The sequence below is a fragment of the Crassostrea angulata genome, chromosome 9 (assembly GCF_025612915.1).
Source record: "Crassostrea angulata isolate pt1a10 chromosome 9, ASM2561291v2, whole genome shotgun sequence".
NCBI lineage: Eukaryota > Metazoa > Mollusca > Bivalvia > Ostreida > Ostreidae > Magallana > Magallana angulata.
In genome coordinates, this window is record NC_069119.1 from 33,525,936 (window position 1) to 33,670,114 (window position 144,179).

Sequence of the window (144,179 nt, forward strand, 5' to 3'; positions counted from 1 at the left end):
TTCACAAACATATTAATATTAGACTCCACTAATCCACATATCAGAATATCACGTAATATACACAGAATTCCGCCTAAACTGAGCACTGTTATGGGAGCTGCCGATTACCGGCGCTAACCGTACAACAAACCGGAAAAGACTTCTTCCTTAATTACAAACACAATGGTTTTCCCAATCATAATAGCGGTAATTTACCGACAGTGTTACTGAATATGATCTTACAATAATATTTTAAACAGGGATCTGACCAGGTGTCCAGGACGTTAAATAATAAATGGAATACTGAATCTTTGAAGATGAGGAGTACATGAATCTAACACCGTAAAGGGTAGAATCTGTGGGTACTGAATTTGGCGGGACTTGCGTGTATATAGTGAATAAAGTTGGTAACGCATGCATATTAATGACTTAAAAGTCATCTGTCATTGGTGAATTAGACATATAAGAAAAACCATGTTACTTATCACAACATTCACACCTGCACTCATTCATATATACAACAATGCGTTTTATCAGCAACGCGCGCTGATGAACATTAAATCATTAAATAAATATATATGAATTATGAATCTCCCCTGCTAAGGAAAATGCCTCCTGACATTTTTTTTTACAATTATTTAATGATAATAATAAAATTGCAAAATTACACGCAATTTGATCAAAGTTACACCTGAAATCAGACTTTATAAAACTGAAATCAAACTCTATTTGACAATCTCTCCTGAATACACTACACAAAATACACAGGAGTTATTTAATGACTCAGCCACTCACCATACCTATTTGGTGGCCTACTCTGTCTGGTAGACCTTCGCAGAATTGGTGATTCTCTCGCAGAAAAAGAGTCAACAGACACATTACGATTTATCGTTGAAGGACTGTAAGAATTACCTGCATCAAATATGGACCTAGGAGTTTTTGAGAATACATAGAACTAAGGGGTGAATACCTGACAATACCTGGTGCAACATTTACCCGTCTCTGAGGTATAAAATAAACGTTACAACCATCAGATGATCAAGAATCTGAATCCTCTGACTCAGACTCAGAACTAGATTGAAACGAAGCAATATCATCAACCCTAGAAGATTTGCATATGAGGTTCTCTGGTTGTTGGCACGCTTTGGATTGATTACTGTGTTTGGGCAAAGTTGGGCTAGGTTTGCTGTGATCAGATAATTTGGGAATATATAAAATGGGTAGTAGCATATTTCTATGCAATGTCTTAGTTTTTTCATTCCCAAACTCTTTCCTAACCTAAAACACTGGGATGTCGGAATTGGGCTGATTTATAACTTTATATGTATCTCTGGCCCACTTATCTGCCAGTTTGTTTTTCCCTTTAAACGAACATTTCTAATGAGAACACGGTCTCCGACAAGAACGGTACCCTTCCTTACCTTGGAGTCTTAGTGCGATTTATAGCGGTGAGCAATTTTATCTGCTTCACGAGAAGCTATCATGTATGAGAAATCTAACCGCTTTTGGAGTTTTTTTGCATAGTTGTCATGACTACGCATTTGTTCCGTGTCAGAGTCTAACCTGAGGTAGGCATCGATTGCCAGACGTGGATGCCTGCCAAATATGAGATAACATGGCGTATATCCTTACTATCATGCCTTTTAGCGTTGTATGCATGCACAAGAGTACTTACATACGCTTTTCAATCTTCTTTTTGCTTATCTTCTAGAGTACCTAGCATTTTTATTGAAGTTTGGTTGAATCTTTCAACCATCCCGTTCCCCATCGGCTGATAAGACGTCGTTCGTGATTGCTGCACTCCTGCTAGTCTACACAGGTCCTTAGTACCTTGATCACTATAATGGATGCAGCAACGCGCCAATCGATCCACCATCAGAACAATGCTGATTTAAATGTCTTCTCTCTCTGATATGAATAAACACAACCCAAGAAGGTTCAGTCTGATTTATCCGGATTTCGATTATTTATAGGCATTTAAAAATCCTCATATTTTTAAACTGTATGCTAATTTTGGTAAATTTAAGCGTGCGTATAAATCAGAAGTATACATCAATGCTTAACAACTAGAGGGAAAAGGAATTTGGTGATATTTTCAACATAAAACGGCACTGAAAAAGGGCCCATTCTCTATAGCTTAAGTGCAATTGTTCTTTATTATATAGTTCTTTAGTGCATATGATATTGTTAATATTGCAAGGAATCTTAAAGCTAAACGAGATGTGTTTTTTTAGTCCCCCATTTTGGTAAGATCAGTAAGACAAGAAATTTATTCAATCATCTACATGTATATGATCTTTTTTGTTCAAAGTAATTTTTAGTTTTGCCCCAGCGGAAATGATTGAACGATATTGTATAGTTGTCCACGATCCTCTTAGCAACTCATTTTTTTTTTATATAGATAGAATATTAGATAGTTCTGCGACCCTAATCTCGTTTACTCATCAAATTTATGGTTCAGAAAAACAGGATAACACAGGCTTATTGCTGCTTTTTATTAATACTTTCTTTCTTTTAAATTTTGGATGTTTTTTTAATTAAGGAATGAATTCATTATTTATTTGTTTTATACGATATAAAATGGTCTGGGACAGTTTACGCTTTATAAGCCGCGAAGGGGTTTACAAAAAAGCGTTAACTGTTTAAAACTATTTGATATCGTATAGAACTAATAAATATTGAATTCATTGCTGATAATTAAATTTTTTTACTATTCATTAAAAAAAAAAATGTCATTTGACCTTTAAAATGACGTAAAATTAAACAAAATACGTTTTTGACGTTAGTCTTACTATGACGTATGCGACATTCTTTATACGATGTAAATTAATTTTTTGGCCATTCAGAGAGCGCGTTACAACCAGAACTAAATAATTTGTATATAATTGCTAAATTTAGATATAAAAAACAAACAATGTTAAAGACACAAAATAATTTGAAACAGGTAGTACTGAATGGTAAATTTCTTTTTCTCCATATAAAATCTCTCTCTCTCTCTTTCTCTCTCTCTCTCTCTCTCTCTCTCTCTCTCTCTCTCTCTCTCTCTCTCTCTCTCTCTCTCTCTCTCTCTCTCTCTCTCTCTAATGATGTGTAACACTTGCGTACTTGCGTATAGGCAGCTACGCGCCTGATTTGAGAAATGTTTTCAGTTTTTGATGTATAGATCTATCGGGATATAAAAACGTGTTGGTCACGTGATCAAATCTCATAAAGCCCGAAGGGCTTGATAAAAGATTTCCTCGGACATTATACAGTCATTCCAATTTCGTTTACGGAACAAAACGGGCAGAGAAGCAGAAGGATTCAAATTTGACCGTAAATGGACTAGACACGAAAGTTTATTTTCTGCAATATTAAAAATCATAGTGTCTGAATTTTTTAATCGTGCTGAGACAATCATCCATTCCCATGTGTTATTCATGTGGGAGAAGCTGCGAAAATAGAAGATCATGATTGTCCATTACTTGTACAGGTGGTCTTCGAGTTTTCTGTTTAGATGCAATATTGTTCTTTCATACCAAAAACCCAAAGTGAGAAATTTCGTCTGTATGTATAGCTATATTGAATACAATTGATGTTCTACAACTTTCTATGAACTTTTAACAAAGAAAAACCATGTGTATGCATTCGCACACTACTGCACTATTTATTATGGTGTTCCTTTGTATGACTATGAAGCCACTTAGTTCGACATTCTCGCTTTCGCCTATCGGGCAAAGATGCGAGAGTGCGAAGTTGCAAAGGGAAAAGTTCGAAGGTGCGAGGACAAAGGAGTTGAAGTGCGAAGATATGACGGCAAAGAGTGAAGAAGCGAAGGTGCGCAGTTGCAAAGGCAAAGAAGCGATACTTCTATATCGCTTATTTGCTTCGCAACTGTGCACTTTCGTCGTCGCAACTTCACAATTTCGCCTTCACATTTTTTTCTCTACATAATTTGATGCAGGTACCGTACTTGTCCGAGATTTGCCGAAGGTGCTATGGTGTTATTGCGCTAAATGCAGTGTGGCGGCCATCTTGCCTACTATAAATTAAAGTTCAGTATTATTTTACCGGGTTATGTCATACCGGGTATCTTTTTACAGTGCTGGATAAGCCTTATTATTATGTACTCCATATAAAATGTAATGCCCGCTCTAATGGGCGTGTGTCTTTCCAGACTTCTGTCACTGTCCAGAGTGAATCTGCCCAAATGGTTCAATGCTATGGTTTAAACAATAAAAGAAAGAAGAATTTTATTAAAGGGCAAAGTCTTTAAATTCTTAAAAAATGACGATAAAGAGCTCTATACACATTTGAAGGCGAAAACAAAGAGCGAAGGTGCAACAGTAAGAGTTCGAAGGCAAAGAAGCGATAACAGTATCACAACTTTGCACTTTCGCACTTGCATCTTCACGCATCGTCGTACCGTCGCACTCTACATCCTCGCCTAAAACTCAAAAAAGGTCGAAACTTGAACATCATACTTTTTATATTGACATACACTACTGAAACATAGTCAAATGTTGACACACTTTCAAAGAATTTCTCCACTGCTACAGCTGGACTTGACAATATTCTGAAAGGTGTTTATGACAGTCCAGTGTTTCTGAAATGAGAATGAATGCAACGTGAGAGAAAGTTGAAATGTACAAGTAGATTTCAAGATCCCAGTTCAATCCAAGACTACGCCGACTTTGTTCTGACGACTATTCTCCAATTTCTGTATCAATTCTTCGAAAGCTAAGTTAGTCATGAAAACACTCTTAGCAAGATGAATTTATCCCAGACCTTGATAACACAATTCGTCGTTTTGAAAAAGGTCAATGGTCCACTCTTCAGTAAAACTGAGACAATGGCGTCCTCAACATAAAAGGGATCTAAGATGTCTTCTATAATTATAAAAGCGTAACTAGTGACGCTTGCCTGGCAGGTTATAGTATGCTATTAAATAATTATATGCACTCTTTCTCGATATTCACTAATGCACATGTCATATCTTTTTCAAAGTTAATGCCTCTATAACATTGCATTCTGAGGAGGTTCTGATATGGTCTTTCCTGACTGCAAGTGAGGGAAACATCTTCAATTTGTCAGCAATAATCCCAATCTGTTCAGAGTGAAAGCGAAAACGAATTAGAAATCCTTTTAAGCTATGTTTAAGATCAAGTCTTGACAACAACCCACTATTTATTAAGGTCCATTCGAATACTGCGAAGAGGTTGAACACATATCCTGCTGTCCAAGCTTGTGAGGATGGAATACTGTAGATTCCTTATTTTACGCGAGTACTTAATTCCGCGATTCAACGATTTACCATCAAATCGCGAGAACATAAAATCGCGAATGCCGAAATTTTATCTTACTTTCATGTTGTTTACCTGTTTCCCAAAATTAAAAGCGAGATTTTAAAATTTGCGAGACGGACTTCTCGCGATTTTACGCGGATATTAATTCCTCGCGTTTAATTAGGAATTTACAGTATACTAACCATTTGAAGATAGTAACATTCATCTCCAGATTACAGTGATTTTGTTTTTTATTTAGTAAAACACAGTTTCATCGATATTCGTGGACATCACGTTCCATGGACTAGTGAAAATGACATGCCGTTTCAAGGATACATTTATTCCTGACAAATGATTTAACAGTATGTTATTTGATATTGCATTCCAATGAACTGCTTGGTAGTGTCCTTTCTGATATATTTCATTTTATCAAATCAAATATATCAGAAAGGACAGTAGTTTAATGCGACGAGCACAAATTGGACGCAGTGTACACAAATGTTAATTTTCATTCTCGTTTAGTTTTGCCTTCATTAAGCGTGATGATTGGCTATTCTAAACCGAATGTTCAAATGATGTTTTGGTTTAATCTTCATGAAGACATCAGATGAAAAAATTGAAGCATATAGGACATGAGATACAAGAGGCGAAGAGCAAATTCGGACACCTAAGTATGTACGAAAATACTTCATAAACACCGCTTCAAATGGAAAGAAGGATCTCGGCGTTCTTTACCTGTTCTTCTGATTGCAGATAAGTCCAGGGATTCGTTTAAAAGAGTAAATTAAACTAAAAATTTGAATCCGTCATGTTATGTGCTATTCTTGAAAAATATGTCATTTTGTATTCCTGTGTGTTTTGAAAGCTTCTTTCTAGAATTGGTTTACTTTGGAGGTCTGATAATCATTCACTTTTAACTTCTAATAGTATTGAAGAATTCTTGAATTTTATTTTCACTTTTGAATGTAGTACGACAGAATTTGAACAAGTGTTATGCACTCTTTTATGCACTCTATATGGATGATAATATACGTGTTCGATGTGCACATGAAATAAGGCAGCCATACATTTTTATACATACAATACGGATACCTTGAAAATGATTTTATAGAATGTACTCTAATTCATTTTCTTTTATTTGTAATTACCATTAATGATATTTCTTCTTACAAGCAAGTTTTTAATTGCTATGTTCAAATCATGCATTTAGCAGTTTAGAAGTCCGTGCCAGCTAGAAGTCCGTGCCACCTGAATGCCTCAATCTGAAAGCAACCGACTGCAACCTTCTCGACCGGTATACATTTATATACCCCAGTGGAAACTGAGGAAAGATCGAAACTTATATAGCGACCAGATATTTTTATGAATTCATGCCAGCATTAAGGAGAGTTGGTGACAGCGGATCGGAACTTAATCATAAAAACGTAGTAAGAATTAAACAGTTTGAATAGTATTTCATGAATATTGTGTTTAAGAACCTCCATGCGAAGATTAGTCTCTTTGAAAGCAGTTAAATTACTTTTTAATCAATCAAATTGATTACAAAAAGGTCGCTCATACTCTTCTTTTTTTACCAAACATATTTTCAGCAAACTGGTGAAAACGTTAGTGAACTGAAAAAGGGGAAAGCTTTGCTGTAAATTGAGTACAGAGTCATGATATTGAAAAGCAACAAAGTGAAACAATGTATAATGCAAAATCTTCTTTAAGTCAAATCAGTTGGTATAACAAGTTAGAGAGCTTAATTGTACATACATTATAGTACATAAATTAAACAAAAAGCACTATAATGATATTTTTATACTGACTGACACGTTGTATCAGGTCTGATTTTCTAGTCTATTTTTGCTAAGATATTTACGAGAATAAAGTTGGCAGTAAATGCTTGAATTAAATGAATTAGAGTGTTTATGTTTTTACACCAACGCAATGGATTTGACTAAAAATAAGTTTGAAAAAGAATTACAAAATCACAGTTTACAAAGAATCAAGGGTTTAAGAAGAAAAATCATACAACTTGAGGTCTGCATAGTTTAATCCATAAAGCTTTATGTTGATAAGCTATTATAATTTACGCACAGTGTATACTCGTTTTCGGTCATAAGCAATATTGACCTACAAAATTGCAGGTAATAAATATCAGGTAATAATCAACCGTTCTTTGATCACTGATCTTTTTTCCTTTTTTAGTGGAGGATCCAGGAATTATTAGGTTAGATTTTTTTTCACGAATCCAAGGATCAATGTGTTGTTTAACTTCCTGTCTTTTCATATTGTCACATTCATTCATTTTAACTATACATACTGATAAAAAAACTTTCATTCAACTACCAAAACAGGAATGATTAATAAGAAAAGAACTACTTAAGATAAATAATTTACTGTGTAGTAGTTTTATTAAGTTCAGTGTTACTAGTTCCATTGAGACACACGTCCACAACATGATGGAATATATATGGTACAGAGAATAATGTTTTTTAATTAAACCAATTTATATTCTTAGGTAAACCAAATCACGTGTTAAGACAGTTTGTTTACTTGTTTACATGTCACGAATCGTGTTAAGGATAAGTTTCATGATCTCATTTTGGTAATGATATAAAGGTTATGTATAATCCTGTGTATATAAACAGGCATATTTTATTTACTCATAATATTGAATTTTCTTTATTATACCTGTATTGAACTCAGCCACAAAGAGGTTGTCTTTGGTGTCCACACACAAACTTAATGGCCACTGTAAATCACAGTTGTCAATGTATCGAAGGAACTGTCCGTCCTGGTCCAGGATGTGGATACAGTTGTTGAAGCAGTCTGCAATCAGGATCCTACTCTGGCTGTCTGTAGTGATTCCGGCTGGTTCGAAAGCTGGTTTGGTTAAAGAGAGAGGAATCGTGTAGGTAAATCGGAGTTTTCCAGCCTGATTAACCACCACTACTGCTCGGGCTCCTATGTCTGACACACATATATCTAAGTTCGTGTTCTCACAAATATATTTAGTCTTAACAAATATGCTATACATATTAGTAAATTCAGCAAATGAATAAAGAGGCTGTCCTTTTTCATTGTGCTGAATAGTTTGTACCTCTGTGGAGCCATAGTAACTCACTACTTTTGTTTGTTTCTCATCATAATTGTCCATGACAACCAGGAAGTAATCAGAGGCAGTACAACAGAAATTTCGAGGTTTCCATTCCTGTATTCTGATTACTGTTTGTATCTGTGTATCTTTCACGATGCTCACAGATCTATCATGAAAATCAGCAGAGGCTAAATCCCCACTCATCGTCACTGCTATGTCCTCTTGACAGTTACCATACATAACACTGATTGACTTTACTTGTTCTCTTTGAAGATTGAAGAGTCTAATCATATTATTTGCACCACATGTCCATATTTCGTCATTGCTCTGACAGTGCACGCTGCCAATTCTCTTAGAACGTCCATATACAGTGTTTATATCTGTCAACACCCTCGGTCCGTTAGTGAACGTCTTTTGTTGTAGAGACAACTTGGCGCATGCGGCATCAATTGTGTAACCATGTTCTTCTGTTTTGATAGATGACGCTGACAGAGAATCGAAAGGTTTAAAAAACTGGTCCAGATCTGTGCTCAGTATAAGAGGGGTAAAACTTGGAAAGAAAACCGTGAGTTTAGGCGGCAATCTTCTAAATTCAGTATTCCTGGATTCGTAGCCAGAGACAAGACTGATATCATTAGAGTACAATAATTTTTTCAGGTTGGCAATGCTCTCCGTGATTTCAGAAATGATGCGTACTATTTCATTTTTTTGTTTATTTAGGACAGCCAGGTGTTTGGAGCCTATTTCGCTTGGGTTAGATTTTAGGCATTTCATAACAATGTCTATGTCTATGTGCAACTCTTCTCCATATTCATTGATTGTTGTTCTTAATTTTTGGGAGTTTTCATTCAGATAAGCTTTTTGAGCTTTTATTTTGAGACAATCTCATAATATTTCGGCAAAATAGATTTTTCCAAATCTTGTAAATCTTTCTGCAATACATGTTTTTTGCTTTCTATACTTTCCGAAATCTCCACTACATTATGATGTTGATGTCCTTTAGAGGAAACACAGAGTGTACAGATGGGAAAGTAGCAATATTCACAGTAACTTTCACAAAAGTTTGATGAATGGTTTTGACATTTAGGAATATTCCTCTGGTACTTGAATGGCACCACTATGTGTTCTTTGGTTTTATCAGATAGATGATGACTCTCACAGGCTTTACACAGATGTATGTTACAAATGACACAGTGCAAAAGAGGAACCGATATCTCGCAGAGATGGCACCGTATCACATCTTGGAGGCTGGACTCAGGGTCCATTATAAGACAGTTTTTACACAGCTATAGAAATCCTGAAATTGCAAGAATAGTATTTCTCGGATTAGTATGTATACGTTTTCCAGAATAAGTTAGCTTGGTGACTTATTCTAAGATAAGTATAGCATAACACTTTTAAAATTGTGATTTTTACTTCACTTTTTATAACATAAAGGCAACGTTTGTGACGTACAAAGGTGTTTACATAAGTCTGCTAAATTATTTTGATAATGGTTATATGTTAACAATAAATCTTCATTATAAAATTTAGTTATATATTGGCTTTAGGAGAGTTTATAGCTGTTTCACATCTTTTAAAACATTAATTGTATTGATAAAATCGCTGATTCTTGATCTGTCTTATATTAGTGATCTTTCGTTCAATCTTAATTATAATGTTTTAACGTCTATTTGAAAAAGAGGTGATAAATTGTTGTTCCTTGTTATCATTTAAATTCATTTTTACTGGCATCTTGTAAAGAAATTATTATTAAAATCAATAACAACAAACCTTAATCCAACATGTCGAGTCCAGGAAGAATAAGTATACTTCCTGGCCCATTGTTGCCCGTGACAAAATGCGTGTTTTCGCTTAGTTGTCAAGTAAGTATTGCGTATTACTTTTTTTCTTGGCGTGAAGCAGATAAATGTACCCAGGGATAGTTTCGGATAAAGTATTTTTGTAAAACTCAGAATTGAAATGTTTGAAGATGTGTGCGTGTTCCCAATTTTCATGAAATGACTTTAAATACCTATTAGAGTTAAGTACAATGAAAATCATAAATAAAATAGAAAACTTGCAGCTATGACTATTTGGTTGACTTTACACAGTAAAATTGCAAGTTACACACGGACGGAAGATATGATAACGCAGATAGTAAGTGGATTGGGGATAGAAAAGAGCTGCCATATGTATACGTTACGAATTGGCAACTCTTTAGAAGGAACAAGTTAAGGAAGACAAAAAAAAGGTTGCAGAATGGGGGAAGGGTTAATGTGAAAGACAACCCCTAGTAAACTGACAAAAATTGAATTTCGGAATTTTTTTTTAAATGTATGTACTTAATGTTTGTATCTATATGTATTCTTATATAATCTATTTTTATCTGAGATATGCATCATTGTTTATGGTAAGCGTACATTGTTTGCCACCAATACCCAATCAACATTTGAAACATTGGGTACATTTTTCTCCTTCAGCTGGTCAATGAATGTTGTTTTTGTTGAAAACTCTCTCTCTCTCTCTCTCTCTCTCTCTGTGAAAAGAGAAAAATGAACCTAATTACAATCATATGTACTAATTACAATCATATATACTTTTAGAAAAAATGAAAAAGTCCAGTTAGCCTTCCCCATTATAAACTAAAGTTGTTTACCATGTGAACTCGATTAACCGCCCATGACTGTACTCCATGTGTCATGCGACTTTAATATCGGCAAGCGTGTTCGATGTGATTTCTATGATAATAATTTTCATCTACTGTGGAATCTTTTTTATTCATGGTGGTTAATGTTCGGGGGTAGCCCAAATTTTCCTGGATGTGGAGACGTAATTTCGTTGGTAGCAAGTTCTGTTTCGTTAATATATAATAGTTAACAAATGTTTGTATAACGTTCGTGGTATGTTAATTCGTGGGCAAGGGTAACCCACGAAACTCACGAACAATGATGATTCCACACTATGCAATTAATTCATTATTTGTAATTTGTATTTCCAATGGACGTTATTTGTGATTTCTGGAGTTTTCCTTAATTGGTTTTGGCAAGAAACAAAGTCACGTGATATGTAAACGAGTCTTGACCGATCTGCTTAAATAACATGGTCACAAATTTGGTCAAAAATTATTTTTCCGATTTTAATGTTAACAATGCTTCTGTAAGGCATGTTTAACCTGCAACTACAATTTGAATGTCATTCGCTGAGTTATAAGGGATATATTGAGTTAACATAAGATTAAAAATGACTGTTGACGGATAAAACACCATCAACATATCTAAATATAGAGTAGTCTAGAAGTCCACAACAAGTGTTTTATTCTTTTCTTGCAGGATCTTTGTGAAGCTATATAATCCATTTTAAATATGCTAAATCAAATTTAATTTGTTTATTGGAGATATTAAAAATGTCCAAAACCGATTTATGATTTTGAAGCATTTCATGTTTGGAAAGGCTGCTATTAGTGTAAGTAGGATAACCACATGTAGGTTTAATGAATCAAAGGAAACATGGTGTACATAATTGGTTTAGGTATAACACTAGGTACGGCTTTTCCTAATGGTTGCAACGATAATGTTGAACGTCTGGGGAATCTTTCAAGTCCACAATGTAACAATGTAAGTGTCATAGGACTTTTTAACAATCCATAGAGACCTAGGCGTAGTCATGGACATGAAAAGCCGTACCTAGTGTTCTTATCCATAGTTCTCGTTGCCTACAGAATGACATACTCAGCGATTGGCTATTGGTATGATGGTAATTTTTTTTTCTAGAATTCTAACTTTCACAGACAAAACTGAATGATCAGGGAAATTAAAGTGTTTTTATGAAAGCTGCTGACCGCCGTTATTGATTTGAAATCTATGAACTGGTTTTTGTTTGTTAAGTGAACCTTGTGGTTCATCAACATAGGTAAGTTTAAAAGGATGCAATCAATTCTGTAGACAACATTAGAAAATTTACAGTTAGGAGTTTCCCCACATTTTTGGTATTGCAATATTTTCAAGTTAGATTGCTTGTAAAGGGGTTCTTGTGCTGAAAGCTCCAACTAACATAACATGTTTCTGGTGTTACTTCCCGCCAACGCCCACTCCCCGGCGGCCGAGGGCTGGATACCCATGCAGGCAATAGAGCCCAAAGATCAAAACTCAATTCAATAATAATCTTAATGTTTTAATGACACCTCGAAAATAAACTTTATGACATCGAATTTGCTACAATTCTTGACCATTATATTAAGCAACAAACATGATGTATATATAGAATTTTTGTAAATTGATTGTATAGGACTGTAAACACTATTCACAAGTTTAAAACCGACAATATTATATCATAAAGATGATACATGTTCATTTTATCTATATTAGCATCAACTTTCAACATCAGATTCCCATGAATATTATAATTCAGATATATATGTTTAAAAATGTTTGCTTTGTTTAAAGCAGTTCACTTTTTTTTTTACATCTTCTGTTGTAACAAATGATTAGAGTGGAGAAAATAACAAGAATAGAAATTTGTATAAATGGAATGTAAAATATTTATTGTTTATGGAAAAGGAGAGTGCTCAATCAACACAACCAAATCATGAATCATGAATTTTTTTTAGAGTACATTGTATAGAAAACATAAAATAGTGTCGGTTTTTAAAATTGTTGTAGTAGCTAGGAAAATAAGCTTCAAGACGTACATTTAACATCTATACATCAATGTCAGATTAATCAGTTGATACATGCATTGATCTATACTTTGAAATTATTTAATCAAAATACTAACGAATTAATGATATACAGATTGTACAGAGAACCAGTATTCTATAAACGATGCAATATCAAATAAGATTTAAACGTCAGAACAAGTAGTATACATTACACATCATATAAAAAATCTATGGGGTTAAGAATATAACGAATACGCATTAAAGATGCTTGGTCCGATTTTTTTGTAATTACAGTATCAACACTTTTTCCATACAAATCATTTATCTTAGAAAGTTATGGACTTTCTCCTATTTACACCAGCAGAATCAGTCTCCTTTCAAAGTTAGAAATATTCACAGTAAATAAAAATAATTTCTCTTTGGGCAAACAAAAAACAAAACAAATTGCATCACGGGAATGTTTAGAAAAGGAAACCGCTTGGTTTCGTTCCCTGAATGATTGTGGTTATTCAACCTGCATGCAATGCATTGATTGTAAAGAAAGCAGACTTTGGAAATATTATAGCGAAAAAAACGTACACATGTTTATTTGTAATTTGTCTGATCATTTCGACCTTTATTTAAAGCGATGTCAAAGTCGTAATACAACCATACCCGTCTCGTCGTCAGGGGGTGCAATTTAACATGAGGCGAAATAACGCGGTACCTTTATTGTTGTTTGTTTTGTTAGCAAATTTTGTACGTATTTTTCTTCATTGAAATTTGGCATAATTAATGGATAAAACTACTGCAATGTCTATTATAATTCATATACTAAGCATAGCCATCGTTTAAAAGCATGCATAAAATTTGATATAAAATCGGACCAAGCAGCTTTAAATAAGAATGAAGTGTACATAAAGCATGTGTTAAGTTTTCACATTAGATTGAGTTGTAACAATTCCGGCAACGGGATTTCAAGTCTCTTCAGTTATGCATAATGGATGTAAACCTCTCTTTATAGCTGTTTACAGTCTCATGAATCGGTTATTAATGGATATCTCTGTATAGCCATTACATGGTTGTATGTTTGCAGCCCTGCCTCTCAAAAACTTTCTAGTTTCGGTTTCTGTGTTTAAATATTCAGGGACCTCGTTGTATGATACGTCCATCTCCTCCATATTTCCCTGATCAACAAAGTACTCCACCATTTTTTGTATCAGATCACCATCTTCTATCTGGTTCCTGTCCAAGAAAACTGTTTTCAGTTTTAGGTTTTCACGTATGCCTTCAAAAATTTTAGCCGCTCCAGTATCTCCGATATTGTTCTGACGAAGGTTTAGACTGCGAAGGCTATGCCATGACGTCACCATGTACTCGCCAATGCAAACTCCATCCCTGTCATTAAGTTGATTTTCTTGCAGGCAAAGATCTGTCAAGGTTGACAAATGTCCTAGTTGGTGGGCAGATTCAAATACAGTCGTAAAGCCAATGTTACACTTCCATAAATTCAAAAGATTCCACGAGTACTTATTGCAACTCATCATTTCAAGAAAGACTTCAGATATATTTATGCTCGGTCCTGGTCCAACTCTTGATGAACCGATAGTATTGCACCCGTAATCAAGGTGTTGGAAATGGCGCATGTTCTTCAAGAGTTTGAAGTATTTTTCTGAAATCCTTTGGGAGAACCCACAATTCCTGACATTCATTTTCTTTAAATTTTTGCCTTTCAGCGATTCAATGATCAACTCAAACCCTTTGTCTGTTATTCTTTTACAATCGCATAAATTGACAACCTCTAGGAATGGAAGATTTCTAAAGAGAATCGCTAACGAGACAGCCCCTTCATAACCTACATCATTTTCATGAACTCTTATTATGCGAAGATTTTGTTTTTCCATCAAAAGACCTGACAGTTCCAAGATTCCAGAACTAGTTATCTTATTGCGTGCAACACTTAACTCTGTAAGTTGGCCAGCTTCTTTGAAATCAAGAGACATTGCATGAATACCTGCATCTCCGAGGTTGCACCCTTCAATTTCTAAGTGCTTCAAATGAGGCAAATATTGCAAACCGATAGGCTGAGGATCTTCTTTGTTCATCAAGATGGTATTGTTCAGCACTAGAGAAGAAAGTTTGCTAAACCTGCAGGCTTTAATAACTTGTCGATAAGCCTCAGGTTCAATATCGGATGTCCCAGACAAATCAAGCTGACAAACGTTTGGAATCAGTTGGAGCCCGGTACATAAATCTTCAACATCCCTTGAGGGCTTCAAACTAGCTCCAGAATATTTGAGGCATAAATGCCCTGGATAAGTGAACGAACTTTTTCTTAGTATCGTAACACAAATATTTGCCAACCGATCCGGTTTTGCATCAACATCAATCTGCATCGCCCCGATCCAAGATAGAACTCTGGCCAGACTAATTAGGCTTCTTATGTCCTGAACAAGCAATGATTTTTTGATTGCTTGAGATGAAAGATCCCAACGTTCTTTGTCGTCAGGACCTTTAACAATTACAAAAGCATCAATCATTTGTTCCTCAATAAGAACCCTCAAAACATCAATTTGGGGTTCGATAGGTTCTTCTTGTAGGTCTACCACGTATATTCTCTCTGCTGGGATAAGGCTTTTTAAGGCAGCTAAGCGATTATTTGAATCTTTATGTTTCATCACAAGATAGTGCAAATAAAGGTATTCCATCTTTACTTTTGAATCGCCATCAAATTCAGTAAGAGGTTTGGTAAGACCATGTGGATTCTTTGCCAACTGAAACACAGGAAGAAACCCAAAAATGTTGATAGCTGAAGAGTCATTGCTCTTAAATATGAAATACTGCTCCAGCGCTGGGCTTTGAAACCTGTACTTTTGATGTGTTTCAGAAAATTCAATGATTCCATCTCTGACAATTTCTTCCCAAGCCTCAACATTCAACTCAGGAGAACCACCAGTATTTGCAGAGGCAATATGAAATTGAATTTTCCCATTCAAAGCTTTAGTTTCAAACAGAATTCTGTCTTGTATTTCAACAGAAGAAAACTGAAATGTAGATCCTAGCCATGAACCTATAGTCCATAGCTCCTTTCCATATTTGTAATTTTTTTCAAATTTTTTAATTTCCTCAAATAACCAGTCCACAAACAAATGGCAACATTTATCTAATGGACCAATAAACATAGCCGCAATTTTCAGATAACGACTCTGCAAAAAGGGATCTTCTAGTAGCCTACTGATGATTGCTGGTAGAGGGAAGTCGATCTTGTCGTAGATTGTCTCGTCGTCCGATATGCTTTTGTCGTATGATCTCTGTATTCCCCGTCCTCTCCATCTAGACTCAAAAGCAGTAATACTCTCGAAAGGTGATGCAGGAATTGATAAATCTGAAAAAATGGTATTCCAAAACTACAGTACGTCTTTACAAAATGTTGCAAACGTCATTATTTGTTCATCTTACTCTTAAAATATTATTATACAATTAAAAATTAAATAATAAAATGCTTAGATTTATTAAAAACAGTGAACGTGGTTTTTTTTAATCTAATCAATGCTATGAAATATATACCTTGAAGGTTTGTTTTAAACAATAAAAGCATAGCAATTGTTAAAATAAAAGTGATTGCATTTATACCTCTGATAGCTTTGAGATTGAGATAACAGAATTGGAAATCAGCTGGACAGATTTCTACATCAAAGTCCAGACTGTCAAAGAAGCTATCATCAATGTCTCCATCCTTTGCTCCATTCTTTTGAGCAACTTGCAAAATGTGATGCCTGCGCTTTTCAGACAACAGGTCTTTTCTAATGGCTTCTATCAAAACCCCTCCAAGGTAGAGCCGCTGTATAGCTTCCAGTGTATCAATAGAATTCACAGATAATATGAGAATCAAGGAGCCTTTTTCAAGCTTTTCAAAAGAAGCATTGATATCTTCAGCCAATTGTAGCACCTTTCGAATTTCATCTAAAGACTTTGCATGTAAAACCTGTTTGCGTACTAATTCTAACACGCGTTCTTTTCGCTTTTTGGTAAAGTCTTCTGTAGAAATGTCCGAGTTTGACTATAAGATGAGAAACAAAAAGTGTAAATGCATAATACTCTAACGATCAAGTTGACATCTTAAAACATATGCACAATCAAAAGAATCTTAGCGATGATTTTGAGTAAGTTGATCATTTTTAGCAAACATCATCTATAGTCTGTCCCAAGATATTTATGCAGCACATTTGGACGATTTTTAATAAATAATACACATACCTGTGAAAGAAGTGCAGTTGAAAAAGTTGAAAAGGATAATTTACAAGATAATTTCATTGACACATTATCATCTTTCACTCGGAAAAATTCACAGGAACAAAAACAGATTCCTATGGAGACTTATAATGGGGAATGTTTACATCTTTTCTCCATTCGGAATACATCGCTCAATTTATCTACGTATCATCAGGGCTTGCTTCAATACAAAATACCCGTAGACATCACATTTTGTTAGAGAATTGTATTGAAACCTGATAAGCTAACATGGGCTTTTCGACTGAGAAATCTTTCATACTTTTGAATGAACATCGTTTAAACCCCGAAGTCTCTAAAAATATCAAGCAATTAAGCCAAATGTGAATCCAGGATATCTTGGGACAGAGTCTATCTATCTATCTATCTATCTATCTATCTATCTATCTATCTATCTATCTATCTATCTATCTATCTATCTATCTATCTATCTATCCATCTATCTATCTATCTATCCATTAAAAGATCTATTAATGCAATTTGATATTATTTTAATATCACTTTTTGGGCATTTTCTGTGATCTTTTTCTTTTGACTTTGAAATACCTTTCTCTCTCACTTACCGCCATGCTAGGTATGCTTGTTTGTAAATCCCACTCATTAAATTCTATTTCTGTTAATTGAACAAAACAAATTAATAAAGCACAGTTCCTCTGTATATCACTTATATCACAGTACCTATAGATTCACTTTTCCTGAATTTCTCCAATTATTAAGTATTTTTGTGACAGTTAAATACTAATGAATATTTTCATATAAGGGTCCTTTATATCACTTCTCTATGAAAACCATACGTTAACTTTGCACTAAGAACTTATATACATTCACTGTGCCTATTTTTAAAGTGTGCCTTATGTACTAACTGCCAGCTATTTGCACTTACTAGAAAGTTTTTCTCCAAGGTCTTGTAGACCACTTCTTTCGCATTTTAAAGCTTCCTGTAGGTCATGCTTCCAATGTGTGTAATTTTTTCGAAAAAGAAACACTAGTTCTTCTGCAGCGGCGAGTCGGCCACTCTGTTGTTGTTTACATTTAACGGCCTCCTGTTAAAGGATAAACTTTCAGAATTACTAAAATGACCCACTTGCAGTTTAATATATTTCAGCCGCAAACTTAACCACATCCATATATATTCCTCATAGATAAACATGTACCTCATCTGCCTCTTTTAAGTCTTATAGAGCATAAACTTTCTTGTCAAATAGTGTGTATAAGATACACACAACCCTAGCCTAGCGATATAGCTTTTTATACTGTGGTTAGTGAGATAGTGTATATAATATTTTTGATTAAATAAAATAGTGTTTGACGAGTATAACATGTTCACCTCATCTTCCTCTTTCAGTCTTGTGAGATATTGAACAAAATCCTCGGGATCAACTCTAGATTTGAAATCAGCAAGAATCTTCTCTATGTCTGATCGTGTACCCCCTCCTTGTTGAGTCAAAACCTCTTCAGATGCATCATTTATAGAGTCTGAAATCCCTGCACAATTGTGTCCATCATTGCACCGGATCGTAATTCGTATCTCTAGTTGAGCTATAACAGTAAAGTAATAATTTTTCACAATGTATATTGGCGACTTTAACCAATACTTGTTTCGTTGACAAATTGTCATTTTGTCTTACAAACTCTGATTTACTTAAACTCACTCATTTTATCCTTGATGTAATTACATAGATGGTCTAAGCCTAACTCTGGGTGATTACAAGCCAACAATAAGTTATACACCCAATTTGGTCGCCTTCGTAGTCTGTCTAACAATTCACCAGCGGCTTTTGACCTTCCATCGTTTTGATACTTTGCTTTGATTCTGTCCTAAAAGTAGTATGATATCAAACATGAAATATATAATAAAAATTATTGAAAATTAATATTTCGTTAGTATTAAAACACAGGAAAAGACTATTGCTACTTAATATAAAATAATGAGAAACAATAAATCAAGAGACGGCTTGATAGACTGATCAACAGCACAGAAATTAGTCTTACCTTTTAAACCTTAGAATGTTAACTACTATTATTTGTTACGTTCACAAACTATATTTTACATGTACGTATTTTTATGAATTTTACACTCTGGCTAGTATTGACTGCCAGATAAGAAAAATTCCCCATGTTTAATATTGTTTTACAAAAGTACACGAAACTTTATTTTCGCTAGAACCTGGTTTTCATATAATTTTAAAAAGCAGTAAACTAAACTTGTCTGCCAGATGATTTTGTTTAAGTTTAATTCATTAAATATTTTTCAAGAAAAATACAACAATATAGTTGGGTATTGTTAAGATCATATCAACCCAAGATAACATCCGCCATGGTCAAGTGGTTGTTATTTTCGATATACAGTGTATTACCAATTACCGGTATATTCACCAATATATGAAATCTTTCCAAAATACTTGAATGCTTTTACACAGAAAAAATATAATGGAATTGTGTCAATTTCATTACAAATACATTGTATTACAATTAGGGTTTGATAACACCTTCATATTTATAAAAAAAGACTTGTAGTGTTTTAACTGAAGAGATTGCTTATTAGTTCGTACGTAATACAGAAAAGATAATTTAAATATTTGTTTCTAATCAAAAGTTGCAATTTCCAAATTAAACATTTCAGACCATTTTTGGATGCAAACCATTGCTTCCTTGCAACTGATGAGCGAATTTTGTTATAAGCATGGTAATTCACATAAACTTAGAAGCCTGCCCGAAATAGTCAAAGTGTAGATTTGGCCCTATTTACTTGAAATGAAATAAGTTTCCTCTAAAGCATTTTCCCAATTACTTTGGATTGAAACAAAAACGAGTAGTGTACTACAATAAAAAAGACATTTTGAATCTAAATCTTTCACACACTCGTCTGAAGTTAAAAAAGTATCATTAATAAAAGAATTTCCCAAAAGAAGATAATTCCATATATATTTACCACTCAAAGAAAAGATTGGTGTGTTTTCAATACTTAAATACATAATGGTAAATATACACATGTATACAAGTTAAACAAAATAAATACTTTTTTATAAAAATAAGAGGATTTATGCTGATTTCGTTCATACACTTTCTAACTATTTTTATGAGGTAATATCATCATGGTTAAACGTTGGTAACCGGATTATAGAGTTTGACAAGTTAAGTTTTTTTAATTAGTTTTTTGTAATTGTTATATTTGATTTATTTTAAATTCTAAAATAAGTAACTACGTGTTTTACATGCTTTTCCGTCCTTTAACAACATCGCTTAATTTGATGGCTAATTTAATGAAAGTTCCGGTGAAAAAAATTAAAATCCACTGAAACGTTTAACCATGTAAAGTGCATTGCAATTGCTCTGCTAGCTTTGTTGGGATAAAGTAACTCACGTATCATTTCATTTGATACCCTTCATGTTTTATCAGATTCAGCATACAATGCAAGGAAGGCGCTTATATATTTTACAAACGATTTCTTTTGATTAAATAAAAAAATTACAAAGGATATTCATTTATTGATAAAATGTTGAACTATTAAATTTTCGTATTTTTTAAATACTTTAAATAGTTTCTTTTACATTATAATCTTTATTCATAAGTTTTTTTTATGTTCATATACGATGATCTCCTTTTTATCGCAGTTCTCATTGTTGAGTTATTTTCATGGAGTATTATTTAGTAATCACATCAGTTACATATGATTGTGCCGTATAATCAACCTTTCAAAACATATGTAAATGAATCACAACGTTACACCCTATCTGAAATTTAAGAAAGTCATACATTAAACAAAAGGATAAAGAAATTCAGGGAAAACAACTGAACTGAACTTTATTTATTTTACAACGATGGATAAGCAAGTTCTTCAACTTATATTAATATCTCTCGTTGGCACGGATGTTAGCGCGTGGGTCATTGGTGCGGGAAGAAGCCGGAGTACCCGGAGAGAACTCACGTGTCCAAGCGAGCGACCGCCATACCCTATTACATACAACCGCTGTTGATCACGGGGATCGAACTCGGGTCGCAGCTGTGAAAAGTGAGTGCATTGTCCACTACGCTACTTGAACACTTAAAACAACTGGAAGAAGTATTTTCTCATTCGTTTTCGTAACATATTGAAGTTATAATGTAATTGGAAATGCAACATAAAAACAACCACACACGACAGGGAAAAATCCCACAGAATACATCTTAGTTGCTAGTTTTACGTACCACGTCATCTTCAGTGAGACAGCTTGCTACCAGATAGTCCGAGAGTGTAAGTGGATCCACAACCTCACGGAATTTCACCTGGATTTCTTTATAAAACCGATACTCTCGTTCCTGTAGCTTTCGATTCTGTTGATCAGCCATTTTGCTACAAAGTCACCGTTCAGCGATCTGTAATGGTAGCATATTAACACATAATCATCATTCACCGATCTGTGATTTTTATTTATCTAATTGAGCAAGAAACCTTTAAGCTTTAATGGTCACCTCAATACAATATACACACATGTACTCCGACATTTCGGGGAATGTCATTTATGCTTTTATCTTATCTTTATTCTTGATTAAAATAAGGCAACGAACCTCCTCTCCCATTCCTGGTATATATCTTTCAACAAGGATTATAAAACTATAAATAGCAAAAAGCTTTAAGGTAATAAAAGTGTATGACCGAATATTGAAAAAAGTTTGACTCTAATGATAAACCTTATTTTACAATGATCTGTTTACTGTGAAAACTGATTTTATATGTTTTGAAAAATGCATAAATTAATTAAATATTTTGAAAGGAACATTGTGCAATTTCTCAAAATGTTCTTTGTATATATGAAGATGAACGAAATAGATTACTTAAATTAATTACTTTTCCGTATCCGACCTATAGCTCCACCACCCTCTGGTGACAATCACAAACTTTGGAAACTGTTATATGTTATATAGCCCTCTTTAAAAAATCAATCCCCGTCAGAGTTATTTTGGTACATCAAGTTTAAGTGTATTTTTAGAGAGATAATTAAGGAATAAGGAAACATTTTTTGAGTATTATGAGGTGATAATTTCGGTCGGGGCGTGATCAAATCCAATAAAACCCGAAGGGATTTATGATAGATTTGATCACGCCCTAACCGAAATTATCACCTCATGATATTCAAAGAATGATTCCTTATTACTTATATTTATATAATTTGAAGCCATTGTACGTACCCTGCTGGCGCCCCAATTATCCGTCATTTGAAGTTATGGGTTTTATAGTACAAAATCGATACATAGTTTTATCACAGGCCAAGAAACTGGGAAATGTAAATATAAGAAAATCAAAATAATTCATGTCGTATAAAAATGGTCTGCCTTATATCCTCTCAATTTACATTCATTTTTATGTCAGCATATCTAAAATAAATAGCTTATTTAGCATATTTTCATGGTTCATATTCATAATTAAGTACCTTACCCCCTCCAGAGACCAAACTGTCAAAGAGCAAGGTCTATCATAATTAATACCTTTGATAGTTTTATTATTTTCCTAAATGTGTATTCGTCTTCCATTCAAATTTAACAGCATTACAAACGACTTTAAAATCGTAATACATTCCAAGATCACATCATTCGCCTAAACTGTAGCAAGACCCACTGTCTTAGGTGTTATAAAACTTGCATTTAAAAAGACAACATTGTTATCTCTCTAAATATAGTGTCAGTTTCTCTTCAGCATAGAAGAAAAAAAATTTTAACTTTATATACATTGTCACTATATGATTTTTTTTAATTTTGCCTATAGGGCGACTGATTAACAAAGATCATAAATTTTACCTTTTATACCCCATATACATTGTACTACATTGGAAAAAAGTGGCCATGTATTTTAAAGCAAAGCACGACGACGGACGAAAATCATTTGGAATAGGTCAACTGAGTGACTCAGGTGTGGTCACCTTAGTGACTTAGGTGACCTTAAAATGCACACTGTATTTGTGTTAGAAATCGTCTTACACGGAACATGAAAAAGTGGATAAATCAACTTTATCGTGGTTCATCTTTTTTGAGACTTACCTCAATTTTCTCCATAAAGCTAAAACGAAAGTTGAAACGCAGAAAAAGTTGGGAATCTCCATTCTAAATTTAACCACATTATAGCATGATATGTAGTCGATCGGTTAACCCCCTATCAATTATGATAGAGATGAAGCGTACTAGTAGTTTTAAACAGTAATGTGCGTCGTGTTTGGCAAGGTAATTTCTTGACTAATGACTTTAAATTCTTCTTCAGGGCCCGTAACCCGTGGTTCTCATGTACAATGAAGCCGCTTTTTACATTAGTTTAAGAAATAAAAAGAAAGATTACTAAATACAGAGAGGAAAGAAATGGTCAATCATTGTAATAAGAAATGAAAATTTTAGTACTCATCAATTAGAGCTTATCCCTTAACAACTATGTACATAAATACCACTTAAAAGCACAACAAATTATCTATAATTATTATAATTTATTATCATTGGTAAGTATAAGTACATGAAGTTGACTGAAATTTGTTTTAGGGAAAGTATCTCAAATTGACATAAACTTTATTATGTTTATGTTCTTGATTGTGTGCTAGTTAAGACACTTAATATGAATTTTTAGAAAAATATTTTTAAAGTAAAATTACAATTCATGGTATATTAAGAAAAAATCTGCTTTACCCGAACTCAGAATCTGAACATCGTCGTAAACTACGCAACGACAAGTTAAATAAACAAAACCATTGTAATTAAAGTTTTTAAAAAGATTTTATAATTACCTATGTTGACTTATTGTCTCTTATTAGTGTAAGCCAAGGGTTGTACCACATGTAGTAACGAAACAGTTGAACAAAACAGCTACAGTTATTGTTTAAAATTAACCATCAGTCGTATAGTGTGTCAGTAAAGTGAAAGGATTGACATGATAAGTTGGTTCCTGATGATTAGTTTAGTGTAAAACTATTGATTTATCACATTTCATTCTGAAGGTTGTGCATCAAGACTAAAGCTTGGAGATCAATACCTGAACATCCGAAATTTTAATGTATACTGTTATAACGGTCCGAAAATTATATTTTAGAATTGCAATTAGTAAAAGTGATTATTAAAGGCTTTATATCTTTTTTTTAGCTTTGAAATGAAAATCATCAAGTACTTGAAATAATCAAAGTAGGTACAATGCTAAGAAATTTATACATACTAGCAATACATGAACTGGACACACTTGATCCAGTTAAAAAAAATTGGTATTCCAATCTGTAGTGAATCAAAAGGTTCAGATATGACAACCCGCTGTTTAGAGACAGACAATACGACAAACTAACTATTGCAACCCAATCCGCCCCTTTTTTGTTGCAGCAGCGATCAGCATTGTATGCAATGAATAAAACCAGACCTGGAATTAATCTTGAGGGTTTAAAGAGTTGAGTAATAAGTAATATGCATAAAAATTACTTGTATATTCAAATACGAAATGGACATCTAGATGATATTTTTTTAAAATAATTTTTAGAAAATTTACAAAATAAAAAGAAAAATAACTAGATACAGAGAGGAAATAAATGGTTAATCATTGTGTTTGAGGTATTATGAAACAAGTACATTTGTATTCCTTTTAAAGGAATGATCGGCAATAATGATATATTGATAGCAAGAAGCAATCAACATGATAAGTTTGATGTAAACTAATTTAAAAAGTATTGTATTTTTAAAAAATATAGAATATTTTGAATCTGTACACCATATTTCATTATAAGGCCTGTAAACCGTCAACAGATTTAATTTTGAAATAAATTTGGGGAAAGCCGTTCGTAAACTCCTTGTCTAGTTTAATATTTTTAACGTGATTATTAAATGTTAACGTATCTTCTTCTTCAGAATACTGAGTAGGGCTCTAGAAGAACCTTAACACGTATACAAAGAAAGAGTTGTATTAAAATAATTTAATAAGACTGGAAAACATTGAGTGCCATCATAATTATAACGTAACCTTGTTTATAAATCAAGCCGTCTTCCTAGCTACTATTATGCAACATCAATAGATTGAGGTCAGTTAATGGAGCATCTTCTCATGATTGAGGTCAGTTCATCGAGGTCAACTGCATTACTGAATGAACCTTTCGATTGAAATTCTTACGCGTGAGACAAAATGTGCATTCTTGAATTAACAGGTCGAACTGTATTTTATGTATGTTTGCATCTCTTAAAGTAAATGAATTGAAATGAAACTGATCGAGTAGAATGTTATATAAATACTAAACCAAACTTCAAGTTTTTATAAGAACTTCTTATGCAAGCGGAATGTGTGCGCACGAGGAAGCATTTGCCGGATGCCTCATATGGACACAATAGTGATCGGCCGAAGCCGATCACAAAAATATACCGGTAAATTTTTTTGGATATGCATTTGTATTAGAAATAAATAAAAAGAGTTACTATATTGCAATTAGCATATGTAATGGTATCAAGGACTGATAAACATTTACATCTAAAAAAGTTTACAATTATGAATAAATATTTGATGTCTTAAATTTTGTATTGATTTTAAGTTGGCTTATTTTAGAGGCCAACAAATTGCATTTTTAAAATGAAAAAAAATGTACTCAAATAATGGTTCTGAACTTAATTCTAAAATTAATAAATGCATAATACACCACAATATACTAATAAATCTTATATGCTACCCTTTTTACAGGACAAAGGTTTACAATTGGAATCATAATTGGAATTAGAGGTTTAAAAATGGAAATACTGATATCTTGAGCACTCGCAGCACCCCCCTCCCCCAAACAGCCCGGATCTGGCACCAATAAATTTCGCTTTATATGCTAGCTTATCCAAATTCGAAACTGCGTGGACAGAGATTTTCGGACCTAAACGATCTACGATTTGACACAAAAGGCATTATACAAAAATTTGACAAATAATGGTGTGAATGTGGTGCGTTTTTCAAAGCTCTTCGGTTATAGCATGAAAGTTTGTGAACTAAAAGATGTTTACTTTGAAAAAGAGTGAGGTTTAAACTGCCTTTCATTAGTTTGACGTCACCTGACGTCGTGGAAATATGAAATGGTGCTCCGCAAATCCAATTCATGCAAAAAAAAAATCGCTTCAACTTTTGAAAACAACTTCTAAATCATATATTTTTTGCATACTTGTCTTTAATTGTTATTCAGTTAATAAAACATACGTCATCCTGCAAAGTAGACAGCAGTATTGCCGAAAATTACGTTGTCCGCCAACTTTTCTAACTACCCTTCTAATGATATAATATCCGCAAGTATGAATAGATAAGAATACAGAACAATGCAGATGACTTTTGAATTCATATAAACAATATATTAACCATTGAAACAGCAAACATCCATTTCTTAATTTGTAATTTAATGTCCATGGTCTCGACAATTTCATATAAACGTAATTTAAAGGCCTTTGCAACTTGGTCAATTCTACAGACAAAAGTTTTCGGCTCGTTATAAAGTTTGGCAAATGCTATTCCTAACGGTTTAGTTGGATGTTTATTTTCTGTAAGGAATACTCCAGAGCCTGAATCCCCAAGATTGAAAAATGGTCCTTCCATATCCCGAACTGCAAAGCATCTATCAAAATGATAAAAGCCACCCAATTTCCATGCAACATCGTCCAAGGGTGGATTTATGCAAGGAGAATGGGAACCATCGAGTAAAAGACCAAATGTTTTTCCAGTTGTTCCGCCTCTTTTTATGACTATCAATTTGTCGCCGTAATCTAATTTTCTTTCATCTGGAGGTTGAAGCTCCCTATGTGCTGAAATATATTATATATGCATATAGGTTCAACAATGTAAAATTGAAATCAGAGCGACAAATAAAATGATAAATGAAAACTAATTAAAAAAATATACTGAAAGGTTTTTGAATTGTAAAAAGTAATATAAACTGATGAACAAGATATGAAACTGATTAAAGTATGGTCTTTATAAGTTGAATTAAATTCATCTTAAGCAGATGGTTATTTGATCTAAACCTTGAACTAACCCTGAAATCACGCCCTACAATTACAGTTTGTGCAAGCTGTTTACTTTTTCAATAAATGTTGTATGTTTAAACAAACTTTAAAAACCGGTTTTATATAAAAGTCTTATCTAAATCTAAACGTAGTTAAAGTAGTAATTATAAACGAACGTTTAAAGGAATATTGTTCGAGAGGAACTTATTGTGAAATGTCGCATTCTAAACAACATTGAACATCAATGGCGTTGACTTTTAATAACCTAAAATTATTCTATATTTTTAGTGGACATTACTAAAATAGAATTTGTCCACGTAATAGCCTTACAATATATACAATACCTGCTTTATCTTGCTCTTAGTTTTGGACAAAAGCCGCGTCAATCCCGATGTCTTCTGGTCCCCAATTTCCACAATAAGATTCTCTGACTTTTCCGATAATTTGCCCACTGTTATCATTTGGAAATAGCGGACAATGGACAATTTCATAATTATACTGATCAATCTCCAACTCTGATAAAAAGACTTTGTTGAAGTATTAATCAGTCCAATTTTCTGCAGCTACATGAGCTGCTGTTAGAAATCCCGAGGTTTCCAAACCCGATTCGTTTGTCTTTGCTAAAAACCCAGCGGAACCAATACCATTAGAAGGTAACCCAATGCAACAGCCAGGATTCGGATGAGCAATTTCGTGACAGTCAAAGCAAGCTCCGAACATTATGAAATCTTCTCGAATATCGCAATTAAAACCTTCTAAGGTTTTTGGAAGCGGCTTTTCTCCAAATGGTACCAAATCTTTATCTAAACAGTAAATGATAATGCAGGGCGTTATCTGACCATTACAGTCCATGTTTCCTATTCCAAGTCCAACCACGCTTGAATGATTTGCATGTATTTTTTCTCCTTGGTTTTTTATTGTTTTACTCAGCATTTCCCGCACGTTCTTTTCAATAGGATAATTCTTCGTTTTCGCCTGATCTCTTTGTTCTTTGTTCGATTTGACAACGACAAATTCAACGTTTGTTTCTTTAGGAATTTCTGGATGATCCTTGATGAATCCTATAGCGTCTTGGTCGTCAATATTGAGGAAGACCTTTAATGTCGGTTTGTCATTCTTTATACCAGCACTAAGATTCAACACTGATTTGTGGCTGCCAAGTCCACTTATGTTTTTCATAGCTTACCGTTTCTCCCATATGGACACCACTATGCAAAAAATATAACAATTACAGAACATCATACTTCTTCGAAATATCGCTTTCCCTTAACATTCTTTGTATAACTAAGGAAATATTATTTAATATATGCACAGTTCGTGCAAATTTCTTATGCTTGTTCAATTTATTTTTCACTAAGAAACTATGCATAAATTATACAAACGACATTAATATGAGATTTTAATTTCCTTTATTTTATTTTTTTTGCAATTAAAGGTTTTATTCCTTCTCTGAATTCGCTATTATTAGTGCAAGGAGGTCACGAGAGAGAGAGAGAGAGAGAGAGAGAGAGAGAGAGAGAGATGCTTATACAGTTATTGAAGATGCTAAAAAACTATAGAGCTACTAGTTAATAAAAGCTTTGACATTTATTTTTTTCACTGTGCAATGACGTATATTCAATTGAATGCAAACAAAAATAATAAATTATCACTCGACGCACAGGAACTTAAATAATTTTGTCGACTCAGCGAGTTTCATTTGTAGTTCTCAAATTTTCGGGCTAGATTTTATAGTCATATCATTTATGTAAGACTTATATAACTTATAAATTTAACTGAACTATTTGAATTATTACCAAAGCGTTGAACAAATAAATATCCTTTGTTTATATTACCTTCTATAAACTGATACCTCGCTTTAAATTAACCCTAATAGGCGGAAAGACTTGTGCAGCTATTTGTACGTGTTTGAAAGCTTAAACACCAGCATCGTCTCTAGCCACGGGTTTTGTGTCCATTCTATTTCGACACAAAACCTGTGGCTTGAGATGATGAAACACTACCGGTTAAAGTTAGTGTTATAATCAACGAAAAAAACTTTGACCGCTGATCTTCGTTTAAATCTTTATAGTATAAATAAGCAGTATATAACACTACGCTTGGTGCATTTTGTGTCGGCATATGTACTTTGTAATCACTTCACGTGCGTATCATAACTCAGCAAATAATCACATTGGTGCATATGAATAATGACAAAAAAAAAGAAGAATAATCATTTGAAATTTCATATACAATGTCTTTTTTAGTACTTTATTGAGCTTAAAATACATTTTTTTGTTTATTTTAGGGGTTTTGTCAAAACATTTTGTGTATCCTTGACAGTGGATTCAGTTTTAGAAGGTTATTCTCTTACGAGCTCTTTTTGGGTTCCGCGAGAACAAACCACTTTCTATAGATAACATGTACAGTACATGTGAGACTAATTAATGTTTCAAATAAGCAACTTATACCTATTTAACTTTGTTATTCAAAATGACAGCCATTGTTTTGTCGTTTAAAATTTCGTGCCTAAATATCATTTGAAGAGATTGATATGACTATATATCTTATTATATATTGAATAATTTATTTCAAATTTAAATTAAATTCTTTGAATTTTTCTCTACAGCTTTTAATTCCGTTTTATTTGAATTTGAACCTTCCCATAACATTTCTTGTAATGTTAAATGAAAGCAAGTAAATTTGATGTTAAGATAAATTGTCTTGTGGCCAAAAGCTTCCTGTGTACCACCTTATGTATTGTGACTTAAAATGCAGCTATTTTTCTTTGTTTTAATTTGAAATAAGATATAATGAAACCTTCATCAATTTTCATTATATTTCCAAGAAGTATGTCCAAGATGTGTTAAGATTCGATAATCCTACGTCGTCCAAATTTTAGTCAAAACTACACCACCTAATCTTGTTAACATACTCACGTTCAATTATATCTATACATTCAGTTTTTTCTTTCCATTTTTCGAGACTTTTGTTTAAATTTTTGAGGTCTTCAGCTGTTTTTGTGCACATATTTCCCACCAAAAGCATTGTTTTTTCAACGATATCTTTTCGGTGTTCAGAAATCATTAGATAAATTGCATCTGCTACTTTTTGTCTCCAACTTAATGAGTAAACGTCAACGGAGAAGACAAATGTCCCAATAAATGAACCAGTGGACAAAGAGATTGGATCACAAATTTTGTCGAGGAAAGGCTTCGTTTTAACAGTGATTGTTTCAATAAGTGTATCGAGAATTCCTGGTTTTTGGTCTTTATATATGAAAGAGCACATTAGATTCATTTTATATTCAATATGACACATAATTTCTTTGCATATTTCAAGTCCAAACGATTTACAAATTGAACGCAATGTATTTTCCACCAACGTCCGTTTAATACGTCTAACAGTTGAAAATAATCGACATGTGTAGATGTTTCTGTTAACGGTTCCAACTGCTTCATCTCCGTCTTTGATAAATTCATTGTCACAAATTTTTCTGACGTTAGATCGTACCAAAGAATCATTGGCAGCTTTCGAAACAATTACGGCAAGATTTTTAGAAGGAATGCTCTCTACTAAATAAAGTATGGTTCTTTGAAATAAGGATACTTTTGCATTTGCACTCTTTTTGCGATTTCATCAAAATCCTAATGTTCGTGCTGTAAGTGTAGTGTTTTTGAGCGAAACAGAATTTCATATTCCTTGTAAACTCGAAGTTTTGTTTCAACAACCCGCAGGGATCTGCTGTGTACTAATATTACTTTCAGAATTCTTTCACTTTTAAAAAGACTTGTATTATTCCATTGGATTGGGTCCTAAATATAACGTAAATATATGTTTTATGTATCAATCAAATTTAAATTTAAAAAAAAAGACTAGATTTATATACAAACCATTTTCACAACTCCAAGGTGATCCTTGTTAAAGACAATGTTAACGTTGAGTGCACAAACAGTTCCGGGATCTTCATTTCCAAACACCTTAGAGCAATCAAAGAACTCCAGTCTATCTGATAGCAGTTTTATTTCAGACGCAATTTTTTCCGAATGCACAGCTTTCAACAAATTTGCTGCAAACGACAATTGTTTCGTATCTTCGGGTACACAAAAAGCTGATTCTACTGATTGAAACAGGTCTTTGAGATCAGGTGAAATCATTTTGTGAGTGAAGCTTACTGGCGGTCTCAGCCTTCCTAATTCTAAAATTTTATAACATTGTGATACTATTAAAAGTAAAAATACAACCAGGCCATTAAAAATATACAATGATACAAAGATGAATACAATAAACGTATATATATTAATACTATTTTTAACAAGAGACAAAAGGGATTTTTTATAAGTACTGTGCAAACTTTAAGAAAAAGGTTGTGTACATTATTTACATTATTTCGATAATACTTCATGAAACAAAATAACTTTCAGAGAGTGTTAAGCGTTTTTTTTTTAATGAAAGAAATAATTCAAAACTTAAGGTCGAATTCTAAATAAATATGTACGCAGTGATTATAACTTTCCTACATAATTCTTCTTCTTAACTACTGGAAGTGATTAAGTTCAAACCAGTGATGGCGACATAAAGTCGTACATTTATTAGTTGATTTTAAACGTTTAAATCCTTGTAATTATTTACACTGACGTTAACGTTGGTATCATACTTGCATCACATTTTTTTTTAAAAACAATTTGCTTCAGTTAGGCATCAGTCTTCATATAATTCCAATGCTAATTGTAAATATTTAGAGTGATCCCCCTTTGCCCGTGACGTAATAAAACGATCCTACAATGGCATCCAGGTTTGCACAGACGACTGACGAGGAAGGTAAACAATTAGAGAATTGAGCTACGAATTTTATTGTTAAATATTATCTTTTGTTTGTTAACATATCAAACTTTAGGTCCTCGACAAAACAAAACCCTAATTAGGTTTGTTACTGACTGTTTACTAAAATTTGTGAGGTCAGTAAAGTCCATAAGAAATCACGTTTCACCTAAAATATCTCTTGTTCTTTTCCTCTCGTCTTTTCATTGTTTCTTTTTTCTTTTCTCTGTCTTTCCTCAATATATTAATGTGAGTCTTCGCTAATACCTGCCTATTTATCATAATCACATCTTATCTCTCTCTCTCTCTCTCTCTCTCTCTCTCTCTCTCTCTCTCTCTCTCTCTCTCTCTCTCTCAATTCCTCACCCGCGGGTTTTCCCTCTGATGAAAGGGCTATTTCCGCTCAGCAGCAACTATTTCTTTGAATGAAAAAAGAATGAATTATAGTTTAGGTTTATGAATTCTAGTTATTGTTTTTACTACATGTTATAGGTTCCTCTATGCGAGGCAATACATTTACAATTTGAATATGAATATAAATATATGTCAAATTCTAAGACGTTTTACTCACTCATTCCAACCTTGATGAGTATTTTCAGTTCGCTCAACCCTAGCTCTGGACTACAACAAGCCTTTATAATATTATGTATCCAATTAGGTCGTCTTCGTAGTTTAATCAACAATTCAGTAGCAGCAAACAATCTTCCTTTCAATTTATTTTTTTTTTTGGATCTCTTGCTGAAAATAAACTCTAACTATAATTTCAGGATTAAAAAAAAAGTTTTGCTTAAAATGATATTTGTAATAGTGTTAAATTCACAATTTGATATTTTGGCTACTTAAGTGTATATGAAGTTAATATTTTTCAAAACTCAAGCAAATTTCAACGCATACGTTTGTTACAAATTCAGAGCTTTTTACTTTGTCTAGATTCATATGTCCGGTAAATAAAAGGTATAATTGTCCTGCAAAGCTTTTGCACGTTTATTAGAAAGGAGTGAATTAAACTTCTACAACAGTTTCTAACGATAGTTTTTGGGCATGTCAAATGTATAGTCCAAATTCACAATACAATAACTCCAAACATTTGAACATTTATTTTCTGGATCAATGCCATTCACAAATTTTCACTATATTTATTAAATTGATTGTCGTTTATGGAAAAAAATCGCAACATTTGATTACATTTTGATTAAAAAACTTTCTAGTCTTTTCTGATCAAACAGTCATAGAATAGCCGTGTAGCAAAATTCTTTAACAAGTTTTCTCTCTATTGTTGGTTAAATATTGGTTTGAAAAATGCATCTAAATAACCCCTTAAGAAAAAAAGCAATATTAAACACAATACATATCGTGCATTGTTATTGTTAGTATAACGTACCAAATCAGTAACAGTGAAACAGTTCTGTTCTATAAGGTACTTTGAAAGTTGTAGTAGATTTACAGTGTGGCAAAAAGTACGACGCATTCTCTCATTAAACAAGTCCTCTCTGCCTTCAAACCATTGAAACGGATACTGTTAAAGTAAGATTATCATAAATTTCACTGAAACTTTGATAATCGGTTTGAGTGATAGCAGTAGCAATAAGGATTTAGAAACAGTAATAGGATCACTGACATTTTACTACTGATCACAAAAATCTAAAGTCTGTTTTCAATGATTTTGTAGAACGTTGAACGTTAAACAAGGTAGTCATGAATTAAAGAAAACTTCATATACAAAACAATAAAAATATTTATTTGACTCGATGCTGCTAAATCAAAAGTTAAAATAATACAAAGTGAGTCTCCATCTATCTTCGCTTTTGTCTTATCTATCGTACACGTACCATACCAATCTCTCAATCAATCAATCAATCAATCAATCAATCAATCAATTAATCAATCAATCAATCAATATATTACTCACCTGAAGTGTTTCCTCTTTAAAGAGCCATTCCCGTTCAGCAGAATCAATGTCTTTAAATGAAATAAAAAATGAATTACAAATAAAGAATATGATGGTTCCTGGCATGAACATTTTAGCTTTATCTTATGTTTCTCATTTATTATGATTTTTACTTTCCAACAGTGCATTGATTGTGCATTTTTTTTAGGGGTTTTATGAAATTTTAATGATTGTTTTTACATTCTAACTTATCAATTCCTCTTTGCAAGAGAATTCATTTGCAATATGATAAGACGAGTGTATTATACTTTTATTCACCCATTATGTGTAGATTCAGCTCAAACAGCCCTAGCTCTGGATGATTACAAGCCTTTATTAGATAATGTATCCAACCCGACTGTCTTCGTAGTCTGCGCAACAACTGAGCAGCAGCTAGAAATCTTCCTTTCCATTCAAACATTTCTCGGATCTCATGCTGAAATTAAACTCTAAATGTTAAGATGAGAAAACAGTTTTGCTTTAAATGATATGTAATTGCCTGACGTCATGACGTCAGGCATATCTAAGGTTTAAAAGTTGCATTCTCCGAAACAGTGCAGACAATGGGACAAGCAATATCATGATATTTCACAAAAAAGATTAACCGATGCATGTTTAAGATGTCAGCATTTACATTCACAATTGATGAAAATGTTATATGGCATGTAATAACAACAGCGAGCAAGAGTTTTCAAGTAAAAGGGACGTTCACCATGCAGTGCACGTGTGTAATCCTGATTTAAAAATAGATCAGCATTCCACTATATTTGAACGGTGAAAAAGGGGGAGGGGGTCATCGCAACAAGTTGTAACTTATTGCTATTAGGGTACAATGTAATAATAATTGATGTTGGATTATCATTATTACAAGAGAGTCATCAGTTTGGATTAAAACAAATATATATTTATACAGCTGGAATGTTTACTAAATCGCCGAAGCGGTGTGACCCGATTTTCGCTCAGTTGGGCGATTTCATTAATCTTGAAAAGGGATCATAACTCGCGTGTCTTACTAAATTTACATTACTACATCTTACAATTACTAATCAATTGTGGTTTTTAATTCGTTAGATTTCTTCCAAAACATCCGATCCAAAGTATAATATTCATGTATGTAGCTGTTACAAAACAAATGTCAGAAAATTCATCTGACCCCCTCCCCATGGATCTCTGCCAATGGATGAGTTCAATTGTTGCGTGAACGGTAATAGCAGGATTTCGCGCCATAATGTCTCATTCATAGTTTTTGCGCACCGATTAGTTGACGAGTGTGTTAGGATCATGCGAATACCCCATAGCACACCATGTGTTTACATCACAGGCATCGGGGGTTTGGGTGAGGGGCTGGCACTTTTCTTAACTTTATATGATAATTGGAAATATCATGGATTTGCGCCCCCTCCATTTTTGTAGGAGCATGCAATAAATGAAACTACAAATAAGGAATTCTAATTGAATTGAAGTTACATTTTGTTTTTCATGAATTTGAGAATTCACCCTTTTTTAATTGCTTGTCAAGATGATTTTGAAGAAAGTGCCCACACACATTAAAAAACAATATGTGTTTGTATACCTTTTAAAAATGCCTTTCAGTTGATTTTGCATCTTAATATAACAAATACAATTTTTAAAAACTACTATTTACTCTCCAGCTTTCAAGCTTACATGCATTTATATGATATGTTTACATTCCTAAAAAAAATTGAATTAATAAAATAAATGAATTTCAAGTGATATATATGTACATGTTTTAGATCGAAGAAAAGACCGACATTGCGTCTTAAATTTGCACGTTCCGTTTATAAATTTATGATCAACAGCGAAAATTAAAATTTTTTTCTGATAAGATAGCCTACTTGATACATGCATGCTTCCATTGAATAATTTTGTTAAGTCAGGCAAGCTTTTTGGAAAGCTATTACTTGTATAATGTTAGATTCTCTAGTTGAACTGTTGGTTACTGAAGTTAACATTTTAATCATTCAGCAAAATTTAACTTTTACATTTCTTAAAGATTCAGAGCTTTTTCTTTTTTTAACAAATTTGAACGGTTATTTTTCCTGAGTCAATGCCAATTATACACTGTATCCCCTTTCAGACTGACATACATTCTTTTGAATATTATAAAAAGCTATATGGATTTTTTATTAAAAAAATATCTTTTTAATTAATTAATCATCGCTCATTGATATTCGAATCGCAGTATTTAAATGTGATTTGATTCAAACAACTTTTCAATATTCTCTTTTTTTCCATAAGGTTTTTTTAATCAGTCATTGAATAACTTTGTAGTAAAATTTAAGATACCAAGCTTAAGGTTGAATAACACATCATCACAAAATGGCTGACCGCTGATCGAAACGACTTTCATTTTGTTAAAAGGATTTTATGGACTAAGACATCTAACTTACTCTATAGCCGAGTAAATAAAGTGTCGGACTTGTGATCCGTACATCCCGAGTTCGAATCCAGCAGAGGCTTTTGTTGTTACTGGAATAATTATTTTATTCATTTTTATTCCTAAACTGTACATTTTTGCTTATTTGACATTTGCACAGTGTATTTATCATTATATCTTTCATTATCAAAAAATTTCCTGTAAATTTGAGTGATTATTTCCAGGTGTGTTATTCCACCTTAAAACCCTTTTAATCCAAAATGATCCCCCTAATATACAAGTTCCATATTGTACCGTTTTATAGTCTATATTACATACCATATCAGTTGAAATAAGACAATTTTGCTCTACTAAGTACTCTGAAAGTTGTAGTGGATCCACAGTGTATGACGGATTCTCTCATAGAACCAATCCTCTTTGCTCTCAAGCCCATGTGACTGTAACAGTATCAATAACAGTAAGAATGATTACAAAGTTTACAGCTACTGAAATATATTCTGAGTAAAATAACTTATTAATCAGTATCGATACGGATTAAGAAACAGAAATAGGACCACTGACAACATTGTTGTACTGATCTCAAAAATTTAAATGCTACTTTAACCGAAGTTAAAGAACAGTTGAACAAAGTATTCATGAAAGAAATCTTATCAAACAGTGAAAGTATACGGGCACAAACATCTACGGTATGGCCAATTATTTTATGTCCTTGTTATTCATGACTTACCTCCATTTTATTCGGTACTGCTAAACCAAAAGTTAAAATGAGACAAAGTTGGGAAAACCCATTCGAAAGGAAATAACATTATAGCACAAAGTGTTGTCAATAGAGAAACCCATATCAAACAATAACAATGTTGCAAAAGAATAGGCACACTACAACATACTAGCAGTTTTGCCACGCGATATTTAAACCATATTCGTTTGTCACTACTAAGATTGTTTTCCGTGTCAGTTTAATTGAATATTAAAATTATATCATTTAACACACATAGGAAGAAAGGAAAATAAAGAAATAATCGTTTTGAAGTTTAAATACGTCAGGTACCTTTGAAAGCAAAGAAACTGTTAAAAGGTGAAACATTTTTTTTCTTGGCGCCTTTATAGCTGCCATATAACGAGGTAGGTGGTTCTTATCTAAAACTTTCTAAGTGTGCACATATTTAAGCTGCTATAGTTAACTGACGAGTCAGAGTACAAACTGAATCACAACTAGCGTATGTAGTATTGAAACACATTTTCAGTTGTAAACATGACATGAAAAAAACTGACATAGACTGACAATGGAAGAAATATTTAATTACATGATAACTTCTGAAACGAATTTTTTAAAAAAAGCTCAAATAAACTAAAGTAGAAGAATGTCTGTGTGACAACAAAACTATAACTGGTTTTAAACAAAGGGTGCCATTCCCTGAGAAAAACAATGAATTACAACATTGATGTGTTTTTTGACACAATAATAAACAACTTTTTTACTGAATCAAACAGAAGGCAAATGCAAAATCACCCGTAGTATACCCCTCGGTAAAAATATAATTAAACTAGACTCTTGTTGCAAAAGCAACAAAAAGGTCTTCCGTTTTGATATACATATATCAATTCAACTGTATGACAGTGCTTCTCTCACATAGAAAAAAATAGTGGATATGATAATTATTGTGAATGATTTATCCAGACGTTACTTCCATGTAAAACAACGAGAATGAAAAAGAAATCAATTTTTGAAGTACTTTCTGTGACGACCGGAAGTAACGCCGAACTAAACAAAACATTTTAACCGTTTGTACAATCATAAGTCAATCTTTGTTCAAAATTTGGTTGTTCACGTCTGTGCCAAATCTAAGATCTCAGCCGCGAGGAGGCAATCCCAATAAGAGCCATACTTTAGAAATAGAAATATTTAAAGCCAAAAGAACAAATTGAAAAAATTAAATGTAAATACATTGTATTCTAATTTCCGAACATAATAAGCAAACAGATTTTAATGTTTACAATTAAAATACAATGTATGTATATTTGATTAAGGATTTACTAAGAATTTCATATGATAAAGAGACTAAAAAAATTATAGCCCAAAAATCAATTTAGAAATCAAAAAGTAATGCGATTGATGCAAGAATATTGAACAACATACTGTACATGTGTAAGCAAAAAAAAAAAAACTCCACCATTTTAAAACATGCACTTTAGTCTGTCCCAAGTTTTTGCTTCCATCACTTTCTGATAATTTTTAATACAAATACAAATACCTGTGAAAGAAGTACAGTTGAAATCATTGAAAAGGAAAATATCCAAGATATATTCATTGTCAAATTATCCCTTTTCACTCATAGAATTTCATAGGTTCTTACGGAGATTTATAATGGGAAATGTTTACATCTTTTCTCCATTCGGAAGTACTCGGGACACCTCGCGCAATTTTTTAACGTTATCATCCGGGCTTTTCAATGGCTGATGTAATGCAAAATCCTCGTAGACTCTATATTTTGGGATGTGTATTGAAACCTGAAGCAGTAGAGGGGGTGTTTCAAAAGAGAATATCTGGACATTTTTCATATTAATAGATGAACTTAGTTTGAGCACAAAGGTATTTATTATTATTGAAATATCAAGCGAAAAGTGGTGGAAGCAAAAACTCGGGACAGAGAATAAATGATTGGATGGAGTTAAATGAGCTGTTAGAAGAAACAACCGAACAGCACTGCATTTATAGGACCTAAATTATTTAACATGCAAAACAAGAATTTGTTATCTAATTAAGTTATATACATCTTTATCTAGAAAAAAATATAATTGAAATTAAAAAAGAATCTTCAATTATGCAATTCAGTTTCTATTTGGGTCCATTTGTGTTTACATTTGGGTCCATTTGTTTCCATCTGGGTTTCCATTTGGGTCAATTTGGGCTCCATTTGGGTCTATTTGGGTCATTTGACGTTTTTATTTTGGTCCATTGGGTAAATCGACGCACCCTATTAGAAAGGTTTTTCGTTGGGAACGGAAGACCTTAATTATACCAAAGTGAATACAAATTGTTTACTTATTCTACATGTAAATCAGTGAGGTTACATCATTAAAATCTCTTTGCAAATTCTGATTTAAAAAACCCAAACGTTTGTAAATGAAAAAAACATTTATAACGTTATATATTAAAAGTCTTAAATTAAAGAGAGAATTCGAAGTAATGCCGGATAAAATGAAATTCATATGTCACTTTTACCTGAAGTGAAAAAAATATACAAACAGATATTTATGTTTTATATAATCTCTGAAAAATATCCATCGAGGTTGTTTTTAGAAATCGTACGAAGAGGGCAAAACATTAACCCGATGGTGTGATAGGACGGTAATTCAGCGATCTTAATTGTATACAGAACGAAATACCGAGACACCGTTTTGTGACGTAATTCCGTCGTTTAATGCACACGTCTGCTGCGAAAGTCGAAAGATTTTCAAAGAATTGTAAACAGAAGTTAGAAGAGAAGGAAAAACTAGAAAGATAGCCGGTTGGTTGTAATCTTTTGCAAGAGATTTTCAACATTACAAGGTAAGTACATAATGCGACTTCTTTTGTATCAAAACCAAAAACAAAAAATAGGGCCTAACGTTAGTTCATTTATTTCGCACAGGAATTGTAACGTTAGACTGGTATCTTGTACGCTATTTTTGTGTGAAAGGGACTGAGACACTTTTTTCTCCAAATTTTGCAAATAATGGAATTTTCAATGCTTGACTGAAATTTATTGTTGTTTGATGATGTGTAGAAGATGTACTGCAGTAGTGTTGTGTGTTACTTGATTTTTGATAGTCTACAAATACAATACAGTAGCCATGTAGTGTCATAAAAAAATAAAATAGTAGCATGATCAAACATTGGAGCAAATTTTTAATATATTCGATGCCTGCTATCTATTCAAGATATATTATTTTAGTCAGGTACTAGCTCTTTACACAATTGCACTGAAAAATAGTTCTGTTCATGATGAGCAGTAGATAGAATGTTCTATCGTTAAAATGACAGATGTCCTACTGACCCAGTTTAACGATAGAATTTGTCCCATATACTCGCTTCGTAGCAAATAAAAAAATTATATCGCATTGCATCTGGCCTAAATTTTCATATGATTGGTCTCAAATATACCTACATTGTTGCTCAGTCTTTTATAATCCCATATTACATGTAACTGGTTTTGCAATGAAATCACTGCCACTTTTAACATCACGTTTGAAAATTTACTGTTTATGGTCACCATGTTAATGATAAAATCCGAGACATTCCGTGTGCAATTTCCGAGAAATTGCAGGCAAATTCAAATGTGTATATTAACAAAATGCCTTGGTACGACTCATTAAACAGATATTTTGTGGATTAAACTACATGTGCATGGTCATAAAGGTATGTAATGTATAAAAATGTTTTTTCCCCATAAAGAATATTTTTAACAGACTTAAAATTGACTCGATGCTGATCCGCTTCGCGGCTGCTACATTGCAAGTATATGGGACGAATTCTTACTGTGACCTGAGCGTAGCCTGGTCACGGTAAGATTATTCTTTCTAGATGAGCAGATACAATATTACAATAAATATTTAGAATATAGACCCCTTCACAATAACTGCGGTACTGCTCTCTTGCAGGGAAAACTGATATACTTTGCTGACATTTCAATTGGTAGATAATTAAATGGTAGAAATGAAACAATTGACGTTACTTCATATTTCACCAATCTATGTCACTTTGCCCTACAATAAAGCAGTACCGCAGTTACCAAGAAGGGGTTAATTAATGTATATGTAATAATTGAATAAACACCCCACCCCAAGAAATGCAAATGTGAAGTATTCACATTCCTACGCTAGCTGCATCCTCATTTTTTTTTCACGAAAATATAGGTCATTCTTCGATTGACAATTTTTTCATTAATGAATATTGCTTCTAATATTACATGTATTACAATATAATTATTTATTTATATTACTTTATGCTAATCTCTTTTAATTATTTGTTGTGTATGAGTGGGTGGTATTTCTTTCTTTTTTTTTAAACGACGGAACACCTGCACCATCTTGTGTAGACTCTGTTAAAGCACAGATGTGTGCACTGTTTGCTAATGACGGGTGGCAGTATTTAATACAGATATGAAGAACTATAAACATCAGTTTCTTAACAAGTTCTGTGATTTTAACTTAAGAGATTGGCTGAGCACAGTAAAAATTCAAGCAATTTAAAAGCTGAATATCATGGATATGGGGTAACCCATATCTATTCTTGTTACAGTATATACTTGTTATCAATGATCAGAAATCAACAATCATTTCAAGAACTGCAGGTAATGTTGTCTAAAATTTATATATAATGTACATGCAGTCATTTGACCAGTTGCTATTAGTTCATAAGTTAAATAGAAAATAATTAATGAAATAAAAGATGGAGAAAAACATTAATACCTTTAATTAAACAGGAATATATGCTTGGTTAAACAAAATTCTGCAGCAGCTTTACTGTTTCATTTTTGCGTTCATGTATTATGTATTCAATATGATCAGCCTTAGATTAGTCAACCTAATTTTGCTATGCAATAAATCCAGGTCATTGCAACTTTATTATGTACATAAAATCATCTGTTGGTAATGCCTTAAAGAAAGTGGGCGCTTAAGATGTGGATTCGGCAGGAATCTGGGCGTACAAGAAGAGTGAAAATTTCATTGATTAATTTTGGACATTTTTCGAATAATAACCGTTATTTGGTTTCTGTTGGACGTAGAATGGGCAGAAAAATGTTTGAAATGCAAAAGGTTTTGTCATAATATGGGCCTAAATATAGCAACACGGCGGAATTGATGCAAAATCGTACTTATTTACAGCTGTTTTTAAATGATTCTGATGTCTCTGGGTCTTCTCTCCACAAATTTTAAACTTGTAAAGATGACTTAATTCAACATTAAAAACGTCGCTTTTTAAAAAAAGATGGAGAGATGACCCAGAGATGACTAATTATATACCTTTTCAAAATATTTTTGGAAGATAATAAAACAAAGTCCAAAGATATGACAATATTGTCTCCAACACTACTTTATACCGCAATTTTCAAAGTCTCGCATGGCTCACTGGTTTCGGTCTGGATTTTGAAGACATTCACGCAGTGTTTTGGGTTCAAATCCTGCTCGAGACTCAAATTAACTTTTTTTAAAACTTTTTTTTAAAATGTATGTTGATATAACATTATGTTGAATTATACTAGGATACCGGTATATTTTGATTAGTCGTTATTGATTTCTGCCGTATGAACACTATTTTCTTTTCTTATTACTAGTTTATTATGATAAACAGTATAATTCAATTAAAATATATATGCATGTGTATTAAAATTTCCAATATAAAGTTTTATCGGTTTACCCCTCATTTCCCTTTTCAGATAGCTTGTGAGTTTTATTCAATAGCCAGGATAGACTTGTACTTCAACTCTCTCAACACAATATAGTTTGAGTAATCAATTTTTGTTCAAACCTGTACATAGCATTTCGAGGATATAGACATTTAAACCCCAATTGGTTCGTGTCGATGGTTCCTGCAAACTCACCATCTTGTGCGCCCAGTTTCTTTTCACTTGTAACGTGTAACAAGATTTCTTTTATCAAAAGAAGGTTTGGTATATATTCTAACATTCCCAAAGAGCATGCAGGATATCAATTAAAAAAAAAAATGCCAATAGCAGTTTAATTTCCTCAGGACTCGACACTAACGGTAGACAGGCAGCCTGAGTCCACCAAAAATAGGGAAGATCCACCTACAGTTCTGGACCTGGTGGATTGTCGGTCCACTAAAGTTTTAAACTTTTATTATGAAAATCAAATTATTAATGCAAATTCTTACATTGAAAATGACAACCAAAAATGAATAAATGAAGTTTTGTGATCACGATAACTTCACCAGAATTTCGTCATAAAAAAAGTTAAAGTTATTGTGTCCTCTGAGTTTATGATTGTGTAAATTATTTTCCTTGGCAATAAAATGATAGTTGATAAATAGAAAGACATTTTTAATGCAAAATAGAAACTAAAACAATTATGATTTAACCAGTTGGCTATCCTCTACATAACGGTGGTAAATGGGTCATTGGGTTAGACTAATACCCCTAAATATCACACTGAAGTAAAGTGACACTTCTAATCCAATTTACATGACTGTATATAAGTATTGTCTCTCCCAAAATATTGAACAATATTTGAAATTTAAGTTTTGAATTTGTGTTATGTTTGTGTCTGTTATTTCTGTGCAAATCAAACTGCATAGGTTAAACAAATCACCAACAATTGGGTGGTATGTATCAAACCTGTTATTCAACAGGTTTAATCGATGGTGTTTAGGGCTGAAACTTTTATATCTACATTCGATTTTATTTTTATTGTACTGTCTGTCAGACGTTCAGTCTGTCGGTCGGTCCACCAACAGTTTCCACTCATTTTCTTCGCAGAGGATGAACACATTGGAATGAAATTTGGTATACAGGTTTATCATGATAATATCTAGGTCAAGTTCGATATTGGGTACGATCGAGCAATTTTCAACAGAGTTATGGCCCTTGGACGTAGAAAAATTCCAGTTATATGCAGTTTCTGCTCATTTTCTTTGCAGAGGATGAACATATTGGAATGAAATTTGGTATACAGATTTATCTAAAAAATATCTAGGTCAAGTTTGATTTTGGGTATGATAGAGCAATTTTCGACAGAGTTATACCCCTTGGACTTAGAAAAATTCCAATTATTTGCAGTTTACGTTCATTTTCTTTGTGGATGTTTCCAAGGGAGGGGGGCATAAGTGTTTTACAAACATCTCTTGTTTATTATGTATTAAAGCATTTTTGGGATATAACACACGGAACTGAAATTTTGATACCACTATGATCAATGTATTTATTTTTGGGAAAAAAAATCCATTAGTGTTTTAAAAAATGATTGAGCCAGGCCAATTTTGATGGATAGGGGGAGTACATCAAACAATTTTTTTTTCAATTTTGGCCTTATAGTTAAAAACTGAGGAAACTCACAATGTGCAATTAATTTGTTGTGGTGTCCTGGTATATTATTATATCTTTTCCATAGCTTTTCTATTTACAGCAGCAATATTATTGTGATCGTCATCTCGAGTCATCAGTACTTATGAAATGAATGTTGTCGCTGATCAATTATCTGTTTGCTCTGAGACCTATGATGTTACATCTTTGTTAGCCAAAGGTTTCGATCAACGGTTTTTGGCTAGAGAAGATGATGATGTTACTTATCCAGAAAAATTTACCCCAACTTAAGGTGGTTGTGCATGGTTTTAATTTGACACATGAGGTGTTTCATGAACATATTGTGATACGTATCGTACATGAGGTTGCTGGCGATACTCAAGCCTTCTAGCTGGTGCTTCTTAATAAGTGTAATTCGTTATATCCGTCAAGTTTTCAACATTTAATATTAAAGTCACAAGGGAATGAAAATCACTTTGTGAATGTATGTATGTTTGCTACAACCATGTTTTACTGTATATAATATGTTTTGTTTTGCATTTTGTAAATTTTAGAGCAGAGCCCTTTTTATGCCCTGTTACCCAGGAGCACAAGTTGAAATTAGCAAAGAGAACACATAAGAAAGTCAAGGTTGCTGTGAAGTTGTGAACAGTTATAAGGTGAGCACGAACATTTCAATTTTTTAAAGTTGTTAGGAAAACATTGTTTAGATGTTACTATCGTCACAATTTTGGGCATTAGTAAGTTTTCAGTCTTTTAATGTTTTCAATACTTAAGAATGGTACTTTTTAGAGCCATCCAAAATTTTACTCTTAGCCGTCAAGTTTTAATCATGATACAGACGTCACAATTCTTTGTTATGTTTAAACAAAGCCAAGGCCATGCTTTTGTTTTCATTTTTTTATATCTCCTTCCTGAAAAAGATGTACTGTTTTACTTTTGTGTGTCTGTCTGTAGTAAAGGACTATACATACATGTTAACTCTACCGATTTACGCTGAAGTCTACCGCTTTTTAGCTCTGTCTCCCGCCTTCCGCTTTTATTAAAAAAATCTACCGCTTTTCTTCAAAATATGTCTCTTGTTTTGATAGATAGCCATCTTGGAAGCCATTGTGGTAAAAAAATCTCGTTGGGTTTAAAATTAGCGCGTGGCTTTGAATCGGAGGCACACAAACGCTTTCAAAAGCCAGCTAAATGATAAATTTTCAAGCATGTGTTTAACATTGAACGATGAAAGAAGCCACTTCCTGTGAATACATTAGTTACAAGACATGTCCGATGTCCTTGTCCTTGTCAAGATAAAAGAAGCTTTGCAGTTCCACACGTGGCTTTAACGATGACTGAATATATTTTAACTTGGCCATAACAGTAAACTTGACTTGCACTTTATTGCAATACTGCATGATTTGTGATAAGCATATAAACATCGTTTTGGTATTGAAAAAGAATATACTATTTTCTAGAAGTTCTTACTTCTCTTATAAATATGTTGAATTTTGGCAACTTAACCTATTTTTTCTGAACAAAGGCAATTGTTAAATTCTCTGCACTCAAATATTTTTTCCTCTGAAAATAGATAGCTCTAATACCATAATCAATATGATGGTAAATGCATGCAGACATTTTTATTGCATGTGTTGATTTACTTAATTTTTAAAGTCTTATATTTTAGTTGATATCGTTAATTACTAATTATCAGAAACCCTTACTACATGTACATTTGTAGTACATCAAAATCTAAGCTCATTGCTGTGAAATATATATATGCGAAAAAGACCAATGCTACTGCTTTTCAGTTCAAAATCTGCCTACTTTTCATCACTGGAGGTTAACATGTATGGACTATATATGGTTTGAGCCTAAAATGGCCCCCTTAAATGAACATTGTCATTTTACTGTAATTCTTTGATTTATACCCATACAAAAAAAAAGCACTAAAAAGTTATACCTATGAGCCCTTAAAAAAGTTACAAAAAAGTCATAACTAAGTTAGCACAATTTGGAACCATCTGATCAATTATGGTTCCAAATTAGCATCAAAAAGTTATACCTATATTGTAACTTTTTGCTTAAGTACAAAAAAGTCATAACTAGAGTGTAACTATTGACAATTTATTTTTTTCATAAAAATAAATAGGTATAAAAAAGTTATCAAAAAGTTATAATAAAGTTATCATTTAGGTACAAAAAAGTTACAAATTAAAGTTACAGAAAAGTTATCATTTAGGTACAAAAAAGTTATACATATAGGTATAGAAAAGTTATCATTTAGGTACAGAAAAGTTATAGATGTAGGTACAGAAAAGTTATACATATAGTTACAGAAAAGTTATCATTTAGGTACAGAAAAGTTATATGTATAGTTACGGAAAAGTTATCATTTAGGTACAGAAAAGTTATAGACGTAGGTACAGAAAAGTTATACATATAGTTACAGAAAAGTTATACATATAGTTACAGAAAAGTTATCATTTAGGTACAGAAAAGTTATAGATGTAGGTACAGAAAAGTTATACATATAGTTACAGAAAAGTTATCATTTAGGTACAGAAAAGTTATAGATGTAGGTACAGAAAAGTTATACATAAAGTTACAGAAAAGTTATTGTTTAGGTACAGAAAAGTTATAGATGTAGGTACAAAAAAGTTATCATTTAGGTACAGAAAAGTTACACAGAAAAATTACAGATGTAGGCAAAAAATATCTATCTGTATCATAAACTTCAGATAAAAAAAAACCCCAGGTACATGTACAGGTGTTATACTGATGAAAAAAAAGTCCCTAATGTTGACATGAACTTTTCATCAAATTGTTTTTGCTCTTGAATAGGAATTTAAAATCATATCTGTTCATGTGAGCAGAAGAACACAAGTCAATGTTTATGTTAATCAATATGTTTACTGAATTATATTTACATCTAATGAGTATGCTTTCCTCCATTTCTTATGGAAACTTATAGTTAACGCCTTGTTTAACGATTGGTCGAAACCTATAATGACCTTAGAAAAATCATTGAAATAATCAGGATATCAATGCAGACTCACATTCCCATTGAAGACAATTTGGCTGTTTCTTTTAGATAACGTACTGATGCACATTAAAAATAATATAGTAAATTTAACTTACTCTTTACAAACAATTTATTAATTTGTTAAAAGAAAGATGTAAATATAAACAATATAACTTTCTTTGACGATTCATGCAGGTAATGAAGGGAGCAATGATTGCAGAAAAAATTTACATAACTCGCTAATGCGGATAATGTATTTTTTCTGCAATGTCGCTACATTCATATCCCGCATATGTCACCAAAAAAGCATTTTATTGTTTACATAATTATCTCAAATCATTACAGACCCTATATGCAAGTTTTTTAAATAAAGCAATAATCTAACATAAAACCATTTGGGATTACATGTGTGTCTAATGTTCTTGCTAAATTTGAATAGAAAGTTTGAAAAACATTATTTTGTAAACCAAAATTTGACCAAAACCTTCATAATTAAAGCATGTTTTAGGTTAAATTCCTAACATATACTAGCATGATTTTGTTCCAAACATACTAGTATGATTTTTAAAACAGTCCTGGTTCTAGATGATACCAATGACCTGCAGTAATTTATCAGCAAACAACTGGATCTGTTTCTTGAATCTGTTGAACTTCCTAAAATGTATAAAAAAGAATGTTTCATTATGGCAATTTCTTACTACATGTACTTTCATTGTAACTGTTAAAATCCTTGACAACTACCTTATACTTAAAACAGAAAATTATATAGCATACCAAGTTGAATATATATGTGACCAGCACCTGGCAGGTGAAAACTGGTTTCTGTTTACATGGCTGCATGTATTTCTATGGGAACGGTTGCTCTTGCATATGATCTCTTTCATAGTATTATCCTCGTCCTCCATTAATCTAAAAGAAGGCAATAATATTTAAAACATGATACTGTTTGACAATTTTCAATATATGTAGCATAAATTATTATTAAATATCAGTAAAACTTTTCAATTCTCTGTTGACCTAGTACCCCCCCCCCCCCCTCTAAAAAAAAGTCAACATTGATACAGCATGCAGTTGCCATTATATTTTCAGATTTACAATAATTCATTTACTAAAAGATATACATAATATATGGTTAAAAATTTAAAATCTGTATATCTTTACTTGATAAACACACATACTTACTTTTTTCATCTTGTATTAATGATGTATCTTCAATCTGGTGTACAGTCTGCTAGCTGGACTTGGTTGGGATTTTTTCTGCAATACAATGATACTCTTTTTAAAACAGTCGGCCATAATTTGATTACATATAGAATGTACATCACTAGATATACATGGCTGCATAGACTTTGATATAGATGATAAAATCATGCACTTCTTATTAGAATTCTAGAAATATTCCAAATGTAATTCATTTCTAAGTGCAAAGCAATAATATAGAAATTGAGATAAGCAAACACAAATGAATTATTTAAAATGACTTGTTTGTACATCAGACTTACCCTGAATGGAAATGGTCATCCACAACTAAAGCCATATCATCCAGGTCTTAAGCATGTCTATCTTTATGAAACCACTGCTTGCAGTTTCATTACTACATACAACACGCTGTGATTCTGCATATTTCTTGAAAAAATCAGGAAAATCTTCACAACAACTCCTGTCTTCTTTGCCCATTTCAAAATTTGATGGCGGAATGGTAATTGTCCAATCAGAATTCACGAAAGTCAAAGTTTGAAATTTTGGCCAATCACGATACAGCCACGATTAATACCGGGATAAATCTTTAAAATTTATTTTGGTTAAAAAACAATATTATTTACTTAATATTATCTTAAGAATTATGCATTTAATTGAAACAAATTTTATTAATATTTTCTTTCCTTACAACCTGTTAGTTTATTAATCGATCATCAAAACTGGGCATTTCCGGTCTCAAGAGCCGCCATTTTGAATAATTTGAGGGAATTTTAAAAACTAAATCAATTTAAATACCAATGCATTTTTACAATTGATGAATATGTAAAACCAAAAATTATAACACCTTATTAAAATAAAACATGTTTCCCAAAGTTTATAACACAGTCCTTATAGCTATGTGCTGTTATAAATTACGATGAGAGATAGGCTTGTACTGGGAAAACATACAGATGGAAATAGCAGTTCTGTTCTTTGTTAACAGCATGTCTATTAATGAAATATGTGAATAAATATGATGAACCCATCTCATAATAATGCTACCACCCCTCCCCAGCCCCCCCCCCCCTTTCTTCGCATGCATTCGATGTCGTGGGAAAATTCTGAATCAATTTCTAGAAATCTACTCTATTCCTTTCTTCATGGGGTAGGCCATGAACAGTTGGAAAAATTTTCAGTGATAATATAAAGTTGATGCTACCCCTTAGTATTTAACAGTGTTTAAACGAAATCGTAATATGTCTAATGATGTTCAAGAGACCGATAACAAAATAATGCTTGCAGGAGCAAAATAAAAAATGTCTGCTGGTCAAAACACACACATCAACTTTTTATCTTAAACAAACATCAGTGTCATCACAGCACGGACTAAGCATGACCTCTTTAGACACCCTTTACTGTTAACCTGGGATGTGTGTGCGTTCAGGCGGAAAGTGATTTCCTGTTTCTGCCTTATAAAAACAATAAAATTTTGGACAGGTGTTTGTGTTGCAATTGATGGACTGGATTCCCGTTATAATGGTTATGTCATTGTTTTCAAACAAATCTTAGTGATTTTACTACCCAGTGTGTGATCAACCTACATCTACCCCCCCCCCCCCCCACTTATCGTGATTTTTATAAAAAACAAAGATATAACGATATTTTATATTAGTTTTTAGATTTATTGTGATAAAAGTCTACTTTAGACTTGAACCTCTTGGATAAGATACTCTTAAATTTTTAGTGTAAAAATGACAAAGTCCAAACACATTCACAAATTGACTAAGTTCAATGTAGGTACATTTTAGTTATTCTGAAAAGTTTCTAAGTTCAATGTAGGTACATTTCAGTTATACTGAACATTTTCTAAGTTCAATGTAGGTACATTTCAGTTATACTGAAAATTTTCTAAGTTCAATGTAGGTACATTTTAGTTATACTGAAAAGTTTCTAAGTTCAATGTAGGTACATTTTAGTTATACTAAGAAATTTCTAAGTTCCATGTAGGTACATTTTAGTTATAGGGCAAAAAGTTTAAGTCCAATCTAGGTACAAAAAAGTTATAACTTTTATGTGCCTAAATCTTAGGTACATAAAAGTTACACTTTAGTTACAGAAAAGTTATGACTAAGTGTAACTTTTTTTTGTATGGGTATGTACAAATATACATTTGAAGTTTTTTCATAATTTTCATTTTGATTTTAGTGCCCTCAATTTAAAAATATGACATCATAAAGTTTACCTTTTCCAGCCATTTTCTCATTTTTAGCATAAAACGGCTTGTTTTGAAGCAGTTTTTCTTTAAGGAAACATTGAGCGACTGCTTTCAGAACAAACAAAATATTTTCACCAAAGATGTATCTCTCCAATACTAAATATAAGTGACAAAAAGTTCGTTCTTGTTCAAAGAGTCACTCTTTATTTCCTATTCGAAAAAAGATAAGAAAAATGTCAATTTTTGACTGATTTTGATTGAATTATAAAAATAGAATCACTTCTGACATCATATACTGCCAGTGAGTGCATATAAATCAAATAAATGGGTGAAAAACATATTTCATGTCAACTCTTTTATAAAATAACACAATTAACAAATTAATGTACCAGAATCATTTTAAAAGTAACGAATTATGGGGCCAAATTTGATTAATATCATATATAGTTCTTTTTGAAACATTTTCTCTCCACAATTGATAACTGCAGATGCTTGAAAGTTTACCACAGTAAGTTTAAATAGTAATTCTATTTGGTAGGATTTATCATCTTTATTTTTGTAAGAATGTGATTAAAGTTTCTGTTAAAGGCGGAACATTTTACAAATGCCCCATTTTTTACCTGTACAAACTTCAAAATGATGCTCCTTGTCAATCAAGTTTTAAACAATAGCACTCCGTTTGATTGACGTGATCGTCGGAGTGTCGTCTGGCCAGGTCCGTGGATTTCTGTTTACCGCTAGCAATTAACATTGTTATCTTCCATTACGCATTGAAGGGGGGATTAAAAACTTAATTATAAAAATTACCAGTATTAAGGTAACTATCATATTTCATATCTAATAGATTGCATGTTTGATCACTAAAATCTTAGTGTGATTTTAAGGAGTATTAAATAATAAAGTTTCACCTTTGAAATCTTTAAAAAAAAATTAATTTTAATACATTTATCATATGTTGAAGTTAACATTGAAGTCTATGGGAAAAATGCATTTTTAAATATATTTCTTTAGTACAAGTAATTTTTAACCGGGTTTTCCAACGGAAAAATCCGGTTATTAAAATGGTGAAAATGGCGGGCGGGCGGATGGCGGGCGGGAGGGCGGGCCAAAAGGGTACCCTCATTGTACGGATAACTCCTCCTACAGTTCTCAAGATAGGAAGTTGTTCTTTTGCAGATCAATTGTACATATATCAGAGGTGTGCATATTGCTAGGATTTTGATTTCCGATAATTTATCGAAAAAATACCAGCTTTTGAACTTAGTCATTTTTTGGCAAAATGTTGCATATAGGGTACCCTCATTGTACGGATAACTCCTCCTACAGTTCTCAAGATAGGAAGTTGTTCTTCTGCATATCAATTGTTCATATATTAGAGGTGTGCATATTGCTAGGATTTTGATTTCTGATAATTTATCGAAAAAATACCAGCTTTTGAACTTAGTCATTTTTGGGCAAAATATTGCATATAGGGTACCCTTATTGTACGGATAACTCCTCCTACAGTTCTCAAGATAGGAAGTTGTTCTTTTGCAGATCAATTGTACATATATCAGAGGTGTGCATATTGCTAGGATTTTGATTTCTGATAATTTATCGAAAAAATACCAGCTTTTGAACTTAGTCATTTTTTGGCAGAATATTGCATATAGGGTACCCTCATTTTACGGATAACTCCTCCTACAGTTCTCAAGATAGGGAGTTGTTCTTTTGCAGATCAATTGTTCATATATCAGAGGTACGTGCATATTGGTAGGATTTTGATTTCCGATAATTTATAAAAAAAAAAATACTAGCTTTTGAACTTAATCATTTTTTGGCAAAATGTTGCATATACATGTAAGGTACTCCATTTCACTGGATAAGGGTTGACATGGATTATGGATACAGTTTACATAAAAGAAAACCCGGTTTGCTGTCACATTGACAGCTTTTCACTTGTCTCACATTTCTCTTGGTAAAAAGTTGCAAAAGCTTTCTATGTCTTCGAATATGCTAAAATAATTCATAGTTTACCATACATATTTTCAGAAAATGATTTTTTAAATTTTCTTAAAGGGCAGACAACTCTTTAAAAAAGTTTTAAGTGCAAAAAGTTCATTTAATTGACTACATACATGCACCCAAGTTTGGTTTATGTCAGCCTCATAATAGCTTCAAAATATGTATTTGATGTAGTATAGATCAATCAAAATTGTTAAATTCACCTTAGTTATTGATGGACTACCTTAACATTGTTTATGAGAAAAAAAATTTCAGTAATCAAAAACACGCAATTTATATTGAATTATGTTGAATGTATGTGAGGTAATAAATTCCACGAAGATACATGAGCAGCTCCAAAACATGTAAAATTTTCTTTTTTAAACAATCTTATGAGCTACTAAAGCTGTGTTTACTGGTAATACACTCAACTAGAACTTGTTGCACGAAAACGTTACTCCATGGAAAAGGAACTCCATTAATTGACATCGTTAGATGGCTGCCTTTACATTCCACATTCTTACTGATTGTATGGTTTTCTTAGTTATACAATTGTATTTATTAAAATTACCTTCCTAAACAATGTTAAGTGCTAACTACAATGTACCGACTTATATATTTAAAGCAGAATTAGTTTACTATAATTTTTTTTGTCAATTGTACTTTATGCACGTGTGCTTATAGACAAAATTAAGATGACGCATAACATTTCCGTATGAAATCGCCTTATATGGTCATCAGAACAATAACACATTTAAACTAAAACCAATTCTGATTAATTTTTCCTGTGTATCAATTTGTTTCCTGGGTATAGTGATTAGCAGCCTTCATGACCTCAGGTAGACTGCAAGCCCCGGAGGCTTTCACACCTCTAGTAATTAAGCCCCACCCTCACCTGAGATTTACCACCTGTTAAAAATGTTTGGCCTTTAAATAAAGACTGTTATTCGAGAATTACATTTTCAAACAAATTATTATTTGTCTGCACCTACTTGTTGCAGTTGCTTGACATTTTAACATAACCTTTGTTTAGGCATGCAATAATATGATGGGATTTATATTTGAACCAATATTAATGTTAATAAGGTTTATTTTGTATACTCACATCAGAGCAGGGGTATCATTAGTGGGAATTGACTTACATCTTGTTATAGTGTTCAAAAATTCAGTTGTGTGTAAAAGGACATACTCTAAAACATGGCCTGGCCCAGCCCCATTGGCTATTCTTAAGAAAATGTGGGAAAAATTTGTTTTCAGGCAAAAAAAAATATTATGGTATTAAAAACTAAATTATGCATGAAGAGAACAATTTATATTTGTATGCATAAAGAAGAAGGTATAGTTTCTTTAATATTTGCCCTAAAATTCAAAACTTCTTTTAACCTCATTAAAATACATACTACTGTGGTTTCATCAATATTCGTTGAATACCAATTTTCATGGATTTCTTTGTTAAGTTAATCCACGAGATAAAATGTTCATTGAAGTGCAATTTCTATTAACATTTTGTATTGATAGGGTCATTGGCCATGAATTTACATATCCTTGAAACTGTGATTTTCACTTTATCCACGAATATTGATACCCTTGAATATTAATGAAACCACAGTATTATTTGGCCTAGAGTTGCCATGATACACCAATATGTATTGGTTGTGTTTTTGAACAATTTGCAATCCATCATCATTCTGGAAACATGATACTGTAAATGGTTCTTTTCTGTACACAGAATTATAAAAACCAACTGAAGCGTTGGAATCTGTGATTGGGAAGAATTTGCTCAGCTAGATATTACAACTGATAAAAATCCTTCACAATTATCGTTACGAAAATCAGGTCCAACTTCAGTTGCTTTCTATGTCAAAAATGGTCATTTGTTTTAAAGCAAACACACTTCCTAGACACATGAATGTTGTTAGATTTTCTTAATAAAATTGAAAGAAAAGCATGTTAAAAGAAATTAAATAGTTGAAAGGTTGTATGATGTGAAAGTAAAGCAGCAAGGTACAGGTGTGTTCAGATTGTATCAGGAACAAAAGGGATGGAAGTCTGAATTTTCAGATGAGTGGGAGTTTTCTGAAAATCTAACACAGCTGAAACTTCCCAGAGTTTAAGGTAAAAAGTACATAGTATGCAGGGGTCAAAATATGCAGACAATGCTTGCTAAATGCAAGTTTAAAATTAAATTTTCAAGTTAAAAAAAACCCGTGGTTGCTACCTTTTGCGAGTTGCAAAAAAAGCAGTCTTCGGATTTTGCGGTGGATGGCAAATATAAATATATGTTTGTATTTTTAATTAACATACATTTTTGATACAATGACAGATAGTTAGTAAACTGTATGCATTAATTTGTTAACCATGAGAAAATTGTGCGAACAACTCTGTCTCTATTCTGATATAAATGATTAATTTTTGCCAACTCAAAACTTTTGACACAAAAGAAAACAAAACAAATGATTTTTGATGGAAAATCGTTTATTTTTATCCGATTTGGAAAAAAATTTATTGACATTTTTGGTCACAAAAATGCTTGTTGCAGTTACTCTTTTCAAAGTGAAACTGAACATTTTTGTTTCAAAATGGTGGTATGGTTCCATGTGCTGTAGATATTAATTATGCTCTCATCACTGGCAGGGAAAGTATCTGATATAAAATATTATTTTAGTGTTTTCTTAATACCAGCTTAATTGTCAGGAAGGATATTGAAAGTATTTCTCATTTTATTCAATTCAGCAGTGTCAGTATATGTTTCTAACCTGCATGTATGGATACTGCTCAATACATACTGCATTAAAGGAAAAAAATTGAAAACATTCTAACCAACTGACTCTCATTTTAGCTCACCTGAGCTGAAAACTCAACTGAGCTTTTCTGATAACTTTTTGTCCAGTGTCCATCTGTCTGTCCGTCCGTCCGTAAACTTTTTACATTTTTGATTTCTTCTCCAGAACCACTGGGCCGATTTCAACCAAACTTATCACAAAGCATCCATAGGTAAACAGAAATTCAGTTTGATAAAATGAAGGTCTACACCCTCTTTCAAGGGGAGATAGTAAAAGATCATTAACATGTTGTTGGTATTTTTCAAAAGTCTTCTTCTCAAAAGCCATTAGGCCAGAAAAGCTGAAACTTGTGTGAAAGCATTGTCAGGTAGTGTAGATTCAAGTTTGTTCAAATCATATTCCCTGGGGTTTAGGGTGGGGCCACAAAAGGGGTCAAACTTTTACATGGAAGCATATAGCAAATTTTTAAAAATCTTTTTCTCTGAAACTGATCAGCCAGTAAAGCTAAAACTTGGGGGGGGGGGGGGGGTTTACATAGCTAAAACCATCCTGTTACAAAGGGGCTCAATGATAAATATAAGAATATGCAGGGGAATTTTTCTATATACAGGATCTATTATATGACATTGTTCCAATACTTTGTATATGACTCCATGAAGCTGATTTTATTATGTCTATTGTTGCTCAGGTGAGCGATGTGGCCCATGGAGGTTGTTTTTTGGGGTTATTTTATTTAGCATGAAAGCGGAAACAAGCCATTATTATTGTTAGGCCTCACCTGAAGGTGAGTTTCTTTGATAACTTTTGTTTGGTGTCTGTCAGGCCGTTTTTAACTTTTTACATTTTAGACTTCAAGTCTAGGACCACTGAGCCAATTTCAACCAAACTTAGCACAAAACATCATTGACTGCAGAGATTTCAAGTTTATTGAAATGAAGGACCAGGTCCCCTTAAAGGGGAAGATAATTAACATTTCTAAGGTGTTGTAAATTGAAATTGGTTGAAATTATGATCCCCTTGAGTAGTGTTGGGTCACCATTTTGGGTCACCATTTGTGGTTGATTTTTTACATATTAGGAATGTATTGGGAAAAAAATTGAAAATCTTCTAAAAAACCAATTGTTTAGACAAGCAATAACTTGTGTGGAAGCATCCTCAGGTGTTGTAGATTCGAGTTTGTTTAAATCGTGATCCCTGGGTGAAAGCTGGGGCCACAATTGGGGAAGGGGGTCAAAATATTGCATAGGAATATATAGAGATCATCTATAAAAATCTTTTTCCAGAAAACCAATAAGCTAGACAAGCTGTACTTGTGTTGAAGCATCCTGGCATACTATAAATTCAAGTTTGTTTAAACGAGGATGGCAGATGGTCAAATTTTACGTAGGAATATATAGAGATAAATCTCTTAAAAAACCAATAGGCCAGACAAAATGAAACTTGTGTTTAAAGACCCTTGGGTACTCATAATCAGAATGCCGAAGTTAGGGTGGGACCACAATGGGGGGGGGGGGGGGTCCAATTGTTACATAAGTAAGTATAGAGAAAAATCTTTTTTTCTCAAAAACAATTGATCAGACAAGCTGTACCTTGTTTTGAAGCATCATCAGGTAGTGTACATTCAAGTTTGTTCAAATTATTATCCTGAGGGTAAAATTAGGTAACAATGTGTAGGTGTTTTTTTTTAATATATAATTATGAAATATATATGATATTACTTACAAGCAAGCATTTTTTAAAATTATTCTCAGTTGTAAGACTAGCTTATGGGCAATTATGGGGCCATACAAGGGGTTCAAAGTTTGATGTAGGTTAGTGTTTATGTGAATTTTTCTTCTTGATCGTTGGATCATCTTAATAAATAAAATTGCTGAACATGTTCAATATGTAATTTTTCACTGAAATCATCCAGTTTCAAAAGAGGCTCCATGTATAGCATAAGAATATGTAGAGAAAAATTGAAAATCTTTCCTATCTCTATATACAAGATCCATTTAATGACATTGTTTGGATATTATGTATATATGACACAAAAAAGCTGATTTCATTATGGTTGTCTATGCTCAGGTGAGCGATGTGGCTCATGGGCCTCCTTTTATTTATACATGTGCGGGAATTAACAAAACAAAAACTTGGCTGCTAAAAATTACAGAGATTTTTGTATTTTGGTTATTAAAACTGCTTGAATCAGTCATTCAGGTGGTCAATGTTGCCTGTAGGTCTCATTACTAATTAAGGTTAAAAAACATTGGCAATGTTTTAATTCTTAATTTGAAATTTTTCAAATGATTGCCGTAGCTCTGACATAATGCATTTATACTGTTATTTATTTTAAGTTCGTTTTTTAATGTTAAAGATGCCAAAGAGAAAGTCATTGACTGGTAGAAAGGAGAGAGAGAAAAGGAAGTTGATTAAAAGACAAAAGAGACAAGATGACATCGCTCATGATGAGATTGGTTTAGAGTCTCCTGGTGACTTGGGTCCTCCTGGGCAAGGTTTGATTGGGTTACCTCCTGTTAAGGAAAAACCCATGGCCAGGGTGCAGGCCTCTCCTTGTGAGAAAATGCACTCGGCCCCGAGGTTGTCACCTCCTCGGGGAAGTCGCCTGATTGTCCCAAAGGACAAGGTAGCATCCCCTGACTCCCCAGCGTGGGTTTGTACTCCACCGAGAGTACCTGAATCAGACATCTGGATGATGTCAGGTTCAGCAGGTCAGGCGCAGCTGATACCTCCCAAGGGGGAAGAGGTCAGCAAGGCATTAAAAAAAGATGAAAGGCACGTAGAGGAATATAACAAAGACAATATAGAGGAAAACAAAGGCATTATAAAGAAAAACAAAGGCAGTATAAAGGAAAACAAAGACAATACAAAGGAAAACAAAGACAATATAGAGAAAACTAAGAAAACTATTGAAGAACCAAAGAAATACACAAAGAAATCAGAAAGATATGGCAGAAATGCTGAAGAGATACCTGTGCAGGAATATAATGCATGTATTGGTAAAAGCGAAACAAAGAATGCTAGTCATAGAAAAGCTACTACACAAGTTACTGGTAGAACAAATGATGATAAAAGTTCCAAAAAATTCAATTTGTCTGTGCAAGGTTCATTTCATCAAGGTGATCTAATGTTTGGTGAAAATGCTGGAACTCAATGTGTAGCAAACTCTTTAACAGCATTGGCATATCATAGATTAAAGAATAGTGAGCAATGGCAATCTGAAGATATGAACAAAATATTGGCAACAGGAGATGAGATGTATTCCTATCTACAGTGTAGTTCAACAATGGCAAATAGATACCTTTAAGTAAATGAATTGCCTCAGTTTTTTGAATGCTTTGGTAGAATGTTTGAGTTTAAAGCAAATGAATCACTACCAAGTCTGATTAATTTGGCAGATGTAGTACTGAATTATGATGACTTCAATGCTTACCAGGTATTAGATGCACTTCAAATAGCCCTTGATGACAATGATGGGTGTTTTGTGTGTTTTGGTGGAAATACATTTTTGATTGGGAAATGTCACCAGAGTTTTTTCACGTTTGATTCCCACTCGAGGTCATCTGCTGGATTACAGAGTGTAAATGGTAAAAGTACACGAGTATTGTATGAATCGATACAAGATGTATGCAATCATGTCTTGTCTCTTGCTATGTCAATGGGTTATTCTCAAGCAGTTGAATGTGAAATAACAGGAGTGCAATGCTCAATTAGACAGCTTTCATTGGGTATAGAAGAAGGTATTGAAAAACAAATGCAAATCAGTGATGAAGAACAGGAACTAAACAAATCTGCTGAGTTTCAATGCAATATTACTAGTACTGGTTTACAAGATGCTGATGAGGTAGAATTTGTTGGGACTGAGCAGCATCAGATAAGATTTTTACCTCTTTCTGATGATCAAAAGAAAACACTTTGTGAAATCTTAAGAATACCATATTCAATGCAGAAATGTGAAAATCAAGAGCAGTATGGACAGGAAATAACAGTGCCAATGACCACTGTATCAGTTGAGCCAGACGGAAATTGTTTTTTCAGAGCAATCTCATTGTGTTTAACAGGAAAGCAAGCATATCATTACACGATACGTTTAGCAGTATGTCATCATCTGTTGGAAAATAGGTTGCTTTTCACATCATTCTTAAGGCCAGGTCAAACTTCTGTAGAGAACTACATTTCCTCGTCAGGCATGCGCATCGATGGAAAATGGGCAACTGAGTTAGAGATTCTTGCACTGTCCCATTTACTGAAAACTGAAATTTATACATACTCAGAGAATAAATGGACTACTTTTTCTGGATTAATGGTAAATTCAGAAGAAAATATGGCACCATTGCAAGGCATTTATTTAGATCACAAGAATCAGAACCATTATAATGTTGTTATATCTGTAACTGTGAGAGAAAATGTGTCAGTGATTCCATCACAAAAATCATCATGTTCATTTCAAGAAAACAGCACAGCTAGAAACCAGAATGGACAAGAGCAAAAATCTATTCCATCCCAAAAAGAAAGATGCAAACTTCAAAAGTCATATATTAGTGCTAAAGAAAATAAATTATACAAGAAAAACATGAGGTACATGACAGACCCAGAATTCAAGTCAAAATGCATTGAAAATGCAAAGAAAAGATACAGAAATGATGAACAATATCGTGAAAATTTAAAACAAATCAGTGTGGAAAGATATAAAACAAACCAGCTACACAAAGAAAAAATAAGAGAACAAAGCAAACAGAAGTATGAAACAAACAAGCTACACAGAGAAGAAATCAAAGAAAGAAGCAGACAGAAGTATAACACAAATGAGTCACACAATGAGGAAGTCAAAGAAAGAAGCAGACAGAAGTATAAAACAAATGAGTCACACAAAGAGGAAGTCAAAGATAGAAGCAGACAGAAGTATAAAACAAATGAGTCACACAAAGAGGAAGTCAAAGAAAGAAGCAGACAGAAGTATAAAACAAATGAGTCACACAAAGAGGAAGTCAAAGAAAGAAGCAGACAGAAGTATAAAACAAATGAGTCACACAAAGAGGAAGTCAAAGAAAGAAGCAGACAGAAGTATAAAACAGATAAACAGCATAAAGAGAAGGTAAAATCAGCCAGTAAAGTGAATATCATTCTAATGCAGAAACAAAGATACAGAAAAAAGATTCTGTACAAAAACAAAGAAAAGCACTCTCTGAAATGCTTAAGAATACTGATGAAGTGGTAAAATCATTTAAAGATTGTGTTAAACATGGACCAGAATACACATGTTGCTGCTGTCATCGCCTTTTGTTTGAAAACCAGATACAAGGATGTTCACTTGAAATGTATGAAAAAAGTGTTAAAGCAGCTCAGGTTGCAAATTTGTGCATTGATAAGAAATATGTTCATAGCTGTACATCTGCATGTTTTGAAAATTGTCCCAAATCACGTACCTGGATTTGTTTTACATGCCATAGAAAAATTCTTAGGGGAAATGTACCTGCTGAAGCAGCTTTCAACAAAATGTGTTTGGAAGATATTCCACCAGAGCTCAGTAGCTTAAATACTCTAGAACAGCATCTTATAGCTCTACATATACCTTTCATGAAAGTAACAATGCTTCCAAAAGGTGGCCAACAAAATGTACATGGACCTGTTGTATGTGTGCCATCGAACTTGAAGAAAACAAGCAGTTTGCCTTTGGATGGAAATGAAAATCTTCTGTTACGAGTTAAGCTTAAACGAAAGTTGTCATACAAGGGATATTATGAATATCAGTTTGTAAACCCTAGTCACGTTAGAATAGCTCTCAGTTATCTAAAAGAAAACAATCAGTGGTATCATGATGTTGAAATTAACACATCTTGGGAGAAAGATAATGACCAAAGTACTTTGTTCGGACAGCCAGAAAGTTTTGATGATGAAGAAATAAATGAAGAACAGAACAATGAAATTCAAGAGGTTGCTACAGATACCTGTTTACAACCTGTTGATATTGCACAAGAAGTTCTAGATCACTACTTTGATGATGTTTATAATATAGCTCCAGGTGAGGGACAAAATCCAGTAAGAATGTTGCAAGAGGAGGGCAATGAAGCAAAGACATTTCCACACTTATTTCCATCTGGAAAATATTCATGGAATGAAAGTCGAGATGTTAGGATAACGCTTTCTCGATATTTTAACAACAGGCTAATGAATGCAGATAATAGATTTGCAAAGGATACAAATTACATTTTCTTTTGCCAATATCTATCTGAATTGAATCAGGTCATTGAGAAAACACAAATTTCAATTCGCAAATCTGTATCAAAACTTGATGGAGGGATACCAGTCACTACAGAAATGTTACAAAACCCTGTTGTACTTGCAAAATTGCTAAAGAGTGACGAAGCCCTGCGATTTATGCAGCCAATTAGAGGAACACCTGCTTATTGGTCAACTGCACAAAAAGATCTTTTTGCAATGCTTCGGCAACTTGGAATTCCAACATGGTTCTGTTCTTTTTCTGCTGCAGAATTTAGGTGGAATGAAATACTAAGTTCAATTATGGTACAAATGAATGACAATAGAAATCCCTCCGAATTAGATTGGACTGAGAAAAGTGAAATTTTGAGAAAGAATCCTGTTACAGTTGGAAGGATGTTTGAACATAGATTCCATATTTTCCAAAAGAATGTAATAATGTCGCCAGCAAAACCCATCGGACATATTGTAGATTATTTTGTGAGAGTCGAGTTTCAACAGAGAGGTTCTCCTCATATGCATTGCTTGTATTGGGTTGAAAATGCCCCAAAATTAGATGAAGACAGTGAGGAGAGTGTTTGTCAGTTTATTGATAGTCATATCACGTGTGCTCTACCATCAGAAGACACTGACCAAGAACTTAGACAAACTGTACTGGATGTGCAACAACATAGCAAAAGTCACTCAAAATCATGTAGAAAAAAAGGAACAGAGTGTAGGTTCAATTTTCCTAGGCCACCGTCTGAGCGTACATTCATTTCAAGACAATTGGAAGAAAATTTGAATGATTCAAATAATGAATTAAATTCTGAGCAGGCAAAGGAGATTTTGTTAACGGTGTGGAATGAAATAACTAATGCTAATACATGTAGAACAACAGAGGAAATATTCAGCAACATACAGCTATCACAGGATTTATACGAAAAAGCACATAGAGTATTGGCATCTAAATCCACCTGTATTTTGAAAAGAAATCCAATAGAAATGTGGACAAATCAATACAATCCATGCCTCCTCAAAAGCTGGGATGCTAACATGGATATACAGTATGTATTGGACCCATTCAGCTGCATAGTCTATATCATATCATACATTTCAAAATCTGAACGGGAAATGGGAATGCTACTAAAACAAACTAAAATAGAAGCTGCCGAGGGAAATTTGAGTGCACATGACACAATTAAGAGAGTAGGATCAGCATATCTAAATCACAGGGAAGTAAGTGCACAGGAAGCAGTTTACAGGGTCTGTAATCTTAAAATGAAGGAGAGTTCAAGGAAAGTCAATTTCATTCCCGTGGGAGAAAATCCAACTCGATTGAGTAAGCCTCTTGGACAAATAACAAAAAACAAGAAAGTCAAAATTGGTGAAAATGATGTGAATGCTGATGATGACAATGATGATGATGATGAAGAAAACAGTTTATGGATGACAAATATTGTGGAAAGGTATGAAAACCGACCTCAGTTAAATCCTTTCAATAAAATTTGCCTTGCTGAATTCTGTTCAGAATACAGAGTACTTAGTAAATCTGAAATTCCGAAGAACAAAAAGGAAGGTGTATATGAATTGAGAAATGGAAAGGGTTACATTCAAAAGAGAAGTAGAGGGAAACCTGCTGTTATTCGATATCCAAGATTTAATCGCGACAATGCACCTGAAAATTTTTATCAGTGTTGCTTACAACTTTTCCTTCCATACTGGAATGTTAATCAATTGAAACCACCTGGCTTTGATTTATACCAGACTTTTTATTAACATGGATATGTCAAAGTTAATTCAAACAGAGATTTAGAAAGAGTAAAAAGCATTGTGGATAGTAATCATGATCACTTCTCTAAAAATGAGGATGATATTGAAAATGCTCAAGATGCATTAGAAATGCTTGGTGAACCCGAGGATGCATGGGCTTGTTTATGTCCAGAATCAGAATTAAATCGAAGAGAATGTGTGAATGAAAAACTAAAATCAAAGGAGCAGGAAAATCCAGAATCAGAAGTCACACATGAAATTGAAAGTATTGGTTCTGAAGACATTATTTATCATTTGAGAGAAACTCAAAACACCAGGAAAGAGATGCTTCCCTTACTGCGCAGTTTGAATGAGAAACAGAAGCAGATATTTTATGCTGTTCATGAGTGGTGTATTAAGAAAATTTCTGGAGAGAATGTAGAACCTATGCATATTTTTATAACTGGAGGAGCAGGGACAGGAAAAAGCCATCTAATAAAGACAATACACTACGAAGCATCCCGTCTCTTTGAAAAAACTTTGCCTTCCCCAAATGCAGTATCTGTAATTCTCACAGCTTTTACAGGAACAGCAGCATTTAATATTGGAGGAAATACCATTCATCATGTTTTTTCATTAACGAAAGCTTTACCAATTCCATATCAACCCTTGAAGGAACAAAGTTTAAGTGGAATAAGGACCAGATTAGAGCATTTGCAGATTTTGGTCATCGATGAGGTTTCCATGGTATACAAAAGACTACTGTTTTACATTCATGAACGACTTGTCCAAATCAAAAAATGTAAAAAACCTTTTGGTGGTGTATCTGTGATAGCAGTCGGAGATTTTTATCAACTTCCACCTGTTAAACAACGAAAAGATGAGAGGTTGTATAAAGAAAATGGCTCATATCCAATTGATTACTGGCTGGATTTCTTTAAAATAGTTGAGTTGGATGAAATTATGCGACAACGTGAAGATAAGGCATTTGCAACTATTTTGAACTCATTGCGCATTAGAACATCTGAAGAACCTATATCCAATGAAGCTTTGGCAACACTTCAAGAATGCCTTAGAGAAGGACCCGATGATGTTCTACATGTTTATTCTACAAACCAAGAAGCAAATGAATACAATCTCAAAATGTTGCAAAGGAATTGTGAAGAATTAATGGAAATTCATGCTGATGATTATCAGAAAGACAAGACAACAGGGAAATTAACTTTACGTGAAAAACCTTTGACTAGTACCCGAGTTGATGGCCTGTCTGCTTCATTACTATTAGCTGTGAATGCAAGGGTAATGCTGACACGAAATGTAAGTGTTGAAGATGGACTAGTGAATGGTGCAATGGGATATATTTCAAATTTTGTGTTTAAAAGCAAACAGCCTGTAAATGCAGTAGATGTAGTTGAAGTAATCTTTGATAGTTCAAGTATTGGAAAAGTACAAGGAAAAAGAACACCCAAAGGAAATATTGTCCCAATTAAAAGAGTAGAGGAAGAGATAAATGATAAAAATGTAAAGAGTGTTGTCAGACATCAATTTCCACTGAAACTCTCGTGGGCATGTACAGCACATAAAGTTCAAGGCATGACTACCAGCAGTGTTGTTGTCAATTTGGATCGGACTTTTTCTCCTGGTCAAGCATATGTAGCAATCAGTCGTGTAACTTCAAAAGATGGTCTATTCATCGAGACTAATAATGAAAATGTCGTCCAGAAAAAATTTTATGCTGATTTAGATGTAAAATTAGCTCTTTATAGTATGGAGAAATACATTTTAAATGAAGACTGGACATGCAGTGAAACAAAGTATGGAAATTTCAAAACAATTGTTTTGTTTAATGTTCAGAGTTTGAGAGGACACTTTCAAGAGATAAATTGTGACAACAGATTAATGAAAGCTGATTTTGTTTGTTTAACAGAAACATGGTTGAAAGAAGAGGAAGATATCAAAGATATTGAAATTTCAGGCTTTGAATTTCACCATGTTGCACGAAACCAGTGTTATAATGATAGTGAAGATCTGATGACAAGACTGAGGAAAGCAAAAGGTGGTGGGGTTGGGGTGTACAAGAAGAAAACAGATGAAACAATCTTGATCAATGCTTTGGAATACAAGAATATAGAGGGAATAACTATAGAAATACATCAAGACAATACTGTCATTATTCTTATCTACCGACCAAGTTTACTGCCTGTGAACAATTTCCTTGATGTATTACAAAAAGTGGTGGATTTTTATAAGAGACGTTATTCCAACTTGGTTATTTTAGGTGACATGAATGAAGATGCCAAAATCCAAGGACCCATACAGAGTTTCTTAGAATCGATGGGGTTTATGCAAATGGTGCATTTTTACACAACAGAGGGTGGAACAATATTAGATCATGTATATGTAACTGAACCTCAAAAAACCTGTGTACACAAAGTGCCATTATATTTCAGTTATCATGAAGCTATTGAATTTCATATAAGAACTAAATAAAAAAAGAATGCAGATTGATTTTGACTTCAAATCTTTTTATAAACAAGAACTAACTTGAATCTTGCCTCATTAAAAAATGGATTTAGTTAATAAATCACCATACACATTTTTTATTTTGTAGCAAGATTAGCTCTTTATTCATATTCAATAAATATATTACCATTTTTAATTTGAAGACATATTATCTTTGTAAAGTGAATTTGTTAAAAAAAAGAGAACAGTGCTGAATTTATGAGATAATGTGTTTTACCATGGATATATATCAGTTATTAATTTGCCTATTTTTGTTGTTGTGTTTACAGATCCTCACTGAGATGGAGGTCATATTGCACACCAACCATTCAATTCCTGCAGATATTATTACAGTTGTATTTCCATAAAGTGAAGAGATGTAAAAAAGAATCTACAATTTTAAGGTAATTTTATCCTTAAAATATTTTGAATATTGGATTGATTTACTTTAATTAGGTAACAATTTTAATCGTGTCTCCTTAAATGAAAGAAAACTTACGAAAATGGGCGAACAAGGCAAGCAAAATGCTTAAGGTCCAACAAATTTAACAATGTATAACGAAATCTAATAGTAACAAAATGTTTCATCATATTTCAGGGAACATTTAAGTGTTCTTTATGTAAAATCTGCACAATTTGCACAACAAATAGGATTTAAGGATGTTGGCACCAGAAATATCAATTATGTCAATCGTCCAGAAATCATTGAGATTTTAAATGTTCATGTATTCTATTTGTGACCCATCTCATGTGCCTTTTTTTTCTAAAATGGGACCACAAACAAATTAAAATTTTCCTAACACTATTGCTTAAACTTTATAATTGAGATAGAAATTGACTATTTGAGGAATACCGGTATATAGTGTAACAATTAACACAACATAATTTTTTTTTGACTGAAATAGTGACTTTTGTTATACCTGTATACAAATAAATCAAATAAATAGATGGAAAATGTATCATATCAACTCTAAATCTATACTTCTATATTAAAATAATAGACTAGAATTTTTGGGCTTTTATACCGAGAAATCAAAAGAGTACTGTCTTTTGTTTTATATATTTCTAACATCATTGGTACTTTGGAGATTACTAATTTGTTTTTGTTTTTTTGTTTTTTCTCAATCAGGCTTCGTTAATTTATAATCAACGAAAATTTCTTTTAAAAATCCGGAAATCGTCTTTGGATTTTACAATCTTGCGCACGCACATTCATGCTTAATCACGGGATGCTCATTGGTTTATGTTTCCACAATGGATAAACTCAAAAACGATGCTACAAATACGTGTAAAATTTCAATCAAAAACTGCTGTATATTCTGTTCATCAAAGGAAATACGGAAGATAACTCTAACTCAGTGTGTTTAATATGAAAAATTTAGAGAGTTCTGAATGTCAACATGGTGAGCAAATTTGATGTATCTATTTCGTAAATGCCCGACATAATATGCAATGTCAACCCGTTCACGCACTGGTCAAAGTCTAGTAACGTACTAATTTAATATGCCTGAATTTCTTTGAAAAATGGCGAATTTTGGGGCCCAAATTTGATTTAATACATGTATTTAGAATAAGAGAACATATATCTTTTTTTTCAGAACCAATCATGAAGAAAACCACACATCAGCTGTTAACAAACAACTATATTCACCTTTATTTGAATTTAAAAGTTTTGTATCTAGATAAAGTATATTATTAAGCAGTTTATTAGTACATTTCCTATAAATGTTTTGTTTAGTGCATTTTCAAATATTATAATATAACAAATTTTAATGTCAGAAAGATCTTGAGAGCAAAGGGTGGTTTTCTTGTTGCATTTAATGCATAGCATTATAGTGAATTATAAGGGACCATAGAAAAAAAAGATTATTGCTCTAATTTGTTTTACATTTGTATTGAACTGGTAAGAATTCTCGAATTGTATTAGTTTTTAAAAAATTGGCTGACAGTACTTCAAACTTAAGTTATAAAATAAATATTGCCGCCATGTAAAAATGTCAATAAAACCCTTTTACTTCAATTTTTATGAAATTTCTGTTGAATTGCATTTGAGTATTTTATATATGCGTTTTAAAATTTTATGTATCTTCAATGAAATTTGTAATGGAAATATTAGTTATGTAAAGAATTGGATATGCTGAAATATTTACAGTGGGGGTCTTAGAATTACTTTGTTAGAGTCGTAAATTTGTTATAGGCGTGTTCGTTATATACAATAATTTTCTAAAGGTTTGTGTTAGAACTTTGCCAGGACATTAATAATTATTCGCTGTAGCCATATAACTATATAATCGTTTTATTCAAGTTTTGCTGTATCTATGATTTGTTCTTATTTAGATCACCAGAGTGACCTAAGTCACTTTTGCTATTGATCTTTGTTGTCAAGCCAGGTGTGTTCCCTTTATCAATTATGAATTTGTAACATTTCCTTTAAAACTATTTTGCTACATGTACTTGTAACCATTTCAGGTTTAAAGCATCTCTGGGGTGAAAGGAATTTTTATTGTAAATTTTTTGACCTTAACACCACCATGACCTCATTGCTGTTGGTGAACATAAAAATATAAAGGTGGAGGTAACAGTCAGAGAAGTAAGGAGTAGGATACAGATTAAGACTCCAAAATAAAGCTTAATAAGGTAGTCCATCTATAACTATCATATTTCATATCTAATAGATTTTAAGTTTAATCTCAGTGTGATTTTAAGGGTTTTATTAAATAATAAAGATTCAGCTTTGAAATTAAAAAAATGAATATTAACAGATTTATCATATGTGGAAGTGAACATTGAAGTCTATGGGAAAATTGCATTTTTAAATATATTTCTTTAGTACAAGTAATTTTCTCACATTTCTCTTGGTAAAAAATTGCTAAAGCTTTCCCTTTCTTCGAATATGCTAAAATAATTCATAATTAATTCATAATTAACCATACATATTTTCAGAAAATGATTTTTTTTTAAATTTCCAAATCGGCAGACAACTCTTTAAAAAAGTTTACATATCATATACATGTACATGCAAAAACTTCATTTAATTGACTACATACATACTCCCGAGTCTGGTTTGTGTCAGTCTCATAATAACTTTAAAATACATATTTGGTGTAGTATAGATCAATCCAAATTGTTTAATTTACCTTAGTTATGGATGGACTACTTAAAGTACAAGGGTGAGACTCCCTGACAAGTTTATATAACTAGGGTTATGATACTTACTTGACCATCAAGGTCAGTTGGCCTTTTGCTTTTAGGTTAAGTGAGCTTTTTTGATCACTTTTTGTCCGGCACCTGTCTGTCTGTCTGTCTGTCAGAGTTATATAGAGTTAATCTTTTAAAATCTTCTACTAAAAACCATATAGCCAGAAATGGTGAAATTTGCATGGAAGCATCCTCAAATAGTGCAAATTCAAGTTTACTCAAATAATAGTTCCTGGGGGTAAGTTGGGGACACAATGTGGGGGGGGGGGGGGTCAACTTTTTACATAGGAATATTAAGAGAAATTTTATTTTAAATCTTCTACCCAGAACACGACTGGCCAAAAAAGCTGTAACTTATGTGAAGTATCAGCAGGTAAGGTAGATTCAAGTTTGGTCAAATTATGGTCCCTAGGGGTAGGGTAGGGGCAAAATGAGGACTGGTTTAATTTTCTAAAAAAGAACATTTTCTTAGAAAATGTGCAACATTAGTGAAAACAACCTTAGATAGTGTAGATTTTAATTTGTCAAAATCATATTTTTCAGGAGTAGGATGGAGCAACATGGGGTGAAAGGGGGAGGGGGACCAGTTTTACAAAGGAAACCATTTTAAATTCACCAAAACTCAAATGTTATAATATATATGATTTTACTTAAATACAAGAATTTTGACATATTTTTGATTTTTTAAGCCGGGCTCTGCTGAAAGCAGAGTCCTGGCTGTAGGCAGGCAAATCGCCAATGTTACTATAAATAGCATAACTTCAAAAGTAAACAAAAAACCAAACAGCGTCAAAGTAAAAGCTTCCGCAATACCAAATAGTTACACAAGGAGCCAAGTTTTGTCAAAAGTGTTGGCATTTTGTTTCTTTTATTTTAATTTCGAGAGAATTGTCTATCTTGTTTAGTTTTCTTATTAATAACTTGTTTTAAAAACACTTATTAATAACTTGTTTTAAAAACAAGACTATGCATTTTGGATACATACAATGCGCATGAATTTTCATGAACTACTTTGCTGCGCGTTGAAGAAATCGGGATTGAATTTATAATGCTTGTTGCAAAATGTCATGGCAGCAACTGTTGAACTTTTTTCTATTAGACAGACATATGTTTGTTTATAGCCGCTTACAAAATTTGGTCGCTCTCTGACGCTCTGCCGACATTAAAAGCATATGAGAGAGGAGAGAGAGAAAGAGAGATTTTCAGTCTCTACCACAAAATATGCATATAAAGACACACCAAAAGAGCCCGGCTTTCAGTACTTCAGTACTTTGGTAAACTTAAATTGTTTAGACTTTAGCTTCTGGACAATTCTTGGGCTTCACAAGTTTGATGTAGGTTTATATCCCATTTGATTTAGATCTTCCTTAGAACTGTAATGCTCAATATGTAAAATGAAAACTGTATTTATTCCTTTGCTTTCTAGCATTGTCTGTCTATTACATGTAATATTGAAAGAACTTTTTACTTGAGTAATATAAGTGCCTCACATTTTGTGACAGTTGTATTTAACTTGAATTACTTTTTAACTTTGTATGATAGATGTGTGCTTCAGTGACAATTAATTATGTGCATAGATTGATTTGGTATACATGTATGCCTGTGTATGGAACAGTATGCCTTGAATGTTTGATCTTTAAACAATATCTATATAATATTGCTTAACCACTTATTACTTTGTTAGTCTGATAGTCAACAAATTGTATATTAATGAATAAAATTAATGATTTTATTATTATGTTTTTATTTCCTGAAAGCCTTGCAAAGGAAAGTTGAGATATATAAGAAAAACTTGTTAAAATCTTCATTTTTTAAAATCCTTCCGGTGAAAACCAGAAGTGACTGTTGACAGACATGTTTAATTAAATGTCTATCGTTCATAAAAGTTTCCTGTCTTGATCATTCTGAGATCTTGCGGCTACAAAATTTGAAAAAAAAAGTTTGTTGTGATATTTGAGTTATCTCACCGGAAGTATATTCTTTGCTTTTATTGCTTTACAAAATGACATAATATTATAGTGTCTCAATTACTAACAGTCACTGAGATCTCTTTGTAAAAAAGGTTTTTAAAAAAGGCTACCTGAGACTTCTCGCCGGAGTAGAATTTTTCGTTTATTTAAAATCAGATGACATATGTAAGCATTTATGCTCATATTTCAAATATGAGCGAAATAAATTAATGGCGTAAAAATGAAGTGTTTCCGGCAGCGACAGGTCTTTTTTCATTTTTTTTAATAAGCATGTGTAGATGACCTATTATATCTAATAATGAGAAGTTATTATATGCTAACAAGGATTTTTTTTTTTCAAATAAAATTTTGGAGTGCTGTCTGTGACGACCGGAAGTTACGATGGATGAAACAATATAGTGTAAACATATGTACATTCACAGTTCTGTCATTTCATAAAGTTTGGTTGTTCAAGTCTTTGCCGTTTTTAAGATCTGGCAAAAACAAATTATTTTGTTTGGGACAGGAAACGGACAAATTCTAGAGCTGAATGAAAATAAAAGTTCGTAATTTTTTATCCTTTTTAATTGTTCGTTATTCTTTATTCAGCTTTAGCTGTCAAAGAAAAAAAGTTTTACTTGTAAACAACTTGATTTGTTTGAACCCTCCCTGAAAGGACCAGAAGTGACGGTCGACAAACTGAAACCTGTTAAACACATCTACAACAAAATGTTTATCATCCCTGTAAGTTTCATGTCATGATCACTTACAGTTTTTGAAATCTTTTGGAAAAAAATTAAGTTTAAAAAAGTTACTTCAGATATTTGAGATATTGCACTGGAAGAAGATCTTTAAGTCTCCCAAGCGAAGTTTGAAGACTTATTGTTTTTTTGTTTTTTGTTTTTTGTTTTTGTTTTGTTTATTTACTATCGCATAAATGTCTTATGTAAGAAATTAACTAATATAATCATTCTTTGTAAAATAACCAATATAGATAAAAAAAAATTTTTCGAAGTGCTTCCGGTGCCGACCGGAAGTTACGCCGAACGACACAAAGTAATGTAAACACATCTACATACATATGTCTATCATCACACACAGTTTGATTCTTTAAGTCTTTACCATTTTTTACCATCAGTTTCTTAAAGTCTTACAATTTCTCTTGTAAACAGTAAATGGATAAATTATACTCTGTAAAGGATATCCCAAGAGATAAACAAAACAAAAAGACAAAATGTTAATTTTTGAGTACTTTCTGTGATGACAGGAAGTTACGCCGCTTAATACAAAACTAAGTAAACATATCTTCATACATTGTTTTAATTTGTCTTTCCTCAAAGTTTGGAGGTTCAAGTTTTTGTTAGTTATAATATCTCGTTGAGAATTTGTTTTTGTCTCGGGACCGGAAACGTACACACAGAAGTGATTTAAGAAATTGAATGTAGATATTTTAGAACATTTACCTATGGTACGTCATTGTTCATCACATTTAGTAAAATGTTTAAAAAATCTAAAGTTAAATTAAAAAACTTCTATTGCTTGAACGTTTCGAGTGAGAACCGGAAGTGACGTACAACCAAATGAAACCTGTTAAACACATGTTCAATCAAATGTCCATTATCCATATAAGTTTTGTCTTGATCTCTTACAGTTTCTGAGATTTTCTGGTTACTTTGTTTTTTTAAAAAGAAGCTACCGGAGATATTTGGGATGTTTAACCGGAAGTAGATCTTTTTTGTTTTTTTTTACCATGTGAAGATGACCTTGTGATTTCTATAGCTAAAATGTTACTTTTATCCTAAATAACCAAATTATTTTTAAAAAATAAAAAAAGCGTACTTCCTGTGACGACCGGAAGTTACGCCGGATAAAAAAAATAATGTAAACACATGAACATACATAGGTCTTTCATCCCAGAAAGTTTGTTTGTTCAAGTCGTTACCCTTTTTAGCTCACCTGAGCCAAAGGCTCAAGTGAGCTTTTCTGATCACAATTTGTCCGTTGTCTGTCGTCGTTGTCGTCGTCGTTGTCGTTGTAAACTTTTCACATTTTCATCTTCTTCTCAAGAACCACTGGGCAGATTTCAACCAAATTTGGCACAAAGCACCACTAGGTGAAGGGGATTCAAGTTTGTTCAAATGAAGGGCCACGCCCTTTTTAAAGGGGAGATAATTGAGAATTATTGAACATTTGTTGGTATTTTTCAAAAATCTTCTTCTCAAAAACTATTAGGCCTGTAAAGCTTAAACTTGTGTGGAGGCATCATCAGGTAGTGTAGATTCAAGTTTGTTCAAATCATGGTCCCCGGGGGTAGGGTGGGGCCACAATTGGGGGATCAAGTTTTACATAGGAATATATAGAGAAAATCTTTTAAAATCTTCTTCTCAAAAACTATCAGGCCAGAAAAGCTCAAATTAAGATGGAAGCATCCTCAGGAAGTGTAGATTCAAGTTTGTTCGAATCATGGTCCCCGGGGGAAGGTTGGGGCCACAATTGGGGGATCAAGTTTTACATAGGAATATATAGAGAAAATCTTTAAAAATCTTCTTCTCAAAAACTATCAGGCCAGAAAAGCTCAAATTAAGATGGAAGCATCCTCAGGAAGTGTAGATTCAAGTTTGTTTGAATCATGGTCCCCGGGGGAAGGTTGGGGCCATAATTGGGGGATCAAGTTTTACATAGGAATATATAGAGAAAATCTTTAAAAATCTTCTTCTCAAAAACTATCAGGCCAGAAAAGCTCAAATTAAGATGGAAGCATCCTCAGGAAGTGTAGATTCAAGTTTGTTCGAATCATGGTCCCCGGGGGAAGGGTGGGGCCACAATAGGGGGATCAAGTTTTACATAGGAATATATAGAGAAAATCTTTAAAATTATCTTCTTCTCAAAAACTATTTGGCCAGAAAAGCTCAAATTTGAGTGGAAGCATCCTCATGTAGTGTAGATACAAGTTTGTTCAAATCATGGTCCCCGGGGGTAGGGTGGGGCCACAATTGGGGGATCAAGTTTTACATAGGAATATATAGAGAAAATCTTTTAAAAAATTTCTTTTTAAAAACTATCAGGCCAGAAAAGCTCAAATTAAGATGGAAGCATCCTCATGTAGTGTAGATTCAAGTTTGTTCAAATCATGGTCCCTGGGGGTAGGGTGGGGCCACAATTGGGGGATCAAGTTTTACATAGGAATATATAGAGAAAATCTTTAAAATTATCTTCTTCTCAAAAACTATTTGGCCAGAAAAGCTCAAATTAAGATGGAAGCATCCTCAGGAAGTGTTGATTCAAGTTTGTTCGAATCATGGTCCCCGGGGGTAGGGTGGGGCCACAATTGGGGGATCAAGTTTTACATAGGAATATATAGAGAAAATCTTTTAAAAAATTTCTTTTAAATACTATTAGGCCAGAAAAACTCAAATTAAAATGGAAGCATCCTCAGGAAGTGTTGATTTAAGTTTGTTCAAATCATGGTCCCCGGGGGTAGGGTGAGGCCACAATTGGGGGATCAAGTTTTACAATCTTTAAAAATATTTTGGGAAAGTTTTTGGTCCAAAACTCAGTACTTAGTGTGAAAGCACAGGTTATGAGATTAGGTAGATTTAAGTTTGATGAAACCATGATTCCCTAGAGAATAGTGGGGCCATGAAATGGGGAGAGGGGGGGGGGTTTAGGAATAGAGAAAAATCTTCTTACAGGTACAACAACAAAAGGGGCTTGGTATTTACTAAAAATAAGAGGTGGATAAAAATTGGCAGATTTTCAATTTTTTTTAGCAAGATCTACTGTACTCAGTTGTCAAGATATTTTGACACTGTAATGCTAATTTGATCAGAATTAAGGCAATTGTTGCTCAGGTGAGCGATGTGGCCCCTGGGCCTCTTGTTTGAGATCTCGTCGAAATAAGGTTTTTTGTCTCGGGACAGGAAACGGACAAACGGAAGTGTTCAATCTAAATTGTTTTCAACATTTCTTGTATACTTGCTTTTTGTACATTATTTTTCATTTATCTAACTAAAAACATCAATGGAAAACAGTTAAACTGATAAACGGCTCGATTTGTTTGAACTCTTCCGGTGTGAACCGGAAGTGACGGAAGAAAAAATGAAACCGGTTAAACACATTTTCTATCAAATGTCTATCATCCATGAAAGTTTCGTGTCTTGATCACTTAAAGTTTCTGAGATCTCGCGGGTACAAAATGTGTTTTGAAAAAGCTACCTGAGATGATTGAGATATCTCACCGGAAGTAGATTTTTTTTGTTGATTTAACATTACATAGATAACTTATGTATAGATTTATAATTATATATTTTATTTATGGAAAATGAATTTAATGCGTGAAATAACTATTTTTGAAGTGCTTCCGGTGACGACCGGAAGTTACGACGAACAGAACAAAATAGTTTAAACGCATCTACATACACAGGTCTATCATCGTACAAAGTTTGGTCGTTCAAGTCTTTACTGGTTTTGAGATCTGGAGGTGACAAGCTTTATCGTTAAGGGACAGGAAACGGACGACCGGAAATGAATTTTGAAAAAATGAAAAAATCATTCCTAGACTTTATCATTTCCTATCATTCCTGAAAATTTCAAGAAAATATATCCAGTCATCTCTGAGAAAATCGGGGAAAAAAATAATAATAATAATAATAACTAGACTCTTGTTGCTATAGCAACAAAAAGGTCTTCCGTTCCTCATGTATAAATCTGTGCAAAAGATATATTTCTCTTGTAAACAGAAAATGGATATAATTTATACTGTAAAGGAATTCCCAAGAAATAAACAAAACAAAAAGACAAAACGTCATTTTTTGAGTACTTTCTGTGACGACCGGAAGTTACGCCGGATCATACAAAACACAATAAACATTACCTTGTCTTTCCTCAAAGTTTGGATGTTCAAGTTTTTGTTAGTTATAATATCTCGTTTAGAAAAGATTTTTGTCTCGGAACCGGAAACGATCGAACGGAAGTGATTAAGAAATTGAAAATACGTAGTTTAGTACATTTTCCTATGATACGTTATTGTTCATTACATTGAGTAAAATGTTTAAAAAATGCTTAAGGAAAAAAACCTTTTATTGCTTGAACACTTCGAGTTAAAACCGGAAGTGGCGAACGACCAAATGGAACCCGTTAAACGCATGTTCATTCAAATGTCCATTATCCATACAAGTTTTGTGTCTGTATCTCTCACAGTTTCTGAGATCTTGAGGGTAGTTTGTTTTTTTAAAAGAAGGCTACCTGAGATATTTGAGATGTCTCACCGGAAGTAGAACTTATTTTTGTTTTTTTTACCATGTGTAGATGACCTCTTGTATTCTTATAACCAAAATGTTACTTCCATGCTAAATAACCAACTTATTTTTAAAAAATCAAAATTTTGCGTTCTTCCTGTGACGACTGGAAGTTACGCCGGATGAAACAAAATAGTGTTAACACATGTCCATACACAGGTCTATAATTCTACAAAGTTTGGTTGTTGAAGTCGTTACCGTTTTTGAGATCTCGTCGATATAAGGTTTTTTGTCTCGGGACAGGAAACGGACAAACGGAAGTGCTTAATGAAACTTAATTTTTTTATATCTTGTTTACTTTCCTTTTTTACATTATTAGTCATCGAAACAGCTTAAACTATAAAAAAAAAACCAGTTTAACGGATTAACAATTTGATTTGTTTGAACTCTTCCGCTTTGGACCGGAAGTGACGGAGGACAAAATGAAACTGTTTAAACACATCTTCAATCAACTGTCTATGAGTGGTGAAAGTTTTGTGTCTTGATCACGTACAGTACCTGAGAACTTGCGGGTACAAAATATGTTTTAAAAAAGCTACCTGTGATAATCGAGATATCTCACCGGAAGTAGAATGTTTTTGTTTATTTAACATTGCATAGATGACATATATAAGGATCTATACTAATATCTTTATTCTATTGAAAATAAACTAAATCCGTAAAAACAAAAAAAATTGAAGAGCTTCCGGTAACGACCGGAAGTTACGACGAACAAAACAAAAATGTTTAAACACATCTACGACTATAGGTCTATTATCCCTCAAAGTTTGGATGTTCAAGTCTTTCTCATTTCTGAGATCTCGATGTGACAAGCTTTTTAACGCGGGACAGGAAACGGACGACAGGAAATAAATTTTGAAAAAATGAAAAAAAACGCCTAGAGATATGATCATTTTCTATCAGTCCTGAAAACTTGAAGTAAATCTATCAAGCCATCTCTGAGAAATCTTGTGGACAAAAACTGGGAAAAAAATAATAATAACTAGACTCTTGTTGCTAAAGCAACAAAAAGGTCTTCCGTTCCTCGTGTATTAATCTGCACAAAAAAATCCAGTTATCTTGTAAACAGAAAATGGATATAATATATACATTTTGTTTTTCCTCAAAGGTTGGATGTTCAAGTTTTTGTTATCTATAGTATCTCGTTAAGAAAAGAGTTTTATCTCGGGACCGGAAACGGACAAACGGAAGTGATTGAGGAAATTAAAAGTAGATATTTTTAGTACATTTACCTACGGAACGTTACTGTTCTCCACATTGAGTAAAATGTTAAAAAAATCTAAAGTAAAAAAAAGTCTTCTGCTTTAATGCTTCAAGTGAGAACCGGAAGTGACGTACGACAAAATGAAACCCGTTAAACACATGGACAAACAAATGTTCATCACCCATATAAGTTTGTTGTCTTGATCTTTTACAGTTTCTGAGATCTTGCGAGTACTATATGTTTTTATAAAATAAGGCTATTTGAGATATTTGAGATATCTCACCGGAAGTAGATTTTTTTTTACCATTTGAATATGACCTTTTATATTTCTTTAGCTTAAATGTTACTTCCAGGCTAAGTAAACAAAATAATTTTTAAAAAATCAAAAGTTGGTGTACTTCCTGTGACGACCGGAAGTTACGCCGGATTAAACAAAATAGTGGTAACACATGTACGTACATTGGTCTATCATTCCACAAAGTTTGGTTGTTCAAGTTGTTACCGTTTTTAAGATCTCTTCAAAATAAGAATTTTTGTCTCGGGACAGGAAACGGACAAACGGAAGTGCTCAATAAAAATTAAATTTACAATTTCTTGTTTACTTGCCTATCTTACATTATTATTTATCGAAATAACTAAAACTATCAAAGGAAAAAAGTTAAAATGACGAACAGCTCGATTTGTTTGAACTCTTCCGGTGTGGACCGGAAGTGACGGAAGACAAAATAAAAGCGTTTAAACACATCTTCAATCAAATGTCTATCATACGTGAATGTTTCGTGCCTTGATCACTTTTAGTTTCTGAGATATCGCGGGTACAAAATGTGTTTTATAAAAGCTACCTGAGATAATTGAGATATCTCACCGGAAGTAGAATATTTTCGTTGATATTACATCGCAGAGATATCCTATGTATAGATTTATATCTATATAGCTATTCTACGGCCGAAAAAATTAATGCCTTAAAATAATTATTTTTTAAGTGCTTCCGGTGACGACCGGAAGTTACGACGAACAAAACAAAAGTGTTTAAACACATCTACAGCTATAGGTCTATCACCCCACAAAGTTTGGATGTTCAAGTCTTTACTGTATTTGAGATCTCGAGGTGACAAGCTTTTTGTCGCGGGACAGGAAACGGACGAACGGAAGTAAATTTAGAAAATCTTTTACTAAAAACCGCTAGATGTTTATATTTTCAGTCATTCCTGAAAATTTTATAAAAATTCATCAAGACATCTCTGAGAAATTCACAAGACAAAAAGGGGAAAAAAATAATAATAAAAAGAAACATTACAATCACTATAAGGTCTTCCGTTGGAAACGGAAGACCTTAATAAAAAGAAACATTACAATCACTATAAAGTCTTCCGTTGGAAACGGAAGACCTTAATAAAAATAAGTTTGGTTTGAACATATTTAATTGTATATTTACACAATGGTATTGGGCACAAGTTCCATAACTGATTAAACCCTCTCCCTAAAAATAAGTTTTTTAAAATCGACAAAAAAAAACTAGTTTAAAGAGGTTCGCTCCATATATTTTTGGTAGCCATTTTGGGCCACCTCTAGTCTGAAAATTCACATTATAACTCTAGTAGTATATTTTTATTTTACAATGCCATATTAACTTTAATGAATAAAGTTTTTAAAGAATTCATTTAAACAGAGTTAAGTAAGGGACTATATTTTGTGGTGGAAGGTTTTCAAAAAGGAAATGAACAATTTTCATAACTCACTAGTTATAGAGTTCTGTTACTTTAGCTTCCTAATTTTCAGCGCAGTCCAAACTTCTAGATATATTGTGTATTACGATCTATTCATGATATTCTGAAAAAACATATTTAAAAATATTTTGATATTTCTATCGATATGGCATATATAGGTAAAATATCTCATCGAAGTTAAGAAAAAAAATCACTCTAATTTTAGCCTAAAATTCGCTTATTTCATGCTATATCTCAAATTTTTAAGAAAATTGGAAATTTCGTATAATACAATTATAATGGGATATTTTTAGAATCGCTGGCTTACACCCTGTATCCCATATTTGGGCCTTTATATTTGGTGGGGATGGGGCCCCGGGGAAGCCCAGTCTACCCTCAAAAGGAATTGAGTTTACACGGCCAGTAAGAGGCTTAGCTAGCCTGGCGAAAATTGGAAATTTCGTATAATACAATAATAATGGGATATCTTTCGAGGGGCTGGCTAACACCCTGTATTCCATAATTGGGCCTTCATATTTGGTAGGGATGGGAAGCCCTGTTTGGTTTTTTGTTTTCTTTTGACGTTTTGCTATTCATAGTAACATTGGCGATTTGCCTGCCTACAGCCAGGATTCTGCTTTCAGCAGAGCCCTTCTAAAAAGCGTAACTAGCTATAGCGATGGCAGGTTATGGTATGTTATTCAATAATTATATGACCCCTTTCTCGATATTCACTAATGTCTCATATCTTTTTCAATGTTAATGTCTCTATAACATTGAAATCTAAGGAGGTTCTGATATGGTGTTTCCTGACTGCAAGTGAGGTAAACATCTTCAACTTCTCAGCCATAATTCCAGTGCGTTCAGAGTGAAAGGGAAAAATTCAAGCTATGTTTCAGAACAAGTTCTGGCAACAACCCACTATTTACCAATTGCAAGATGCATTCGAATACTACGAAAGGTCGAACACATATCCTGCTATCCAAGCTTCTGAGGATAGAAGATACCAACCATTTGAAGATATTAACATTCATCTCCAGCTTACTGTGATTTTGACTTTTACTTAGTAAAAGACAGTTTCATCGATATTTCTGGACATCACTTTCCATTGATTAGTAAAAATGACATGCCGTTTCAAGGATACATTTCTTCCTGACAAATGATTTTACAGTATGTTATTTGATATTGCAATCCAATGAACTGCTTGGTAGTTTAATGCGACGAACACAAATAGGACGCAGTGTACACATATGTTTGGTTTCACCTCGTTTAGTTATGCCTTCATTAAGCGCGATGATTGGCTATCCTAAACCGACTGTTCAAATGATTTTTTCAGTTAAATCTTCATAAAGACATCAGATTAAAGTATCGAAGCTTAGGACATTAGATACATGGTTACAAGAGGTGAAGAGCAAATTTGGACACCTAAGTATGTACGAAAATACTCCGCTTCAAATGGAAAGGAAGATCTCGGCGTTCTTTACTTGTTCTCCGAATTGCAGATAAGTCCAGAGGATCGCTAAAAAGAGTAAATTAAGCTGTTGATCCGAACCCCTCATGTTATGTGCTATGTCTGAAAATTATGTCATGCATTTTGTATTCTTGGTTGTTTTAATTTTTTTTAGAATTTCATTACTTTGGAGGTCTGATAATCATTAACTTTTAACTTCTACTAGTATTGAAGAATTCTTGAATTTTATTATTACTTTTGAATGTAGTACGACAGAAGTCTACAATAGTCTTATGCACTATGTTATGCACTCTGTATGAATGATATACGTGTTTGAAGTGCACATGAAGTAAGGCAGCCCAACATTATTACGTGCCATACAGATACCTTGGAAATGCTTTTATAGAATGTACTCTTTTTCATTTTCTTTTATTTGTAGTTACCTTTAATAAAATTTCTTCTCACAAGCAAGTCTTTACTGCTAAAAATCATGCATTAACCAGTTTAAAAGTCCGTGCCACCTGCATGCCTCAACTTGAAAGCAACCGATTGCAAGCTTCTCGACCGGTATACATTTATATACCCCAGTGGAAATTGAGGAGCGATCGAAACTAATGTAGCGACCAAATAGTTTTATGAGTTCATGCCATCATTAAGGATAGTTGGTGACAGCGGATCGGAGTTTAATTATAAAAACTTTGTAAGAATTAAACAGTTTGAAAAGTATTTCATGAATATTGTGTTTTAGAACCTCTATGCGAAGATAAGTCTCTTTTAAAGCAGTTAAATTACTTTTTAATCAATCACATTGATTAAAGAAAGGTCGCCCATACTCTTCTTTTTTTTACCAAACATATTTTCAGCAAACTGTTGAAAACGTTAATGAACCGAAAAGGGGGAGAGCTTTGCTGTAAATTGAGTACAGGGTCATGATATTGAAAAACAACAAAGATAAAAGATAAGATTTTATTAAAAATGTATAATGCAAAATCTTCTTTAAGTCAAATCAGTTGGTGATTTTATTATAACAATTTAGATAGCTAAATTGTACATGCATTTAAGTACATTAATTAAACAAAAAGCACTATGGCATTTTTATACTGACTGACACGTTCTGTCAGGTTTGATTTACTAGTCTATTTTTGCTAATCTATTTATGGCAATAAAGTAAATGCATAAATTAAATGCTTGAATTAGAGCTTTTATGTTTTTACACCAACGCAATGGATTTGACTAAAAATAAGTTTGAAAAAGAATTACAAAATCACAGTTTACAAAGAATCAAAGGTTTAAGAAAAAAATCATACAACTTGAGGTCTGCATGGTTTAATTCATCAAGCTATATGTTGATAAGCTATGGTAATTTAGTGTATACTCGTTTTCGGTCATAAACAATATTGACCTACAAAATTACAGGTATAAATATCAGGCATTAATCAACAGTTCTTTGATCACAGATTTATTTTCCTTTCCTAGTGGTGGATCCAGGAATTATTAGGTTAGATTTTTTTTTCACGAATCCATGGATCAATGTGTTGTTTAACTTCCTGTCTTTTCATATTGTCACATTCATTCATTTTAACTATACATTTTAATAAAAAAAAACTTTTATTCAACTACCAAAACAGGAATGATTAATAAGAAAGGAACTACTTAAGATAAATTATTTACTGTATGGTAGTTTTATTAAGTTCAGTGTTACTAGTTCCATTTAGACACACGTCCAACAACATGATGGAATATATATGGCACAGAGAATAATATTTTTTTAATTAAATCAATTTATATGCTAAGGTAAACCAAATCTAACGTGTTAAGACAGTTTGTTTACACGTCACAAATCGTGTTAAGGATAAGTTTCATGATCTCATTTTGGTAATGATATAAAGATTATATACAATCCTGTGTATATAAACAGGCATATTTTATTTACTCATAATACTGAATTTTCTTTATTATACCTGTCTTGAACTCGGTCACAAAGAGGTTGTCTTTTGTGTTCACACATAAACTCAATGGCCTCTGTAAATCACAGTTGTCAATGTATCGAAGGAACTGTCCGTCCTGGTCCAGGATGTGGATACAGTTGTTGAAGCAGTCTGCAATCAGGATCCTACTCTGGCTGTCTGTTGTGATTCCGGCTGGTTCGAAAGCTGGTTTGGTAAATGAGAGAGGAATCTTGTAGGTAAATCGGAGTTTTCCAGCCTGATTAACCACCACTACTGCTCGGGCTCCATTGTCTGACACACATATATCTAAGTTCGTGTTCTCACAGATATATTTAGTCTTAACAAATATGCTATACATATTAGTAAATTCAGCAAATGAATATAGAGGCTGTCCCTTTTCATTAAGGTCTTCCGTTTTCCAACGGAAGATCTTATTGTTTTCGTTCGGTTTCTTTTTCCCTATTATTATTATTTTTTTTCTTACAAAATTTGTGCAGGCGATTTCTCAAAAATGGCTGAACTGTTTTTCGTGAAACTTTCAGATCTAATAGATATTAATCAGGACGTAATATACATTTTTTTATTTTGATGACGTCATTTCCGTTCTTGAGAAAATGACGTTTTAGCGATTTTCAGAGGGTCGGCTTGTCCAGGGATCTTCTCCTAAACGGTGAAAGATATTGAGTTCAAACTTTCAGGGATTGTAGACAAGAGATTGTAGATGTGCAATTTGGCATTCATATTTGTCATGCTCAAAAGACGTTAAAGCTCGCCTGGTCCCGAAAATTGAGACTAAAAAAACGTCGTAATTTTTCATGGTTTTCTTAGTTTATCTCTTTTCTGAAAAATATTTTGTGAAGACATGTAATGCAAAAAAAGTTTATAATTACAAGACCTTTCATTTGATATCAAGAAAAAGGGGATGGCCCCTAAAATTAGGGGACAAAAGGGCTTTAAAGTCTTTCATCTGTAGCCCTTTACTGAGGGATATTTTGTGAACTGTTATAGAAGCAAATATGTTGATCTTACAGTTATGTTTCCAAGCAATGTAATGATTTTGTCATGTGTTACGTAATAAGGGTTTTTAGGGGCCAAAAGTCCAGAATTTTGATCACCAATATCTCAGAAAGGAAAAATATTTTGACATGCAGTATAGGAGAGAAGATACTCAGAATGATGTACTAAATATGCAATTTTCAAAATTTCGTTAAACAGCCCCTATAAGGAGTTTAGTGATCAGCCCCTAAAACGTTCTTTCCCATATATCTCAAGAACGGTAACGAATTTCTAAACAGTTGTTGAACAAAATGTGTTGAGAACTAAATGGCCTTTTATTTGATATCAAGAAAAAGGGGCTGGCCCCTAAAATTAGGGGACCAAAGGGCTCTAAAGTCTTTTATCTGTAGCCCTTTACTGAGGGATATTTTGTGAACGGTTATAGAAGAAAATATGTTTATCTTACAGTTATGTATCCAAGCAATGTAATGATTTTATCATGTGTTACGTAATTAGGTTTTTTAGGAGCCAAAAGTCCACAATTTTGATCACCATTATCTCAGAAAGGAAAAATATTTTGAAATGCAGTATAGAAGAAAAGATACTCAGAATGATGTACTAAATAATATGCAATTTTCAAAATTTTGTTAAACAGCCCCTTTAAGGAGTAAAGGGATCAGCTCTTAAAATGTTCTTTCTCATATATCTCAAGAACGGTAACAAATTTCTCAACAGCTGTTGAGCAAAATGCGTTGAGAATTAAATGACCTTTTACTTGATATCAAGAAAAAGGGGCTGGCCCCTCAATTAGGGAACTAAAGGGCTCTAAATTCTTTCATCTGTAGCTCTTTTCTGAGGGAAATTTAATGAAAGGTTATAGAAGTAAATATGTTTATCTTACAGTTATGTATCCAAGTAATGTAATGATTTATTCATGTGTTATGTAATAAGGATTTTTTAGGGGTCAAGAGTCCATAAACTATGACCACCTATATCTCAAAAAGGAAAATATTTTGAAATGCAGTATAGAAGAAAAGATGCTCAAAATGATGTACTTTACAAAATGCAACCTTCAAATTTTGGTTCAGCGGCTCCAATAAGGAGATAAGGGACTGGCCCCTAAAACTTTTCATTTTCTCAGATATCTCAAGAACGGTGACATATTTCTAAACAGTTGTTGAACAAAGTTCTTCTCCCTGAAACAAAATAGTATCTGGCCCTTAGAATGTAGACCCTGTTTTTCTATTCTAAATCATGTTAAGCTGTTAAATAGTAAAATCAAGATCGAACATATATTTCAAATTCTAAAATCAGACGGAAGACCTCCTCGTTGCTCGCAACGAGATCGTGTCTAGTTGTGCTGAATAGTTTGTATCTCTGTTGAGCCATAGTAACGCACAACTTTTGTTTGTTTCTCATCATAATTCTCCATGACAATTAAGAAGAAATCAGAGGCAGTACAACAGAAATTTCGAGGTTTCCATTCCTGTATTCTGATTACTGTTTGTATCTGTGTATCTTTCACGATGCTCACAGATCTATCATAAAAATCTGCATAGGCTAAATCCCCACTCATCGTCACTGCTATGTCCTCTGGGCAGTTACCAGACATAACCCTGATTGACTTTACTTGTTTCCCTTGAAGATTGAAGAGTCTTATCATATTATCTGCACCACATGTCCATATTTCGTCATTGGTCTGGCAGTGCACGCTCCAAATTCTCTTAGAACGTCCATATACAGTGTTTATATCTGTCACCACTATCGGTTTGTTAGTTAACGTCTTTTGTTGTAGAGACAACTTGGTGCATCCGGCATTAATTGTGTAACCATGTTCTTCTGTTTTGATAGATGACGCTGACAGAGAAGCAAAATGTTGAAAAAACTGGTCCAGATTTGTGCTCATTATAAGAGGGGTAGAACTTGGAAAGAAAACCGTGAGTTTAGGCGGCAATCTTCTGAATTCAGTATTCCTGGATTCGTAGGCAGAGACAAGACTGATGTCATTGGAGTACAATGATTTCTTCAGGTTGGCAATGCTGTCTGTGATTTCAGAAACGGTGCGTTCTATTTCATTTTTTTGTTTTTTTAGGACTGCCAGGTGTTTGGAGCCTATTTCGCTAAGGTCAGATTTTAGACATTTCATAACAGTGTCTATGTCTCTGTGCAACTCTTCTCCATATTTATTGATTGTTGTTCTTAAGTTTTGGGAGTTTTCATTCAGATAAGCTTTCTGAGCTTTTATGTTAGAGATAATCTCTTGATATTTAGGCAAAATAGATTTTTCCAAATCTTGTAAATCTTTCTGCAATACACGTTTTTTTGTTTCTATACTTTCCGAAAACTCTACTACATTATGATGGTTTTGTCCTTTAGAGGAAACGCAGAGCGTACAGATAGGAAAGTAGCAGTATTCACAGTAACTTTCGCAAAAGTTTGTTGAATGGTTTTGACATTTAGGAATATCCTTCCGGTAAATGAATGGCACCACTATGTGTTCTTTAGGTGTATTAGAGAGATGATCCCTCTCACAGGCTTTACATAGATGTATGTTACAAATGACACAGTGCGAAAGGGGTACCGATATCTCGCAGAGATGGCACCGTACCACATCTTGGAGGCTGAACTCAGGGTCCATTATTATATAGTTTTTTACACAGCTATAGAAATCCTGAAATTGCAAGAATAGTATTTCTCAGATTTGTATGCATACGTTTCGCAGAATACGTTCGCTTGATGACTTATTTTTAGGTAAGTTTAGCATAATACTCTTTTAAAATTGTGATTTTTAGACGGGGTCACGTCAGCCGTTTTACTGTCAGCCGAAGTCTCAAACCGGAAGGCACGCGTAGAACACATGAATTGAGTCTACGCTTAAGAAAAAAGTGCTGAAAGTTTTTACGCATTTCGGTAAATATGTATTATAAAAACATGCATTAAATTTTTTTAGTCGTCTGTGTATAAACAAAATTCTATTTAAAAAATAAACAAACAGTTTTATTGATCAAAATATTCTTGCTTTGGTTCAAATGTGGAATGAGTTACGTAACTGAATGCAAAGCACCGTTGACGATTCAGCTGGTGTGTGAGCTCATTAATCAATAGAAGAGGTTGATGGTGGAATCGAAATTAGTAAAGTTCCCAAACGCAATGTGCCATTTTTGAAAAGTTGTGAATTTTATTTTGACAATTGTTCACCTTAATACTACCAAACTTCATGCGCAAGCCGAAGTTAAAATCGGGACGGGTTATACACCGATGTTTTACAAATTAAATAGATGTTTCATTGGCTTCCAGTCTACTTGCGGTATGACTGCTGTTCGACTCTAAAGGAATTGTGTACAAAGAAAATAAAAACAAGTCTGAATCTGCCTTCTCGTTCGTTGGCTCTTTACTTGATTAAACTGAATTTAAATCTTAAACAATGCATTGTAAGCAAAATGTATAATAGATTATACATTTTGGAAGACTTATACATCTTATGATATATACAATCTTATCGATTGAAGAACCAAGTTAAATGTAAATGTTCATGTTTTCCGGCTTAGTTGGAATCAAGCTTGGGATGAATTACATTGTAAAATAATGCATTACATTACCATTATTTCATGAATTAGGGCATTAAATTACCATTACCATTACTAAATTTTCTTGAAGTAATGCATTACATTACCATTACATGAGTAAAGTAATGCATTACCATTACTTTGTGAAAAGTAAATAAGTTTTTAAAAAAGTAATTTAAAAACTAAATAAAGAGTTTTTGTAAATATTTTATAAAAAAAAAAATACTTAAAATATTTACAGGTTCATGTTCATGTTTACTTTTGAGTTCAAATTTAATGACTTATACAAGATTGCTGTTGCACTTGTAGTTCTGAAAATAAGATTGTTCCCGTAACATTTACACGCTAATGGCGGAGTTGACAATCTCTGATATTTATGACTCTGATTTTCGGAGTATGATTTTTAATGAAAGGAACGGTTGTATCGTAAATCGTGTAGGTGATGCACGAGTTTACACAAAAAAGTAGTAAGTGGCGAACGGATTTATTTTTACCTATTAATTTTGCATAAATCGCAAATGAAGAAAATCGTGTCAGATAAGTCGGTCTTAAAAATCAAAGTGCCGACCGTGACAAATCTTTTTATTGTCAAGTTCTTGGAATCTTATTGTAAAAAATATTTCTAACGTCAGCTGCCTGTGTTTGTTATCGGTATACAAATGTTCACTTTGTTTGTTAATTCAGCAGTTTTAGAGTTTTCGGGGTTTTCATAAAACTTTTTTTACAGATACCGCCCGACTTGTGGATTTTCCCTTGGATCACAAAATTGAATAAATCTAATATCTACTTTGATATAGTTGTTTGATTTTCCCGGTTACATGTAGTATACTTTTTAAATTTTTTCCTTGGGGTCTTATTTTACATAATATACCGTTGTGTCAATTTTCTACAATTATGAAGGCCGGGATAGAGTAAAATTTAGACAAAGTATCAGACAATTGCAAAATAGCCTAATTAAAATACTGTAAATGTGCTATATTTGGCGTGTACGATATTTGGCGGAAAATAGTTTTTGAAAAAGTTAGCGTGGATTTGAATTAGCGTATTTCTAAATGTGACTATTCTAACACATATATGTATGGCATTTAGCGATGTACTTGATTTAGCGGAAGCTGCATTCCGCCAAAAACGCTAAATAGAATACACAGCCAAATGTAGTACGTTCATACATTTTGGAAGCATATTCGAGGAAATCCAAGACAATTGCAAATTCAAACTTTGAAGACCCCGTCTTTCAGTACTCTCAGTACTTTGATTACTTTTTATGTTTATAGGCAACGTATGTGACGTACAAAGGTGTCTGACTTAAGTCTACTTAATTATTTTGATAATAGTTATATGTTAAACATAAATCTTCATTATAAAATTTAGTTATATATTGGCTTTAGAAGAGTTTATAGCTGTTTCACGTTTTTAAAAACATTAATCGTATAGGTAAAATCGCTGAATCTTGAAATGTTCCATATCAGTGATTTTCAGTTCAATCTTAATAATGTTTTAACGTTTATTTGAAAAGGAGGTGATAAATTGTTGTTCGATATTATCATTTAAATTCAATTTTATTGTTTTTTGTAAACAAATTGTCATTAAATCAATAATCACAAACCTATATCCAACATGTCGAGTCCAGGAAGAATAAGTATACTTCCTGGTCCATTGTTGCCCGTGACAAAATAAAAAAAAAATGCGTGTTGTAGCTTAGTTGTCAAGTAAACATTGCGTGTGACTTTTTTGTTGGCGTGACGCAGATAAATGTACCCAGGGATAGTTTCGGATAAAGTCAGAATTGCAATGTATGAAGACGTGTGCGTGTTGCCAATTTTCATGAAATGATTTTAAATAACTATCATAGTCAAGTACAATGAAATCATAAATTAAATAAAAAACTTGCAGCTTTGACTATTTGGTGGACTTTACACAGTATAATTGCAAGTAACAGACGGACGGAAGATATGCTAACGCAGATAGTAAGTGGATTGGGGATAGAAAAATATACACAAATACGTTTTAAACATATAAAGCTGCGACATGCATACGGTACGAACTGGCGACTCTTTACAAGGAACAAGCTAAGGAAGACAAAAAAAGAAGACTTTAAAAGGTTGTAGAATGGGGGAAAGGTTATTGTGAAAGACAACCCCTAGTAAACTGAAAAAAAAAATGGATTTCGGAATTTTTTTTATTCTGCATGTACTTAATGTTTATATCTATATGTAATCTTATATAATCTATTTTTATCTGAGATATGCATCATTGTTTATAATAAGCTTACACTGTTTACCACCAATACCCACTCAACATTTGAAACATGAGCGCAGGTACATTTTTCTCCTTCAGCTGGTCAATGAATGCTATTTTTGTTGAAAACTCTCTCTCTCTCTCTCTCTCTCTCTCTCTCTCTCTCTCTCTCTCTCTGTGTGTGAAAGGAGAAAAATGAACCTAAATACAATCATATGTAACTTTTCAAAAAATGCAAAACTCCAGTTAGCCTTCCCCATTATAAACTTATGTTGTTTACCATGTTTGAACTCGATTAACCGTCTATGCCTGTTCTCTGCGTGTCATGCGACTTTCATATCGGCAAGCGTGTTCGATGTGTTTTTCATGATAATAATTTTCAACTACTGTTGAATCTTTTTTATTCATGGAGGTCAATGTTCGTGGGTAGCCCAAATTTTCCTGGATATGGAGACGTTAATACGTTGGTAGCAAGTTCTGTTTCGTTAATATATAATAGTAAACAAATGTTTGTATAACGTTCGTGGTATGTTAATTCGTGGGCAAGGGTTACCCACGAAACCCACGAACATTGACCCTCTAAGAAAAATGATGATTCCACACTTTGCGAATTCATTATTTGTAAGTTGTATTTCCGATGGACGTTATTTGTGATTTGTAAACGAGTCTTGACCGATCTCCTTAAATGACATGGCCACAAATTTGGTCAAAAATTATTTTTCCGATTTTAATGTTAACAATGCTTCAATAAGGCATGTTTAACCTGCAACAACAATTTGAAAGTCATTCGTTGAGTTATAAGGGATATATTGAGTTAACATAAGAGTAAAAGTAATTGTTGACGGATACACATCATCAACATATCTAAATGTAGAGTAGTCTAGAAGTCCACAACAAGTGTTTTATTCTTTTCTTGCACAAGCTATTGAATGAATTTTGCTACATATGAAAAAAAAAATAGGTCAGTCAACAGAGTAGCATGGTTTGTGCCCATAGGAATTCCGACTGATTCTGGTCTCCAAAAACTACATAAATGTTTTCTATCAGAAATTCAAACATCTTTTTTAATGTCAAATTCTTTGTGTTTGCAGTCAGAATGGTTTTCTACAAAATAATTGTGTATATTTTCAGTGAAAAGTTAAGAAAAGTGAAGACTTTCATTTTTATTGTAGTAACACCTGTTGATGATATAAAAAAGCCTAGTTTTTAATTTGTCATCGGGAATTGTTGAACAGAGCGTTTAGTAACTGTACGTTTTGGTGTGGGTTTTTTTGGTGACTTTAAAGCCACAATATTTCTAATAAGTCAATAAATCTAATAATTCCTAAGAGTTTTTAAGTATCTACATATGATTCACAATTTTTCTGAGGTATATCGTTGTAGAGAACTAGTAAAGTTTCTTTTTCACTACTGTAAGAATTCTAGTAAGGAGTTAAGAAAGAGGCTTGATAGAAAATTTATTGAAACTTGGTATATATCTCTGTAAGGACTTTTGTGAAGCTTTGGAGCCCATTTTAAATATGCTAAATCAAATTTAATTTGTTTATTGGGGATATAAAAAATGTCCGAAACCGATTTATGATTTTGAAGTATTTCCTGTTTGGAAAGGCCGCCATTATTGAAAGTAGGATAACCACATGTAGGTTTGAAACCCAGTTCTTTAAAACGCAATAAAATAACATCTCTTACAAACAAAGACAATATTGTTATCTGCCTTGTCAGCAGGGACCAGTACATACTGAATGTGCAATCTATATAGTTCTTTTATCACTTCTCTTTTTTGGAAACAGATGGATTGATGTTTTCCTATGACATCTCAGCCGTTTAATACGGGGTTTTAATATGCATCTGATGCCTTTAACCAAATCTGACAAGGTATCAAGGTCTTCTTTTTCAAATTTTGCCCATCGCTTGGCGAATTCAACATAATTCATGATATGTGTAAAAACACAACGCAAGTTGAAGGATCTAGGCTTCAAAATGTTGGTCCTTTTGTAAATAGCTATCTTAGGTCTCCGTTGTTTATTAACATCACCAGTATTAACGTGTCCGGCAGGACTGTAGTTGTAGGGTGAAAAAGAACGTGAACACGTAGGAGAATTATCTTTCAGATCTAGATGTTCGATATTTAGGTCTTTAGGAGTTTGTTTGTAATTGAAGAGTTTAGAAGCAATGGTTGACGTATAGTTTGGTACAGGAAGTAGAGGGGGTTGAATTCATCTTGATATATGATGGAATACAGGACTGAATTTTTGGTGGGAATATTATATTGCTAAAATAATTACATCGATTCCCTTGTTGGCACACTGCAGTTTGAAAAAATGACGAGGTGCATTAGCAGTATTTTCTGTTGTGTGGATTTAAAAAGCCGATGATAAGTAATATCTTAAGGCACGCATCCGAGTCTGCATTCCGGTGTTGAAAAACCGAAAAGCGAACTCTCCTTGACTTTTTCAAGAAGATTACTTAACACTTTTCAACAGGTGAGAGTAAAGATCGGTGCAAAAGTAATGGAAACCCAATTCTTTATTTACATAAGGCAGTAATGAATCAAAGCTAGAAACATGGTGTATATAATTGGTGTGTTATAAGACCGATGTCCATGACTAGGCGTAAGTCTCTATGGATTGTTAAAAAGTCCTATGACACTTACATTGTTACACTGTGGACTTGAAAGATTCCCCAGACGTTCAACATTATAACTGCAACCATTAGGAAAAGCCGTACCTAGTTTTCTTATCCATAGTCTTCTCGTTTCCTACAGAATGGCATACTCAGCGATTGGCTATTGGTATGATGGTAATTTTTTTTCTTCTAGAATTCTAACTTTCACAGACAAAACTGAACGATCAGGGAAATTAAAGTGTTTTTATGAAAGCTGCTGACCGCCGTTATTGATTTGAAATCTATGACCTGGTTTTCATTTGTTAAGTGAACATTGTGGTTCATCAACATAGATAAGTTTAAAGGGGTGCAATCAAGTTCCGTAGACAACATTAGAAAATTTACATTTAAGAGTTTCCCCACGTTTTTGGTATTGAAACATTGTCCAGATAGATTGCTTGCTGACAGCTCTAACCAACATATCATGTTTCTGGTGTAACGTCCCACCAACGCCCACTCCCAGGAGGCCGATGACTGGATACTCATGCAGGCAATAGGACCCAAAGATCACATCCCAATTTAATAATACTCTTAATGTTTTAATGACACTTCGAAAATAAACATGTCATCGAATTTGCTTTAATTCTTGACCATTAAATTAAGCAACAAACATGATGTATATTTGTAATTTTTGTAAATTGATAGTATTGGGACCGTAAACACATTATCAGAAGTTTAAAACCGAGAATATTATATCATAAAAATGACACATGTTCATTTTATTTATATTAGTATCAACTTTCAACATCAGGTTCCAATGAATATTATAATTCAGAAAAATATGTTTAAAAAGATTCGCTTTTTTTTTTTACAGCAATTCGATTTTTATTGTATCTTCTGTTGTAACAAATAATTAGAATAGAGATCATGAAAAGAATAGAAAATTGTATAAATGGAATGTTAAATCTTTATTGTTTATGGAAAAGGAGAGTACTCAAACAACACAACCGAATCATGAGATTTTTTTTAGAGTACATTGTATAGAAAACAACATACTGTCGTTTTAAAAGTGTTGTAGGAGCTAGAAAAAGATCCTCCAAGAAGTACGGATTTAACATCTATACATCAATGTCAGATTAATCAGTTGATACATTGGTCTATACTTTGAAATTATTTCATCAAAATGCGAACGAATTCATAATATACAGATTGTACAGAGAACCAGTATTTAATAAACAATGCAATATCAAATACGATTTAAACGCAGAACAAGTAGTATACATTACACATCATATAAAAAATCTATGGGGTTAATATATAACGAATACGTCTTAAATAAAAATGAAGTGAACATAAAGCATGTGTTTAGTTTTCACATTAGAATGAGTTTTAACAAACTCTGGCAACGGGATTTAAAGTCTCTTCGGTTATATATGATGGATGTAAACCTCTCTTATTAGCTGTTTTCAGCCTCAAGAATCGGTTATTAATGGATATCTCTGTATAACCTTTACATGGTTGTATGTTTGCAGCCCTGTCTCTCAGAAACTTTCTAGTTTCGGTTTCTGGGTTTAAATATTCAGGGACCTTGTTGTATGATACGTCCATCTCCTCCATATTTCCCTGATCAACAAAGTACTCGACCATTTTTTGTATCAGATCACCATCTTCTATCTGGTTCCTGTCCAAGAAAACTGTTTTCAGTTTTAGGTTTTCACGTATGCCTTCAAAGATTTTAGCCGCTCCAATATCTCCGATATTGTTCTGTCGAAGGTTCAGACTGCGTAGGCTATGCCATGACGTCACCATGTACTCGCCAATGCAAGCTCCATCCCTGTCACTTAATTGATTTTCTTGCAGGCAAAGATCTGTCAATGTTGACAAATGTCCTAGCTGGTGGGCAGATTCAAATACAGTCGTAAAGCCAATGTTACACTTCCATAAATTCAAAAGATTCCACGAGTACTTATTGCAACTCATCATTTCAAGAAAGACTTCAGATATATTTATGCTCGGTCCTGGTCCAACTCTTGATGAACCGATAGTATTGCATCCGTAATCAAGGTGTTGGAAATGGCGCATGTTCTTCAAGAGTTTGAAGTATTTTTCTGAAATCCGTTGGGAGAACCCACAATTCCTGACATTCATTTTCTTTAAATTTTTGCCTTTCAGCGATTCAATGATCAACTCAAACCCTTTGTCTGTTATTCTTTGACAATCGCATAAATTGACAACCTCTAGGAATGGAAGATTTCTAAACAGAATCGCTAACGAGACAGCCCCTTCATAACCTACATCATTTTCATGAACTCTTATTATGCGAAGATTTTGTTTTTCCATCAAAAGACCGGACAGCTCCAAGATTCCAGAACTAGTTATCTTATTTCGTGCAACACTTAACTCGGTAAGTTGGCCAGCTTCTTTGAAATCAAGAGACATTGCATGAATACCTGCATCACCGAGCTTGCACCCTTCAATTTCTAAGTGCTTCAAATGAGGCAAATATTGCAAACCGATAGGCTGAGGATCTTCTTTGTTCATCAAGATGGTATTGTTCAGCACTAAAGAAGAAAGTTTGCTAAACCTGGAGGCTTTAATAATTTGTCGATAAGCCTCAGGTTCAATATCGGTTGTCCCAGACAAATCAAGTAGACAAAAGTTTGGAATTAGTTGGAGCCCGGCACATAAAATTTCAACATCCCTTGAGGGTTTTAAACTAGCACCAGAAAATTTGAGGCATAAATGCCCTTGATAGGTGAACGAGCTCTTTCTTAGTATCTTAACACAAATGTTTGCCAACCGATCCAGTTTTACATCAACATCAATCTGCACCGTCCCGATCCAAGACAGAACTCTGGCCAGACTAATTAGACTTCTTATGTCCTGAACAAGCATTGATTTTTTGATTGCTTGAGATGAAAGAATCCAACGTTCTTTGTCGTCAAGACCTACAATTTCAAAAGCATCAATCATTTTTTCCTGAATAAGAACCCTCAAGACATCAACTTGGGGTTTGAAAGATTCTTCTTGTAGGTTTACCACGTATAGTCTCTCTGCTGGGATTAGGATCTTTAAGGCAGTTAAGCGATTATTCGAATCTTTATGTTTCATCACAAGATAGTGCAAATAAAGGTATTCCATCTTTACTTTTGAATCGCCATCAAATTCAGTAAGAGGTTTGGTAAGAACATGTGGATTCTTCGCCAACTGAAACACAGGAAGAAACCCAAAAATTTTGATAGCTGACGAGTCATTGCTCTTAAATATGAAAAACTGCTCCAGCGCTTGGCTTTGAAAACTGTACCTCTGATGTGTTTCAGAAAATTCAATGATTCCATCTTGTACAATTTCTTCCCAAGCCTCAACATTCAACTCAGGAGAGCCACCAGTATTTGCCGAGGCAATATGAAATTGAATTTTTCCATTCAGAGCTTTAGCTTCAAACAGAATTCTGTCTTGTATCTCAACAGAAGAAAACTGAAATGATGATCCTAACCATGAACCTATAGTCGATAGCTCCTTCCCATATTTGTAATAAATTTCAAATTTTCCAAGTTCCTCAAATAACCAGTCCACAAACAAATGACAACATTTATCTAATGGACCAATAAACATAGCCGCAATTTTCCGATAACGACTCTGCAGAAAGGGATCTTCTAGCAGCCTACAGATGATTTGTGGGAGAGGGAGGTCGATCTAGTCGTAGATTGTCTCGATGTCCGATATGCTTTTGTCGTATGGACTCTTTAATCCCCGCCCTTTCCATCTAGACTCAAAAGCAGTAACACTCTCGAAAGGTGATGCAGGAATGGATAACTCTGAAAAAAGGGTATATCCAAAACTGCAATATGTCTTTACAAAATATTGCAAACGTCATTATTTGTTCATCTTATTCTTTTAATATCATTATACAGAAAAGAATTGAATAATTAAAATGTTAAGATTTATAAGTTTAAAAAAAATCATATTATTGGTATGTAATACATACAAAGGAAATTTGTATTAAACAGTAAAAGCATAGCAATTGTCAAAATAATAGTGATTGCATTTGTACCTATGATGGCTTTGAGATTGAGATAACAGAATTGGAAATCAGCTGGACAGATTTCTACATTAAAGTCCAGACTGTCAAAGAAGCTATCATCAATGTCTCCATCCTTTGCTCCATTCTTTTGAGCAATCTTCAAAATGTGATGCTTGCGTTTGTCAGATAACAGGTCTTTTCTAATTACTTCTACCAACACCCCTCCAAGATAGAGCCGCTGTATAGCTTCCAGTGTATCAATAGAGTTCACAGCTAAGATGAGAATCAAGGAGCCTTCTAAAACCTCTTTAAGAGATGCATTGAAATCTTTAACCGATTGCATAACTCTTGGAACTTCATCCAAAGACTCCACCTGTAGAATATGTTTGCGAGCAAACTCTAGTACGAGTTCTTTTCTCTTTTTTGTAACCTCGTCTGTAGAAATATCTGAGTTTGACTGTAAGATGAGAATTTAAAAGTTTAATGCATTAACACTTAAACGACAAATTGATATTTTTAAAACATTTGCATAATCATAAGAATCTTAACGATTGTTTTGAAATGAGTCGGTAATTAATACTCTAGGCAAACTAGCTTTTCAACAGCTTGGAACTTTTGACATCAAATATAAGTACAACTATATTATTATATTCTGAAAATTATTTTAAATAAGTTTGTTTAACACAACTCATTTTTGTCAAGTTATTAACTAAAAATCTTAAAATCAGTCTCGGTTACTTGCTATTAAAACAATACTAATCATTAATTACCAAGGACGAAACCCAAAGATCAGTATAACTTAGACAAGCAATGTTATCAAGGGTATTAGGTGACATGTTTCCCTTCTAATCTCTCTCTCTCTCTCTCTCTCTCTCTCTCTCTCTCTCTCTCTCTCTCTGGTTTTGAGACAGACCTGAATATGTGCCTTTAATTCACAGCCACCGTCTATATTTCTGTCTACGTTTACTTTTGCTCCTCCTTCCTCATACCTTTCTTTCGTTCTATACCTTTCTTTCGTTTTATTATGACTCATTCTATCTATCTGTATATATATCTCTCTATCGATCTAAATATTCTTGCAGATTACTATTTTCTTGGACCTTTTCTATTTCCTTTGAAATTTCTGTCTCCTACTTACCATAAGGCTTTCTATCCTTGCTTGTAAATCCTGTTCATCAATTTCTATTTCTGTGAATAAAAAAAAAATGAATAATAAAACATCGTATCTTTATATATTACTTATATTGCATAATATACATTGTTAGATATTTTTCCGATCACATTTAGAAATCTTTTATTTCCCTATTATACACAATACTTTAACTTTACTATGAACTAAGAACACTAAGAACTTTGTTACATTCGTTGTCCCTTCTTTTCGATGTGTGTTCTACCACTGCCCGCTATTTGCACTTACCAGACAGTTTTTCTCCAAGGTCTTCAAGGCCACTCCCTCTGCATTTAAGAGCTTTCTGCAGGTCGTCCTTCCAGTGTTTGTAATTACTACGAAGACGAGACACTAGTTCTTCTGCTGCTGCACGTATACCACTTTGTTGTTGTTTACATTTCACGGCTTCCTGTTAATGGATAAACTATCAGAATTACTATGTATGACCCACTTGCAGTTTATTGTTTTTCCGCCGCAAACTTGACCACTTCTATTTATAGTCCTCATAGATAAACATGAACCTCACCTGCCTCTTTTAAGTCTTACAGAGTATAAACTTTCTTGTGAAATAGTGTGTATAAAGCCCCTTTCACAATTGGCGCACGACCACTTTACACCACTTTGCGATCGAAATGTTTTAGCTTCGCACGAGCTATCGCATACGTTGCACGAGCCCTCGCTTATGATGCAAGAGCTCTCGCATTCGTTGCATACGTTTTACTGGTTGCATCAAGTCTCCTCTGAATAGTGGACATGCACACTATTCAGACGCGACCCAACGCGATCCAAATCATCGCAGTGCAACGCACGAAAATTAGTACGAACGTTTTACAACGTTTTGTGTACTCGCAAGAGTGATGCACGATTTATGAAGATCGTAAGATAAATCGATGGTGTTTATGCGTCAGTTTTGCGACCGTGAGACTGTTGCTCAACGTATCCCATGTAATCTTGCAATGTTTTACTATCATTGCACGACCTATCAGTCTCAATGTGCCATGCTTTGCTATTAGTATATATACCCTGTATAAGTATCTCTGTTTCAGGACAAAATTTATAATATACATTTATTGCATGATGGTAAGGGAAATACATGTATGAAGATTTATTCCCTCAAGAAAAATTATATTTCCCAAGGGCTTCGCCCCAGAGAAATTTGTTTTATCTGGGGAAAAAATCTTCATATTCCCTGAACATTAATGCAATAAACGTTTTATTATACAAAGCAACATGTGATTACACAAAATACGTTGATTTCAAATAATGATTTACTTTTCAACAGTCGCTACATTAACGTTGGGATTGTTTGATTTCCCATGCAACTGTCTCACTTTTCTTTCATAAATCATGGATACATGTAGTTAAGTTGGTTCTGAGATATAAAGAGAATCATAATGATTAAATGTTTTTGTTTTAATCACATTTGTCTACATCGTATGCTCATATCTCTTTTTCATTCCTATGATATCGCCCTGTCACGTGACTTTCTAGACCAATCAGATATAAAAGAATAATCATATTGAGGTATAATAATAAATGCTGCTGCATATCTGTACCTTCTTGGGCGGCATTTTTTTCTCGCTTTCAACTATGTATACTGAATATGGGCGGTGGACATGCCCCCGCTGACTCGCACGATCATTCGTACCATGGAAGGCATAATCGCACGTCCAATCACATTGGCGCACGTTCAATCGTTCAATCACCTAGTCTCTCGTGCGTTCCTATTGTAATATCTTTCAACAGTTGCTTTAATTGTACAACAGTCTCATACAGACGCAAGATATATAGCAAAATTCAATGCGTTTACATCGCACAACGCTCGCTTAGATCGTGCGAAATTCGTACGAATACTTTTTTCATATGCGATTATTTCGGCAACAATTTGCGATTCATATCTAATTTTTTTCGGTCGCACGAATATTTGGTCGCTTCTGCTCGTGCGCCAATTGTGAAAGGGGCTTAAGATACACACAGTGAAGTAATGATTAACCATAGCCTAGGCATATAATTATCTTTTTCTATATACTGCGGTCGGTGAAACAGTGTGTATAATATATTTTTGGTAAATAAAATTTAGTGTGTGATAAGTATAATATATTCACCTCATCTTCTTCCTCTAGTCTTGTGAGATATGGAATAAAATCCTCGGGATCAACTCTAGATTTAAATTTTGCAAGAATCTTCTCTATGACTGATTGTTTTTCTCGTCCTTGTTGAGTCTAAACCTCTTCAGGTGCATCATTTATAGAGTCTGAAATCCCTGCACAATTGTGTCCATCATTGCACTGGATCGTAATTCGTATCTCTAGTTTAGCTATAACAGTAAAGTAATAATTTTTCACAATGTATATCGGCGTCTTTAACCAATACTTGTTTCGTTGACAAATTGTCATTTTGTCTTAAAACTCTGATTTACGTTAACTCACTCATTTTATCCTTGATGTAATTACATAGATGGTCTAAGCCTAACTCTGGGTGATTACAAGCCAACAATAAGTTATACACCCAATTTGGTCGCCTTCGTAGTCTGTCTAACAATTCACCGGCGGCTTTTGATCTTCCATCGTTTTGATACTTTGCTTTGATTCTGTCCTAAAAGTAGTATGATATCAAATATGTAATATATAATAAAAAGTATTGAAAAATAATATTTCGTAAGTATAAAAACACAGGAAAAGACTATTGCTACTTAATATAAAATAATGAGAAACAATAAATCAAGAGACGGCTAGATAGACTGATCAACAGCACAGAAATTAGTTTGACCTATTAAACCTTAGAATGTTAACTACTATTATTTGTTACATTTATAAACTATATTTCACATGTACATATTTTTATTAATGTTACACTCTGGCTAGTATTGACTGCAAAATTAGAAAAATCCCCATGTTTATTATTGTTAAACAAAAGTACACGAAACTTTATTTTCGCTAAAACCTGGTTTTCAAATAATTTTAAAAAGCAGTAAACTAAACTTGTCTGCAAGATGATTTTGTTTAAGTTTAATTCATTAAATATTTTTCAAGAAAAATACAATAATTTAGTTGAGTATTGTTAAGATCATATCAACCCAAGATAACATCCGTCATGGTCAAGTGGTTGTTAATTTCGATATATTATTATCACCAATATATGAAATCTTTCCAAAATACTTGATAGCTTTTACACAGGAAAAATATAATGGAATTATATCAATTTCATTACAAATACATTGTATTACAATTAGGGTTTGATAACAGCTTCATATCTATAAAAAAAAAGACTTGTAGTGTTTTAACTGAAGAGATTGCTTATTAGTTAATACAGAAAAGGTAATTTAAATATTTGTTTGTAATCAAAAGTTGCAATTTCCAAATTAAACATTTCAGACCATTTTTTGGATACAAACGATTGCTTCCTTGCAACTGATGAGCGAAATTTGTTATAAGCATGGTAATTCACATAAACTTAGAAGCCTGCCCGAAATAGTCAAAGTGTAGATTTGGCCCTATTTACTTGAAATGAAATAAGTTTCCTCTAAAGCATTTTCCCGATTACTTTGGATTTAAACAAAGAAGAGTAGTGTAATACAATAAAAAAGACAGTTTGAATCTAAATCTTTCACACACTCGTCTGAAGTTAAAAAAGTATCATAAAAAGCAGAATTTCCCATAAGCAGATGATCCCATATATATTTACCACTCAGAGAAAAACTTGGTGTGTTTTCAATACTTAAATACATAATGGTAAATATACACATGTTTACATGTTAAACAAAATAAATACTTTTTTATAATAATAGGAGGATTTATGCTGATTTCGTTCATACACTTTCTAACTATTTTCATGAGGTAATAACATTATGGTTAAACGTTGGTAACCGGATTACAGAGTTTGACAAGTTAAGTTTTTTAAATTAGTTTTTTGTACTTGTTATACTTGATTTATTTTAAATTCTAAAATCAATAACTAGGTGTTTTACATGCTTTTCCGTCCTTAAACAACACCGCTTAATTTGATGGCTAATTTAATGAAAGTTCCGGTGAAAAAATTAAAATCAACTGAAACGTTTAACCATATGAAGTGCATTGCAATTGCTCTGCTAGCTTTGTTGGGATAAAGTAACTCACGTATCATTTCATTTGATACCCCTCATGTTTTATCAGATTCAGCATACAATGCAAGGAAGGCGCTTATATATTTTACAAACGATTTCTTTTAATTAAATAACAAATTACAAAGGATATTCATTTATTAATAAAATGTTGAACTATTAAATTTTCGTATTTTTTAAATACTTTAAATAGTTTCTTTTACATTATAATCTTTATTCATAAGGTTTTTTTATGTTCATATACGATGATCTCCTTTTTATCGCATTTCTCATTGTTGAGTTATTTTCATGGAGTATTATTTAGTAATCACATCAGTTACATATGATTGTGCCGTATAATCAACCTTTCAAAACATATGTAAATGAATCACAACGTTACATCCTATTCGAAATTGAAGAAAGTCATACATTAATCGAAAGGATAAAGAAATTCAGGGAAAACAACTGAACTGAACTTTATTTATTTTACAACGATTCATAAGCAAGTTCTTTAACTTATACTCATTTCTCTCGTTGGCACGGATGTTAGCGCGGGGGGTCATTGGTGCGGGAAGAAGCCGGAGTACCCGGAGAGACCTCACGTGTCCAAGCGGGCGACTGCCATACCCTATCACATACAACCGCTGTTGATCACGGGGATCGAACTCGGGTCGCAGCTGTGAAAAGCGAGTGCATTGTCCACTACGCTACTTGGACACTTAAAACAACTGGAAGAAGTATTTTCTCATTCGTTTTCGTAACATATTGAAGTTATAATGTAATTGGAAATGCAACATAAAAACAACCACACAAGACAGGGAAAAAATCCCACATAATACATCTTAGTTGCTAGTTTTACGTACCACGTCATCTTCAGTGAGGCAGCTTGCTACCAGGTAGTCCGAGAGTGGAAGTGGATCCACAACCTCACGGAATTTCACCTGGATTTCTTTATAAAACCGATACTCTCGGTCCTGTAGCTTTCGATTCTGTTGATCAGCCATTTTGCTACAAAGTCACCGTTCAGCGATCTGTAATGGTAGCAGATTAACACATAATCATCATTCACCGATCTGTGATTTTTATTTATCTAATTGAGCAAGAAACACATGTACTCCGACATTTCGGGGAATGTCATTTATGTATTTATCTTAGCTTTATTCTTGATTAAAATAAGGCAACGAACCTCCTCTCTCCTTCCTGGTATATATCTTTCAACAAGGATTATAAAACTATAAATAGCAAAAAGCTTTAAAACAATAAAAGTGTATGACTGAATATTGAAAAAAGTTTGACTCTAATGATAAACCTAATTTTACAATGATCTGTTTACTGTGAAAACTGATTTTTTTATGTTTTAATAAATGCATAAATTAATTAAATATTTTGAAAGAAACTTTATGCTATTTCTCAAAACTTTGTATATATGAAGATGGACGAAAAACAAGTATTCCTTTTAAAGGAATGATCGGCAATAATGATATATTGATAGCTAGAAGCAATCAACATGATCAGTTTGATGTACAATAATTTAAAAAGTATTGTATTTTTAAAAATATAGAATATTTTGGATCTGTACACCATAATTTCATCATTATAAACCGTCAACAAATTTAATTTTGAAATGTTGAAAGCCGTTCGTAAACTCCTTGTATAGTTTAATATTTTTAACATAATTATTAAATATCAACGTATCTTCTTCTTCAGAATACTGAGTAGGGCTCTTAAAGAGCATTAACACGTATATATATAAGAAAGAGATGTATTAAAATAATTTAATGCGACTGAAAAAAAAACATTGAATGCCATCATAACTTGCTATTGAGGTCGCATTATAACGTACGTAACCTTGTTTATAAATCAAGCCGTCTTCCTAGCTACTATTATGCAACATCAATAGATCGAAGTCAGTTCATGGAGCATCTTCTTATGATTGAGGTCAGTTCATCGAGGTTAACTGCATTACTGATTGAACCTTTCGATCGAAATTCTTACGCGTGAGACAAAATGTGCATTCTTGAATTAACAGCTCAAACTGTATTTTATGTATATTTGCATCTCTTAAGGTAAATGAATTGAAATAAAACTGAGTAAAATGAAATATAAATACTAAACCAAACTTCAAGTTTTTATAAGAACTACTTATGCAAGCAGAATGTGTGCGCACGTGGAAGCATTGCCGGATGCCTCATATGGACACAATAGTGATCGGCCGAAGCCGATCACAAAAATACTTTAATATCCAACCTATAGCTCCCCCTAGCCTCTGGTGACAACCACAAACTTTTGAAACTTAAGATGTTATATAGCCCTCTTTACAAAATCAATCCCCGTCAGAGTTATTATTTTTGATACATCAAGTTTTAGTGTATTTTTAGAGAGATAAAAGAATTAAAGAAATTCATGTCGAATAAAAATGGTCTGACTTATTTCTTCCCTCAATTTTCATTCATTTTTATGTCATATCTAAAGAACATAGTTTATTTGGCATTTTTTCATGGTTCATATTCATAATTAAGGACCTCACCCCTCCAGAGACTAAACTGCCAAAGAGCAAAGTCTATCGTAATTTATTACCTTTGAAAGTTGTATAACTTTCCTAAATGAGTATTGGTCTTCCATTCGAATTTAGCAGCATAACAAACGACTTTAAAATCGTAATACATTCCAAGACCACATCATTCGCCTTAACTGTAGCAAGACCCATTATTATAGGTGTCATAAAACTTGCATTTAAAAAGACAAAACTGTCATCTCTCTACATATAAAGTCAGTTTCTCTTCAGCGTAGAAGTAAAAAAATTAAACATTATATATATGCCATCATTAAATTTTTCTATTCTGCCTATAGGGCGACTACCGAACGAAGGTCATTAAATTTACCTTTTATACCCCATATACATTATACTACGTTGGAAAAAGTGGCCATATAGTTTAAAAGAAGTTTAGAATGTTCAATATTTAGCTCTCAAAGCACGACGACAGACGAAAATCAATTGGAATAGGTCATCTGAGTGACTTAGTGATTTAGGTGACCTTAAAATTGCACACCGTATTCGTGATAGAAATCTTCTTACATGGAACATGAAAAAGTGGATATATGTACCTATATCATGGTTTATGAGTCGATTTATAATTTGAGACTTACCTCCATTTTCTCCATAATGCTAAAACAAAAGTTAAAACGCGGAAAAAGTTGGGAATCTCCATTCTAAATATAACCACAATATAGCATGATACATGTATGTAGTCGATCGGTTAACCCCCTATCAATTATGATTACGATGAAGCATACTAGTAGTTTTGTTGCGCTATATTTAAACAATATCCGCTAGCACAATACGTTTAGCAAGGTAATTTTTTGACCAAGGACTTTGAATTTTTCCGCAGGGCCTGCAGACCTTCGATTGTTACTGACGAAGGAGGCGCAGATTAATATATGCAGAATATATCTGCTTTAAACAATTAAGAAACAAGAATTTTAGTATTGATAAATTAAACGTTTTATTTTACTTTCAAAGACATCATTTACATAAACAGCATTTTAAAGCACAAAAAACTCTTAAACTATTATAATTATAACCATTCGTAAGTAGATGAAGTTGATTGAAGAACGATATGAGGAAATTTTCTCAACTTGATATAACTTGGGTTTTATTTAATTCATGTATGTTTATGCCCTTGATCGCGTGCAAATTAGAACATGTGCCAAATAAGCAATTTTTAAAAAAACAAAAGTTATTTTACAATTCATTATATATTAACAAAAGTACCTGCTTTATCCGAACTCTGAATCTGAAAGTCGGTGTCAAAGTGATTATCGAAGGCTTAATATAAAAACATATTTACTTGAATAATTTTTTAACTTTGGAATAAAAATCATATACTTAAAATGATTAAAGGAAGTACAATGCTAAGGTCTTTCATACATTCTAGAAATACATCGATTGGGCATAAGAATCCTAGTAAAAAATGGTAATCTGTAGTGAATCAAAAGGTTTTGAAGAGATGACAACGGACTGTATGGAGAACGATAATACGACAATTTACTATTGCAACCCCTTTCGTTCTCATTTTCGAAGCAGGAGCTATCAGCATCATATGCAACAAATGTAACCACGTCGACTTAAAATTTGAAGAAATAGTATTGTTTTTTTCAAATACTCATCGATTGTTTATAGCAATTGAAACATATTGTTATTTAACAAAGCAACATATATTTACCAATATTTATTATAATGATATTTTATAGATCGCTAAATTTAGTTAATATTAATCTAGAGGGTTTACTAAAATTGAGTAATAAAGACATATGCAATAGAATTATTTGTACATATCAATATAAAATGAACATCTAGATAGTAATAAAAAATAATCAAGTTTTAGTAAATTTATAAAATAGAAAGAAGGATAACTAAATACTGAGAAAAAAAGAAGATAAAAGTCCATCATTGAGGTATAGGGCAAATGCCTTTTTTTTTGGAAATTAATAAAAAAAAAAAACCCAGTTAATTTATAGCAATCAACATGCGTAATGGTATCAACAACCGATGAAACTCTACATCTAAAAACTTTATAAACCTGAATAAATCTACATGTAATAAGATGTCTTAAATTTAACCTTATATTGGTTAAAAGATGGTTCGAAAACAGACATTCTAACTTTTTTATATTTACATCTCTCTAACAAATAAATGAATTGATTGGAAAAAGTAAGAACAATAAACTAAATTACTGTTAATGTGCATCAGTACGTTGGCTAATAAATCCCAGCCAAATCGTCTTAAGTTAATTTGCGGTAGACATCATCATGATTGTTTCGTGCAGTCCGGTAATTCTTCTTAGGTCGCTGTCGGTTTCGACCAATCGATGAACGGGGCGTGAAGATTTCTGAATGGCTGTTTCTATACAGCTATGAATTAACTAAAAGTTTCCGAAAGAAATAGAGGGAATCATACTAGGCATATGTAAATATAATAATATATTTGCATTTCCATTGTTCTTTCCCACTGTAAGCCCATACGGAGGAGCTGCAATTATTTCTCTATAATCGCAATTGCTCTGTCAGTATACTATGACGTCATAAAGGTGTAACGTTATATATACTTTTCCATGACGTTATAGATTTAAACCACTATACGATACATCATGTGTTTTTCTCCAACTCCATTAAAATTGACGTATTTACATGTAATATTAAAACATGTTTTTGATAACATTTAAAAGGAATTACTGTTATAACATATCATTGATTCTGTTAACAAATCTATGTGAATTAAAAAGATACATTACAGTCTGAATGTTTACTTTTGATGTAATAGCTAAATATCAAGGTCTAGGCTAATACATGGTATTTGCGAGTGGTAAAATGCAAATATAAGTAATAAACAACGATTATTTAGTGAACATGGCGTTATGAATAGCAACTGCTCTGCTGGCATATTTTCCATGATGCGCTAGCGCGCATCATGGAAAATGCCAACAGAGCACTTGCTATTCATAACGCCATGTTCACTAAATAACGTTGTTTATTTCTTAAATGTTTTACGGTGCTACCGTTCTGGCGATCGCAGCAAGAATTACACATACTGTACCTTGCATCATTGTCAACTTATACTTTTATTTAGGTATCAACGAACGTCAAAATTTTTTTGAGAGAGTATTGCTCTACAATAAGTATGCCAAATGTACTAATTTTAATGGTTATGATACATACAGCCCAACCCCCTACCCAGAGAGAGAGAGAGAGAGAGAGAGAGAGAGAGAGAGAGAGAGAGAGAGAGCAAGCGAGCCCGGTACTTGTTTGTAGGTGTGCAATTTCCCACTATTAAATTAAATGGTATGACTATATGCAATATCTACATAATTTTTTTAACCTGTTTATTTTTTCATTTTATTCCTTTTTATTTAGTTCAAAATGTCCTATTGTTTATTTCCTCCCTACTCATATACTTTACTGCCTACTGCACGCTACATGCATGCACAATTACTTTAAAAATGGATCGATATGACAGTAAAGTATAGCTCTTGCTAGTATATATATATATATATATATATATATATATATATATATATATATATATATATATATATATATATATATATATAAAATCTCTATATTAAAAAAAGAATAAAAACAAATCATATGTTAATGAGGCAGGTATCGCAGACTATACTGAAATAGCCAGTACACTCATTACAGATGTTTGATCCACCTCTAAATTTATCGCGGAAAATATAGCGCGAGTGCACTGTGACGTCATCCATGACTTTGTTCGTCTTTGTTTACGTTTTTCGACTCAATACGAAGGTATGGAAGCATGTAACAAATCTTTTGAGTCTCGCCAAAGCATATGCAGTACTCAAAACGTGTCTTCAAATTTTAAGTCACCGTAAATTACGAGTTAAAAGTCGGCCATTTTTGGCATAGCACCACGGGTGTAAACATTAGAGAGCATTATGGGACGTAGACAAAAAATTTTGTTTGATGAACTGTAGGTTTAGCTCGTTCTTTTTCCCGCGCACACTGGTTCTTAGAGCTCGCTTCGCTCGCTATAACATTTATCTTTCATTAACAAATTACACTGGTTTGTCAGAAGTAAAATCATACATACACGTAAACATCATGAATCAAATAATAATCTGTTGCTTTAAATGGTTTAACAACACTGACGCATTTCATGCATGAAAGTTTAGAGAACTTGTTACATTATTTAACAATTTTATAATTTTTTTAATATCAATCTGAATTAATATCATGAGTAAACTTTTGATTGTTGTGAAAAAAAATGAAAGCATCAAATAATTGGTAGTTTGAAAATTCCATGTGAAATGGACATCCCCTGCTGACCGGTCACTTCAGTTTTGGCTCCATTTGGTAACCAGGAAAACAGTAAATCCGTTGACAGTTAGCTAATTAATCATAGTCTAACAATTAAGTATTAAAAATGTCCGTCAGTATGCGACCCAGTAAAGAATGATATATGCTGCCAAGGACGTTGTATCGACCATAGAACTTGCGAAAAGATGACTTCAAACGAGACTGTTGATAGCCCTGTTTCATCAGCTTGTTTGTCAGTAGGTTGCCTTGCCTTAGAAACTGTTAGTACGTAGAGCATTACCTTGTGTATCGAATAAACCGAGAGGCGCCATACGCAGGTGATGAAGGTATATTGCTACATAAGTAAGGAAAGTTGACTATAAAAAAAATAAAGTTTTGTTGTTGGGTCACCATCAATGTCCCTTTCCAATAAAATATTCAAATATGAAACAGACGACACAAACGCTGTCATATCTTTAATGTCAAGTTTACTGGGATATATCGAGGCGACGTAAATTTGAAAGTAACAATTGTTCAATGATAATACGATAATACATCGATATACCTGAACCACAGCGAGTCATTCTTTTCACATGCAATTTTTCAGACTTCTTTTGCTTGAGAAGTAGTATGAATATAAAATTCGCAAATATGGAAAAAAAATGATACAAAATAATGCAGGTACATTTTAAATCAATATAGACATTTTACAAACCATTGAAAATGCTAACATGAACTGGACATTAATTTTTAATTTGCAATTAAATTTCCATGGTCTCGACAGTTTCATATAAACGTAATTTGAAGGCCTTCGCAACTTGGTCAATTCTACAGACAAATGTTATTGGCTCGTAATCAAGTTTAGCAAATGCTATCCCTAAGGGTTTAGTTGGATTTTCATTTTCTGTAAGGAATACTCCGGAGCCAGAATCGCCAAGATTGAAAAATGGTCCACTAATATCTTCAACTGCAAAGCATCTATCAAAAAAATAGAACCCACCCAATCTCCATGAAACATCGTCCAAGCGTGGATTTACGCAAGGAGAATGGGATCCATCGAGTAAACGACCAAATGTTTTTCCAGTTGTTCCGCCTCTTTTTAAGACTATCAGTTGGTCGCCATAATCTAATTCGCTTTCATCTGCAGGTTGAAGCTCCCTATATGCTGCAATATAATGAATGCATATAGTTTTAACGATGTAAATTCAAAATCAGAGCAATAAATATAATGATAAATGAAAACTAATTTTAAAAAAATCTACTGAAAAGTTTTTGAATTGTAAGAAGTAATATAAACTGATTAACAAGATATGAAACTTATCAAAGTATGATCTTTTTAAGTTGAATTAAATTCATTTTCAGCAGATAGTTATTTGATGCAAACCTTGAAATAACCCTGAAATCACACCCTACTGTATCAGTTTTGCTAGCTGTTCACTTTTTCAATCAATGTAGTATGTTTAAACAAACTTGAAAAACCTTTTTTTATATAAAAGTCTTATGTAAATCTAAACGTGGTTTAAGTAGTAGTTATAAAGGAACTTTTAAAGTAATATTGTTCGAGAGGAACTTATTGTTAAATGTCACATTCTAAACAACATTGAAAATTAATGGCGTTGATTTTTAATAACCTAAAGTTATTTTATATTTTTAAGTGGACATTACTAAAAAAAATTGTCAAAGTAATAACCTAACAATTTATACAATACCTGCTTTATCTTGATCATAGTTCTGGACAAAGGCCGCGTCAATCCCGATGTCTTCTGGTCCCCAATTTCCACAATAAGATTCTCTGACTTTTCCGATAATTTGCGAACTGTTATCATTTGGTAAAAGTGGACAATGAACAATTTCATAATTATACTGATCAATCTCCAACTCTGATAAAAGGACTTTGTTGTAATATAAATCAGTCCAATTTTCTGCAGCTACATGAGCTGCTGTTAGAAATCCCGAGGTTTCCAAACCCGATTCGTTTGTCTTTGCTAAAAACCCAGCGGAACCAATACCATTGGACGGTAACCCAATGCAACAACCAGGATTCGGATGAGCAATTTCGTGACAGTCAAAGCAAGCTCCGAACATTATGAAATCTTCTCGAATATCGCAATAAAAATCGTTTAAGGTTTTTGGAAGCGGTTCTTCTCCAAACGGTACCAAATCTTTGTCTAGGCAGTAAATGATAATGCAGGGCGTTATCTGACCATTACAATCCATATTTCCTATTCCAAGTCCAACCACGCTTGAATGTTTTGCATATATTCTTTCTCCTTGGTTTTTTATTGTTTTACCTAGCACTTCCCGCACGTTCTTATCAATAGGATAGTTCTTCGTTTTGGCCTGATCTTTTTGTTCTTTGTACAATTTGACAACGACAAATTCAACATTTGTTTCTTTAGGAATTTCTGGATGATCCTTGATGAATCCTATTGCGTCTTGGTCGTCAATACTGAGGAAAACCTTTAATGTTGGTTTTTCATTCTTTATACCAGCAATAAGATTCAGAATTGATTTTTGGCTGCCAAGTCCACTTATGTTTTTCATAGCTTCCCGTTTCTCCCATATGGACACCACTAGGTAAAAGGATAACTATTACGCAACTTCACAGTTTGAAAAAATCATACTTCTTTTGAAATATTTTTTTCCATTAAACAAGTTGATAAAGGTTTTGACATTCATTTAATGTGCTTGCTGAGCAAGGATCTATTAATTTCAATGTAAATAAAATTATAAATTATCAATGAAAATTGACGGACAATAATTTGATAGTTTTGTTTCATCTGTAGAGCTCATTTTTTCGAGTTACAATTTATAGTCATTTTTTTATGTTAAACTTAATAAATAATTTACAGATAATCTGAACTATTTGGATAATTGCCAAAGCATTTAACGAATTAACATCTAAAATATATAGTCTAGATAGCTTTGTATCTTATATAAAGGCGTGAAGACTTATGCAGCTACTTGCAGGTGTTCCGAAGCTGAAACATCGCCGAGAAAAGTGTTTTAATAATTTTTATTGGTGGTTTAATCAACCAAAAAAAAACCCCAGCAACAGTAGATCTTCATCTAAATCTTAACACACACACACACACACACACACACACACACACACACACACACACACACACACACACACGCCCACATCCATACACACACGTAGTAGTATATGAAAAAAACACACACACCGCCGACACAAACTCAACTGGTTTCACTATCAATCATAAGGAGTTAACTCTTGGTGATTAATAATGAAACTAGTTGAGTTGATGTTTTCATTTTTTAAAACCAGTTTTCATAATTTTTCGTAGAAGCATCCCCAAGTTATCACGTATGTTCGGATTCAGATATCCTACGTCGCCTAAATTTTAGTCAAAATTACACCACCCCATTTTGTTAATATACTTACGTTCAATTATGTCCATACATTCAATTTTTTCTTTCCATTTTCCGAGACTTCTATCTATGTTTTTGAGGTCTTCAGTTGTGTTTTTGCATAAACTTTCAACCAAGAGCAATGTTTTTTTGACGATATTTTTAAAGTGTTTAGAAATCATTATATAAATTTCATCTGCAACTTTTCTCCTCCAAAATAATGAGTTAACATCAACGGAGAAGACAAATGTCCCAATAATTGAACCATAGGCAAAAAAGATTGGATTACAAATTGAGATAAGGAAAGGCGTCGTTTCAACAGTGATTGTTTCAATAAGTGTATCGAGAATTCCTGGTTTTTGGTCTTCATATATGAAAGAGTACATTGGATTCATTTCATATTCAATATGACACATAATTTCTTTGCCTATTTCAAGTCCCAACGATTTACAAATTGTACGCAATGTATTTTCCACTAACATCTGTTTTATACGTCTAACAGTTGACAATAATCGACATTTGTAGCTGTTACTGTAAACTGTTCCAACTGTTTCTCCTCCGTCTTTGATAAATTCATTGTCACAAACTTTTCTGATGTTAGTTTGTATCAAAGAATCAATGACAGCTTTCAAAACAATTTCGGCAAGATTTTTAGAAGGAATGCTCTCTACTAAATGAAGTATGGTTCTTTGAAATAAGGATACTTTTGCATTTGCACTCTTTTTTGCGATTTCATCAAAATCCTCATGGATGTGCTGCAAGTGTAGTGTTTTTGAGCGAAACAGCATTTCATATTCCTTGTAAACTCGAAGTTTTGTTTCAACAATTCGCAGGGATCTGCTGTGTACTAATATTACTTTCAGAATTCTTTCGTTTTTAAAGAGAGATGTATTATTCCATTGGATAGGGTCCTAAATATAACGTAAATATATGTTTAAATATCAATCAAATTCAAAATAAAAAAAAAGACTTTATATACATACCATTTTCACAACTCCAAGGTGATCCTTGTTAAAGACAACGTCAACGTCAAGTGCACAAACAGTTCCGGGATCTTCATTTCCAAAAACCTTAGAGCAATCAAGGACCTCCAGTCTATCTGATAGCAGTTTTATTTCAGACGCAATTTTTTCCGAATGCACAGCTTTCAGCAAATTTGCTGCAAACGACAATTGTTCCGTATCTTCTGGTACACAAAAAGCTGATTCTACTGATTGAAACAGGACTTTGAGATCAGGTGAAATCATTTTGTGAGTGAAGCTTATTGGCAGTCTCAGCTTCCCTAATTCTAAAATTTTATAACATTGTGATTCTATTAAAAGTAAAAATACATTCAGGTCATTGAAAATATACAATGATACAAAGATAAATACAATACTGTGGAATCATTTAATTTCGTGGGGGCCAATTTTCGTGGATTGTCAGTATTTTGCTTATTCGTGGGTATGTAATTTCGTGGTTAAGTCGCTTTTAAGTTTCAGTATTAAAACTAAATCTATTTTCATTAGTTTTCGTCGAAGGTGTAAATTCGTTAATGAGGGCTACTTACGAATACCACGAAAATTGAACCACCACGAATTCTAATGATTTCACAGTAAACGTATAAAAATTAATACTATTTTTAAAAAGAGACAAAAGAGATTTTTTATTAGTAGTGTGCAAACTTTAAGAAAAAGGTTGTGTACATAATTTCGATATTGATATATGAAACAAAACAACTTTCAGAGAGTGTTTTACCTTTTTATCTAAAAGAAATAATTCAAAACTTAAGAACGGGCGGTTTTTTCTGCTTTAAAAACTGGTATTGTATTGAAGTTGATGGGAATGTAAATGATTTTTTTTCAATGTATCAAACTCTATTAACTAATCTATGTAGATAGTTATAAATAATAAATAACTTGAGCTAGGTATAAAACTCACTACAGAACTATGACATCTCCTTAAAACAATTTTGCACGTTAAATAGCAAGGTCAGTCACTTTTCGCTCGTTATAAAGTGTGTATTGATGACGTCGAACAGTGAATGTAAATATTGCGTCATAAAGGATTTTTCATTAATTTTTAGTGATTGTGATATAATATTGAGAATTCAATGTTTGTAACAATCACTCCTTTTATGTGCCCGATACATCTGCTCAAAGCGGTTCGTCGTCTTTAAGGCAAATTAGTCTTAAATAGCTTGGAATAAATTCAACAGTTTCAAGTAAACAAGTGTTTTGATTTTTTAAAAACACCACAATCACAATCAACAAAAAATATATAGAGAGGGGTAAAACATACATTAAAATCAAATGCAATTTAAGCTAGAATGTAACATTTTTGAAATTATTTATTTGAAATATTTTCTAAAATACACAAAAGAATGGCTTAGTAAAACCTAATTCTAATCTGTGTATTAATATTTAGAAATGAATTTAAATCATACTATCAATAAGTCAAAATAGAAAAACATAACGTATGTTGACAATTTCGAAACTTGCATTTAAAGGTGTTAATTTGATATCTGTGCAATGTAGCCTTTTATCATTTAAAACTGTGTAAATTTTGTTTCATTTTAGCTTATCTGTTTTGTACTAGCTAACAAAAAATGCTTTATTGTTATCAAGAGGTATTTGATGGTCCCTCAAATTCATTAAATCAGTTTGTTTGGGACTATATCGATCCCTTTTTCTACTTTATTGTATCCGCACTCAGTGTGCTTTTGTTTTAAAAGCGAATTATCACACTCACAAATACTTTCTGCGTTAGCTTATTCACAAAAAAGGTGATAAAGATAGCTTTAAAACTATACACCAGCTAGTTTAACAAATACTGACTTTAATATCATTGCTTTTGTGTTGGCAAAACGATTACAAAATATATTTTCTTAGCTAATTAACAAGCACCAAACGACAAAAAAGAGAGATATAACGAGAAGGTTTAAATAGCATTAAACAGAAAATATTGATATTCATTTACTTTTAAAAGTTGATTAGCCTTTGAAAAGTTGATTCAGTTAGGTTAGGTTGAATTTTCTGTTTGAAATTCAACAAAAAATTAATATCAACTAGACTCTTGTTTCTATAGCAACAAAAAGGTTTTCCATTCCTCATGTATTAATCGGTACAAAAAAATTATTTCTCTTTTAAAAGAAAATGGATACAGTTTAATATATACTGTAAAGGAATTCCAAAGAAATTATTTCAAAGTTAAACAAAACAAAAGACTAGGTGTCAATTTTTGATTACTTTCTGTGACGACTGGAAGTAATGTATGTAATAGTTATGCATTGCAATGCATAACACGTTTTCAAAGTAATGCTAGTAATGTGTATTGCCACAAATTTAGCATTGCAAGTAATGGTAATGTAATGCATAACAATCCAAAATCTAGTTTAATGCTCGCATTACATGGCATTAATTTGCATTACTATGCTTTTTTATGCATGTTCATTTTCACAGAATTGTGATGGATTGAATAACTGAAATTGTTTTCAATTAAAAATTGTTTAAAAGAAGAAAAATAGTTTTTGAGATAAAAATATTAAGTTGTATGATTAAAAAAAAATAAAAATCCATTCTTAAATTGTCAATTTAACAAGCTTTAACAACACAATTTCAAAACATTTTTAGAGTATAGTTATTAAGAATGTTATATCATATATATTGGCTGTGTTCCATTAGAATAGAGAACAGACATCCATTCTTCAAAGCAAAAAAGAATGAATGCACTGTCCAACAATGACCTCTGGAAAATTAAAACTTACTTCTAGTATTAAACCCATTTAAAAATAATCTCTCTCTCTCTCTCTCTCTCTCTCTCTCTCTCTCTCTCAATATCTGTGTTGCATATAAGTACAATAGTTTGGACTGATATAATATAAAAGATTCATGTATTTAGTTTTTATTATTGCCTGAACACTTATATCTTAGATTTTCAAACCCGACATAATGCAGTTAAAAGATGAAACCTTTGAAGTTTTGATGATCATAAAGTGCAACAGCAATCTTTTATAAGTAGTTAAATTTGAACGTGATAGTGAACATGAACGTGAACGTGTTTTATATATAAAACGTGAGCAAAATTTTTTTCAGCTTTTAAATAACTTTTTAAAAACTTATTGACTTTTCACAAAGTAATGGTAATGTAATGCATTTCTTTAAGAAAATTAAGTAATGGTTATGGTAATTTAATGCCAAAGTTCATAAAGTAATGGTAATGTAATGCATTACTTTACAATGTAATTCGCCACAACCCTGTAGTAAACATATCTTCATACATTGTTTTGTCTTTCCTTAAAGTTTGGATGTTCAAGTTTTTATTAGTTAAAGTATCTCGTTGGAAAAGGATTTTGTCTCGGGACCGGAAACGGACAAACAGAAGTGATTAAGAAAATTAAAATTAGATATTTTATTACATTTACCTACGGTACCATCCTGTTCATCAAATTGAGTAAAATGATAAAAAAAATCTAAAGTAAAAAAAAGTCTTCTGCTTGAATGCTTCAAGTGGGAACCGGACGTGACGTACGACCAAATGAAAACAGTTAAACACATGTTCAATCAAATGTCCATCATCTTTATAAGTTTGGTGTCTTGATCTCTCACAGTTTCAGATCTTAGAGATATCTAAACGGAAGTAGAATTTTTTGGCTGATATAACATCGCATAGATAACTTGTGTATAAAGTTATACTTATATATTTATTCTATGGAACAGAAATCGAATGCGTAAAAATAATTATTTTCGAAGATTTATTTACGACGAACAAAACAAAATTATTTAAACACATTTATATACATAGGTCTATTAACCCACAAAGTTTGGCTGTTCAAGTCTTTACAGTTTTTGATATGTCGAGGTGACAAGCTTTTCATCGCGGAGCAGGAAACGGACGACAGGAAGTGAATTTTGAAAAGAAAATGAAAAAAACGCCACGAGATATTATTACTCTCTATCAGTCCTGCAAATATCAAGAAAATATATTTAGCCATCCCTGAGAGATCTTGTGGACAAAAAATGAAAAAAAATAGGAAGAAGAAACACTACAATCACTATAAGGTCTTCCGTTGGAAACGTATGACCTTATTCAAAAAACATTACAATCACTATAAGGTCTTCCGTTGGAAACCTTAATAAGACCTTAATAAGAAATAAGAAAGAAAGAAAAAACCTAACAATCACTATAATATATAATCACCTTAATAATAATTCTATCAATTGGGCAAATATCAAATACGCGAAACCAATATAAGAAATCGAAATGATGGCTTTATTTTGAATGTAAAAATGTAGTCCAAATATGGAATGAATTGAGCTATTTTGTCATGACCAAATTGAAATATTATAATTAATTAAACTTACTCATTCAATTAGCAATAGCATGAATAATTTATAGCCATTATAAGTAGTGTCGTTCTTTAAATGAAGCTTATTTTAAAAAATTAAAACCCTAAAATTTGATATAGATTACAGATGATATCTCTTAAATTAGTTATGTCAGCGGTCACTTTTTATACATGTACAGTGAATAACAGAAAATCCACCATTATTTTGTTAATTTTCAAATGAGAGTTAAAAATGACACGATCATCCTTATTTTGTTGTTAGCTTAAATCGTTTTATATTGTAATGATTAAGACATTGTTGATAACAATATTAAAAAACAGTGAATTTTGTTAACGTTTGTGAATCTGTTCTTTCAAATAGATGAGGTTGAGGATATGTATATGAAAAAATAAAGCATATTGAACACTCATTTACATATCACCTGATATTGTTTATCGACAAAATCCTACCAGAAGAGGGAATACTTAGTGATCGGAAACAACAGTACGCTAAACTTTTTATCAAAAATACATTCGCATAGATGAATGTTTCATGTGTATATAACCATATCAAACACGCTAATCAAAATGTTTTTTATATGAGACGCGTGGTTTACAAGACTAACATTATGAAAGGTTTCGGGAGTTCACACCAGGTAAACACCATTATTTTATAACGAGAGCGGCCAACTTGACTTTTGGGTCGTTTAAGGAATCATATGAGCGTAGTTAGGAAGATTATTCTCCTTTTATAAATGGATATGTTTTGATAATACATTGACTGAAGTATGCGTTTGTATAGTTTGAAGTCTTTGAAATGTGGGACGGAGGTATAAGACTATGGAAATGAATGCCAACAATGTACTACTACTGTAAACAAGAGACCCAGGGGCCACATTGCTCACCTGAGCAACAATTGCCTTAATTCTGATAAAATTAGCATTACAGTATCAAAATATCTTGACAACTAAGTACAGTAGATCTTGCTAAAAAAAATTGAAAATCTGCCAATTTTTATTCACCTCTTTCTTTTGGTAAATACCAAGCCCATTTTGTTGTTGTAGCTGTAAGATGATTTTTCTCTATTCCTATCCCCCCTCCCATTTTGTTGTTGCCCCACTTTTCTCTAGGGTATCATGGTTTCATCAAACTTATATCTGCATAACCTGTGTTTTCACACTAAGTACTGAGTTTTGGACCGAAAAACTTTTCCCAGTATATTTTTAAAGATTATCTGTATATATACTATGTAAAAATTCAAACCGCCATCACGGCCCCGCCCTACCACTAGGGACTGTGATTTGGAATCTACACTACCCGAGGATGCCTCTACACAAGTTAAAGCTTTTCTGGCCAAATGGTCTTTAAAACGAAGATTTTTAAAGATTTTCTCTATATATTCCTATGTAAAAATTCATCCCCCACTGTGGCCTTACCATACCACTGGACTATTATTCTGACAAACTTGAATCTATACGTTTTGGAAATGCTTCCACTCAGATTTGGGCTTTCCTGGCCTAAAAGTTTTGAGAAGAAGATTTTTTAGAGATTTTCTCTATATATAAAAAATGTATCCCCCATTGTGGCCCCGCCCTACCCCCAGGGACCATGATTTGAACAAACTTGAATCTACATTATCTGAAGATGGTTACCCGCCAATTTGAGCTTTCTTGGTCAAATAGTTTTTGAGAAGAAGATTTTTAAAGATTTTCTCTACATATTCCTATGTAAAACTTGATTCCCCAATTGTGGCCCCACCCTACCCCCAGGGACCATGATTTGAACAAACTTGAATCTACACTACCTGAGGATGCTTCCATTCAAATTTGAGCTTTCCTGGCCTAATAGTTTTAGAGAAGAAGATTTTTAGAGATTTTCTCTATATATTCCTATGTAAAAATTGATCCCCCAATTGTGGCCCCACCCTACCCCCGGGGACCATGATTTGAACAAATTTGAATCTACACTACCTGTGGATGCTCCCATTTTAATTTGAGCTTTTCTGGCCCAATAGTTTTTGAGAAGAAGATTTTTAAAGATTTTCTCTATATATTCCTATGTAAAACTTGATCCCCTTCTTGTGGCCCCTCCCTACCCCCGGGGACCATGATTTGAACAAACTTAAATCTACACTACCTGATCATGCCTCCACACAAGTTTTAGCTTTTCAGGCCAAACAGTTTTTGAGGAAAAGATTTTTGAAAAATACCAACAAATTTTCAATAATTCTGCCCAGTGGTTCTTGACAAGAAGATGAAATTGTGAAAAGTTTACAACAACGACGACGACAACGACAGACAACGGACAAATTGTGATCAGAAAAGCTCACTTGAGCCTTTGGCTCAGGTGAGCTAATAATTATGCATATCTTCCCAATGATTTGTTTCATCGTTGATAAAAAGAAATGAATTATATGAGGATACATATATCAATACCATTTACTTGGGGTCGTATTAGATATTCAGTTACGTTGCATTGCATCAAAATACATTTGGATTTTTATTGTGGTGATGCTATATATATCTGTTTGTTAGCTAGATTTATGAAATTAAAAGAATTGGTTTAAAATAGAAGAATTGCACGTTATGGTTTATAAAGTCAACTTAAAAGTTGGTGGATGGCAAATAGTAGACCGGTAGATATCTGACATGTAAACTTGCTTGCATTTTGTGTAACGGGGCAACATATCAATGGTTTGACTTTGATTTATTCGACCTCTCTCACTTTTATGCAGCATGCACATAACAGGGTATTATTTTAACTCGGAATAATTATTTAACTTGGAATTCAAAGACTAAAAAATAATCGAGCAACTAATTTATATAAGTTCCCTGAGATGTTGGTATAGCTCAACAAGGAAAAATGTAGCTAAGTTTTCTCCATTCTAAGTCTAATGCAGAGTAGTAACAGCAAAGGCATTGTTATTTATGTCTCTGGTAGCACTAAACATTTTTTTTAATTTGCACTATGTATGGTTTATTCTAAAGTTATTGATTTGTCCATTTCTTATGTTTGTGTTATTTTGTCTTTGTTTTCATCTCTATTTTAGACAATACTGTTTGCTGCGTACTATGGATTAGATGAGAATTTTGCTTGGTTAGTTGGCGCATGCCCAAAGGGGTTAGTTGCCGCTCGGCGACGACTAACCCCTTTGAGCATGCGCCGATTTTCTTGTACATATTAAATCTATAATAAATCCCCCCAAACTGTTAATCTCCATCTGTAATGTCAGCAAACCCTCGCGTTGTACAAATGAATTTTAAGGTAACTTAAAAGGTAAAAGCATATAAGACACTCTGTCCCGGTCTTCAATGCCAAATCCATCGATGTTTTACGCAGTTCTGTGAGCAGATGAATTGCAAATCAAGATAATCTCAAACAAATAATCTCTCTCAATAATCTTCACAATCGTAACAACGTTTTTAAATCGCGAAATGACCAGACAAACGCTACGATGTAAACACTAGAACCTGCAGCACCTTCCTCTCGAGACTACCACTCATCGACGTCACGGTATAAATACGACGGCACAGGTACATTGTTTTCCCGAACTTTCTAAATCTAAAGCAAACCTTGCGCCTTTAAAGTAATCTAAGTCATGTAGTCTTTATTATTAAACACACGTACTTTTCATTTGTTGTAAAAAGTTTCATTTTATCCACACAATCAAATATCACATGAGGAAACCAAACTGGAAAGTAGAAATATAGAAATCGGACTTCGAAGTTTGAAGATCCGTGATCCGCACCCATGTTTCATCTCTAGCTAAGAGGTGCATTCATCTCTAACTAAGAGGTGCATTTTTAGTGTGCAAGTGAAGAATTTTCAAGCCGCTGTGACGTCATTTTTCACAACCTTATTTTATAATCATTATTCAGTGATCAGAGATTCAGAGATCAGAGATCAATGAAATATCACTAGTATTGTCATCGTAGATATAGGAAAAGTACAATTCTCATTATTAGGATGAGTTTATGTTGTGTTCATAATTTAGAGTATACATCTACTGTGTAATATCTCTGCACATGCAATTTTTTTAAAATCATAATTATTTCACAATGCAAGCTTTCCTGCTCACACAATGCATGTACATGTACGTATGTAATGCATTCACATGCAATATTTATATCCTAATGCTGTCGTGTAACTCTGTATAGATAGAATAAGTAAATACCTCCATTTTATTTCCACTTAGTATACGTAAAATGATATTTCATTTGGACGTCGGAAGGAAATAAAAAATGGAAATATACGTTAAAGAATATTGTGTCCATCTAGTTTTAATTTAAATAATAAAATGAGAATGGGGTGCTAACCCCCCTTTTCAATTTCTCTATGTTTCCGACCTTCTCTCTCTTTCTCTCTCTCTCTCTCTTTCTCATATTGCAATTTTCTTATGCACGGCCTGTGATTATTATGATTATGTAGTATATGCACTCTCTGATCATTAAACACCCTCTGTAGTATGCTAGCTAGCTTTGTAACATAACTGCGTGGTGTGTACCTTTGTACTCATGCGTATGGGTCAATAACCAGCTTATCCAAGCACTATGGACACTGAGAGTTCTAGCTAGTGCTAACAAATATAATTGAAATGTTGAAAGTCTTGAATGAACTAAGTATTACATTGTATTATATTAAAAAAAACACTCGATCATGCATAGCAAACACATTTTCAGGATAAATGTTGCTTGATTTAAACAATAGCTCTCGACATCTGAGGGTACAAACCATGTTCATTCAAATACAATTAATTTGTGAGATTAATTTTTCAGATTTCTGTTTTGAAACTATGCACACCGTTCTAGCTTATGAGGTTTCAACAATTGCAATTTATTAGACCTTTCCAGCAGGCCCGGAAAAACACCTTGAACGATTACCTAAGCGTCCATAGCAACCCCCACCCCCTCTTTTTTTTTTTTTAAATAAAACTTGATTTAAGTATAACACATTTTAAAATCTGTTGAGATGTGAGGTTGACTTAATTATATTCAGTGATATACATTAAAATATAACACAGAAGCGAGACATACGGTTGTCTAGTCAATATTTATTTTAAAGTAAAGCAACTCCATTTTGTATAAAATTTTAACATCCGGTAATGTTAATACATTCAAGGTATTTTTCCGAAAAGGCCCGAGAAGCTGCGATTGGGATTTCAATACACAGCTAAAACATGTGATCTAATGGGTTTTGATTTGCAACAGATCAGGATGATATAGCTGAAAAATTGTGCAAGGTATTCCGAGTGAATGAAGAAACGATGTCATCATTTTTTGTTTTAAATCTCCAGAAGAAATCTGGGTTTTTTGTGTTCCTCTAATTTTTTTTCGAGTGACAAATGATAATGTGTAAATGAAATTATCTTGAATGTTTACTAACATATAAGCGGGTGCTTTCTGGTTTACAATATCGATAATTTGCGTACATGTACTTAGATTGTTAAACAGTAAACAGCTTTCTATGGGTTTTCATACGCACTATGAAGGTAGTGGCATGGCATGGCAAAAATTACATCAACAGATAACATAGAAGGAGCAGCTAATTTCTCAATATACATGTATATATGTGAATGTTACTATAGAACAAGTATCGAAATTACTCGGAGGTTTGGTCGTGGGATCAGTCCGGGTAAGTCTGTGAAGTTCGTGCTTTCAAGTAGCTTAAGTTTTGATTGATGGAAAGTCAATACAACAAGACAAAGAAGAAAACAATACAAAGCAGACATCACACGAAGTGGAATTTATCTACAATAGATTGAATAGAGCACAGGCACCTGACGTTATATATTTTTCTCACAATAAAAAATATTTACATTCATCAATTATGATTCCCTCTATTTCTTACGGCATTGAATGTACATTCATAGCTCTGTAGACACTGACAGGACTGAAATATACACGCCCCGTTTATTGATTGGTTGATGTACAGAAACCTACGAAAAATCATGGACTGCACAAAATAATCATGATGATATCGGACTCAGATTCTCGAGGAGACGATTTGGCTGCTTCTTTTAACGTATTGATGTGCATTATCTGAATTTAGTTAATTTTACTTACTTTTTACTATGAATTTATCAATTTGTTAAATTAAAGATGTAAATATAAACAATAAAATGCTATCTTTAATGATTCAATTGGGTTATAAAGGGAGCAAGTATTACAGAAAGAAAATTTACATAACCCGCTTACGCGTGTTACGCATTTTGTCTGCAATGTCGCCACCTTCATACCCCGCATAAATTACCAAAGAAAGCATTTTATTATTCAAATGAACCCTCTTCCTAATAATGTTGCGGGTGTATTTTTAAAAAAAATGTAACGATTAATTAACGTGTGTATTTCATTCCTGTCTTCTATATACACTGCACGCGCGAATCCAAAACATTTTTTTTATAGAGGGATCCAAAGCAGTGGCGTCGGAAGCAAACTGAAAGTGGTGGGTGGTGGTGTTGGGTTACACTAATCATCAGAAATCTTGACAAGCAAAAAACCCCTAATTCCCAAAATCATGAAATTCCTAATCCGTGCAAAGGGGGGGGGGGGGGATAAAATAGTATACCAATAACTCCAAATTTTTTTTTTTAAATATACTTAGGAAAATAAACATATTGCCAAAATCATGAAAATCCTAATTTGTGGAAAGGGGGGATTGGAGTAACGTAGTATACCTACTGCTACAAAACAACAAGGGAAAAACCAAGGGAAAAATGTGTTCCCAAATCATCAAATGGATATATGTATTTGCCGGGAGGACGGGTGGGGGGAGGGGGGGTCCGAGGCATATTTGCGGTAGTTTAACTATGTAAATTTTCATTTTCCAGGGGATGTCAGCCCCCCCCCCCCCCCTTTAGATCCGCGCATGCACTGTATATGCCGTTTGAACATATCTAATCTATGATTTGCATATTAAGTTAAACACTTTTTTGCACCTGCTCCAGCATCGTTTTAGTCCATAACTATTCCACGGTCCGGACGCCGACGCCGGGGATAAAGCATACACTATCATTGCTTTCGTATTGGTGAGCTAAAAACACCAAGATTTTAGGACCAAAAAGTTTCAATATTCAATTTTTTCTACCTGTTCCCCCCCAAGTTGTCAAGTTTTATTTCTTCTCGCAGGCATTTTGCAGTTTATTGGCAAAATGTTTTCGTTTAATTATACAATATATACCCTGCTCTTTCACACACACGCGTATTATATACCAGGTATATATACAAACGCAGGGATAAACGCATGTACGCACAAACACGAAGGCAAACACACGCATGCGCACACACTACCCATCTTCTTTTGAAATAGAATGTTATTGTTTACATATGTGTTTTATTGGTATAAGTTTCAATCAAATATTGCTTTCTTCTATTGATGATATATTTTATATACCCATTGTACAAGTTTGCCTTGATTCTTACGAGTTCTTTTGTCAAAGAAATGGTAATTCCATCCTTTACATTGTTTGTAAACAATATAAGACTCGAGCTTTGTTTACATTACATTGAATTCTTACCTCTGTATCTCTCTTATACTTTTAATTATAACATTAAAATTTTAGTCAATCATTCAAAATGTGCAAGTAAACCATTTTATATCTACAAAACAAAATGTTGATCTAAAATCGTCTCCAAGTCCTTTTAGGAATCAATGTATTTACCGGCCAAACTTATTGAGAGTATACAGTCATATACATTTTAAAGAGATTGACAAATGTTCAATAAAATAAATAAGCCAAATCATTTCTTCAATGCGCGATTTAAGTTTTGATTAATAGCACAATGGCAGAGGGCGTAGGACCAGTTCATCATGCAAAGAGCGGATACCTTAAATCAGATGTCTCTAGTTTAAAATATATAAATAAATGTAGATGGAAGTCGTAAAAAGGCTTACCTTGTCATTGGATATCTAAAAAATTATTTTGTGAAAAACCATTCTGATTGCACACACAAGTACTTTGGAGTTGACATAAAAAAGATGCTTGAGTGTTTGATAGGCAACATCTATGTAGTTTTTGGAAATCAAGTCTTCCAACAATCTGTTGAAATTCCTATGGAAACCAATTGTGCTCCATTGTTAGAAGATCTATTTTTGTATTCTTATGAAGCAGAAAAAAATAAATCACTCGCTGTGGCCCTCAACTAAACATTCAGGTGTATAGACTACGTATTATCAATAAACAATTATTATTTCCATACTTACATCGACTCGATATATCCAAGTGAACTTGAAAAAAAAAAGCTACCACAGAGTCTGCGTCATCCGTTTCATATTTGGGTATTTTACTGGGAATGGATGATGGTAACCTAACAACAAAACTTTATGATAAACGCGATGACTTAATTTTTTCTAAAGTCAACTTTCCTTACTTATGTAGCAATATACCTTCATCCCCTGCATATGGTGTTTTTGTCTCCTCGGTTGATCCGATACGCAAGGGCATGCTCTTCGTATGAGCAGTTTCTAAGACGAAGCAAGCTACTGACAAACAATTTGATAAAACAGGACTTTCAACAGTCTTGCTTGAAGCCATCTTTTTGTAAGTTCTATGGTCGATACAACGACCTTGTCAGCAAATACAATCTTCCTGGGTCGCATGCTAACTGACGTTTTTCACACTAATTATTAGACCATAATTTATCACCCAATTGTCTACAGACTTTTCCGATTTTTTCCCCGATTACAACAAAGAGCACACGGCGGGTATGACCGGTCAGCAGAGGATGCTCACTCCTCCTAGGCACCTGGTCCTACCTCTATCTATTTGGAGGCCCGTGTTGCTCTGCTTAGAATTTGTATTTCGTTTTATGGATTTTGAGATGGTTCACGGTTTGTTATTGTCATGTTTTCACTGATAATATGTTTGTTATACCAACTGCATGTAAATACATGTATATTAATTAGTGAACCTTCAGCAGATTATGCATGTTGACAACGGCGACGTTGCATCGAGAGTGGTTGGGTTGATCCCACTCCCCAATATTTTTAAAAACTAGCTTTTATTTAAAATTCGTGTTACTGGTTTTGTCGCAATGGCGTGCAATGTTACGTTCATTTTTGTATATAAATGTATGCAATACTGATGAGCCTAATAAAAATAACAAAAGTTGAAATCGATAATAAATTATTTGGGACAATAATAAAAATGAAGTGAGACATAAAGAACAAAATTAAGAAAAAAAGATACGACACAATTTATAACCCCCTCCCCGCTTTGAAATAAAATTCTTCACTCATGTACATGCTATTAATAGTGTACAACGAAAGAAAATAACACTGAAAATCAATGAATTAAGCAGCATGTCTGTCCAAGGTCGTCCATCCGGACCCTAAAGACAGGAAGCTAATGTTCGAATAGAGCAACATTTATTCTGAAAATGCGCTTGTTAGGCATAATTGAATGATTTTTCGAATATAATAAAACTTCGTTCGTTCCAGACTTTCAACATTTCAAATAGATTTGTTAGCACTAGCTAGAACTCCCGGTGTCCATAGTGCTTGGATAAGCTGGTTAGTAACCCATACGCACGAGCACAAAAGCGCACACGACGCAGTTATGTTACAAAGCTAGCTAGCATACTACAGAGGGTGTTTAATGATCAGAGAGTGCATATACTACATAATCACAATAATATCAAGCCGTGCATAAGAAAATTGCAATGTGTGTGTGTGTGTGTGTGTGTGTGTGAGAGAGAGAGAGAGAGAGAGAGAGAGAGAGAGAGATGGGTTCGGAAACAAAAACATGAAAACGGGGGTTAGCACCCCATTCTCATTTATTTAAATCATATATTATTTTTAAACGTACATTATATTATTATACGTACACTAAGGGGAAATAAAATGGAGGTATTTATAAGCATGCATATAATTCTTCTATATATACAGAGTAAATACAGAGTTACACAACAGCATCATAAAAATTATTGCATGTGAAAGCATTACATACGTACATGCATTACTGTAAATTCGTAATTAAACACGAGGAATTAATATTCGCGTAAAATCGCGAGAAGCCCGTCTCACGAATTTTAAAATCTCGCTTTTTATTTTCAAACATATGTAAACTACATAAAACTATGCTAAAATTTCGACATTCGCGATTTTATGTTTATGCAATTTGATGGAAAACAGTAGAACCGCGGAATTAAAGTAGATCCAGTGTTCTGTGACGTCACACTTTTTTGTAAAACTTTGAATTCTTTAAAAATTGTGCAAGATAGTTTTGTTTATTTTATGTGAGTATAATCACATGGATGTAATTAGAATTATTGGTAGGTTAAAGATATTTTCGCACTTAATTTTATACTAAATTTCCAAATTTTCACACCAAAGCCAGATACCCCATCCCTTACACGCGGCAGGTCTTACGTATGGATACATGTATATGTGTTTTACTATGATAAAAATATTGGTTGTTGTCATCCCGTGTACAATAAATTGTAATTGATTGAATAGAATTTAGCGAACGCGAATAACTTAATGTAATTTTTTTTAACCTGACCTTGAAAAAAAGTTATTTAGATTTAGCAAATCAATTTAACCCTCACCCTAATCCTGACTCTGTGGAAGTTTGCTTCAGTCTGGACGGACCGGGAACACAAAGACAGTGCTGTTTTGGGCCCGGCTCCGGGTGCGGTAGCCCGCCTCCGAAGCGAACACAGAACGTTCCCGTTGACGCCCGACTCCGCATAGGCTCTGTGGTGATGCTCGTCTTGTCCGACCCGGCGCTACGGATACGGCGGCAGACGGGGAAGAATGGCCTGTCCGCAGAGGCTTTGCGGCTATGGTTCGGCAAGTCTGCTCCGGTTCTCGAAGCGAAGACTTACTCGCAGCACGGATCCACAGACCTTTCGGACGAAATGACAATACCCGGCGCTCGGTGGGTAGATACATGAACATGTATCAAGCAGGGGCCTTCCCCGTGAAATGGAGAAATCGCAGTTTCCCTGATGAAATTCTCCACTACAAAATTGGCACTCATCAAAATCGGAGGGGGGGGGGGGGAACAAGCAGAAGACAGAAGCGATTTCCCTGTGTCTTCATGGTCGGTCTGGGTTAGGGTTAACCATCATCCAGACTCAGAGAGAGAGAGAGAGAGAGAGAGAGAGAGAGAGAGAGAGAGAGAGAGAGAGAGAGAGAGAGAGAGAATTCAAATGAGGGATCTACATGTCGTAAGATAATTATATAGACATATCAAAATCTGTAAGTTTTGGGTGAGATAAAAAAAAGAAAAAACAAAGAGGTAGATATTTGTCTAGTAAGTAAAGCGTTATAATTCAGATAGAGTGGCCAAAAAGGGACGTCTTCAAATTCAAGTATATTGACATCCTTTTGATACGGAAATTGTTTTTGTTTTGAATCATTCATCAAATTTAGGAGATTGCAATAATTATTGCTGTTCAATTAAGAAATACAATTGTTACAATGTAGAAAATGGTTTGCGCTCACGCGATAACCATTGAGACTTAAAAAAAAGATTTCTAAGCCTACGTTTTGCTCTTTTGTAACTTGATTTAAGGGAAATCAAATACATTTACAAATATTTATACTTACATATAATTAATGATTTTACATTGTTCATACGTTCACAATTGTGTGTATGTAAAATAAATGAGATGGAGATAAGTAAATATTTCCGGAATCAATAAAAAAGTTTTCTTCTATAAAATTACGGACTGTGTTGACTCTATGAACAAATGAAAGACTTCCAACCGTAAACCATGTTTAATTCGTAAAACCTCTGCCTATTCCCTGGTCATCGTCGGCACCATCTGACATAGGTATGCCGACAGACCTTCTATATATAGAGGAATCGTTGTTCCTCTAAATCACCGCCAGGATCAACAATACTGCACGTACTTTTGCTTATTTATTGTTTTTAGAGAGAGAGAGAAAGAGAGAGAGAGAGAGAGAGAGAGAGAGAGAGATTACATCCTTACAATTATTAGGCTTATAATTCAGATCAATTATAAACGTATAAGTCATCAATTATTATTGTATAACGTCTGTCCATCGCTGGAGGGTTTTTTTCCACATTATGTCATCTTACTCGTATGACAACTTTCTTTGTCGCTTGACTATTTGATCACAAATTTCATTTCTAAGCAATTATGTAAATTTTATATACTTTTATATTGCCTTAAGATCTGATAAAAGATCATTACAAAAGTTGATATTTTTTCGTCGCCTCAAACGCTGACGTCGCCATTTTACTACGAAATAAAACATTTTTTTATGGGTGAAAAAAATGAACATGAACAAGTTTTATCCTCTTTTTAATTTCTTTATTATTTAATTTGAAAAGTACTTTTCGTCACGATATTCATTTCTTTATGCTGATTTTAACTTTTCTTTTTTTATTTTCATTATTGAGTGAATAACGCTACTTATCTACGCAATTTTGGGACATTCCTCGTATAACATTGTGAGTTAGTTTTTGATATTAATAAGAAATATTATGTGAACAACCCTGTTAGCGTTGCAAGGTTTTACAAACCCGAGAGTCAAATGTCATGACTTATCTTATGGCTGTATGCTTACAAATTACAATGTACAAACAGTGTCTATTTGTCCGTTTGTTTGCCTACATGCAAATGTACCTGTCCGTCTCTCTCTCTCTCTCTCTCTCTCTCTCTCTCTCTCTCTCTCTCTCTCTGATATAAAAGTGTGTGACATAAAGTAACATCTCTTCCGTTTACCAAAACACATGAATAAAATGAGAGAGAGAGAGAGAGAGAGAGAGAGAGAGAGAGACAGAGAGAGAGAGAGACTTTGATAGATCGTAAAGCCTGTTACATATCGAAAGAAGACACGCCTGTTGTTCATTGGGAAATAAATCTAGTCTGAGTGGTCTAAGGTGCGGCCTAATTAGTGTAGAACGGTTGCCGTGGAGCCATGCTGTGTCGTTTTTGTATTAGAATAAACAGGTCGGTCCGCGCTATAGAATTGTGGCAGATGTTTACAAGCTTTGCATTTCGAGGATGCAAACAACGTATTTGATTACTGCATGTAAACCATGGATGAAGAGGAGAAAAATCATAAGTCAAAGGTACGTTTTTTAATTTTTGAAGTTAAAATATAAAGAGAAAAATAAATAAAATAAAGACTACTTTGAGTACAAATTTTACGTCACGAATAATTTCCTTTTTTTCGAACCAATAAGAACATAATCTAAAGAATTCCATTTATACTAACGATGTGGACGCTGAAAATATGGGTCAAGGAACAGACGATTGTGAAGATTTCTTTTGACGTTTCTCTTTTGGATAGCGGGTCATGCCGAGAACAATCCGATTGTGTCAGAACATCGGAAGGCTTCGAAAACCTATCATGCCTGTTGGCAAATAACTCTATAGTTAAATTTGGAATTTCTATTTCATGCAGTGCATTTTTAGGAAAAATATCTCAATAACATTGGTGGTAATCTCGGCATTTCTCTCGGCGATTTGTCAAATACGTCTCCATTGACCATGTTAAGAAATGGATCAACATCACTGCCAAATTATTATAATGTTCCTTTTTTCCGTTTAGAAGACTCTTACAAAGCCTCCTCTGTTATGTGCCGTGATTTTCTCGAACACCAGGTAAAAGGCTACACGCTCAGACTCGGAAGTTGCTGAGATCATAATCCTACGTTTGAATCAGATGTCACAATCTTATACAAGCGCCTGTTAATGAATCTACTGGCTGAAAGGATCCATTCAAAAGCATTACCGGAGGGTAGGTTGTCATACACTAAACGTTTATAAAGTATATCCTTTTATATAGTAATGATTATGTTTATAGTCTTCCTTAAAAAAATCACAATATTGCATCAATATTGGGACATGAAGCTACCGAACTTCGAGCTAGATAAATTCGTCGTAGTCTTCAAAGGTCTGTCAAAGAAACACAAGTACATGTAGAACGGTTTGATTTTCATAAACTAAAAAAACGTTTAGTACAGGCTACATGAAAATTCAGAACATTTTCGCAAATTCGAAAAGAGCACACATTTAGTTTAATGTGATGCATACCGGTATTTATAATGATATATTTGCCTCTAAGATTATAACACATGTCTTGATGTTGGTGTCTTTTACGGTAGATTGCTTTGTCTATATTTATGAAAGAAATGAATTGCAAATATTACTTGCAAAATTTGTTTTTCATATTTTGATTTATAAAACATGGATCTCAAATCAAACTTTAAAATGCCCCCCCCCCCCCCCCCCGTCCCCCACAAATTAAGTGTCTTGTTTATATAAACATGTACAACATGAAGTTGGGATAAAGGCAAAACCGTTGTATGGATTAAGTGAACATAGCTTTTTCTATTTACGTATTACCACTGTTCTCTATCATTTAAATAGTATTGCCATACAGAAAAATGTTATTTATGTAAAGTTTATATACAAAAAAAACTGCATTTATGTATAAAACTCAACGTCACTGAGGATCCCATATTCTACAATAATGTATGACAGATAATGATCACATGCATATGTTAAGTAATTCAAGGTCACTTGAAGTATTAATGAAATTTAGAATTGAACAACATGAATTTACAATCTCCCAGAGCTCTGATGCAAAACAGAGTACTGATTTTGTATGCATCATACAGATCAAGTTTTGTGAGCAGCGATATTCATTTTTTTGTCTGTAAAAATACCAAATATACAAGGCAAATCCCTGTTGAAAATCAAACAAATGAAAAAACATATGTCCAATTATATGAAAGTTGCAATAAAAGAAATATTTTAGAACTTGTAGTATACAATGTCCTTATAGTAAGTAAGTAAAAAAATCCCTAAAATAACTACTGGTCTATTAACTAAATTAATAATCTGTCGAAATTTTTGTCATCCAAACAAATTTCGGACTTTTATCTTATTCTTATTCATGTTATTTTAAGTGCCTTGCCCAGATCAGCCGAGATACACACTGCGCATTATCTCAATATTTTATCTAAATTCAAGTTGAACATTGATTTAGATACTTCTTAATATTAACTTAAGTCACAAACTTAAATTGAAATAATTAAGATTAACTGGACTAGAAAAATAATAATATTATTTATGCAGACGACCAACTTGAACTTCATAACGATTGTTAATTGTTGAAATTTGTGCTGGGGGATAATCATGACAATAATGTATATCTTGTCATTTTTGCGATAATCAAATAGTCGCTTTTTCGCAACAATTTTATTCAAATTTGAATGCTACTGCCTAGTTTTTTTAAATCGTAGAAAATGGCTGACGATAATACAAGAAGTTACAAATTCTTCACGTTTTTTGCAAATTTTGTGTCATACGAAAACGGTTGGGATATAAGGTATAAATATAGCTTCGAAAAAATCTCCATTTTAACAGCATGGCTAAAGTTATTCATATGATCGTTTAGGTCGTGTGGCCTAATGTAAATAAAAACGTTGTTTCCCAAGCTTAGTTTTTTTATAACAGAAAATAAATATGACGTGTAAACAAAACAATGAAATTTCATTTCAAATTGCTTTTTATGAATCAAACTTTGCGACATTTTGATGTATAAAGTTAAACGCTAAATTTTAATTAATGGATCAGCTGTTTGTAAAAGTTTTTACATTATAAAATTGTGTCCTATTCAAGATTTGATTTTCATCGAAAAATTGATAACAACTGATAAAGAATCTGTTTGAACTATATTAATTAGGTTTCTGCTGATTTGCGTTAGTTAAGGAAAAAAATATTCTTGACAGTCTCTATGTATTCTGATTATTAAAGTCATCTGTATCCAAACTGACCGCAGCTGAATTGAAATTCAGATTTTATTGATTTACCCAAAATATCTTAATTATTCAATTAACAACAACTTCTTTTATAAATAGTAAGATGAATTCACAGGCAGTTAATATGTAAATTATGGGATGGAAGTAGTAAAATAAAATCCTGTTTAACAAATGATACGTATTTGATATACTAGATGATAAACATTAAGGGGCTTTGTGTGTTCATCAAGATTTTTTTGTACTTTATACTGTGTCCGAATCTTTCCTTATTTCTTTTCCTTGACTTATGGTTTAAAAATGAAATGAAGTAGCAACTAGTGTGATATTCTGAGGAGTTGACAATGCTTAAAAACCTAAACTGAAATTGATCATATATAATTGTATTCAGTTGATGTACATGTATGTTGCTTAGATTTTTTTTGTTGCATCTGACGGGAAAAAATACAAACTTTTCCGGCTTTCCACTGTTCAATATGCAGTTTAATGATGCAGCTGGAAATATTACCGTTTTTGCGATATCTATTGTATTGAATATGAACCCATAATCGCAGAAATACAGCTGTACATGCATTAGGACATTGATTACAGAAGGGAAAGGGGATGATTAGTGGGACGTTTCTCTTCTAGATTTTGTTCTTTAGGTTAAATGTCACTATTGAGTTTTATCACCATCCCAAATTGAATGTATCAGATAAAAGACTGTTTTCGAGAAGAAGAAAAAATCCCCCACACTCCGGGTGCCCGTTTCACAAAGATTTCCAAAGATGATTCATTAGATAGAACTTAGGTATGCCTAATTTATAACTTAGGAATTTACTGAGGTTTATAATAGCTGTTTCACAAAACTTTCTTAGCGTAGCACAGTTGAATTATCTTAATTAAGATACATTGTAAATCACTTTCATATCATATTGTTAATTCTAAATAAGTACCGATCATTTATAAATTCTTTTCAATATGACACGATTGTAAACTTTATAAGTGAATATAAAAATGCAATCCCTTATTCACCTAGAAAAAAAATGCGTACATTGAGTGTAAATAGTGTAATGTCTAAAAACATATACGTGTACTGATATTTTGTATCAAATTTTCAATTTACATGGAAAAAAATCTATATGAAACCTATATGAAATCTAAACCAGAGAAATTAATTGACGATATATATATAATGTATATTTTTACTTCTAAAGTTTTAGTTTAGAAGTACTAGTAAAGTGAAAAAGGTTTTAATGATGCGTGTAACTTGTATTTTTTGTTCCACTTTAATGTGCTTTGATTTGCGTATTATTCATTTCAGAAGAACATAAACAGTCGTCATGTTAAGTTTGATAAGACATCGATTTACCTGTATTAAAGTGAAGATATAGCTTAGGAATTTCCTAAGACAAGACTTGAATAGTGAAACGGATAAGTAAAAGACTTAAGAATTTTTTTTTCACAAAATATACATGTAACTTAGTTAAAATCATGCTTTGTGAAACGGGCCCCTAGGGATAGATTTTGAACCTAAGTTGTCCGATCCAATGTATATGCCCGAAACTTGATGAACCCGCCCTACACTATCTTCTATGATTTTTTGTTAGTTAATGCACGTAAAAAGTTCTCGCTAAATAATTCAATATTATTTTATTTCAAGTATATATTTTTATGGTAACTCCCACTGACATGAATCCGCCAAAGCGTAACCACTACCTCACTTCCATTTATACTATTGCAAAAATGATAGTAGGTTTTCTTTAATTAATTTTACAATAATTACATGTATTGATCAAGCAAAAATGAAATTATAGCTGAAGGACATTTTCTAACACGACTTAAAATACTGAAGGTGTAAGCAGTTACTTCATTATTTTATTGGCCAAATGTATTCATTAGTAAGGATAGAAATGCATTATCACTTTTGATATATGAAACATAGATTTGTTGCCTTTATCGAAGATCTAATTAAAAAGATTGAAAAAAAATTATGTATTTTCAGGTGCATATTTTCTTATGCACATGAGGATGTCAATGCATGATCCAGCAACGAGGCTAAAAAAACTGAGGAGTAAATGATGCCGAAACGTTCGATGATCCCATTGAGCTACTTCTTAACGTCAACATGATTATTAATTTAATTATGACATTAACACCCTGATGCAAAAAAGTATGTGTGAATTAAGAAAATTTCCTCGTCCACTTCACTACAGGATTACAAACAACGATTAGATAGTGAAAACGTTCTACATAAGGATGGATGACTCTCCTACATGTTACAAGAAACCCAAAGGAGGTAAACAAACATGGTTTAAGTGTCGCAAAATTCGTAGCATAAGAGGAATACCAAAACTTTTCCTATTTACCTTTAACGGCATTTTTGAAGAAAGAAGTTTAATCCACTTGACTGATTGGAAATGGGCAATAAGTTGTCATATTGATTACTACAAATCATCTGTGAAAAAAACTAAGCTATATAAGAACAGTAAGAAACAATGCTGTAAATAGATAGAGACATTTTTTTCGCACAGGAAGGAAATATGTCAAATGTTTTCTATATAGTCAACTCTTCATGAAAAAGAGAAAATACGTGCAGACACAATACAAAACGTGATCATGGATGATGAAAAAGTTACAAGTAAACCCTTTGTTTAAAGCAAGTAATAAAATGTTTCACTACTGTAATTCAAAAATACTTCATGATATTTCAATATTCTTTGAAATTTCTTTCTACACGTCTTTCTCTTTTTTTGATGGCAAAAGGCAATTATGAGTTATGATGATATGTTGATCTTTCTGGTGGATTCACCAACTTTCTGATCTTTTATGTAAACTGAACATAGCATTCATATTGGTGGGCCCACCAATTATGTATTCAATAGCAGCAATAAACTAATTGTTACCGGCAGGGGGTTTCTTTGGTGAATCCACCAACTTTGTAATCTGTTTTTTAATAATTCGTATAACTTGATATGTGGTGGATCCACCAAGTAGGGGTATTTTGAATTTTGTCAATCTTTAAGTTTTTGGTGGCTTCACCAACTTTCTTGTTTTGTATATAAACTGACATGTGTTGCAGTGTTTTTGTTTATTTAGTGCCATCGATGAATGTTTAGAAACTTTTGGTGAATGCACCAATTTTGTACTCTATATTTGTTTGTTGAATTCATTTTGGTGGATCCACCAAATATTTGGATAATGAAAGTTTGTATTTAGGTGGAATCACCAATTAAGGTTTCTTTAAAACTGAAATGTTTGATAACATGTGTTGCTCTCATTGCTTTGTTGGTGGGTTCACCAAATCTTTGAGTGATATACAAAACTGTATGCGGACAAATTCACAATTGAATTTTGGTGGAACCACCAGGGCCCTGTGTGAATGAGATATTTGATGTTGTTTAAAAAAATAGAACCGCCAATATTTTATCATTGGTGGACCCACCAAGTTTATTTGTAAGTGAGATATTCGATGAAATAAGTTGGTGGAGTAACCAATATTTTGACAGTTATTGTGGAATATGAAGGTTTAAAGGTACTGTAAAATGTGCTTTTGTGTGAAAAAGATGGTGGGTTTACAAATTTATGTTGTGTTCAACAACAAAAATGAATAAAATTTATGTTCATTTCTGTTATTGCATTGCGTTCATTTTTCATTTTGCGCTGAAAAAAAGAGGACACGAATAGAAAATCCTCTTTCTTAATAGAAACAGTTTTACTATTATTGGCGACCTGATTTAACTTCCAATGGAATTTGAGATCGAGACAACATCACCAAAACACCGAAAAACAATCAACTCTGGCAGCATGCTGTGCACAGACGTTAGCGGCGGCCATCTTTGTTTACACTGGTTTTGAAAATATACCCGCACTGAATATTTTTTTAAAATATATTTCAGCGTTAAAAAAAATTATGTCTATCAAAAACAATTAAGTTGATTTTATATGAATTATTTATAGTTGAAAATTTGTTGCTTTTTTTTTTTATTAAGTTTTTAAGCCTCCAAATATTCATTTGGCAAAGGAGGTAACTGAAATTATCAAACATTACCAAAATATACTTGTCTACAATTTTTCAACGCAAGCTTTTCCCACTTATTTTATTTTATCAATAAAAATTCAAAATATTTTTCTCATTTATAAAAAATACAAACCCTCACCAATAACAATGTATTGGATTTTAAAGCTCACAGTTTGGTTCATGGTTTCAATGATTTATATAAGAGAATGAAATATATATCTTCCCGTCCGAATAACCACTTAAATTATTTTTTCAAGCAAATCATCATTATTGTGGGTTAAAAGAGAATACAAAGAAACTATTTCAGAGGGAAAACAAAAAATTCGTGAAAATCGATGTGCGACGTTTTCTTATATATTCGCCTGATGTTTGCTTGGACAGCCTCTTAATAAGATTGGCAGATTAATAACTGCCAATCTTTTGTTTTGCTCAGACCAAGTATTGCCTACCCATTTTACCGGATGCCGAACCCAAAGCTATTAAACTGATTGAAACACGCCTTTCCTTTATCATTATTTTCGTAATAACTCAGATTTGAAACAGAATTATTCCTTAATTTTTGCAATTTATATTTTCCTTCCCATAAAGATAATGTATGCTAAACTACGTTGAATTAGACTCAGTAGTTCTTGAGAAGAAGATTTTTAAAAATGCACCCCTTCTTCTACAGTTTCAACGTTTTCTCAGCTTTGAATACAGATCGGACTTTTATTTCTGCAATTTATATTTGCCCTCCCATAAGGAAGCTTTGTGCCAAATTTGGTTGAAATTGGATAAGCGGTTTTAGAGAAGAAGTTCAAAATGTAAAAAGTTTACATACGGACAGACAGACGGACGGACAGACAGACGACGGACAAAATGTGATCAGAATAGTTCACTTGAGCTTTCAGCTCAGGTGAGCTAAAAAGGTGATGTCTACGGAGATTTTGTATTGCATCAAGCCCGGATGATAACGTTAAAAAATTGCGAGATGTATTCCGAGTGTATTCCGAATGGAGAAAAGATGTATTCATTCCCCATTATAAATTTCCGTAAGGAATCTGTTTTCGTTCCTGTGAATTTTTCCGAGTGAAAGATGATAATGGGTCAATAAAATTATCTCGGAAAATATCCCCTTCAACTATTTCAATTGCACTTCTTTCACAGGTAAGTGTATTTTTATTAAAAATCGTCCAAATGTGCTGCATAAATATCTTGGGACAGGCTATACCTTGCTTCCAAACAAGTTTCAGCTTTCCTGGTCTTATGGGTCATGAGAAAAAGATTTTTGGGAGTTGATTTTAATTAACTCTCCTATGCAGTTACGCTGGCAAACCGAAAGTGAAATAGTGTTTGGACCTAAGCACAAATCGTCACCGCTGACAAGACTTAGTTCTCGAAAGTAATCGATTAATTCGCTGTAATGAATTCTGAAGCACTGTTTTTCAAGGAAAATTATTTATGAAAACCATGAAAATAGTCAGATTTTAAATGGTAGGAACAATTTAGATATTTTTTATAGTGGTATGAATTTCTACGCTAGAGATTACAATAGTCTCGTTTAACCAGACGATCGGTGGTTTCCGTAAATTTTCGACAAGCAGAGAATCTCTCTTGCTTGTCGGAGATTAACAGAGACAGCCAAGCGTCTAGTTGAACGAAACTAGAGTCCAATATTGCTTGAATCCATACAATTTTTCAGAAATATTTCGATTACTCATACGTACCTTGATGGAATTAATAGTATTTTTAAATATTACACGGCATGATTCATATTGGTTTTATCGAAATTCTTTTCGGAAATTATAATTATATCATAAAATTGTGCGTAATTCAAATACATAAATGTGTAAAAACCACTTGCCATGCAAAATAACGTATCGTTGATACTAAAATAAATAATAATCGATAAAATCAACTCCCGTCAGTACTTCAGTACTTCGATTAAAGATTTACTCTGTATATTCCTATGTAAAACTTCGATCCCCCATTGTGGCCTTACCCTACCCCCGGGGGTCATGATTTTCACAACTTTGAATCTACACTACCTGAGGGTGCTTCCACACAAGTGTCAGCTTTCCTGGCCGATTAGTTTCTGAGAAGAAGATTTTTAAAGATTTACTCTATATAGTCATATGTTAAACTTCAACCCCCCCCCCCCTCCCATTGTGGCCCCACCTTACCCCTGGGGGTTATGATTTCACAACTTTGTATCTACACTACCTGAGGATACTTTCACACAGGTTTCAGTTTTTCTGGTCTTATGGTTCATGAGAAGAAGATTTTTGAAAACTTTTCCAAAATATTCATAAATTCCTAATTATCTCCTTTTGCAAAAGGGCGTGGTCCTTAAATTTTACAACTTTGAATCCCCTTAGGCAAATGATGCTTTGGGCCAAGTTTGGTTGAAATTGGCCCAGTGGTTCTTGAGAAGATGTTGAAAATGTGAAAAGTTTACAGACAGATGGACGGACAGACGGACGGACAGACGGGCGACAGACAAAATGTGATCAGAATAGCTCACTTGAGCTTTCAGCTCTGGTGAGCTAAAAATGATTAGTGCTACCAGAGACATAAATAACAATGTTACATATGTCTCTGCTGCTACTATAGTGCATTAGACTTAGAATGAAGAAAACCTTAGCTAATTTTTTTTCCTATTAAGCTATACCAATATCTCAGGGGACAAATTTGTTCGATTTTTTTAATTCTTTAAAATCCATGTTAAATAATTATTCCGAGTTAAAATAATACCCTGGTATATGTATCTTTTTGTATAGTTCCAAAGATAATCTATCATTTAATATTTGTATAATTGAATAGATAGAATTTTCAAAATTTTACGACTATTTTTTAAAAAATATTTAAGGTATATGATCGTACTATTGAAGTAAGAAATACAAATGAGATCTCACCAGCTTGTTCCCAATTGAGGACATTTCTTTCATCAGTCTTTCTGAGCGTATCTGAATGTTCAGTCGACTATAAGTATAGTAAACAAAAATTGTCCATGATATATTATGATAAGCATATCTTCTATTTATTATTATCTTTTCCCACTGCTTATTGTCTTCTGTTATTCTTTTTCTTCTTTGACAAAACAAGAGGCCCATAGGCAACATCGCTCACATGTACATGATGGGCAACAGGTATGATAAAATCAGCTCAATCGAGTCATAATACAGTTATATATAAAAAAAAATTACATCAAAATCTGAATCCCTCGTGAGGCCAAAGAATCCTCCAGGGGCCAAAGTCTACACAATTAAAAAGAATCACCTGCTCAGCTATGTTAAGGAAGGTCTAAGAATTCTACCACGTGTGATGTAGAAAAATTTGCATAAGCCCCGCCCCTTATTCATGAGATTTTACGAGATATGGGTATTTCGGTAATTAACAAACATCTAACAAAATGAATATGATTAATTATTGGGTTTGAATGGTTCAAGAAAGGTGTACTGAAATAAAATCATAAACTATTCTTTATATCTCGCGAAATGATGAAATTCCTAAGTCGTCTGATGACGTATCGAGATTGACTACGTCACACCGGCGCTTGCAGCTGTGATCAGAATAAACATGTGGACTTCAGTGATATATCTCGGAATTTAACTCGTTTACAACCAGTGTGGACAGAAATCGGCATAGGATTCAACTGAACAAGGTAGGATTTATCTGTACTTCCCCTAGATATTGTTTTATATTACCTAATATTGTTGGATGGAACGGAAACGAAGTGAAATTCCTCGGCTTCGATTTTGTTTACTTGTTTACATTTGTTTTTCATGTAATATTGTTTTCAAACATCAGTTTGGTGACTCAGTCAGGCAAAGTAATTGTTCTGCGTTTCGCTAGTTTTGATCATAGAGAGCGTTGAGGCTCATTGTAGCTTTTTACTGGTCTCATATCGCGATAATATTAGATCGCATTTCCTCCATGTTCAAAGTACACAATAAAAAGTCCATGGCCAAACACTGTATGTGCTAGCACTACAAAGATTACTGTGAGGATCTGGAATGATTATAGACAAGATTGTAATTTGTTTAAGTAAATCGAAATGTGTTTTTTTATTCAGCCTTCTTTTATGAAGATCTTATTAGTTTTATTAAAGACAAAATTAAAGTGTGTTCAAACTGAATTTCCACACATTTTAAAAAATAAACATTTGATTATGCCTGTTGTAATATCACTGAAATTGAAACCGCCATTAATATGCCCAATAATAGAGTAATGTTTCATTTTCATGTTATCTTTAACACAATAGCTCAATGCTAATTATGACACATTATTCATTTTCAGGGTTACTTAGGCAGTAGATGGTCCACTGAAAACACTTCTTGGGATGTTGATGAAAAGTAGGTACTACAAATGTATATAAATATTTCTTTTACTCACTAACTTCAACTTCATGCATAGTTTGTTGTTTTTTAATTCATATTGATAATGATACTAATGTAACCTATTATAATAATTTGCATTGATATCTATTGAAATGAAATTTGAAATTGATATATATTCATCATTTCAGGTATTGGTTTTCTTATCAACTGGACTACCTCCTAATATCAAAAAGACAGAAGAGAAGAACATGTAGTGTGCAAGAAGAATTTTCAATTTCCATAAATTACACATTATGACTGAAAAATACTAAAAATCAGAAAACACTAGTCTTGTTGAACAGTTTGTCACAGAAAAGCAATCTCTATAGTATTTGTAAAGTTGATTATCAAAATAAATTCTTGATAATATTGATATATTGTTTCTTCTTGCTTTCTTTAATTAGTACTAAAATATCAATTATGATTACAAGTAAACCTGATTATACATTAAAAGAACTTATTCGTCAGCACAGTACCATAAATTATTATGAAACATAAATGTGTAAATTACAAACTCAACACTTACACCCCCACCCCCCCCCCCCCCCCCCCATAAAGGCAACTGATGAAGTTATGTTTTTCCAATTTCAACAATTTTATAATGATGATTGGTGTGAACAGAAACAACATTTTAACATTATTTTAGTGAAATTCACAGCGTTAAATTATTTTAAGAATGAAAATTAAAATCATGATCTTAGTCAGTGTTGCGTTTGAATTTCATGCAAATGACGCTGAAAGTGAAGTGGGTCAGATAAAATGCAGAAGTGCAAGGGCATACACTTGATCAAATATATTGAAAATTTCCATGTCTTACCATTGTATCCCTATTATATCAAAAAGTGCTGGGAGCTGTATGAAGTCGCTACGCATTTCATATAAATAAGCGTTAATTGCGGGAAATCCCAGTAAATTGCTGTTCATACAGTGTTTACATTGAATTTAATAATTGTTCTTACTTGAATATTTTAAGCTCCCAGCACTTTTCGAAATTTTGAAGGTTCATTTTACAAGTTAGAAACAGAAATAACTATATTTGTTTATGTTATGTCCTTGCACTTTGCATTTTTTCGTATTAGTCCTGGTTCATCTATTTTTAGCAGTATCACGTGACAGGGTATTCCCAAGAGACTCAAAAATTGCTCATCCGATAACAAATTATTTGATTTGTATAATCGATAAAATATCTCTTTGTTTAACAAATGTTTGGAGTAGAATATCAAGATTGTTCAAAGGCTAACATTTTATGTGATAAATATCGCTATTTTTGTATGGACGCCCTTAACATAGCTGAGTGGCTGATTGGTTTCTTGGAAGATTTTTAAAGATTTATTCTATAAATTCTTATTTTAAACGTCGACCGCCCATTGTGGCCGCCCCTACCCCCGGGGTCATGATTTTCACAACTTTGAATCTACACTACCTGAGGATGCTTCCACACAAAGAACTGCGAACGCTAACGCCCGTTTCCCGCCTACATTTTGAATCCAAATATTTCGAAATCTCTGTCAGATATTCAAAACCTAATTTTTCTACAAACAAGAGGCTCATGGGCCACATCGCTAACCTGAACAGCAGTTCCTTGTAACATTACATTTCGTAGCATATGCTTTTTCTGTTTTAAACATTGAACCCCTTTCTGGGGCCCCAGTATTGGTCCGAGGTGTATGTTTGGCTTGAACAACATAAATAGTAACACAGGAATGAAAATGTGTAGCACTGCGGTGGGACCGCACGTACACAGCCTGAAAAACTGAACATAGAATAGTTCCACTTCCAAGAGGAATGACTCTCAGACTGTACAGAACATCAAGAAAGATAGCTCTTGGTTCAACTACATTAGAGTTTACACAATCTGAGGATCCTTGCATAGTAATCTCACAAACTGTAGCATTATAGTTCTCGAGAAAACTTTTTTAAAAACATTTTCAATATATCGTTCTATATTAAACTTTGAACCCCTCTTGGGGCCACAATATTAGTCCAGGGCGAAAGCTTTAATTATTTGGAATCTACATTATTTAAGGATGCTTGCAAAGTAATCTCACAAGCTGAAGCATTATAGTTCCCTAGAAAAAGACTTTTCAACATTTTCTCTCTATATTTCTATGCTAAACTTTGAACACCTCTTGGGTCCCCAGTTTTGGATTGAGGGCCACGGCTTTTATAATTTCGAATCTACATTATTTGCGGATAATTATGTAGTTATCTGACAAATTGATGCATTGTAGTTCTCGAGAAGAACATTTTTAAACAATTTACATATATACTTCTACATTTAACTTTAAACCCATCAAGGGTCCCAAGTATTAGTCCGGGGGTCATTATTTTAAAACTGTCGAACCTTCATTATCCAAGGTTGTATGCATGATAGTAATTTCACAAATTGAAGCATTGTAGTTCTCGAAAAGAAGAATTTTTAACATGTTACCTTTATATTTCTATAATAAACTTTGATCCCCTCTTGGGGCCCCAGTATTGGTCCTGGTGTCACGATTTTACCAATTAAGAATCTACATAAGCCAAGGATGCATGCATAGACATTCCACAAACTATAACATTGTAGTTCTTGAGAAGAACATTTTTAACCGTTTCCTTTATGTTTTTTAAAATGTTTAAATTTTGAACCCCTCTTGGTGCCCCATCAATTGTCCGGGAGTTACGATTTTCACAAATTAGAATCTACATTATTTAAGGATGCATGGCATGCATAGTCATATCCCAAACAGTCGCATTATAGTTCTCGAGAAGAAGATTATAAAACATTTCCTATATATGTTAAAATTTAAACCCCTCCTGGGGCCCCACTTTTTGTCCGGGGGTCACGATTTTTACAATTTATAATCTTCACTATATATACAACCTATTGCGTATATATTGGCATTTTTTGTGCAGTAGTTCTTGAGAAGAAAATTTTTAAACATTTTTCATATGTAGTTCTATGTTAAACTTTGAACCTCGCCTCGGGCTGCAGTTTTGGTCCGAGGGTCACGATTTCTACAATTTAGAATCTTCATTATACATATCAAAGGCCAAAACGCCCACAAAGGCCTCGAGCTGACATTTTCTTTAATATAGGTATCATTAATTTAAATTTCTGTACCAATAGTCGTATATCAAATAATATCAGATTAAAAATATTTTGTGTAACTAAATTCGTACATATTATAGTATTGCCAAGCAGACAACATACAAATACA

General features: G+C 33.1%; 6 protein-coding genes, 2 long non-coding RNA genes and 1 pseudogene across 9 annotated transcripts; 2 read left to right on the forward strand and 7 right to left on the reverse strand.

The window, feature by feature from the left end:
- Positions 1-7,643: 7,643 nt before the first annotated feature.
- On the reverse strand, positions 7,644-10,183 carry LOC128163999 (uncharacterized). Its single transcript, XM_052827708.1, has 2 exons — positions 10,099-10,183; positions 7,644-9,622 (listed from the first exon to the last, which is right to left on the reverse strand). The coding sequence occupies exon 2, from the start codon at positions 9,097-9,099 to the stop codon at positions 7,888-7,890; it is 1,212 nt and encodes a 403-aa protein (XP_052683668.1). The 5' UTR covers positions 9,100-9,622; positions 10,099-10,183; the 3' UTR covers positions 7,644-7,887.
- A 2,281-nt stretch (positions 10,184-12,464) lies between these two features.
- On the reverse strand, positions 12,465-23,389 carry LOC128163761 (uncharacterized). Its single transcript, XM_052827411.1, has 8 exons — positions 23,250-23,389; positions 21,423-21,590; positions 18,886-19,051; positions 18,561-18,772; positions 18,117-18,276; positions 17,797-17,846; positions 16,577-17,003; positions 12,465-16,328 (listed from the first exon to the last, which is right to left on the reverse strand). Exons 2-8 carry the CDS (start codon positions 21,561-21,563, stop codon positions 13,972-13,974), a joined length of 3,513 nt encoding a protein of 1,170 aa, XP_052683371.1. The 5' UTR covers positions 21,564-21,590; positions 23,250-23,389; the 3' UTR covers positions 12,465-13,971.
- A 3,052-nt stretch (positions 23,390-26,441) lies between these two features.
- Positions 26,442-31,355, reverse strand: LOC128164039 (uncharacterized; annotated as a pseudogene).
- An 8,361-nt stretch (positions 31,356-39,716) lies between these two features.
- On the forward strand, positions 39,717-69,391 carry LOC128164141 (uncharacterized). 2 transcript variants are annotated; one of them, XR_008240907.1, is made up of 4 exons: positions 39,717-39,860; positions 44,886-44,990; positions 66,244-66,357; positions 67,552-69,391. XR_008240907.1 is itself a non-coding variant. In XM_052827883.1 (3 exons), the coding sequence occupies exons 1-3, from the start codon at positions 62,705-62,707 to the stop codon at positions 67,637-67,639; spliced, it is 666 nt and encodes a 221-aa protein (XP_052683843.1). In that variant the 5' UTR covers positions 62,685-62,704; the 3' UTR covers positions 67,640-69,391. The 2 variants fall into 2 exon arrangements, 1 of the variants encoding a protein (XP_052683843.1); XM_052827883.1 differs by lacking the exons at positions 39,717-39,860; positions 44,886-44,990 and adding an exon at positions 62,685-63,168.
- On the reverse strand, positions 46,717-49,058 carry LOC128164142 (uncharacterized). Its single transcript, XR_008240908.1, has 4 exons — positions 48,844-49,058; positions 48,524-48,598; positions 48,116-48,250; positions 46,717-47,995 (listed from the first exon to the last, which is right to left on the reverse strand). It is a non-coding gene; the product is annotated as an uncharacterized LOC128164142 (long non-coding RNA).
- A 13,184-nt stretch (positions 69,392-82,575) lies between the features above and the next one.
- Positions 82,576-86,340, reverse strand: LOC128162296 (uncharacterized). The gene is made up of 2 exons (XM_052825451.1): positions 85,069-86,340; positions 82,576-82,995 (listed from the first exon to the last, which is right to left on the reverse strand). The coding sequence occupies exons 1-2, from the start codon at positions 86,338-86,340 to the stop codon at positions 82,687-82,689; spliced, it is 1,581 nt and encodes a 526-aa protein (XP_052681411.1). The 3' UTR covers positions 82,576-82,686.
- Positions 86,341-93,499: 7,159 nt separating this feature from the next.
- LOC128162297 (uncharacterized) lies at positions 93,500-95,725 on the reverse strand. The gene has a single exon (XM_052825452.1). It carries the CDS (start codon positions 95,723-95,725, stop codon positions 93,500-93,502), a length of 2,226 nt encoding a protein of 741 aa, XP_052681412.1.
- A 12,945-nt stretch (positions 95,726-108,670) lies between these two features.
- LOC128162360 (uncharacterized) lies at positions 108,671-139,578 on the reverse strand. The gene is made up of 5 exons (XM_052825518.1): positions 139,516-139,578; positions 112,558-112,862; positions 111,609-112,485; positions 109,909-110,772; positions 108,671-109,364 (listed from the first exon to the last, which is right to left on the reverse strand). Exons 2-5 carry the CDS (start codon positions 112,819-112,821, stop codon positions 108,961-108,963), a joined length of 2,409 nt encoding a protein of 802 aa, XP_052681478.1. The 5' UTR covers positions 112,822-112,862; positions 139,516-139,578; the 3' UTR covers positions 108,671-108,960.
- A 390-nt stretch (positions 139,579-139,968) lies between these two features.
- LOC128164290 (uncharacterized) lies at positions 139,969-141,427 on the forward strand. Its single transcript, XR_008240925.1, has 3 exons — positions 139,969-140,264; positions 140,900-140,955; positions 141,129-141,427. It is a non-coding gene; the product is annotated as an uncharacterized LOC128164290 (long non-coding RNA).
- Positions 141,428-144,179: the final 2,752 nt, after the last annotated feature.

Coding starts and splice junctions, on each gene's coding strand:
- LOC128163999 (XM_052827708.1), bottom strand. CDS start 9,099: ATGAAATGCCTAAAATCTAACCCAAGCGAAATAGGCTCCAAACACCTG.
- LOC128163761 (XM_052827411.1), bottom strand. CDS start 21,563: ATGGCTGATCAACAGAATCGAAAGCTACAGGAACGAGAGTATCGGTTT. Junction 18,277..18,560: donor GACTGAAAGAGGAAGATGAG/GTGAACATGTTA, acceptor ATCCTTTAACAG/GAGGCCGTTAAATGTAAACA. Junction 17,004..17,796: donor CAAGCATACCTAGCATGGCG/GTAAGTGAGAGA, acceptor CTCATCTTATAG/TCAAACTCGGACATTTCTAC.
- LOC128164141 (XM_052827883.1), top strand. CDS start 62,705: ATGTGGACAAATCAATACAATCCATGCCTCCTCAAAAGCTGGGATGCT. Junction 63,169..66,243: donor ATGACAAATATTGTGGAAAG/GTATGAAAACCG, acceptor TTGTGTTTACAG/ATCCTCACTGAGATGGAGGT. Junction 66,358..67,551: donor AAAGAATCTACAATTTTAAG/GTAATTTTATCC, acceptor CTTTTTTTTCAG/AACCAATCATGAAGAAAACC.
- LOC128162296 (XM_052825451.1), bottom strand. CDS start 86,340: ATGGACCCTGAGTTCAGCCTCCAAGATGTGGTACGGTGCCATCTCTGC. Junction 82,996..85,068: donor GCTCAACAGAGATACAAACT/ATTCAGCACAAC, acceptor TGTGTGTCAGAC/AATGGAGCCCGAGCAGTAGT.
- LOC128162297 (XM_052825452.1), bottom strand. CDS start 95,725: ATGTTTATTGGTCCATTAGATAAATGTTGTCATTTGTTTGTGGACTGG.
- LOC128162360 (XM_052825518.1), bottom strand. CDS start 112,821: ATGATTTCACCTGATCTCAAAGTCCTGTTTCAATCAGTAGAATCAGCT. Junction 112,486..112,557: donor ACCTTGGAGTTGTGAAAATG/GTATGTATATAA, acceptor CGTTATATTTAG/GACCCTATCCAATGGAATAA. Junction 110,773..111,608: donor ATGTATGGACATAATTGAAC/GTAAGTATATTA, acceptor CCTTTTACCTAG/TGGTGTCCATATGGGAGAAA.